The sequence below is a fragment of the Ovis aries genome, chromosome 23 (assembly GCF_016772045.2).
Source record: "Ovis aries strain OAR_USU_Benz2616 breed Rambouillet chromosome 23, ARS-UI_Ramb_v3.0, whole genome shotgun sequence".
NCBI classification, from domain to species: Eukaryota; Metazoa; Chordata; class Mammalia; order Artiodactyla; family Bovidae; genus Ovis; species Ovis aries.
The window spans coordinates 47,807,247-47,940,608 of NC_056076.1; the positions used below are offsets into that span (position 1 = coordinate 47,807,247).

General features: G+C 39.9%; 1 protein-coding gene and 1 long non-coding RNA gene across 6 annotated transcripts; one reads left to right on the top strand and one right to left on the bottom strand.

Moving 5' to 3' along the window:
- Window positions 1-13,385: 13,385 nt before the first annotated feature.
- SMAD2 (SMAD family member 2) lies at window positions 13,386-109,191 on the bottom strand. Of its 4 annotated transcripts, none has more exons than XM_027960885.3 (11): window positions 109,089-109,191; window positions 77,377-77,665; window positions 50,247-50,336; window positions 49,008-49,201; window positions 47,877-48,011; window positions 45,612-45,686; window positions 32,842-32,895; window positions 31,492-31,704; window positions 29,088-29,225; window positions 28,627-28,771; window positions 13,386-25,548 (listed from the first exon to the last, which is right to left on the bottom strand). In XM_027960885.3, the coding sequence occupies exons 2-11, from the start codon at window positions 77,610-77,612 to the stop codon at window positions 25,425-25,427; spliced, it is 1,404 nt and encodes a 467-aa protein (XP_027816686.1). In that variant the 5' UTR covers window positions 77,613-77,665; window positions 109,089-109,191; the 3' UTR covers window positions 13,386-25,424. The 4 variants fall into 4 exon arrangements, with proteins under 4 accessions (XP_027816686.1, XP_014959208.1, XP_027816688.1 ...); XM_015103722.4 differs by lacking the exon at window positions 109,089-109,191 and adding an exon at window positions 108,653-108,792; XM_027960887.3 differs by lacking the exon at window positions 50,247-50,336.
- Window positions 109,192-110,164: 973 nt separating this feature from the next.
- On the top strand, window positions 110,165-121,476 carry LOC105604507 (uncharacterized). Of its 2 annotated transcripts, XR_006057798.2 has the most exons (3): window positions 110,165-111,441; window positions 111,543-120,022; window positions 120,635-121,476. It is a non-coding gene; the product is annotated as an uncharacterized LOC105604507 (long non-coding RNA). The 2 variants fall into 2 exon arrangements; XR_003586683.3 differs by having other exon boundaries at window positions 110,165-120,022.
- Window positions 121,477-133,362: the final 11,886 nt, after the last annotated feature.

The window sequence follows — 133,362 nt, forward strand, 5'->3', positions numbered from 1 at the left end:
CGAATTCTTAACTGCTAGACCATGAGGGAAGTCCCCACCAACCACTTTTAAAGAAGGCTTCCACCAAGCCTCTCCACTGTAAAGATACCATTTTCCTTCCTGTAACTGATAAATAATCTGTGCAAATATGCCAACCCCTGATTAACTTTCGCTCAATGGTTTTAGTGCCCAATGATGGTCCTTATGATTCAGTCATTACTCTGATGGTTACATAATGGTGATTTTCAGCATTTACTGACTGGTATTGTCTGTAAGTGCGTGCTCTCCCCTCTCAGGGTGGGTGCTTTCCTGGCTGCTGCCCTTAGCGCTGGCTTCCATGAAGTCTGAGGTGGTAAGTTTTGGTCAGAAACTGAAACAATGTAAGAAAAGTGAACTAGCAACTCCAGGGATAAGAACAGGGTCAGCAAAGGAACAGACAGCACCTCCAGCGGGAGGTGCCCCACGCCTGGTGCACCTGAGAAAGAGTGAGAGGGCCTGCAAGACTAGAGCAGAGTGGATGGAAGGAGACAGGTGGGAGATAAAGTCAGAGCAGTAGCAGGGCCAAAGCTTGAGCCCCACTGGGCCATGCTCCAGGAGCTGGGATTCTAAGACCCAAGGAAAAACTGTGATCATCTGGCGCATAGGAGGGCCATAATCTGATTGACCTTTTTAGAAGATCAAGTCCTCTTACTATTTTTTTCACCTTTCAGATGGAAAAGGCTGAACAAGTTTGATTAATACATTGGGTTGATAAGGGCATGTGGCAAAAGAAATATTCTCATTCATAACCTGTGGTAGTACACACTGATAAAAATTTCATGGAAGGTAAGTGCAATAACTCAAAATTATAAATGGAATTTGATTCAGCAAGTCTACCACTGAGAATGTGTCCTACAGATATACTTGTGGGTGTATAAAATGACATAGGTTACTCATCGTAACATAGTACATAAGAGTAAAACACCGGCAACAATCTAAGAATCGCCAGCGGCCATTAAATATGGTACAGTATCCAGAAGAGTAGATGCAAAAACAGAAATGAGAGTGTACTTTGCTGACTAACATGGAATATTTCCAAGCAAGTATAACTGACAAGATTAAGTTACAAAACATTTAAAATGTAAACTCTAGATGGTCATGAACTATATCTTGGAAGGATATAAAAGAAGCTGATAACATTGATTACCTCTTAGGAAGAAGAAAGTAACTTTCACATCCACCCTGTTAGGCTTCTTCAATTTTATACTTTATCAGTTCTGCTTCCTGTTCAATGAGAAGATAAAACTAAGAAGACCACTCCAGCTTCTATGTGGAGAAGTGCAGAAACTGATAGGCCAGCTGGGGCTGGGGGCCGTGTGGTCCTTCACAGAGAACTGATGGTGCCTGAGCCCATCGGGTCATGGGTGAACTGGTGTGCCTTTCACAGCCATTAGAGCCCCTTCTTCCCTGGAAACTCCGGGTGTTACTGTCTCTCAGAGCCTGTTTCTGAAAAAAGGAATCATCCCAATAGAATCTCCTTGTTGGGCCCAGAGGAGAGAAGGGCCTTGCCCAGACCACAGAACTAGCTGGTGATGAGTTGATAGGAGATCTTAGGTCTTTTGAATCCCAACCCAGTGCTGACTCATTTCTAATTACTAGAGTCTTGAAACCAAAGCCCACTTGCCTCCTGTCCCACTTCCCAAGCCTCCGCCTTTTCCACACCCTCCCTGCGAACCCACAGGCATCACAGGTCCTATGGCTTCTGCAGTCTCTTCTCTCTCTAGCCTTCCTTCTTGCCAACTGCCCACCCCTGCCTCGGACCTCAGTTATCCTCCCCTCCTCCTCTCCAGGAGACCTTCCACTACACACACACACATACACCTGCACACAGGGCTGAACTCTTTTAAAGACCACCACTGAAGTTTCTACACCCAAGAGACCTCCCAGGATGAGCCATCAGACCCCTGGCTTCTCTCCCATGCACCCACCAGCCTCCTCTTCCTCCCATCAGGCTCCAAACTTGCCCATCCTATATTCCCACCTCTTTGAGTCCTTTTGGCTAACCAATGTAATTAATTTCAATTCTACCTTCCACTCGCAATAGAGCGTTTCTCCTATCAGTGCCCTGAGTCAGAGGCATAAGGGGCAGACGTTTCAGGTGGCTTGCATTCAGATCCACCAAAAACAGAGCTAGGGCACGCCCTATCACACCCCCCATGCCACCCCCCTCACCCCCCCCACATGTCAGAATGGGACCCAGGCCCCTAAACCCTGTGCCAGCTTTATATTCCTCATTCTACTCATTTAGTCTAACATTTAAAGTCAGAAGTCAATGGATTAATCCCACCCTGGTTTATAAATATCTGCATGTGGACTAGAGACTCTGGGAGCCACTGAAGAGAATAACTAATTCTTCAGTTAGGGAATGACAGTCACTTGGCAGCAGACTGGGGTGTTTTTCCGGAATAGGCTTTCACCTAATTCCAAAGATATTAAACACAAGGTCTCTCCATTCTTTTCCTGGAATGTGGTTGGGCTTGAGGGGTCTATGGCTTGGGTACAGTTTTGTACTCCGGAAGCCTTTCTGTACAGACCCTGTCTTGCTCATGCATGGTGACACTTTGGCCCTGTGACACCACATGCAACCATGAAGAAAACGGAGCAGACAGGCTTCAGCGTAAGCAAGTAAAAAGCAAGTAAAAGCCACAGACCTCAAGGTGGAAATAAGTTTTCCATGGGCTCAGAGGGACCCTGACCTGGGCGCTAATGCCATCTTCCCTTGTCCAGTGTGTTTACACAGCAAGGCCACAGTGATGTAACAAATGCTTTATTGACGATTCAACACACACACTGTGCCATTCCCTGATCTGTTTAATGTGCTGTCCTTCATTAGCAACGTGTGTTTCAGGGTGCTGTGCAAAATCACAACCAGCTCGGGGCACTAACGTGACATTTCCATCCAGCTGTCACCACGCAGCTGGGGTAAGTGGGCTCACACAGTTTGTCTCTCTGGCTTTCAGTGGGTCAGTATGTGACTACAGCATGTGCAGAAGAGGTCATCTCAAGGGGGCTCAATCAGGATAAGCAAATAAATGAATGAATTTATCTACATTTTAACCTTTACAGCCCCTCCCTACCTTGCCGAGTGCTTTTGCAGTTTGTTACCCTTGGCGATCCTCTCCTGTCGGTTACAGCCTGGCAAGAGGACCTAAGATTCACACAGACAGGGCCCTGAAGACATGGAAGAGCGTCAGGGATCCCAAAGGGCTCCTCTTTTTATTTATTTGGCTGCACCAGGTCCTAGTTGTGGCATGAGGGATCTAGTTCCCTGACCAGGGATTGAACCCAAGCTCCCTGTATTGGGAGTCTTAGCCATTGGCTCATCAGAGAAGTCCCCCAAAGGGCTCTTTTGTCTGAAAAGACTAGGAACCATGAGGGTATGTGCTATACTCCCCTTCTACATCTGAGGGCACAGCTCTATAGAGACATGAATTAGAAGACAGAGCCCGTGCCCTCATGGAGCCCTGGGGATATGACTGTAAAATACAGAAGTCTGCCCTTATCCATGGGGGATTCTTTCCAAGAGTCCTACTGGGTGCCTGAACAATGGATAGTGCCAAATCCTACATACAAACATACCCATGATGAAGTTTGATTTATGAATTAGGCACAGTAAGAGAGTTGCTAGCATCACTACTCTTGTACCTTGGGACCAATAACTAAAATAAGTGTTACTTGAACTGCTATATAGCCCTGCTTTTTGAAGCAATTCACCTGATAACCTAACTGGCCACTAAGTCAATAAACAACGGGGTATACTGGACAAAAACTAAACTAAAGAGCCTCTTGATGAAAGTGAAAGAAGAGAGTGAAAAGCCTGGCTTAAAATTCAACATTCAAAAAAATCAGATCATGTCATCTGGTCCCATCACTTCCCATTGGTCCCAAACAATGGAAAGTGACAGACTGTATTTTCTTGGGCTCCAAAATCCCTGCAGATGGTGACTGCTGCCATGGAACTGAAAGATGCTTGATCCTTGGGAGAAAAGCTATGACAAACCTAGATAGCCTATTAAAAAGCAGAGACATTATTTTACCAACAAAGGTCTATATAGTCAAAGCTATGGTTTTTCCAGTAGTCATGTATGTATGTGAGAGTTGGACCATAAAGAAAGCTGAGCACTGAAGAATTGATGCTTTTGAGCTATGGTGTTGGAGAAGACTCTTGAGAGTCCCTTGGACTGCAAGGAGAGCAGCAAACCAGTCCATCCCAAAGGAAATCAGTCTTGACTATTCATTGGCAGGACTGATGCTGAAGCTGAAGCTCCAATACTTTGGCCACCTGATGAGAAGAGCTGGCTCATTGGAAAAGACCCTGATGCTCGGACAGATAGAAGGCAGGAGGAGAAGAGGACGACAGGGGATGAGATGGTTGGATGGCATCACCGACTAGATGGACATAAGTCTGAGCAAGCTCCAGGAGTTGGTGATGGACAGGGAAGCCTGGTGTGCTGCAGTCCATGGGGTCACAAAGAGTCAGACATGGCTGAGCGACTGAACTGAACATTAGACAAAGGAATGGTTTCATATCCCAGGTAGGATGGAGTAGAATGGTGTGAGATTTCATCAAGCTACTCAAAACATGTGCAATTTAAAACTTCCGAATTGCTTATTTCCAGATTTTCCATTTAATATTTTTGGACCACCATTGATACGGTTAGCTGAAATCATAGTAAGCGAAACTGCACAAAAGGGAGGATGACTGTACCACAAGCATTCTTAAATCAGTGGGTCTGTTATGTTCCAATGAGAGATGCCCTTCAAAGTCAAGAGGGGCACGGCAGTGTCAGGGCTTAGAGCTCAAGCTCTGCTCCTCAAGCCCTGGACTCAAATCCCACCCCACCACTCATCAGTCAAGGGGCCTGGGCAAGATCCCAACCTGTGTGGTTTTCAGTTTCCCCATCTGTGAAGTGAGGATGTTACCAGGCGTGTCGCAAGGATTCAGGGAGATAATGTACATAAAGCCTTTAGTGCAGTTCCTGACACACCAGCTGCACACCTAAGACCATACGCCTCTGTGAGCCTGGCTTTGCTGGAAATATTTCTGGACTCTAAGAATTTATATCAGGGCTTCCCTGATGGCTCAGTGGTGGGTGAAGAATCCACCTGCTCATGCAGGAGACATGGCCTTGACCTCTGGTCCAGGAGGATCCCACATGCTGAGGAGCAACAAAGGCCGTGGGCCGTAACTGCTGAGTCTGTGCTCTAGGACCCACGTTCCACAACAAGAGGAGCCCCTGGGATGAGAATCCTGCCCGCCACAGGGAGAGTAAGGAACCTCCACTCGCTGCAACTAGAGAAAAGCCTGCTCGGCGACGAAAATACAGAGATAAAACAAAGCTCTGACAAAAATAAATAAATTAATTAATTAACAACAATAATTGATATTGGGGGTAATTTACAAATGACAGAGAAAAGAAGGCCTATGGCTTTAGTTCTACTTCTGCCTTTATTGCTAACAACGAACAGCCCCTTACGTGGTCATCAACTGCGTCATTTGGGCTGTTTCCAACAATGAGCCCTCTCCTAGTCAAGTACTACTGAAGGTGTCACAGGCAGAGCTCAAGGGTGGATTCTCAGTCAAGCCTTCAGCAACAGCATCACAGGAGTCAGTCTGTCCTCTGGATCTTTGTCGTTGGTGGTGGCCAGCAGGGAGGGAGAAGCTCTGTGTTGCCATGGAAACAGGCAGTCTCTACACTGCAGGTCAGGCCTGCAGATTCTCTAGTCACCCCCACCCCCTTCCTTTTATTCAGTTCCCTAAAGCACGTGGTGGATGTCAGTGGGTGGTAAAGGGAAGTCAGTTATCCTGGCTAGAAGCAGGCAGGGTCAGGGGATAGGGGTAGGGGGATGACACCCTTCAGTTTGGAAACTGAACTAGGGGGAGGTTCAAGAAACCCGCAGGGGGCGGTTAAAGTAGGCGAGTCGGTCTAGACACGTGCTGTCATGAAGAACAGCCCACCCCTCGCCCCCCTTCTCGGGGGCTGAAGAGGAGCCAGAACCAGAAAGACAATTAAGCACTCTTTTGACTGTGTGCCAGGTCTCCCAGACCTCCAGGTCCAGGTCAGAGCTCAAAAACAGGGCCGTGACTCCAGTCTTTTAAGAGCTTTGTTGGATGACATCCAAGGTTCAGCCTCGTCTGTCTGCAACTCTCTTTAAATCTTCTGAGGCTTCCCCACACAGAGCACTCCCCCGCCCCCTCCTCACCTGATGACTAAGTAGTGAGGGAGAGGTCATGTGTTCCTACCACGTACCTGTTATTTGGGTGGAGAGTTCTTCTTCATTCTCAGCCCCGAAGAACAAGCTACCTACTTCCTTTCACTTCTTGGTCTGAGACATATTTGGATATGGAGTGCTGTGGACTTGCTACAGAAAACATTTTAAGAGGAGACTAGGTACAATTTTGGGGTGTTTTTTTAGGTATAATGTTTTTAATCAATTCTTTTTTTATTGAAGGATAGTTGATTTACAGCGTTGTGTTAATTTCCACGGTACAGAAGAGTGACTCAGTTATACACATACATACATTCTTTGTCATTCTTTTCCATTATCATTTATCCCAGGATGCTGAATATAATTCCCTGTGCTATACAGGAGGACCTTGGTGCTTATCCGTTCTGTACGTAATCATTTGCATCTACTAACCCCAAACTCTCAGTCCGCTCTCTCCCTACTCCTCCCCTTGGCAACCACAAGTCTGCTCTCTATGTCTGAGTCTAATGATTTAAATGCATGATAGATTTCTTCCCCATTTGCCAAAAGCCATCCTAAAGAGGGCTGATAAAAGTCTGCTAAATGCTGGTAATTATATAGTGGAAACACATACCCTTGCAGACATGAAGTCAGAGGGCTCCTACCATCCTGGCTGCCTAGACCAGTTCATCAGAGCACAGTCACTGAGGAGCCCCTGCCAAACACCACAGCCAGATATTGCAGGGCCTTGGAATGGCTTCTCATCCTAGGAAGAAGTAACCTGATGCCGGAATTCGAGGAACCCAGCAAATTCCAAATCGTGCACATGTGAAAAGAAACGAAACGGCCACCATCAAGTCATTTCCCAGTTCTAGGCCCTCCTGGGTTTTCTCTTTGCCCACTCCTGCTCTCTACCACTCACCCCCTGCTCCTCCTTCCTCCACGCTCGCCATCCCCACTGCGCCTCTGCTCAGGCTTTGTTCTCAAAGGCAGTGCGGCCCGCCCTCCCCTCCCCACCTTGGCCCTCCCTCAGCGCTCCTCCTAGGATCCCGAGGCATTTTGTGCCTCAGACTGCTTTTGATCTGATCCCACACTGCTTTATGATCGGAGCAGGCTACATCCACGACAGCATCTCAAGTTCTCCCAAACAGGTAGAGTGGTTCTGCAATATCCGCAGAAACCAGTGTTTCAAAAGACTGGTTGATCAAGCACCCTGTGTGATGTAGAAATGTAAATAGAAATAGCCCCAGGCATCCTCAAGCGCAACTAACTGGCTGAACCCTCCCTCTGGCACCACCTTCTCGATTCAGCACCCTCCTCCTTCCCTTCATTCCAGGGGTGCTGCTCCTGGTTTTCTCATGTTGAAACAACTTCTATGTTCTCCAAAGATATAATTATCGACCTGGAGGTTTTTCTGTGGGAGTGAGCACCACTGTCCCCTCAAGGTTTGGAGTGCCCTGGGATGTTCCTTAGGACCACACTGCAATATCTGCAGCTTCCACTGAGAGCAATCTAACTCCTATTCCCCAGCCCTGAATAGAAGGTAAGGACTAAGCCAGGTTCACTTGGTTTCCAGGGGAAGGATGAGAACCACAAGGCTCATGGCCCCTGTTGCTTTGTAAAAGGCTGCCCTGGAACCCAGAGACGCGCCTTAGCACCTGCAGGCACCATTCACTTCCATGAACTGGGTTGGACTGACCTTCAATCCCACCTCTCACCCTGCTCCTACCCCAAACTCACTCTCATTTCACGGCTTGCCAGAACCTGGAGTCACCAAGAAGAAAATGAGAACAGCTGATCAAGAGGGAACCCCGTGGAAGGCAAAAAAAAAAAAAAAAAACCCAAAAACCAAAAAACAAAAAAAAGTGGTAGAGGAAAGAAGCATACTAAGCATTTTGAGGAAAACAACTTAAAAATTAACAAGCTCTCAAGAAAGAAAGGCATCACGAGAGGATCAATCAGGAGAGTTTTTGTGAGCCCCTGTCAGTTGATCAAGAAACATTTATTGCATGCCCACTAGGCATAAAGGCACTGCTGGAAATGTTGAAGTGGACACAATGATGTAAGATAGATCTTTTAAAAATGTATGGGAAAAACTGATTTTAGCCTCTTACCTCAAGGAGCTTACAACCTAAGTGGTACTGATCGAATCTAAACATATTCTTCCCAAAGGCCCTGGTCCCATTAAACTGACTATCGAGGTTCCTTTCACGTGCGGCCATGTCACCCCATGAGCTCCCATGTGAGTTCTCGGGCATCTACATTCCCATGAGGTTCCAAGCGCTGCTGCCAGTTGTTGCCATGGTGGGAGGGAATTTTCAGTCACGGTGGTTAGGGAAGACTTCACACAGGAGAGCGAATTTAAACTGGGTCAAGAAGAGTGGATAAATCTGGAAGCGCAGAGAGAAGGCTGGAGAGCTTTCCAAGGCAGAAAGGAGCTCACGATTTAGCAAGGAAGTTAAGTGTACCTAGGCCTAATTATAACATGATAAATGCTCTCCTACCAGTAGAGACACATGACAAGGGGAATGCTTAGAAGGACAAGGAAGTTTGTCCTTTTAAGGACAAATGAATAAAGAGAGGCCCATGGTGGAGGTGAGATGTGAACTAGACTTTGAGGGATGACTAGTGTTATATCAGATTGAAAAGGGAAGGACATTCAAGATACTAGGACCAGACAGGCAAACACGGAAGCCAGGAAGAGCAAGCCTGGGGTGAGAACGTCTATGTAGAGCCAACACTTTGCTGATATTAAAGAATCCATCTTCCTCCTGCCGTCTTCCACTAAAGCTGGGCCTTGATGCTTAATAATGGCAGGACAGAAAAGGATATATACTAGATTAGTAGTAGCATAACTGTGACTTTTAGTCCTTTTTATTATTTTGCTGTTCTCCACCGTCTCTAGGATGAAGATAAGGAGTCTTGACTGTCAGGTTTTATTGAGAATGAAAAAGGAGATCTTAATTCCAAGAGTTCCATTCACATACCAAAAGCAAAGCTTGGACAACTGAACGCGGAGTTTTCTCTAGAACAGAGATAGGGGGAACTTGGGATATGCAGTGAGGAGAGTCATTTCATTAGGGAGAAAGTGGAATGACTCCTAGGCAGGGACAGAGGAGGAGTCAGAAAGGAAGAGTAGGTTGTAAAGAAATAAGAATGTCAGGAACTTCATCTTCCTTCCTCTCAGAGTCAAAACTCGTGTGTGTGTGGAGGACGCAGGGTGAGGATGGAGAGTGAGACAGAAATAGCATGATGGGTAAGAGGACTGCTTTCCTAGGCATAACCTGGTGAGCCACTCAGAGAAGTCCTTCTTATGACTCAGAGGCACATATGCAACACAGCACAGCTTGGAGGCACTAGCTCGGGACTGGCAGAGGGAACTGACCAGATCGTCTGATAATAGTCTGTTGGCTCCCCAAACTTGAGCAAGATGTTCAGGACATCCCAAAGTTCCAATCTCCTCCTTTCCCAAGAGTCAACCAGATGAATCATCCTAAAGCTGGAAAATGAAGGCTGCTGAACAATGGAGACCTTGAAACCAAAAGCAATGGCAGACTGCAGTCATCAGCAGGATATACCAACACATGAACAAAAGCCACGGAGTCACTCACATGCACCAGCAGAATCAGTAAGGGCAATAGCCACTGAACATACAGCAGGATGGATCACCGGCAGCAAGCCTGCCCAAAGAGCTGAGCACAAGCACTGGAGGGCCGCTTCCCCTGTCACCCAGAGAGGACTTCTACTCCCCCACCTGCTAAAGCCAACTCCAGGAGGAAAATTGGAAGATGCCTTGAAAAACGGAGCATTTATTCCAAAGAGGCAATTAGATGCTCGAGAATGAGAGAATGAGTTATCTTTGATTGGCAAGTGTAAGGTCATTTCCCACTTCCCACACCCTCCTAAATAAAGCTAGATGGGGCTCATGAGGAATTTTAAATTAATGATATGAAATGAAGAAAGTGCGACTTTCTTTTGCACGGTCTGAGATGGTGTGTGGGAGGTGGGAAAAGAGCATAGCATGGACAGGGCAAGTCTGAAAGCCCACAGGGAACGCACTCTAAAGCCGGGGTTTGCTCTCTGACCATCACTTCGGACTTTCTAAAATGCAGCTCCCACGCTCCTTTCCAGACCTGCTAAGTCAAGATTCCTCAGGGGAGGCCAGGGAAGCTGCATTTTAAAAGCTCTCCTTGTGACTCCATTTGAGAAACTGGTCATCGAAACCCTGATATTAATTTAAGAATTAGCCTTGGACAGGACACAGCTTCCTCCCAGTCAAAGGGAAAAGACCAGTGCAGCATCCAAGGGAAGTGGAACAGAAAGGTGACTTCAGTAAGAGGGTAGGATGGACAGTCAAGGGTGGCTGGTACAAACAAATCTCAACACACGTGGCTGGGAACAGCGGGACAGTCCTAACAGGGTTGCAAGGACGTCTGTCTGCATTTCCTGTTGTCTTTCAGCGTGGGAGTTACTGAATACGTACAGGATATAGGAAGGGGCAAATGGTGACTGAGAATTGAAAATCTGAGAAGGAATGACTGGTTGGAAGCCCTCTAGAGAAGCCACACAGAACCACCTGGGCTCGGAGTCCATGGCTTAGTCTTGACAAAAGACAAGTATTCCTCTGCCATTGGACTGAGGAGGGGAGGGGAAGGAACTGGTGGTGAAGAGAAGGAAAATTCGTGGAGCGTCACGTGGTACTAGCAGGGGGGACACCCAAGGGACAGTTAAAGACACCTCTCAGCGTGGGGCCTCTCAGAACCTGGAGATAAGATCAACTTTCCTTGCAAATTTTAGCTCCTAGTCCATGTTTAGCAAAGACAAAAATACCAAAGGCTTTTTTCAGGGTGGGCTGTGGAAGTGGATTGGAATGGAAGGAAATTTTTTTTTTTTTTTCTAAACCATATCTATGTATTGTTCAGAAGTTTTGATTTCTTTTCATGAAAAAAAAAAATCCTTATATAAGTGTGTAGCTTTAAAAAAAAAAAAACCAAAGCATATTGTGACAGTTTTGGATTGTATGTAAAGTATATACTTTTGGATAATACATTTTTAAGTTGGAAAATAAGACAGAACTTCACCTAATAACTGCCTAAATGATTTACCAAAACATGAACAAGAAAGTAACCACAAATGGCTTAATGTAATATTACTAATAGATTAGCGTGGCATGTTTAATATGTAAGTCCAAAACATTTTCTATGTTCATTATATCTGAACACAATACTAGTTGATCAACAAAATTCCTTGGTTCCACTGCACACTTTTATTTCAGGATGCTTGCAACAGACATGACAAAGAAATGTTTGGTTCTAAATACACTAACCAAAGTAAACAGTCAAGGTGAGGCACATAAAAAAATCATGCATGAAATGTCTAAAATCTGTCCAACAGCAAATTTTTGTGTTGCTCAAAGCAAGTTAAAAAAATACATGTCAATTATGGCTTGCTTAATGCATTTTAGAGATTTTTTCTTACGATTTGTAATAGCTTCCTCTAACTAAATGTGTTGCTGGAGATGCTTCAAACATTTCCTGTTAAAAATACATATATCCAAAGTAAGGAGGAGAGGAAAAACATGACACCATGCAGTGGTTTTTTCTCTGGTTGGGTGATTTTTTTTTTTGCTGGTGTTTTTATGTTTTACAAAAATAATGGGTATTTTATAAAGTTAAATAAAAGGAGTTCCATCTCTATGCTCCCAATAAAAGTCCACAAAATATTTTCGTGTATTTACATGAATGTGATCATCAATAGTAGTAGTGACCATTAAAGGGGAGTGTGGGGAGCTCGTTCAAACTTACGCTGGAAGAGAAATACCCAGTCTTCTGAGATACCTGGTAAGGAAACACTGGGCACACAAAGCTGAAGGGCTAAAAAGTCAACTCCACTTTTAGGGACTACCAAGTTGGGCCATATCACAGGGAAATGCTCCTAAACAGCAGAGATTGACTCTCCATACAACTGTAATATTTGTAATCAAGAGGACACAGATAATTGTGGTGTTTCCTTTTTTAAAAATGTGTCAGAGTTACCACATACTGTGACCCGTCGTTCTTACTGGTGAAGCTTCCCTAAAGCATGCCAGGTCTCCAGAAAGGGTCAGTGTGAGGTACAAGAGGCGATCGGCTCCTTTGACCATTAGAAGTCCCAGAAAGGCTTTGAAGTGGCGTGAATCATGTAACATTCTGTCACGTGATGATGGCCAGGGACAACTGCAATTAAGAACCTAGAGTAGACAGGAAGTGCATGGCTTTGGTTTTAACTCACCTTCACGGTATCAGAAGAGGTGTCTACTGAATGCTGCATGGATTGAATACACTTGAGCTGAGCAGATCCCAGCGTGGGACCTTCACCTCCTACTTCTTTCTCACTGGCAAGTAAGTACAAAGCCTGGGCATGCTGCGTGGATGGCCTCCGGCGCCGATTCGCACCTCCTGGCACCTTCCGCCTCCACTATTTCACTGTGGCGCCTTTCCATGCTGAGCTGAGTCGGGGGCTCCCTCCTGGGGAAGTCGGCAGGGAGGCAGGAGACCTGAAAGTGGCTTGTGGGGCTGAGCCCCCCTGCCATTCCCCCTCCTGCACCCTCAAGAAAACACGCCTGAGGCGGCCGCAGGAGGATGACACGCAGAGAAGGGCTGAGTCAAGTCCACCTCCCTAGTGAGCCAGGCAAACCTGGAACTACGCAGAGACGCCCCGTCTAAATCGCTGACCTAATTTGTACGCTGCGTGTTTATAATTGCATGCCACTGGGCTTTTATGGCTGTTGTGCATTACTTCTGCAGCAATGGAGAATTGCTCCCGTGACTCGACATCTCTCGGTACGGGATCTCTGGCAGCTTTTCTGAAACAGGTTTGGTGGCAAAGACCTTCTTCCCTGCTACCACCTCCTCAGACTCCGTCGACTGTGGATTCAGTCCTCCAGCACTGAGCTCCTCTTCTGGGTGATCCTCCCAACTACCCTGAACAGCAACTTCCTAATTTTGGAGGTCTGACAGAAAGGAGGAACTTGAAGCAAACTGATGAACTTATCTAGTTACCACAAATCGGCAGAATCAAGGCCCAAACCCAAGACCTCTGATTCTGAGTTCACTTGTATTTTCCATTACATCAGAAATGATAACCAAGGCTTACGAGCAGAATGTTATTCTGTCCAAAGTGATTCAAGACAGAAAAAGTTTGTTTAAAAAGGCAACTGCGTTTTATTTCATTATTCAAGATAACTGAAGTAGTTGACCATTACAGGGCTGTTTTCTCCAGCATTCCACCCTTAGCACCTTGTTGCTTAAATGTCTTTTAAAACATTGCTATTCAGTTGAGAAACAGCCAGACAAGCAAAAGAGACTGAATTATATAAATCTCCATTTCTCAGTTGTATCTTAGATTTTATCTTCAATACTCCTCTTCAGCCAATCACTAATTATATAAATTGTAAATGTGAAGGTTAGTTGTTCCTTGGTGGCAATACCACCACCAGAGTGAAATACCAGTGAAAATATAAATTAAGAGTATATATGAAATATGTACCCATTTTAAAGGTGATCTTCTGAAAGATGTAATAACAAACCAGACTCTCAGACATCTCTCCCTTTTGTGATTTTGGCTCTTACAAAACTTAGAAACAAATCAATCAAATATTCTAAGATAAGGCAGTTTTCTAGGGTTACTTTACAGTTTATAAGGGTGGGCTGGAAATAGGGGGAAGCAGCACAGAGAATTAAGTAACATTTTGGTGAATGAAAGTCACAGCCGATATTATATAGATATTACTGGAAATTTTACTTCTAATTTAGTTTAGCTTGATTTTACTAATATATTTGATTTTATACTTAGGTTAAGTTTAAGCACCTAGATACTGGAATGATAAAAGACAAGAAAACAGCTGCTTAGTTAAAAAGTAGTTAAACTTTTAGAGGACATTTTGTCAGTGGTTGTTGCTTTAGAATTTAAAAATTGAATTTAACTTTGCATCATGCTTCCTTTATACATATAACTTGGAGCAGAAAATTCCCCCTTTAACAACTTCAGAACAAAGCAAGAAACCACAGTGGTTTGCAGGCCACTAATTCTGTTACAGATGAAAGCATTCAATTATCTCTATAAAATTCAATTCCTTAGAAAATGTGTTTGTGATTGACTAAGTACATTTTTTAAATGTGGTAATACCACATGCTATTATTCACGATCTTGATTTAAAAGTTGGAATGAAGTAGCTTGTGGTTCTTGCGTAAAACAGACTATTTTTTTCAATGTAAAAATATTTTCAATACATTATCTTACAGAAAAACCTGAAAGAACTTTTGGGCCAACCCAATAAAAAGGCAACCTAGAATACTTTTGATTCCAGATGTTAAGCTGGGCGTGTGAAAATTATTTTTTTCCACTGCAGCCCAAACATACTTCAAAAATGAAAAGTTTCAAAGTGAGTCATCGATTATATTAAAGTCTTATTTACATGGCATTTATATTTTAAATACTGTGATCAAATACTGCCAAGAAGAAATTAATATCACTTAAGAGTCAAGATCTCTCATGAAAAAAACCCTTAAACAAGATTTAAAATCAGAGTTAATTCTAAGCTCAAGATGGGTGGTCTCAATGGAATCGCTGTTGGGCAGTAGCTAAGGCCTCTCTGCTGAGTACCACTTCTCACCATGAAAGTCTGCATAAAATACATACACAAAATTCTGCATAAAATCTCAGAGGGCTCTCTATAATCCTCTCCAGCTGTGAGCAAAATGTTAAATTCCACTTCACACACACATGTATATGTACGTGTCTAAGTTCCCCCTGCCCCAAACAAGCACTCCACCCTGGGCTGGGGCTATGGCTGGTGTTCTCACGCCCTCCAGCCAGCCAGCTCAGTAGCACAATCGCTATACAGACTGAGACCCCAAGGTGTAGAGCTAGCTATGGCTTTTACCTCCTGGCTATCTAGGTTCTATTATTAGGTGTGGGCTTCGCAGTAGCACCTACCCAGCTTGTGGTTGTCAGCTTCCTGCTAACCACACACAGGAGCTCAGTAGTTGTCCAGCTTTCATGCACATTCAGATTCACAAGCTTGGTTCCAAGATCTCATTTTGACTGGCCCCAAAAGTCCTCTCCATCTCTTTGTGATACTCTCTCTTTCCTAATGGCAACCCACTCCAGTACTCTTGCCTGGAAAATCCCAGGGACAGAGAAGCCTGGTAGACTACAGTCCATGGGATCTCAAAGAGTCGGATATGACTGAGCAACTTCTCTTTCAAACTACTTTTTAAGCAACCTTATTAGGTATTAATAGATGCAAAGGCAGCCAACAAAACAATTGAAGATTGTAAAAATCTATGGCAGATATGTATCCCAAACTCCATTTATTCTGAAACAATAAGCTTGGACTGGGACACAGTAATTTACTCTGTATTCTCTTGCACCTTCCCAAAGATCCTGTGGTCTTATCACAAAGTTGCTACCCATAAGTCTGATTCAATGTTCTTGCCCTCAGTTAATGTGGTTGACTTTAAGAATGCAAACTAGCATCTCAGTATCTATTCACTGCAGCAGCAAACAGCTTTTGTGTATGCGGTTTTATTTTGGATTCCTACATTGGCAAACTTCTAATTTTTAGGTTGGGCTTATCTTGTATTTGGAGAAGGAAATGGCAGCCCACTCCAGTATTCTTGCCTGGAAAATCCCATGGATCACGGAGCCTGGTAAGCTGCCATCCATGGGGTCGCAAAGAGTCGGACACGACTAAGTGACTTCACTTCACTCACTTCCACTGTCTTGTTATTACTTTGATGAAAAGGATGAGAGTGTGTTAAAAAGAAGCTAGACAACTACATGGTACAAATATATTCTTGAGCAGACGAATGTGGTCTTCACCCTAGTTCTTGGGCACACCTGATGCCGAACAGGAGTGCACCGAAATACATTTGTTCGATATTAGTAGGCATGCTTCCCACACTGGGACTTTCGATCTATTTTGAAGCAAGTAGGATAAAAGCATTTGCCAAATGCAGAGAAAGTATGCAAACAATACTTCTCTCCTACTCTTCGGCCCGCTGAATACATGCAATTATGGACACAGGGGTTTGTCCTAAAAATCTCATGGTGCAGATAACCAGTATCGCTATCAGTAGGTTAACACGCAGGGATGTTCCCAGGGTGAAGTGACGACGGGAAAAGGATCTGTTCTAGTCATCTGTCAACTGAAGTCATGCTGAAAATCAATGGCTCCTTTTAGATTAATAGAGCTGTATGGTGTAGCAATTTAGGCAGGATTTAAGTAGGTTTCCTACCAATACAGAACTGTTAACAAAATCAAGCTAGTCTCTGGGCTGTTCGGTACCAAGTAGCATAGCGCATTTTAGCTTTTGAAGTCCTTTTTGATGCATCCTTAAGTAAGTGTCTTAAATGGTCTGAAGTAAACAGCCTGCTAACGACGATTCAGAAGTATTGATTCATCCCAGGAAGGCAAGGCACAGAGAGTCTGGTTGATATAAAAAGTTTCTCAATTATTTCATAAGAATGATACAATTCTGAGTATGTATTATGTATTATTTTTCAATGAAGTCTTTTAAAAATACCAATTGCTTTTTTTGCTAAGAGTACATTTTGAGAGTTACTGTGAATTTCACCTTCTATTCTCTTTCTCACTGAACAATCATGTGTATCAGATCGTTAGTTTGCCACAGGAAAGCTCTGAAATAAACTAAAATGCCTAATCAGCTAGCTCTGTTAGGTATGTGCTGTGTGCGTGTATACCAAGCAGTGTGTATCTGTCTGCCAGGGGAGTGGGATAAACTTTTCATATAACACCAAACTTAAAAAGAGGCACTCAATAGCATAATTCCATTATGTGAAATACACACAACAAAACTTTCTGTTTCCATATAATTTAGAGTGTGGTCAGCAAAATATAATCCCCTCTTAAAAAAATGAGTTTAAATTAAGATCAATAAAAACAATAAAAAAATTAGTCCCATAATAACATGGTTAACAACTCAAATGGCTTTTTTTTTTAATGCTAGGAAAAATGTTCACCTTTCAATGGTGACAGTACTGTTAACACAGGTAGAGAGCCAACAAGGTAAAAAGTGGAAGCACATACAGACACACACAAATATATAAAATTTGACCAGAAATCACAGGACATTTAAGCAATGTTTTCTTAAGTAGAACTATTTTTTTTTGTACTTTAAATAGACTAAAGTATTTGGTGTGGGTGGAGGGAAGGAAATCAGTATTTCACAACTTTAACTTGAAAACCAGCTGAAATAAAGCCTCAGCTCATTGTTTAATTTTTTAAAAACGGCACCACATCATACTTCTGACAATCATAGGATTAAAGCTTACAAAGAACACATCTACTGTCTACATCACAGTGCACAGAGAGGAAGCAGTCTGCGGACTACCACAGGGGAACAAGAACAGAGTCTGCACCCTTCATATTGCATCACAAAATCAACGCCGTCTTAGAGGAACCTTGCCTCCCATGGTCGGTGTCGTAGCTGGTAAGCACCTGAGGGCTAGGAGGCTATCAGAACTGAAGGTGCTGCTCAGTGTGGATCAGGACATCGGTTCCTTGATCTGCCATTGGCTGATGCATTTAGTAACCACAATATGACATTCACTGAGAATAAACATAATAATGCCACATTCTGGCTTCTTGAGCAGGACAGTCTGCGGAATGCAGTAGAAGGCTGTATCCTTCCTCGAGAGAAAAAATCCACGCTCCTCAGTTTTATCATGAGAATTTAAATTTCAGATATAATAATTTAACCCCATAAAGACATGATCTGTACTTACATATACACACAGGTTCTGAAGAACTTCACTGTCTAGATGCCTCTTCTGTTTCATTCAACCACCGGGTATCTTCCCTGGATTACTGTTAGTCTCACTACCAAGAGCACATTGGTGCCATTAGCTATTATTTGCCATAAATCTCACATTCCATCTACAATAATAAGTGATCAGAGGACACGTGCCGTATGGCAGTGGAACTTAATTGAAACTAGTATAATGTTTAAGGTGAGGTTAAGTCACAAGAACAGCCAGGGCTATCAGCTCCTCCTTGCTGTGTGGGCCTGGGCTTTCCTGGTTTAGCTCTCACAAGTTTTGCATCCAAGGGTCCCAGGCATAAACCACGGTCCTAGGCATGCCAGCGCAGGTTGCCACCCTAAAGAGCACTCCTCACTCCTCCCTTAGGATCAATAGAGGAAAGGTAAGAATCTTCAAGAGCATATAGGGCTACTTAAGAGGGAATCAGCTCAAAAATCTTTTTAGGACACCTGTTAATTGCTAGTTCCTAGAAGTCCACAAATATCTTACTTTAAGAACAGGTTGATCAAACTTAAGCAAACTGGTGAGCATGAAACAGTTCATCCTTGAAGCCTGTTTTCACATAAATCCTCTATAGGTTCTTCAGGTTTTGTCCAGTAATATAGTATTTTACTGTATCTTTTTGAGATTTTTCAGAGCTAAATGAATAATCCAGTTTTATATCTTTTCATATTTTTTTTTATGTGAAAATACTCTTTGCCAACTATTTCCCACATTCGGGCTTCATATGTTAACAAGAAGACTGCCAACTGGAGCCATTTCCCTCAGATTATAAAGGCCCAGAATTATGTTACTTTTAACTGTGCTCTACCAGAAGGTCTGGCCTTGGGGAGAGACGGCAAAAAAAATATTCTCAGATATGCACATTTTTATTTTGCCTACAACGCTGTGATCTAGCTCAACAACTGCACAACTACTTTCATCTTAATCTTTATAGTTTTTCTTGTTTTGCTGCCTTGTATTACAGAAATGGTTAGTGTCACAGTTTCACTATCAGTAATAAAAAGACATAAATATTTATGCCTTGAAGGCCCAGGGTCAAAACAGCAAAAATGAAGCCTGAGGTAAAGCTGGTCTAAGAAATGACCATTTTGGGTTCTACATTTTGCCAAAAAAATAGGGTATTTTTTAAAAATGTAAAATCCATGCATGTTACCTACATGCTATGTATGAGATAATTCTTTCTCCTGATTTAATCTGTGTACACACTAGTTACATAAAACCGACAAATGACTACATTCTTAATGCAGGTACATACATTCATCAGAAAAGGACCCTAATCTTTTTCACCAACAATTTTTTTTGTTTGAACAATCCAAGAATGTGAATAAAGAAAGTGACATACAAGTTATCATCTTAGGAATTACTGAGAAAGGAAAATCTCTTTGGAAGAAAAAGACTTTAGGAAGACTTCTATGCGGAGAACCAACTTTATGCCACAGCGCTGTAAACGGCAGGACTTAATACAGAACCAGAAACACAGCAAGTTACCTAGAGACTAACACCGAAAAACAGCCAAAAGCTTTAAAGCCACAGGGAGAAAAAAAACAGTCAAGTGTGAAATGAAAAATATATAATAGTTAAGTATTTTTACAATTCTAAAACTTCACTTCTGTCCTTAAATCAATATATTATGAATTTCACGGTTCAATAAATAAGCATCTTTAATCAGAAGAGGAAGTAACACCTTTCCCAGCAGCCCCCCCCCCCCTCCCTCCAACCTTGCAAAAGAGCAGACTGGATATTCTGGAGAGAGTAAGAGGGTTTTTTGTTTTGTTTTTTAAAAAGAGGGTAGAAGAATATAATCAGGGGTGGGGGGAGAAACATCTAAAAGTCCTTTGTGTGGAGTTAATGAATACTCACTTCCTTCATCAGCGGCATTATTCTTTCAAAGGGCCCTTACATCTCAACCAACGGTGAAAATCTGGGTCTATTGTGGATCTCATGGCAGCAAACCAACAGACACTGAGGTTAACGCAGGCTAATAATACACGCTGGTCAGATCCTCTGCAAATCAGAAATGACCCAGAGAATCTTGGAAAATTCATTTCTGTTGAGCACAGCTAAGAAAGTCATCTTTAGGCTATCCTTAATTACAGGAAAACTTGCCTTGGTAGTGGTATTTCCCAGGTTATGTAAAGCAGCAGTCTTATGCCAGGGGGAAAGGGCAGGGGCAGGGGGCACACAACCTAACATTATTATTTTAAAAAAATTTTATGTTATCTGGTCAGCACCTTTCACAGAGACCACTCAAGAGCTTTTTCGTGATGTCAGTTTCAGTTCTGATTCTTAGTTGTCAAGCTGCCTAAAAAAGGCATACTAACAGAACCACCAAATTAGGACCCTGGCAGAATAAAAAATTTACCCTGATGGTCTATCCATGAAAGGAAGATGTCTGCAAGCCAACTTAGGAATCTTTTACTGAGATCTAACAAATAAAATCATTGAATATTGTTAAAATGTGTGCAAACAACCCCTACTGTTTTTTATATGAGTGTATATGTATATATAAATCCATACATACACATTATATAATTTATTTCCTACTAAAAAGACTTAAGGCAGTTATGCTATATATAAAGTTAGCTATAATATCCAAGAGAAAACAGTTCCTACCGAAAAAATTATGTGAACACATCAGACAACTTATCATAAAAGCAATCATGAGGCTATCTGTATCCAGTATAGCTCACATTTCCTGGTCGAGGCTCCCAACACAGGAATTCCACTCCCAAGATAAAATTTGCCCCTTGATCCCCACACACAAAAGGTAGTCTGAACAGACAAAATATTTATAAAAACCTTGAAATGGAAGATATTAAAAAGAACTCAACAGAATTCTGACAACCTCTGGACACCACACTCTATCGTTATTACTCTTGATTGTACTAAACACAACTCAATATGCTCCAAGATGGAAGCTGGGATGGTATTATGGGGAAATTACTGGCTGCAACTGCTGGAAAAGTTCATAATCCTAAACACGATTTAAACAAAATGCGATGATTCATGCTATCTGATCGTCACACACATACACACACACGTTTAACTGGGCAGAATTTCTGAACCACTTATAAGTGACGTAACTAATCTGAACATTAACCTTCTCGGTGAAAAAAGTTAGGACCCTGGGTATGAACAGCACCATCCTTTTTGGTCTTTAGTAAACTTCAAAGGAGAGAAACACTCTGATGTATGCAGATAAAACATGGTTGGAAAGGAAGGGGGCAACCAGCAAAACCACTAGGGATTCGTGCTGTCAAGAGAAGGAAGAAAGAAAGAAATTCAGCTGATGAATATAAAGGGCTCAGTAAAACAGAGTTCATGAAGGAAAGAAAATAGGCAGTTATTTGTTATGTCTAAACCTCAACGTGTTGCACCAGAGTGAGAGACAAGATCATGGGTTGCTTATGTTCACAGACTACTTAATTATCTAAAGAGATACTGGGGCAATGGTGGAGGGGCAGCAATCTGTGAATCAGAACCATTCAGCTATGAAAGTCAAGACTGTACATAAAGACAGATGTTAGGAACAGTGAGGATTGTCTTACGTTATATTACATCCCACCATCAACCAGATTAGGAAGGTGCTGATTATTGAACAAATGCTCAAAGTATTTAATTATTTTTTTAAAAAAGATGTTAAAGATATATCTGGACAGTGTTTGGAAGAGGTAGAGAAACCAACTGGGTACACATACTCTTTGATTTGATTTGAACTAGAAAGAGACTAGACTGATTGTTTTTCACCTTCAAAATCTTAGTCTTGATGAAACTGACAATAAAGGCACAAATAAAGTGAAATTGAAATAATTTTAACAAAGAAGAAAATCTGGCAATGTCTAAAGAACAGATGAAGTAAGCAAAAACCTTAAATATGATTTAAGGTTTAAAAAAAACCTTAAGATATTAACAACTTGCAAGTATATACTCAGAATACAGAATAAGAATACAGAACAAGAATATTTAGGTTTCAAGAAAAATTAGGCAGGTCTTCTTCTGACAAAGTGACAGGTCCTGTGGGAGAAAGTAATCCCACAAGACTAAGAGTCAGTACCAAATCCCAGTCATCTTACCACTCAACATCTATCACACTGGCTGGGTAAAGAACAGGCATCAGTAAGTGTTCATTGAATGAAGGTATATCATAACGTGCAATTACACTTAGTTAGTATGGTGTAGTTCAAACCCAGTCAGGAAAGTCAACCTTTTTTTAAGCAGTGAAACTTTTAAAAAAAGAAATCTATGTAGAACTCCAATACAGAATAAAAATGAAGCTGCCACTGGCCAGCCAGGCCGAAGCCAGTGGGAATAAACTAGCCTCCAATTCCCTAAACCAGCCCTAAGATGTATGTAATCCAGTGTGAAAACCACCATTTATTTTGAAAATGTGATAGAAGGCATGATCCTTCAGTTCTCATGTTGTTAAACTGAGGACATTACCAGCACTGTGTAGAAGAAATTCTAAATGATGCTAATTTAAATAAAGAAAAAATTCTACAAAGAGGAGATTGTATCAATTAGAAAAATGAAAACAAACCCTGTAAAGGGGAAAAAAAAAAAAAATCAGCAAAAATTAGGCCACAGTGGACAAAACAAAAAGTAAAACCAGCATCTCATTAAAAAGCAAATTAAGACCACTGAACATATTCATACAAATGTAACCACCACTACCACCACCACCACCACCACCACCACCGAGTCAACTGCTTGACTGGCCTAACTACTGAATACAATAGGTGCTTCCAAAGAGCTGAGTCCCAGCTTCATACTGTGTGTAAGAATCCCACCATAACTGCAGAGATGTGACCCATTACTGAAACGCTATAGACGGTACTGCTTTGCTTAACCTATCAATGCAAGAGTACCAGCCAGGACTTTCTACCATTTTGAGTTGTTCTTTGACCCCAGATAAGGAGCAGTATTCCCTAACATCACACGACTTCTCAAGTACAAAGGACAGGGCCTCCACACTTTCAACAGGTCTGACGGTGGTGATACCTGGGACTTTTATACCATCCACAAGGCGGGCTGTACAAGTAGTAATCAGTGGGCAGCAGGACGCCTGGAAGCAGGCAGCCAGCTGCTACAGTCGTGAAAATCTGCCCAAGGCAGAATTAAAGAAAGGGTTGCTCCATTAAATGGCAGTGACCTGGCGCAAACTTTTTATAGTAAGGACTTGAGGAAGAGGAAATACTAACAAGAATGACACATGAAGCAGTCCATTATAAAATAAGGCCACCTTCAACTATTATAAATTGTAGAACCAATCTGATCCTCAAGTTTGGATCTGTGAAGAGGTTTTTGTATAAAGCATAAACACCTAATAAATGATGAGTTTCCTTTAAAATATGCCTTTGCATTTGATGCCATTTTCTTTGCCAAGAATGCCTATTTTTCCCGGGCTCTCCACATGGCTTGCTCCTTTCTCATGTGTTAGCTCAATCATCACTACTTTACAGAAGCTTTCCCTCTGCTTTGCTCTATCACAGTACCCTGTTTATCTCCTTCATAGACAAATATGCTAATTAAGTGTTAGAGTAACTGCTATCTTGGCAAAGGCAAGGGCCATAGCTGTCTTGTTCACCTTTACCCAAAGGCTAAGAAAGTTCCTGGCACATGTAACAGGTGAACAATAAATATCTGTAGAACGAAAACTCACTCTACCACGTTCACATGAACATATACATGCCTACACAAACACAGGAAAACGGGGAACATCCGACAGAAGACAATCGTGTGTGGAAAGTACTGAAAACATCCCCTGTACATACAGGTGAATATGGTTATAAAACACAAGTACCAACCAAAGATAATCTGTCTTTAAAAATATGAAAACTTACTAGAAAGGGACCAGGAGTGGTTACTGGCTGTTTCTACTGAGATGCAAACAAGAAAAGTTTAAACTGGAATGAGTTAATAAACTAAGTAAAATAAGGATTATCTGCTGTAGAATGACTTCCAACAGAGCTTTTGACACCTCTGGTCACGCCTGTCCCTGCAGAGCATGAAGTATGGAGGCTTCTAACCGTCACCACATATTCAGGATTAGTTAAGAACAGCTCAGACCACAGGTATCCATAAGATAAAAAACTTGCTAAACGCCTTCTCCCCCAAATTTTACAATTCAGAATTCACAATTACGTAAAATAACACAGATTCTATAAATTTAATACAACATACCTTAAAAGCAGATGGCCCCTATCTGCTGATCAGACCTCAGCACTGCTTTTCTAGGTATTCTGCAGAAGCAATTACATTTACAAAAGGTCCACTTCATAACACAATCTGGTAATTAAATCCAATGAAATTCAACTCAAAAGAGGTTTGCTACTGAAATATTTGAAAGTATCTTTTAAAAAGGGGGTTTATATTTTTAGACTGAATTTTCAGAAAGGATAAATATATTGAAATAATTGCAGTATATCCCTGAAAATAATTATACTGCCACCTGTGCACTTTTTATGAGGTGTAAAGATAAATCAAAAGACTGCCAGGTTATACAAGCCTCTTATTAACTGTTGAAACTGAAATTTGGTGTAAGACAAAAGGGACTTACTCCATATGAATTATCATTGTACCGAGAATTAACTGGTGCTGGCAGTATCAGTACAACCATTGATGGTGATGGATGTCATGCTACACTGTTTTGATGGAAAAGTAGAAATGGAGGAGAGGTTTAGAAAGATTTCCATAAAGTTTCCTTATAATGAGATTTAGCAGTAAGTAAACAAACACAGAAAGAATGAATATTTAAGACCCACTGAACACATTAAGGTCAAGGATTTCAAAAGTTAATCCACTTTTCTTCCCCCAAGAGTTTATTTTTGGTAAAAGGCAGAAAAATTAGTTTTTCTACAAGGGAAATCTGCTTCTAAATGATAATTTGAAAATCTTGATATATATTATATATTAAAAAAGACACACAAAAATAACAAAAAAGTGGGAATAACAGATTAGGTACTGTAACTTTATAAAGGCTTGCCTAAATCAAGAAGCAGCACACACACACCTAATTTATGCAAACTAAAAATGTATATAAACAGCACAATACTGTGATACTGGATCATGATACATTACCTGTACACATAACTACTACTGTTATTAATAAACCTTTGGGACACTCAGTTTTATGCCCAACAAGACATCAGAAAGTCTTTAAAATCTTCTCTTCCTCCTTTACGGGAGAGTATTTCTAGACATTAATTTTCCCATCTAATATTCGAACATAGGAAACCAATTCCACAAGGTGCTTTAATTGATGAGACCTCAAGTGCTGTTTTCTCTTGAATTTTTGGATAGTAAACAGTCCACGGGGACCACACACAAATACTATGACAGAAGAGTTGGTACATTAAGTCTTTTGATGGGACTTGATTGGTGATGAAGCTTTATGACATGCTTGAGCAACGCACTGAAGGGGATCCCATCTGAGTTAATACTTTGTCCAACCACTGTAGAGGTCCATTCAGATGAAGTTCAATCCAGCAAGGAGTGCTTGTTACCGTCTGCCTTCTGTTTAAAAGAATGAAAGAAAATAATTACGAAACCAAAAGAATAACAGGGATATGGAAGAACTAAGATAAATCAATAGGTTGTATATACGAAAACCTAGATTCCTTTTTGAACGAGTATTAAGTTTGGACATCTATTATTTTGAAAACTGTTTAATCCTTTAAGTCTAACAAAGTACTTATAATGCTATAAATAATCACTGCCAGGGCAAGAGACATAAACCAGCACTGTCCCAAGCAAATCAGAATATATATAGTCACTTTACTTATTAATCATCCGAAGAATAGAAAATACTCAAATAGAAAATGAAGTCCAAATGGAACAGAGTTCAGACTTAAAGTATATCAAAACAAAAATTCTGACCCAAGCTTACCACAGAATGTTCAAAGCTGGGGTTCAATGTCCCCTGACAAAACAACCAACCAACATCCCTTTTAGCAAAATCATGCAGGTTTTTAGTAAGAAATACCTCTAGTACTTCAACTAAACAAGCTATCCTATAAAAATCACAAACTGTTCAAGAACATCCTGTCACTTCCCCATACAGATTTTAGTTATTTATTATATACAGTAAGTCAGTAAGTCTGTTTGCTTCAACATGACAACCCTGCAAACGTGAGGAAAGGCCACGATCAACTCTTCGCCTCCAAGCGACACATGCTCAGCATAACCTAGAACTACCACTGTATTTCAGAGGATGTGGTTTTCCGCAGCAGGTGGTAGTGGTGCCCTGCGACTCCCTTCAGATTCTCAGTGTTCTCCAGCCCACTTCCAACTGTAGGTATCTGCATTTCTGTGCCTGCGAACCTCTGCTCTGTCCATATATGGAACAGACCAGAGTGCCAGTGAATTAACATCTCCAGGAACAGACCTCAACTAATGACACAGGAATTGGCATTTAAATGCCCAGTTTCCTTTCCCTCCAAGTGGGGCAATTCTGAGTGTCCTTTACTCTTTCCCCAAAGTTTTCCTAAGAGAACAGCTCTAGTGGCCCACCCACTAGAGGAGGAGGCTTAAGAACGGTGTGAGTCGTGTCCCCTCCCCCGCCTCTCTTCCTTACTCCCTCCTTCCTTGGCAGGGCTCCCTCCATTTCCTGGGTAAACTTCCAGCAGGCAGACCCTTGTCTCAGGGTCTGCTCTTATCTGTGCCCCTGCCTGATTATTCACTTCAGTTGTAACTCACTTGACTGAGACATGAATTCTTTACACATCTGTATTCCCCCTTACTATGTCTTCTGATTTTTATGCTGGGAATCAAGCTGGCACTTAAAGAAACTGAAAAATAGTTTAGAAATCCAAACATCAAATCTATCTCCTCAGCACCTCTGTCATTAAGGATGAAAGGTTCCACAGTTCACAGATATATGAGTATCTAAGTTTTTTGATCTGTAAATGTTAAAGGAAACTTTATTATCCAAAGTAGATATACCTGAACTCCACTATCCATGAATACATACTGTATATTACTGCTTCTTGTGTAGATTTTATATTATCTCTGGGTTAAAGAACAGCAGAGACCACAGTGAATGAAAGACAGTATCTCTTTCCACCAATCAACACTCGTCTTAACAGGAGACCCATAGATATACATGGAATTCTCCCTGACCTATGTAACTCATGTTTGATGCCACTCCATTTCTGCCATGCTTCACATTATAATCTTTCGAAGGAGAAAAAAAGAGTCTGACCTAATAAATTGGTATCAGACAGTACTATCTGAATCTAATTTTAATATCAACTCAATCCAAGTTCAAAGGGAAAAAGAAACTCAGCATTGTTTAAAGTTATCCAATCTCAAAGGGGAAATGATTAAAACAAAAGAGAGCTACAGCAAAGTCAAAAAATGAATTCTTGCACTAATATAACTTGGACAAAACAGTGACAAGTCTCACTTTAGATACAAATACATAACACATTGTGTATTTTTATAGAAGTAGTCAAACCAGTAGAACTCAAATCTCATCATCACAAAAGTCATACACCTCAAAATTTAAGACAGGGGATCAAGTTCAAATGAAATAAAAATTCTAAGAAGAGCACAAACTGCTTAATGAAACAGGAGTATTATTACTATACCATATGAGTATCTTCTTAAGCAGACATTCAGACTGTAAGTAATGTGAACTGGAAAAAGGCTAAGATTTTGTTTATAGTTTTATTCATGATTATGCTGATGAACTATTCCCTTTCTTTGATGTGGAATCCAATCAACTGTTTAATCTAGCAACAGCCTAATTGATCTTACTCCCTGATGACACATTGGTTCTGATAAAACTCACTTATGTAACTGCTACTACTATCCTTAGAGAAGAGTCAAGGAGAGCTTTCCTCAGGTCCCGTCTCTACCACTGAGAACGTGTCCTTGGGCAAACTATTAAATCTCACCTAAGCCTATTTCCAAATAAATATTGAGTTTGGACCTTTTTTTTTTTTTAAACTTTACAAAGACTGCAACCTTATAAAGAAAGAATAAAAACAGCAACAGTAATTCTTAGCCATGCTGAGAGGCATGAGATACTGCATTTAAAACACAGCACAGTGCCTGGTACCTAAATACCCCCTTCTATTACTGAATAACATTCAACCTTTTAACCTTATATTGAAGTCATCTCAACTTCTTTGTCCAGTCCTATCCTTCTTTACTTTCTATACTCTAGTCAAACTGAACTGTATTCTACTGCCAGGATCATCACTTTCCACCCCTGTACACCTATGACTACTGAAATCCTAGACACCTTTTAGAACCCAGACTCTGGGCCATCTCTACCTCTCCCGGCCCCAGGAAAACAGCTCTCCTTCCATGAACTGATAACCCTTCCAATATGCCATTTATGGTATTTAACACTCTGCATTCTGTTACAATGCTTGTCCATAATGTTTTAATTCTATGTTCTATAGTGCCAGCACAGGAATTTGTACTAGTTTTGAATCTAGAGGCCTCCAATTTTCTTTTGTTATTTTACATAAAAATTTGCTCTCTATAAACTTCAATGAAAATACGGATAAACTTCAGAAGATTCAAGGAGTGGAAGAAAAAGAATTACACTAGAAATTTTAGAGTTGAATGTGTATTTCATACCGGTATTCTGCTCCCCACCCTTTCACAAAACTCATTCTTATGGTGCACATTCTAGTTAGCTGATACACGGCTTCAAAACCCTGATTAACGGACTGAGCCAGCAGAGCAGCAAATTCCTGGTTGTTGAAGATCTTCAGATTACAGCCTATGATCGAAAAAAAAATATAAAAACATTATGTACAAAGAAGATAGTATCAGAGAATCATTTTGAAAGAGCTACAGATACTAGAATGGTGGTGGTGGTGCAGTTGCTAAGTCGTGAAACCCCTTGGACCCTAGCCAGCCAGGCTCTTCTGTCCATGGGATTTTGCAGGCCAGAATACTGGAGTGGGTTGCCATTTCCTTCTCCAACAGACATTTGAATATGAGCATGCAAATCATCTCCTGATTCTAAAAATTAATAGCAAAGAAAAACTCAGCAAGTTGACATGATAGGCTCATTCACATTGCTGCATCCATACCTGGTGGAATTTTACACACGGTTGCAGGGTGCCAGCCGTATCTCTGATTACAGTTGGGGCTCTGCACAAAGATTGCACTATCACTTAGGCACTCGGCAAAAACTTCCCCACCTATGTAATATAAGCGCACTCCTCTTCCTGAAACGAAACAGACATGGAATTAGTTTTACAATATTTACTACTTCAACATCATTTCTGAAGGATTCTTGGAGGAAAAAGTAAAATGGTATAAAGTATCTTGATGATCTCTCTCACAGCTATGCTTTTCTGAAATCTAACTTTGAAACATACTATTGTATATTTTTCCAAGTATTTTTTCAACAATGATTTTATTGATTCGTAAAGATAATACATGCTCATTAAAAGTGCTTAATGTAGAAAAGTGGGTAAGCAAAATAGAGAATTCCAAACAAATCATATTTTTGAATAAAGCAATTTAATTCATTTGAAGGAATTAACTAATGTTAGATTAACATGCCTTCATTATGGTACACAGTTTTCCTTTTCAAAGAATTCACTATGCTTAAGAAAAAAAAAATAAAAATTATCACCTGCCCCTTTTGAAACTATTTATTATCGTGGTAACCAGATCTCTACTTACAAAAGCAGAATGAGGTAAGAAAAAATTATATCGGGAGATTTTAAAATACCTCTTTCAGAATTTGACAAATCAACATTCTCGTCCCTGGTATGTTTATCTTCCCAATTATTCAGTCAAACACTAAGTAGTGCTTAAAGGAATTTTTCAGATGTACAGTTCTTAAATCAGCTGACCCCAAGAAACAAAGACTGTCTTCGGTGGGCCTGACTTAATCAGGTGACAAACCTTAAAGGGGCTGGGCTGGTCCTGGCGAGAATGCCTCAAAGTGTGAGGGAGCAGAACTGAACAGAGTCGTCACTGCTGACTGAAGATGGAGCAGGGCATGCAGGTGGCCTCTAGTTGCTGAGAGTAGCCTCTAGGGGACAGTCTGTAGGAAATGAGGATCTCAGTGCTACAACTTCAAGGAAGTGGACCCTGTAGTAATCACCTGTGAGCTTGGAAGGGGACCTCAAGCTTCAGATGAGGTAGGGTGAAAAGGCAGGGTAAACCTACTTATTTAGAAGTAAATATGGTAATGTTAAAGTCCTGTTAAATTTCTATGCAGAGCCCTAATGAGAACATAGAAAAATCAGAACTATTTTAGTTAAAGAAGGGTGGATATTCAGAGGCCTTCGTCACCTACAAGACATCTGAGTACCTCAATGAGATTATATAAAATCTATACATCAAGCAATATTTGAGAAATTTCACACAGAGCCAACTAACATCTCCGAAATCACTAGCACTTTGTAATATCACACTGACTCTTTAGTGATCAGCATTACTTCTCATAGGAGGTAATGGTTAATTAAATGAAAACAGAAGCACACTATTATTAAAAGAAGTTTCTTTAAGGTGATGAGAATTATGTTCGGTTATTTTAGTAGCACTCAAACTATTTTTTCCCTCATTGTCAAAAACCAAAACCAAACAAACAAAAAACCCCAATGACCCAAAATGTTGCTATTCATGTCTTAAATATATGCAAACTTACCATATTATGTGTTAAAACTAAAGATTCAAAAAAATTAATTCATTTGAAAATCAAAATAGTACACTTACTACATATTAACATAAACAAGTTTATAAAAAGTTATTTCCCAAGTAAGGAAAAAATTAGTGAGAAGAGTTTTATATCTTTGCAAACTTTAATGTCTGGCTTAAGACAGAAGAATTCTCATCAGAGTCTATGTTTAACTTCCTGCAAAATCGCAAGCCTTGTAAGCTCTGGAATACTTCACTGTCGAGTCACAAGAGAGTGAAAATGGCAAACGGCATCTTAGTACCATTACGAAAACAGCTTTCACCTCATAAACTCTCTGAGAGGGTACCTGGGACCACCACATTCTAAGATCCTCTGAATTATTTCTGAACAAGTTAATGGTGGTTTTTGTTTTAGATATCTTGCTTTAGATTAATAGTGTGCAGATCTAATATATGAATTCACTGAAGCAGAGAAAAAACTAGGAGATGTAAACAAACTGAAAAAAATTCATGATTTGCTAAAATTACAACCCTAAAATCTGAACATGACAATTTTATGACTGGTAGAGGCTCAGCAAAGGCATTTTAACACATATTTACTGATGGACTTCCCAGTGTCGAGGGTGCCAAATAAAGAGGAACTGAAGATAAAAGTTCGCAGAGAGAGGAAGGATCACCAGGATCACGACTGAAGGAGGTGAAGCTGTGCAGCGTGACTGCACTTAGGCTGACAGGGAGAAGGCGGCTTTCTTGCACACAATCTCTTGATGTGGTAAACCACACAGTGCTCACGTTATGAGTGAATGGCATTGGTTTTTCACACAAGGAAAATAAACATACCTATATGTCTTCTTGTCATTTCTACCGTAGCATTTCTGTTTACGTTGGAGAGTAAACCTAGGCAGAACCTCTCAGAATTTGATGGATCTGTGAAGCCGTCTACGGTGAGTGAGGGCTGTGAGGCATGGAAGGTCTCTCCAACCCTCTGGTTTAATTCATAATATGCTATTGAACACCAAAATGCAGGCTCTGAGTAAGTAACTGGCTGCAAGTCTGGCAGAAGAGAAAAACAAACCCATAAAAGAAATGTTGTGTGAACAATTCAAGCCATGTCAAGCCAAGAATAGATTGAATATCATTATCTTTACGTGTTCTATGCCAGCCTATACTGGCAATAGCCCAGGAAACAGACTTAACATCTACATCACGAACCCCAGATTCCAAAGATCACAGCAGATTTTCAATTTCTCAAATTTCCCCTATCTCCTTAAGTCATCCAAATCTTCAAACATCTTTTTTAGACTTTATGGTGCATTACTTGTTCTATTAGTAATTCTACCCCAATTGCACCACATGTAAAATAAGTCAATTTGCATTATACAATTAATTTTGGGTAGGATCAAGTAGAACAAAGCTAAAGCAAGGATTAATACATCAACAGCCAAGGATTAAAAAACAAAACCAAACCTGTCATGACAGGATACAAAACATGACATTTGTCAATTTTAACATGAGATTCTCACTGAGTTACCCTAATTACAAAAAGAGAAAGCCTGCATATACACAAGGAACAAAAAGTAATACGACACAAAGGATGCAAGTGGAAACACAGTATAAAGCAAAAGAATCTACATTATTTCATGGGAAAACAAGGACCATATATATTTCAGTGCTGTAATTTTGATTAAAATGCATAAGGAATACCACAGAAAAAAACACGACAATTTTGCAGAATAAATTCCAACGTGTAGAAACTAAAGAGAAATTGTGAAACTGTATAAAATGAAGACCAAGGTGCATATACACACACAAACATACAGATGCACATGTATCAACACGAATACACACACATTAGCAATCACACGTATGTATCTCCCATATCACTATTACAAAATATAATAGGAACTAAATATACCCATAAAGTCTAGCCATATAGGACATAAAATTCCTCATGAATAATGGATATGATTTCCATGAATAAAAATTAACTTCTTATGTTCATTATGTGCCAGGAGAAAGGTGTTTTAGTAATATTGAGGCACATTATCAATGTCATTTTTAAAAAAGCACTAATTTGAACAATCACCTGTTACTCACTGAGCTCTCCTTCTCCTATATACGGAAAATAATTACCAGAAAGGACATTTAAATTAAAAGGTGGAAGAGTATTTGTAAGTATTTGCAACTTACCCAAACTATGATTAACAGGGGAAAGAGTAGTAGGAGATAATTCTGCTGGAGATCCTGAAACAAAAGGATTCAATTTTAAAATAGCTTATGAAAGTTAAGTATTTTCAAAACCTGTGACCAGATAATAAAATTTATTGTATCTAGCTGTATTAATAATCATAAACAATAACACAGATAATTTGCCAAGAATTCAAATGCTTAATGGGATGTTTAATTTCAGGAACTTCAATATATAAAAGAGAGAAAAAAGTCCTGGTTTCAAGTTACCCTCTTGAAAGGCATCCAATGTTGCCAGTTCTTGGTGTACCTTTCCAGAAATATTCTGCAAACCATACAGGCAAATATATTTCTGTGCCTCCTGCTTTTTATGTATAAATGGTAAACACAATTCTGAACATTGCTTTTGTATTCAGTTCAGTCGCTCAGTCGTATCTGACTCTTTGCTACCCTAAGAATCGCAGCATGCCAGGCCTCCCCTTACACTATGGTATATTATGATCCCATGTTGACAGGTGTTCAGGTTATTCTCAATCTTTTGCTTTTAAAAACCAAGATTCCAGTGAGTTACTAATCTTGCACATTTTGCATAATCTGAATTGTATCTGAAGGATAGACTCTAAAAGGGAAATTGCCAAATCAAAGGACTCTCCATCTGTAACTTGGATAAATTTTGCCAAAATTGTCATCTTCAAAGGTTGTATCAGTTTACACTCCCAGTCACAAAATAGTGAGGGGAGGCTCATGTGTTATTGCTGATAAATGAGAACAAGGTCTCAACAAGTATAGTTTTAATTTGCATTTCCCTTATAAATGACACCCAGCAGCTTGATATTTGTTTATATTTTATTTCCTTCCTGTAAATAGTCTGTTCTTTTCTTTTGCTCAATTTTCTATTGTGGTGTTGATCACTTTTCTCACTGATTTACAGAAGGCTCTTTATGTTTTAGCAATTAGTCCCTTCATGGTATGGGATGCAAATACTTATTCATCTGTCTTATTTTTCAGCCCAATTTTGATTAAACAGAATTTAAAAACTTCTATGTGACATGATTAATCAATCATTTGGGGGTATGTGACAGTTTGATAAAAGTGGTGATAGGGGAAATTCTTTTCTTACTCTTAACTTTAAAGAAATACTTCTAGTATATGCCCATTAAGTATGATGCTGGCTTTGAGGATGAGAGATAAAATTCTTTATTTAGAAATTTTACATAAATAACCATTCTTAAGCAGTAAAGATCTGCAGATTTATGTTATAAGCATGAATGTTATGCTGCCTCATAAAGTCAAGCTAGAAGCTTTACGTCTTTTCTGTGTTCTGTAACAGTTTACGTAGTACTGGAATAACATATGCTTTAATAGTTTGGTAGAACTCCTGTGTGAGATCACTTACAGTTAATAATTTTCTAGGGTTTATTCTAAGACATTACTCTATTTCTTCTACAAAAGAGGACTGTTAAGACAGCTCTACTCTCTGGAGTCAGTTTTGGTAAACTATATTTTCTCACAAAAAGTATTTGTTTCTTCCAGTTTGAGGTAAACTGGTTAAATCTAATCAAGAAAATAAGGAAGGAAGGGGCACAAACACAAAAAGTTAACAAAAAGGAGCACCACAGACAGAAGAAAGAGTGAGATGTCACTTCACTCAATTTCAGGCAAATTTTGAACGATGTTTGCCGTAAACTGTTGTTAAATAATCATAACTTTGTTTTCTCATCATTATCCTCTACATATGTTGAGAATGTTACCCGAAAAAGCAAGACCTGCAGCTCCCCAGTTTTAAAATTATAGCAATGGCATAGATGTAGAGTAAGGCCAGAAGCCCCCTGGTGTGCCCCTCCCACTCCACACCCCGACCATGAACGAAAACACCAGGCAACATGGGAAAAACGGCAGCCCCCACGTAAACAAACGAATCACAAAATAAAGAATAGGTGATAATTTTTGAGAAGCCAGAACAGCCTTCTATAACAAAGTTCTTGTGTTCTTTTTTTGTTCCTCAGTTTGAAAAATCTGTTGGCAAGTCATAACAGGTACAGCTATGAAAGGTCAAAATATATTTAGAACAATGAACTAAAACCCACTGCTGTTTCCTGAAGCTAAGATAAAATAAACAGAGCCACTATTAGAAATGGAGGAAACGGCCCAATTTTTCACATCTTTTAACTGCTTACTCTCTCTATTAAATACTTATTAGAAATGACCAGCAGTCATGATTTTTTAATTCTGACTGAGTCTAGTCGTATGTGATCAAAGTTAGAACTGAAGATTACAAAAAGTTGGTTATAATCACATACAAAATTTTTAGAAGTTAAATTAAGATAAAAATGTATTAGGTAGCAGAAGTTTTTAGAAACTAAAAAAAAAAAAAAGAGGGAGCCAGGTTAAATTATGATTAATCTGTTAGTTGTTCATATATATATGCTACTACTTAAGTCTGGGACTCGCAGTTATGAGAAGCAATAACTTCACTATTTAAAGCTAGTTTCTATTACTTGAAGCTAAAACATCTAGAGAAATCCCTGTACACACAAGTTTGCATATATTTATAGGATACATTTTTCAACAAGGAAATGCTGAGCAAAAGGAATGTGAGGTTAAATTTTTATAAGTACCAAAGTACCCTCCCAGGATGTTTAGTCCCACCAACAGTTTATGAGCATTTCTTCACTCTATGTCACTACCTTTTGACATATGACAATTTGAAAGATTTAAATGGGGCAACTCCTACATTTAAAATTTTTATTTATTTTTATTTTGCTATAAATAGTGCACTCATGTCCTTTATGTCCATTTATCTATTAAGCACTGTCTTTAACCTCTTGATTTGTGGTTTTAAATCTAGAAATCAATTATGAGACTTCTTATACATATTTCCCCCAAGTTTTTTGGTTTTATCTTTCAAAATCAAAAAAATTTTAATAATATTATTTTTTAGATCAGTTTTAGCTTTACAGTAAAATTGAGCATTAATAATATACAAGGCTTCCCATTTACCCACAAATGTACAACCTCCCCTGTCATCAGTGTCTCGCATCACAATGTACATTTACTACAACTGAGGAACCTACATAGACATTATCACTCAAAGTCCATAATTTATATTAGGGTTCATCTTTGGCTGCTGTACATTCTATAAATTTTGACAAATGTACAATGACATGTATTCACCATTATAGTAGTAGCATACTGAATACTTATACTGCCCTAAAAATCTTTGTGTATTAATCCCTCCCTCCCCTTAAATCCCTAGCAATCACTGATCTTTTTACTGTTTCTATAGCTGTCTGTGTTTTTTCCCAGAAAGTCATACAGCTGGAATCATACAGGTATGTCCTTTAGTTCATTTGTAATATGCATTTAAGGTTCCATGTATTTTCATGCCTTTATTTGGCAGATTTCTTTTTAGCACTGAGTAACATTGTCTGGATGTGCCATAGTTCATTTACTCATTCACTTACTGAAGGACACCTTAGTTGCTTCTAAATTTTGGCAATTAATGAATAAAGCCACTATAAATATCCAAGTGCTAGTTTCTGGGTGTACGAAACGTAAACTTTCAACTTTAGGTGACTCCCGAGGGGCATGACTGCTGACTGTACGCTAAGGATGTGCAGCCCTGTCAGCAGCTGCCAACCTGTCTCTCAGAGTGGCCATGCCATTCACTCTGCATTCCCCTCAGCGACGAATCAGAGTCCCTACCGCTCCACTTCCCTGCCAGAATTCAGATTCTGGTCACTCTAAAGGTATGGAGCGGTAATGTTCTGAATGTCATTTACTTAAGTTTATCAATCCTTTCTTCTGTGGTTTTATATCTTGCATAATTCTTGCTCAGATTATTTTAAAACTTCAAGTTCTCTCCAAATGGGACTCATTTTGATATGACTTACATATTTAGTATCTATTTTGTTACTTTTTGAGAAATATTAAAATTAGTTTGAATTTCTTGAGCAAAATTAATGGCAAAGAAATGTATATTTTACTTTAAGTTTCAGTATACAAACTAACCATAAATTATTATCTTTCCAATAAAAAAATACTTATTCTTCCAAAAGGCATATATGGGAAGACAGAAAAGTTAAAGGCCTTAAAATAATTTCATTTTATCATCTTTAAATTCAAATGACAAAAAACAGTCCCAAAGAACTAAAATTATCTATGATTTTGTTTTTATACCAAAAAAGGCTTAAACATATGCTTTAAAAAAACTCATTTACTGAATACAGAGACCAATCACATTCACAAACCTTTCAAAAAACTGATCATCATGCTGGTTTACTCCTTCCACCATATCCCTACCTGATCACCAACCAAGTCCTACCTCAGCAAATACTGCAAAAGCAGGCATTTTTCTCCATCTCTTCTGAAACAAGCCAGAGGAAGCCTAGTGCAATAGTGTAGTAGTCAGGAACAGAATTTCTAGAATCTGAGATCCTAGGTGCAAATTCCTCTGTCTCTTTCTATCTATCCTTCTATGACATTCATTGTGGTACTGCTTTTTATGAATTAAAATACCTGCTTTTAATTTTTCATAATGAATATCCACTTGTTGAATAATTCAAAATGCTGCATCAGAAGTTTAATCTGTAAAACACTGTCGAACTTTTAACACAGAACGGTAAAAATTTGAGATTAAGCAAAAATAAGATATAGGAACTATGTAAATCCAGTTTAAAAAATACATACTTCCTTTATGTTTCTTTATTATGTTCTATGTATTTCCAAGTTTTCTATAAGCATGAACTGTGTTCAAAATGAGAATACAGTTGCTCTTCTTTTGTTTCTATTAGTAACTTGTACAGGGTTACCCTTATGGAAAAACCCTTACTCCTACAATAAGAATCAGAAACACTTAAAAATTGTATTTTTACTAAAAGTGACCCCAAAACTACAGATTCATTTAAATTGTAAGTCATTTACTGAAAGGGATGAGCTCTTCCTACATTAAGTAGGGAGTGGTAACCATTTTCATTGCTGGGAGTATCTGCCAAGTTAGCACACACAGGACTGTTTTTGCCAAAGGACAAACCAGCTAAAAATTTAATGGCCACACACAGGCAACTGGAATCTGAGAAGCTCAAGCACAGATACAGTCCTCTTCATTTGCCAATTCTAACTCCCATATCTGACTTGTTGAAGGCAGGTGAAAATTCCGAGTAAAACCTCACCTTCTATCAGACTAGAAATGAGGGAAAGCGTTCATAGTCTATGAGGTTGGAATGTGGACGTCCCATCTGGGTCCCTGATACATGCAATAAAGATATGAAAACAAGCAAGATCTCTGAACCAATGAAAGCTTGGGTTCATCATTTATACACAACGTTGATGGATGCTTATGTTTATATGAGACACATTCTATAACAAGAGTCACTTCATCAGAAGGATGTAATTCGAAATGTGTACCATTTAATAAGAGACTCAAAATACATGAAGCAAAAACTGACAGGACTAAAACGAGAAAGAGATAAACCCAAAGTCACATTTAGAGACAAGTCAGAGTTAAGATTTAAGCAGTATCAGCAATGACCTCAACCAAAAATGACATCTAGAGTAACACTACAACTGCACAAAATTCTTTTCAGCTGTAAATGGAACTGTAAATCAAAGTATGCCACACTGCGGCATAAAATAATTCTCAGTCAATTTCAGAGGCCTGAGATCATACACGATATATATGAAACATAATGGAATTAAGTTAGAAATCAATAAACTGTCTAGAAAGCCCCTACACTTCTAAAAAATCATGGCTCAAAGAAATAAAAAAGGAATTAGAAAATACTTAAATGATAACAACAAATGATAATGAAAAATAACATTAAAATTTGTGGTATGAAGCTAAAATAAGGGTTGGAAGGCAATTTTCAGTTTTAAAAGCTTACATTAGAAAAGAATCAATGGGAAAAAAATAGAAAAGAATCAACGATCTAAATTTAAACCACAATGCTCTAAAAAGACCAAATTTAATGCAAAGTTAAGTAGAAAAAAATAACGAAGAATAGAAACAAATCAAGTAGTAAAAAGAGAAACACAATAGAAAAATTTAAGAAGCCCCAAACTGGATACTTAAAAATATTAACTGATAAAGCCCCTGCAAGACTTATCAAGAAGAAAAAAAATAAATTATCAGTATTATAAGTAAAATATGGTACATCAAGATTTGCATGATCTTACAGACATCAAGGGGATAACAAAACATTAGAAATGACTTTATAGCAATAAAATTTACCAGTCAGATGAAATGAACAATTATCTTTTAAGACACAAGCTACCAAACTTACATAAAAAACAGAAAATAGAGAATCTAAACAACTTTCAATTTAAAAAACCCTTCCCTTTAAGAGATGGTTTCTCTAGTAGGAGCTATCAGTAGTTAAGGAAGAAATAATAACAATCCTATGCAAAATTTTTTCAGAAAATAGTAGAAAATCTCATCCAATTTCGAGTCCATTACTGATACTGAAGCTACAGAAAAACATTATATGAAAACTAAAGACCAAAATCTCTTATAAATATAGACTTGAAAATCCTTTAAAAGAATTATCAAATCAAACCCATAAAAACTTTTATTAAAGTACAATTTATTATAACCAAATAAGGTCAAAATTGGTTTGTTATCAGAAAAATCACTTTATGAAACTCACTTCAAAAAGGAATAAAACTGCATGATCCTCTCAGGAGATGCAGAAAAAGTATGGACAAAATTTCACGGCCATTCATTACAAACATTCAAAGCACCAGGAACAGAAAGAAACATCCTCAATCTGATACTCCATTAAAAATCCATAATTAACATCTCACTTATTCGGGAATTATTAAATGTATTTGCCCTATGATCAAGAACAATGTAAAAATATCCATTCTTAGTATTTTTATTCAACAGTTTACTGTAGGTCTTAGCCAGGACAGAAAAAGAAAAAAGCATAAAAATGAGAAAGCAAGAAGTAAAACTGTTTTCAGAAAATCTTAGGAATCTACAGAATACTAGATACGAAAAGTGACTTTAGCAAAGTTCAGGGAAAAAAATCAACAGACAATAATCAAATTTTACTCTATATTCTAGGAATAAACAATTGAAAAATAAAATTGAAAAATAAGTTTATAGTAACAGTAAAAGGTTAAAACAGTGAAGCATGCATCTCATAACAGCTATACATCTATGCTAAAAGCTATAAAACACTGCAGACATGGCACACCCAGTAAGACCATTACTCTAAAGTTCACAAACCTGACTCTCTTTTCCTGGCAAATTACTTTCCTATTTTGAGAAGATCCTAATCATGACAATGAACTGCTCCTGCTCTGAGATCTCACTTCCCTCAATTTACTTCTCATCTCCATGCAGTCAACTTTCTTCTCTTTCTTGTTGATTCATCTTATTTATATTTTCTCTAAATACACTCATACAGTATTTACTATGAGTTAGGTACATCAGAATCCCAGGGACGGGGGAGCCTGGTGGGCTGCTGTCTATGGAGTCGCACAGAGTCGGACACGACTGAAGCCATTTAGCAGCAGCAGCAGCTACTGTTATAGCCCTATGTGAAATGAAGTGGCTCAGTTGTGCCCAGCTCTTTGCGACCCCATGGACAGTAGCCTGCACCTAGCTTCTCCATCCTTGGGATTTTCTAGGCAAGAGTACTGGAGTGGGTTGCCATTTCCTTCTCCAGGGAAGGGATCGAACCCAGGTCTCCAGCATTGTAGACAGACGCTTTACCGTCTGAACCACCGGGGAAGTCCCACAGTTATGAGTTAGGTACTATACTACCCCTAGCTTACAGATAAGGAAACTGCATGCCATTATCAAGCTAGCACAGAGCAGAGGGACAATTCAAGTCCAGGTAGTCTAGTTCAGAGGCCAATCATGCTATCCAGCAGCCATGCATCTGGTTAGAGACCCTGTCTTCTGAGTAGAGCACGTGAACCTTATCTAGGGGTACACCAAATGACCAGGTTCCAAGAAGAGAAGGTTAGAACTAAACCAAACCTGTATTTCTTATGATGTTCATTCAGCCTGAGCCCTAATGTCCACAGGGTTTAAAGAATGAAGGCTTGACTTTGTCCACTGGCTTTTTTAAAAAAAATTTTATTTATTCTGGCCCGGAGGCTTGCAGGATCTTAGTTCTCCCAAGAGAGATTAAACCTGTGCCCTCTGAAGTGCAAGCACAGAGTCCTAACCACTGGACCACCAGGGAATGCCCCCTCTGGTTACCCTTTTAAAAACTATTAACTCCTTCTATCCCAGAAGGGTTTCAAAGATTAATTTAATCATGTCTTCCCTCAGGAAAAGTATGGACCAGAGTTTAAAGAGAGGTCAATTTTGTTCTAAATTGGGATCCTGCAGCAGTCAGAAAATTCTTGTCATTGCGCTAAGAGAATAGACAGCAGGTAGAAGACTAGTATTAAAGCTACTTTTTTTTTTTTAGCATCTCAAATATTCACACTGTCACTGTCCTTACAGTAAATACTTTTAAAAGTGTCATTTTGAAAAAGACAGTAACATTTCCCTCCACTGAAACAGAATTAGAAATGTCAGGTTATGTTCAAAGCTAGCCCCAAAACAATGAATTCATTTTGATTCAGCTTATTCTGCACCCCCCCACCCCCGCTGGATTTTGATCCATTACCATAACTAGTGATTACTGTTGTTCAGTTGCTAAGTCATGTCCGACTCTTTGGGCTCCCATGGACTGCAGCATGCCAGGCTTCCCTGTCCTTCATTATCACCCAGAGTTTGCTCAAAGGCATGTCCATTGAGTCGGTGGTGACATCTAACCATCCCATCTGTCTGCCACCCCATTCTCCTTTTGCCATCAATTTTTCTCAGCATTAGGGTCTTTTCCAATGAGTTGGCTCTTCCCATCAGGTGGCCAAAGTACTAGAGCTTCAGCAGCAGTCCTTCCAATGAATATTCAAGGTTGATAACATTTAGGACTGACTGGATTGATCTCCTTGCTGTTCAAGATACTCTCAAGCGTCTTCTCCAGCACCACAGTTTGAAAGTGTCAGTTCTTTGGCTCAATCTTCTTTATGGTCCAACTCTCACATCTGTACATGACTACTAGAAAAACCATAGCTTTGACTATACAGACCTTTGTCGTATAGTCACGTCTGTATGACATGACTACAGATGTCTCTGCTATCTCTGTATACTCTGTCTAGGTTTGTCACAGCTTTCCTTCCAAGGCAATCATCTTTTAATCGCATGGCTGCAGTCACTGTCCACAGTGATTTTGGAGCCCAAGAAAATAAAGTCTGTTTCCATTATTTCCCCATCTATATGCCATGAAGTGATGGGACCACATGCCATAATCTGAATTTTCTGAAAGCTGAGTTTTAACTGAGCTTTTTCACTCCCCCCTTTCACCTTTATCAAGAGGCCCTTTAGTTCTTCCTCACTTTCTGTCATTAGTGGTTTCATCTGCATATCTGAGGCTGTTGATATTCCTCCCAGCAATCTTAATTCCGGCCTCTGATTCATCCAGTCCGGCTTTTCACATGATGTATGTAAGTTAAACAAAGAGTGACAATATACAGCCTTGACACAGTCCTTTCCCAATTTTGAACTGGTCCGTTTCCAACTGTTGCTTCTTGATCTGCATACAGGTTTCTCAGGAGACAGGTAAGGTGGTCTGATAAGAGATCAGTTTGTTGTGATCCACACAGTTCAAGGTTTTCTTACAGTCTTATAGTTAGGGACGTCCTTGGCATAGACCAGCTTGTTGGAGGGCAAGTCCTTGCCCAACTTGTGCTTGGATGTGGAGCAAAAGTTCATGAAGGCCTGGGCCACCACCAATAGGCAGTGGCTACCACCATCACAACGGCTATCCGTGAACCTGGTCTTGGTCAAACACAAAGTGTGTGTTCTTGATCACATTCATTGAGAAGCACAGGACAGCTGCGAGCAGGTGGGCGCATGGTCAGCCGGGCATCAGCAGCCCTTGGGACATGGGGAGAGGGGCTGGCCTGCGGCCTCCCCATCCTCCCAGCTCTGGCCTACACGGTGACCATGGATTTCCATGCAGCTGGGGAGACAGGTCCAGAGAGTCAGGCAGTGAGTGAGGCCTGTTCCTGCTGCACCCTTGCCCCACAGTCCTAAGATGAGGTGTGCATACTCAGAGGTGCTCTCTCGTGGGGTCACCCATGGGCATGGCCATGGTCCTCCAACCCTGAGCACTTGCTCAGGACTAGGTTGGCTCCAGGAGACGCAGCCCTGCAGACAGCTGATCTCTGACCCCAAACACCACCTGCACGATAGCCATCAGATGGGTTACAACCACCTCTAGCCACATGTCACTGTTTAAATCAAATAAAGATAAAAACACAGGTTCTTGGCTGCACCAATTACGTCAAGTACTCCTAGCAGCATGTGGCCACGTGGACAGCACACACCTAGAACCTTCCACCATTCCAGAGAGGTCCCTGGACTGTGGCCCACCAGGCTCCTCTGTCAATGGGATTTTCCAGACAAGAAAACTAGTATGGGGTGCCATTTCCTTCTCTAAGGGATCTTCCAGACCCAGGGATGGAACTCAGGTCTCCCACACTGCAGGTGGATTTATTACTGACTCAGCCACCAGGGATGTGCCTAACCAGTGATTATATTCATCTTATTGCTCCTCTCATGTTTCACCTATAGGATCCAACGGGCACAAACTGGAATCCTTATGGCCTTTTGTGCCTGGCTTCTTTCACCTAATATAATGCTTTCAAAGTTCACCCATGTTGTAGCATGCACCAGTATTTCATTCCTTTATGTGGTTGGATAATATTCCCAAGTATGGATATAACTCATTTAATTTATCCATTAACCATCTGATAGACAATCTGGGTCATTTCTACTTTCAGACTACTATGAATAATGCTTACATTTATGTGCAAGTTTAGTTTGGAAATGCTTTCAATTTTCTCGAGTGAAACTGCTGGGTCTTATTGTTATTCTATATTAAACTCTGAAGAACAGCAAATCTTTCCAAGGTAACTGAACCATTTTACATTCCCACTAGCAATGTATGAAGACTCTTAACCTCTCCAATCTTCATCAAGACTTCTTATTCTTCTGATTATGGCGCTTCCCTGGTGGCTCAGTGGTAAAGAATCTGCCTGCAATGCAGGAGACCTGGGTTTGATCCCTGGGTCAGGAAGATTCCTTGGAGAAGGAAATGGCAACCCACTCCAGGATTCTTGTCTGGGAAATCTCATGGACACAGGAGCCTGGCAGCTGCAGTCCATGGGTTCACAAAGAGTTGGACTTTTTTATTACAGCCATTCTAGAGGGTGTGAAGTGATATGCCATGATTTTATTTGCATTTTCCCTGATGACTAATGATGTCATCAGAGTATATTTTTATGGTATTCATGTCTAAGTGTCACAGAAGCAACTGTCCATCACAGGACAAAAAGGAACATGTCTGATTTAGGAATACAGTTCTGTGAGGTCCACTGGCTAGGGCTCTGTGCTGAGGGTAGGGAATGAAGAACCCCATAAGTCATTCAGCCAAAATTAAAAAAGAAAAAGATTCACAACATGCTATATCAAATGACCATCATCTACTTTTCTTTGTTATTTACTATTCTGAAAAGCTATAAAGTATGATTAGCTATAGCAGAAGCTTCTTTACTTGGAAATCAAAATAATGAAAGAATTTAAGCAACAGAATTATTATAAAGCCAACCACCCAAGCCCCTGCCATTTAGAAAACCACTTGCTGCTGCTACTGTTGCTGCTAAGTCGCTTCAGTCGTGTCCAACTCTGTGTGACTCCATGGACGGCAGCCCACCAGGCTCCCCCGTCCCTGGGATTCTCCAGGCAAGAACACTGGAGTCGGTTGCCATTTCCTTCTCCAATACATGAAAGTGAAAAGTGAAAGGGAAGTCGCTCAGTCGTGTCCGACTCTTAGCGACCCCATGGACTGGAGCCCACCAGGCTCCTCCATCCATGGGATTTTCCAGGCAAGAGTACTGGAGTGGGGTGCCATTGCCTTCTCCGAGAAAACCACTTAGATTATCATAAATACAGAATGCCTTAGTATACACTGTGTAGAAAAGCTATGCTGTAACTTGGCAGGTTGTGATATTAAGGTGTCCAATCCTTAAGATACAACCAGGATGGAATAGATCAAGATATACAATTACAGGTACATCACAGCTACTTCACTGGTAACCTACTAGTTATGATGGGTTATACACATTCTGTTATATAACAACTTCTCTATGTGTGTAACATTTATTACATGTCAAAATTTTTTCTTCATTGTGTTTAAAGTTGACAGTGAAGTATTAGAAACTGAAGTAGGTCGAGTACAATATACAAGGTACTTTATGTAAGCAATCTACTATAAATCAGCACTATTAAGTTGGAAGAGCGCTAAAAAGCTGATCCCCATATCTTATTTCCAAGTTCCTCTGAAAACCTGTTATTCAGTTAATTAGTCTTTCATTACAAAGACATTTATTTATAAAGTCCCTAGAACTTTCAACAGAACCACAAAACACTTGAAAAATATCTGAGTGTTCCCTGATTTTTATTTAACTCTAATAAGAGAAAATCTTAACAATTATTCTGCAGAGTAGTACGTGTTAATCTTTCACTGACAAAGAGGGTCACCCTCTCTGACTGCTCAAATATGATTAAATCAAAATAAAAGATTCCATTTTTTTTTGATAGGTGTCCCAACTTTTCTAAATATATGGGTTAGTAATAATTTCAGTGAATTTCAAACATGACAAAATTGTGTATTTAATTACTGAGTAACTTTGAAAGTTTTTTTTACCTGTGTCCATGCTTTGGTTCAGCTGCTGATCGCTTGTTTCTCCATCTTCACTGATATATCCAGGAGGTGGCGTTTCTACAAAAGTTTGGAACAAATCAAGTACAGCTTCAATTTAATCTCAATGCCTTTTCTCCCAGCTACCATAGATAACCAACAAATCACTCCAAATAACATATAGTGTTACATAACATCACTATAAAAATAGTATTGGATACTGAGGGCTTATGATTCAGGTTCTGACCCAAACCTTATAGGTGAATCCTTAAAACCCACTTGTAACACAACTGAGCTCTCTGTGCACATTGTCTTAGCTATTATTTACATAGCTGGCTCATTCTCATTTGTGTATTTCTGGGGCAAGAGCCAAGAATATAACTTCAAAGATGCCTCAGTTCTTAATCAGTATGTTTAAAAGAAATTAGTAATCAAAGAGAATTTTTTAACTAATGGCCATCATAAATGGTACTTAGACATACAACACAGGCACACAGGTTTCAGGATTACAAAGTAATAACAGGCTGACATACTACACTAGGTTCTATAGGGCAAAATATGGTAATATAGTTCAGGAATGGTCTAGCCTGAATTCTACCTAAAAAGTAGATTGCTTGAGTGATTTCTAAACAGTAAATCCTGAATGCTTGAGGCAGAAAATTAAATTCAAATAAGACTGCTGCTACACAAAACTGAGGTCAATTACTTTCTGAAAATACATAAGACTCTGTCATTTCCAAAATGGTTTATGAACAAAATATTTATATTCAGAAAGTACTTGAATATCTGAATACGCTTCATGTAAAATAAAAAATTTATACAATTTTACCAATCACAATTCCAAGCAGGAAACAGAAGTTTAGGTGATGCAGGGTAAAGGTCTCCTTCATGAACTCTTGACAATCTCTCTTCAATAAGTTAATTTTAAGTTTTAACTTAAGTATCAAACTTTTCATTTTAAATGTCAGTGCCCCCCAATTTTTAATATGAGAATAAAATAAATTCCTTCATAGCAATACTCGAACAACAAAGAATATAAAAATAAGAATATATTCAGTTATGTGCTATTTTAAAAGTTAAATAAAATTAAAAAGAGCTAAGCTTTGCCAGTTTAACCACCAGGTCTCAAAGGTGTAAACGGAAAAATACTGAACTGGTAAATATGCTATTCTTTTTCATTTTTCTCCATTATTATTTATATATAAAGTAGTAGACAACAAAGGTATAATACTAGTGTCTTGGAGGAAATGTTACAATTTCTTTCGCAGTGGAATAAAAAGTGAACACCAAGGCACTGTCCGGAAAAGCAGGTTAAGTATAATCTACACGTGATTTTCCACTTTGTAAAAGACCCAAATTTAAACAAAGATGATGGAAAATCAGCCCAAATATCTCCACAGGTAAAAGTCAAACATTTTGATTAACATCTTTCTACATAATCACTGGGTAGGTGTCTTACAAGAGCAAATGCTTACACCTCAGTTTCCTAAGGATTGCTGAATTATACTAAATTCTACATCAGATTTAAGGACTCCCTCAATCCAACACACTACTCACAAATGTAACTACTTCCAGTCAAATTCCTCTCCCTACAAAATGCCTTGTGTTCACCTTGCTTCCACTTGTCCTAGCCCCTATTTTCCACAACAAACTCTCTGCCCTGTACTAACTCCTCAAAATGTTTGTTTCCTAATAAAAGCAGCTTTAAATCTTATTTTGGAATAAATACTAATAAAATAAAAAAGCATTAAGATAGTCAGAAAACACTTTTTAACCTTAAAATTAGCTGTTTTTAAAAAGTCTTTACCTCCAATGAACAAGCATTATTTCCACGATGAGACACATTAAGACAATTTTTTCACTATAGCTGAAACTTGAAGTTCCTTACACATTTTCAGTGGTATAAATAAAACATAAAAGTGGAATAGATAAATACTACACACGGAGAAAAAAATTAAAACACCAAAAAATCCAATGTACAGCTAAATACTCATGCTTATACCTTTAGTTTGTACTGGACATATAAAGTAATAGAGCAGAATTTGAGAATCATGTAATTCATTTTATTTTTCAGCATTACTGAGTCCCAGATGAAACAGAACTAAAATAGAAGTTTCCTCATTTTTCAGTACAACATATATGTTGCTATGTCTGCAGAACTAAAATTTTTAAAAAGCCAAACCATAACTTATTAATTTATTAATAGATGAATGTTTATGAACAAAATTTGTATCTATCTCACAGTTTAGGAGACTCAGAAGGCAAAAATACCTGGGATATAATTACTCTGTGGCTCAATTCCTGCTGGGAAGTTAGTGTTTTCTGGAATGGAGTGGGTATAGTCATCCAGGGGGGGCAGTTCTGTTAGGATCTCAGTGTGCCGGGGCACCAACACCGGGGGCAAAACTGAAAGAGGGAGAAATCCAAGTTAATGGCAGAGCAGATGAGGGCGGACCCTTTTATTAAAAGCTTCCACACACAAAAGGATTAGCCCGATTAATTTCTGAAGTTTAGGATCAACTTATTTGGCTACTGAGAAACTGACAAACCTGATTATGATTTTAATTTACCACGAAGTCCACAATCTAAATCTCCAAGTTCTGACTTATCTCGTACTTCTGGGGAAAGTGTGATCCTGATCGTATTACATGACCACAGAAGTTCATAAATCCTCACTGGAAAGGTTGCAAAAAAATTTGTGAAATCAAGCTTTCCCCCCCTAAATATAGCTGCATTCTAGTAAATTTCAAGTACTAAGTAAACTAAGTCCTGCTCTGAGTTTTACTAAACTGCTTAGTTACAAATGGTTATCATTAAAACACATCAAAAAACCAAAGAGAGAAATGACTTAAAACAGTTAATGCAGCAGACAGGTAATGAGACTTATTCAGTTCTAAGCAGACTGTGTGTCTATAGGATTAGAATTTCCTAGATATGTACTTTGATGTGAAATGTTATTTCAAGAAACTAACATATCTTTCCCTCTAAGATACATTTTTCCATAATATATAATCAACATTTTTTTAGTATTTTTAATTACTGCCAAAAAATATACTGAATTCAAGGCAACTTTAATGAGAGTTTTATGCTCCCCTGGTAGCTCAGATGGTAAAGAATCCACCTGCAATGCGGGAGACCTGGGTCTGATCCCTGGGTCAGGAAGAAAAGGGAATGACAACCCACTCCAATATTCTTGCCTGGAGAATGCCACCAACAGAGAAGCTTGGTGAGCTACAGTCCATGGGGAAGCAAAGAGTCGGACACAGCTGAGCAACTAACGCTTTCACTTTTCACTATTAGAGTTTTATAGTAAAGTTTCCTGGGTCAATTAGGTGTAAGAGTACCTAATATACTTAAATTCAAGCATTTAACTAAAACGAGGGGAAAAACTAATTTTCCTACCTGGTGTCTCAACTCTCTGGTAGTGGTAAGGGTTTACACATACTTCATCCTTTTTAAGATTAAAAGCATATTCGCAGTTTTCAATTGCTTTGAGTTCATGATGACTGTGAAGATCAGGCCAGCGCCATAATCGGCAATATATTACATGAGGCAGTCCTTTTCGATGGGACACCTGAAGACGACCATCTAGAGACCTGTTGGGAAGCAAGGGGAGAAGAAAGATGGGAACTTTAAAAAAAATAAACATACTCAATTGGGCTAAACTAGTACATTAAGAGCATAAAAAAAGGAATGACAGACATTTAGTTAGTTTTAGTGAGTACAAGGAAGGAAAAGGTACTATCTAATGGATCTGATATAAAGGTAAGCAGCAGCACTAGGGTATTTTTCTTATAAACATGCTACACAAATGACTCAAACGTCAATCAATGAACAGGTAGCCGCTTGGAGGAAAAATGTTTTGTTTTTTTAAAGTCTCATACAGCTACACTTGAAAAATGTTATCAACTTCTATCTTTAGTGACTCAAACTCTTACTCAGGGAGGCTTAGGGCATTACTTCTGTAGGTGACTGAACTATCAAAAAAAGGAACTAGTGTGAAGAATGACAAATACCAACAATGATGTAAAAGTAACTTACTAAAACTAACGTGACTCATTACCCAGTTGTGACTGTTTTGAGTACTGAGGTATATTTTCTATAGCTCACACATAAATGCAGATGGTGATGAAAATGATGAGATGAAATGGACAAATACCAATATACTCAAAAAGAGAATAAGGTGATTAAAAAAAAAATAACCAAAACGAGTCAGCCTACCATTAATTGTGACATAAGGGGTTCAGTAAATAACCATGTACTTATTAGTATAAAGATGAGATTTAGATGACAGCAAGAAATTTAGCAAAAACTGGTTATGTATCTACTGAAAAATTAGGCCAACAACAGATTATAATCTACCCTCACACTAAAATGAGAATATAGTTATTGAAGCTTCTATTCTTTAGGGGATGCAGTAATTTAAAGAAGATTCAAAACTAGAATTTCATTGATCAACACGTCAGCGGAAACATTTAATATATTTTTAGTAGTGGCAAGCAGTTATTTTAAATGCCATGCCTTATTTTACATTAAGGAAACATCCTAGGCAAAATTATACTAAGCAACCCACTTTAGGTCTTCCAAAACACCCTCCCTCCCACAAGATCTCTAGGATTCCATAGAGGGCAGAATATTCACCTGGTTTGTTCAGAGAAGCTGTAAAGGCCTGTTGTATCCCACTGATCTATCGTATTTGGTGTACTCAGTCCCCAAATTTCAGAGCAAGTGCTGTGCATAAATTGAAAAACAAAAAATTGATGTGAACATGGAAGCATGGTTATTCAAATTACCATGATGTAAAACATGGAAAATGTACAGAATACTTCCTTCACCCAGAAAATATACACTGCTTCACTTTTACACGGGCATTTAGTGCTGATTTCTATATTTTCTATATGAAGGAAGCCAATAAAATGGAACATGTGACTCCAGATAAGTCATGATTATGTTTTTAAAATGTGAACACCAATGCTCTCTAGCTTAATGAAATCATACCTGTGCCTTTTCCAATTTCCTCTGCTCACAACAGAGGCTCCTATGCCATTAAGTCTTACTAACAGTGCTTCATTTTATAATCCAGTTTAAAAAAAAATCTAAAAATGGATGTCAACTGGTATTTTTAACATAGATAAAATTTCAATTGAAACAGACATATATCCAGTTAAAATTTCAAGCTTATTTAAGATACATACATATTCAGTTTCACTGAAAATTATTATTGCTCTTATTACTACAAAGGACAAGGAAATGGATTTTGAAGTCATCCTAGCATAGCACACTACCTGAAAATTTTTAAGAAATTGCTACAAGGATTAAAGATATGTGAAAGTACAAAATTTGTAAAAGACACTATGACTATGACAAAGTTGCTGTATCTAGTTTTTAACCTGAAAGACATACACCGGAAAGATTTTTTGAAAAATCTGATTTGAAATTTCAAAAACCAAAATTTTTCTTCCCCATTTCTTTCAAGAACAAGGACAGCCCAGATAAAAGTCTGCCTATTTTCCCTGCCACCACTTCATCTGTGTGAGAAGAGGGGAAAAGAAGAGCTTAATAAACAGTCTGGAATCGAACTACTGACTGCCAAAGGGATCTCAGGTAGCAAGTCGTATTTTTTTAAAAAACGAGAGTCAAAAAACAATTTCTGAAACTCCATTCCAACTTCTTACCTGTTACAAAATCATCAAAACTTAAAAGGAAGAGAAAGAAACAACTCAAAACAACTTTTGAGCATCCTTTGCTAAGAAGCTCACTCACTCAGCATTTCAAAGGTCAATGTGAAAAGCGCTGCCTTCCTGAGGCTGGGCAACTCGTCCAGTCTGGTGGGGCTGCTCAGGGCCTCCTGCAGGGTTACTGAGCTGCACTCGGGGTGGCTTTGCAAAATGCATTTTCAGACACTTTGGAGCAGCTTGTTGAGACATTTTTACAGATTCTCTTGGATTTTTCAGGCTTCACAAGTCTAACTTCCACTTCTCAGACTACAAAAGTCAGAAAAGGCCAAACTGGAGGCTAATTCAGACCTTTTCTTTTCTCCCAAAGGTGCGCTGACTGAAAAACCATGACACAAATGGTTCTTTTATATAAGATACTTATCAAATATCTACTGGAAACATATAGCACCAAGTGATTTAAAACACAATGAAACCAACCCAATTCTGGAGTTTCATGAATCTGAATTCAAACCTCTGAAGGAACAGTATACATCTTCCTCTTCTCTCTTTAAAAACAGTTGAAGGAAAATGACTGAGAAGAGTACATAATGTGGCTATTCTGCTCTTGAGGCTAAAATAAATATTTCATTCAAGAAACTCTGGAGCTGACATGAGAAGCAGAAATGTAACAGGGCATGAAGAGCTTAAGTTGTGCTTTATTCAAGCCCTGAAATTTATCAGAGAACAATGAACAGTAGCTGTTAAAAGCATGCAATCAATCTAGAGGCAGACAGAACTACATCCCAACTCTTAACTCAGCTACTTTTCCACTGCCATCACAGGGTATTTAAGCCTCAGTTCTATTGACCATTGTAATCTCTCTCATGCAAATTGGAAGGTTTATTCAAAAATAAGGAATTTGCTTCTATCAAGTAAAATTTTTCCTCATTTATATATGAAAATTTTCTTAAAGAATCAATTTATATCAAAATATACAAAATACCTAGGATAAATGTAATTATAAATGTGTCAAAACTATAAAAATAAATGTTTTAATTATTACTAAAGAACACAAAAATCAACCAAAGAGAAAAACATACCTCTTCCTAAATAGGACGCTAACATGATAGCAATATCATTTCTGCCAAATTTCTATATTTGATGGACTCAACAAAAATTAAAAAAAACAATTTTAAGACTCAAAATTGCCCAAAATATAACATATCAAAAAAAATTACAAGAATGACCAAGAAAATGCCCATGAAGAAGCAACTGGCTCTACTAGTTCCTGAAACACATAATCTTCAACAGTGGAAACTGTATGAAATTAATAAAGGAATACACAAACACAACAGAACAGAGGTTCTGCCAGTAGAACAGCCTCAATCAGGCAAACCTTCCTGTGGATAAATGATAGCCTTTAAACAAAATAGAATAAAATTGACTACTGGAAAACAAAACCAATTATTTGATAACAGTGGAGAGACACAAAAAACAGACACAAACTGAAGGAAAGTCAACCTCTATAAGGGGCTACTACACCAGGTGAGAGATGCATCTGAGTGGCTCTGCATCTTAAGGCACCCCACAGTGGAAGCCACCCAGGGGAACTAGACCTGAAGCAAAAAACAGCGCTTTTAACGACCTGCAGGATCAGAGGGTGGATCTGGGGCTACCGGAAAGGCTGGAAAAAGAAGAGGGAAATCCCATAATGAAGGAAAGAAGCCACAAAGGGGGAAGGAAAAAAAAACCAAAACACATCAAACCAGGAGTGTGAATTCTGGCCAGACCCTAAACTGTCCCTGTGGGAGAGGCTCTGGAGGCCTGTTCAAAACCAGCACTTGAAAGTCTGAAAGAACTAAGCTCAGATTTCAGCTACTCCTTTCCTCAGAAGCAGTTTGCACTTTAAGGTCACCCAAAACTATTTGTAAGAACAAAAATCAACACTTTTCAGAGAAAGATAAGAGAATTTAGTCTCTATGATATTTTGTCCCAAATATCCAATATAAAAATCACAAAATACTAAGCATGTGAAGAAATAAGAAACTGTTACCCTCTGGTTAAAAGAAAAAAGAGCCATTAGAAACAGACCACTAAGATGAACTAACAGACAAGAATCTTGAAGTAACCGCTATGAGCACATTCATGGACTTAATGAACCAATAGGGATCTCAGGGAAATTATAAAAACAAACGAAAACTCTAGAACTGAAAACTACAAAATCAGAAATTAAAAATTAACCTGATGGTGGGAGAAGACAGAAGAGTCAGTGAATTTAAAGATGAATCAACAGACGTTATCTAATTAAAATGAAACAAAAGACTGAATAACAAAAGTCTCAGTAGCATGTGCAGTCCCCAAAAGAGGACAATTAAGAACAGACAAAAATATTTGCAATAATAATAATAGCTGAAACTCTTCAACTTCAGTGAAAAACTAAACTTATACTTCCCAGAAACTCAGTGAATAATAAGCAGTTTAAAAATAACACCCATGAAACAACCAAAAACACACTAGGGCATATCACTGTCAAACTGCTAAAAACAAACGCTGAAAAGAAAATCTTTAAGCTGGTGAGAACTATGAAAACTTTCCACAAAGGACTCCATCCAAACCTCTGCAGCAGAAGACTTGACCAAACTCTAACATGGCTTCTAGAAACCTAAGGCCTCGTCGTGCGACACAGACCCTTTGGAGTTCCGGTCTGGAAATGCTCAAGACTGCCAAAAGAATTTACCATTTGTCCCAGCCAATACTGATAGATAGGTTTCTGACCTCCTTTTCCTGAGGAGCATCTACTTTAAAAAGCCTACAATTGTAAATCCTTCCTGTCTCTTTGAAATGTATATATGACTCCTACAACTCAGGAGGGGAGGACCTGAAAACCATTCCTTTGAAATGTAACTGATCATCAGGAAAAAAGGGCATCTGTCTGCCTCCCAGTCTGCCCTCTAAGGAAAGGCAGAACCCTAACTTCTGATAAATGCTTTTCGCCAAACACAGATGGCCTAAATCAGTGACATGGACCAAACCTCTAGCTCACTTGCTGTATATAATTGTTCACTTCTCTGACTATGTTGCAGACCCCACCCTTGACCCCCATGCTACTCGTTATTCCAGTCACCTCTGTGCAAATTGGAATTGGGCTCACATCTTGCCACTGTGATGGCAATAGTTACTGAATAAAATTTGCTTTTTATCACCTTTAACCAACGACACGTAGCTTTTAACTTTGACAGCTGCCTAACCACAACAATTCAGACGTGGAGAGGCATAATAACAATTTCTCATTAGAAACAATGGAAGCCTGCAGGTTAATGGAATAGCAGCTTTAAAGAGCACCAAGGGAAAAAAAACCCTCAACCTAAAATCCATAATCAACAAAATTCAGGATAAAGAGAAATGACAACAGATGTTAAGTTAAATCACAGGGGAAATTTTTAAAAAACTAGAAAGTATAGGTATGTAAGCAAATATAAAAAAACAGTATTCATTTCAGCTCTTCATTTCTACAGAAAGATTATGACCAACAACAGAAAAAAACCCTGTAACTAAAGGTATGTGGGTGTAATTTAAATGACAAGGGCAGCAGAGGAAACAAGAGGCTTTTTAGAATCACTACACTATTGCAAAGCTAAAAATACATACTATCACTGGGAAAGGAACCCCCTCCTCAAACAGCCAAGAGATATAATTAAAGTGCATATAGAAAACTATTAATAAAACAAAATACTAAAAATTATGTCCAAAGGAAAGAAAAAACAAGTAACAGATAATAACTGAAAACAAAGTAAAGTGTAAAGAGTAAAACAAAGAGTAGGCCCAACCCTATCAGTGTTAACATTATACATAAATACACCATATATTCCAATTAAGAAAGACTTGTCAGAATGAATACAGTATGCAAAATGTCTACCAAAAAGGGTATACTTTAAATATAATATATAGATGGGCTGAAAATACACGAGTGGAAATATAGTTCATATAAGCAGTGAGTTTAATAAAGCATAGTACCAGAAATAGAAAGACTCATGTCTAAAAATATTACCAGAGATAAACAGACATATTTCATTGAGAGGGCCAATTCATCAGAAGACCTGTATGCATTTCAAAATACATGAAGTTAAAAACTGACATATCTAAAGAAAGAAATGAACAAATCAGTCATCAGAGTTATCTCACTAACTCTTAGGACAGTCAGACTATAAAAAAAAAATCTATATACCATAATAAGAGCTGTACAATACTATCAACCACTATCTAACTGACATTTATAGAATCTGCTTCAAGTATACATAGAATATTTAACAAAGAGAGCAAAACAGTGCCTGACAATCAGCGGGTGGGTGGGTAAGTGCCTGGTTGTTTAGACGAGGTTAGAAAATTGCCTAAATTTTTCTAGAAATGCTAATTTCTTCCCAGAAATGGCTTTCAATTTACATCACTATAAAAAACCAGACCAAACTTAGGACAATTTTCTCTTTCCTTCTAGTCTTTATGTATGTGGACATGTAGTTCAAGACCTCCCAAGAGGACTCCCTCAGTTTCCATCATCATGTATTTTGAAAAGAATGGCATGTAATGACAAGTCATCCACAGACCCTATGGTATGTTGTTGTTGAGTCACTAAGTCGTGTCCGACTCTTTTGTGACCCCATGGACTGCAGCCTGCCAGGCTTCTCCGTCCATGGGATTTTCCAGGCAAGAATACTGGAGTGGATTGCCATGCCCTCCTCCAGGAAATCTTCCCAACCCAGGGGAACTCTTGTCTCTGAAGTCTCCTGCATTAGCAAGTGGGTTCTCTACCGCTGAAGCCACATGGGAAGCCCGAGGCAAAAGATCTTCAAAGGCAAAATATCTGGAAAAAGAAGAATTACTGATACAACATGGATCAATCTCAGAAATATCTGACTCAGAGAAGCTGAACATGAAAGCCTAGATTCTGAATGATTCGATAAATTCGACAAAAATCCCAACAGCAGTTGCCTCTGGAGGGAAAGAGAACGAAGAACTTCCTGAGTGACTGAATGAAACCTTCTTTATCTTGATATACTGTAGTGATAGACAGGGAGGCCTGACGTGCTGCAGTCCACGGGGTCGCAAAGAGTTGGACATGACTGAGCAAGCGAACTGACTGACTCTATGTGCATCTGTCAAATCAAAACCTACTGAGCATGGTGATTTGCGCACTTTATGATCTGAAAATTTTATGGAAAAATACAAGCGGGGGGGATTAAAACACTGAAATAATAAAAATGGAAAGTAGCAACAAAAAAATTATATATTAATCTAGTATATAATAAAGTTCCCTATTAATTGACAAAGAAAGAGCTAGCAAACAAAATATTAAGTTGAAAAAATGTACAGTATTTTTAAGCTACTCTGTGTAAAAAAAAAGGACAGTAAAAATATCTTCCAGTATCTGCGCAAGTGTACAGGAAAGACACACACAGACACACACACACACACACACACACACACACACACAGAGTGAACCAGAGTTACTTGAGGTGGGGAGAGGGAGGGGAAGAGAAAAATTTTCAATGTTTGTTCATTCTGTTTTTACATATGCATGCGTATATATGTGTACACATAAAATATATACAGATTTTAAAACTATGCCAATGTATTGCCTTTTACCAAAATTAAATCAAACAAAAGAATACTGCCACAGAATTAAACGTAAGTCAAGCTGTCTTGACATTTCTATTAAAAGATATGCTTCTAACCTTAGATAACTAAGAAGAAGAAGTACAGATTGTTATTTTCTATTCTGTGCCATTTCAGCTCACTTAGGGCATCAGTATAGGAGATAACAAATGCCAGTCTGAGGCCTGTTTACTCTAGCAAAATGTCCTCTCTATCTAACATGAGCCTTTGATACCCATTTTCTTCCACATGCATTTATGTCAATGGCCTGCACCTAGCCCTCTTTTAACTTGACTACTAATTCTTTAGGTATGCCTAGCAAAACAGGTCAATTTTTAAGACCTAGAAGTCTAGGGGATTTAAATCAGGCAGTTTTAATTACTTCCTCTTCTTTAAAGAGTCTTTCAACCCAAAGTTTTTATTTATGAACAAAATTAACCCCATAAGACCTTGAGCTTCCAAAGGTCTTTGTATACCTACCACACAGCAGGCAAGGTAGCTGGTGACTAAATTAGTATTTTTATAGCATAAAGACTGAATCAGAATGTTCCTGGGCACATTAAATCATAATACTTTAAACAACAGTGAGGAAAATGGCTCTCTCAGGTTTTCAGTTTGTTAACAAGGAGTGGCAAGTTACAACTGCAAATATGGACAGTTCCTAAAAGATATTAAAAGAAGTAAATGCAGGAAAAATGTCAGAAAAACAGCACTGATTACAACTACTTTATAAAACTTTTGTACGTTCTCTATTTCAATAAATCCAAAATGCACTATTATACTAAATAAGAAAACACTTCTAATTTTATTTATATGATGTGTCCCAAAGTGAAGAAATGTACATCTGGAAACCAGTGAAATAAGTAATAACAATTACTTTTATAAGTCAGCCAGGCCATATGCCAGGCATAATTGAGACTTTAAATATATTATGGACCTCATAAGAACCTGCAAGCTACTTACTATCTCACTTTAAATTTAAGGTAACTGAGCCTCAGAGGGACAGTAAAACAATCTCCTAACAAGCGGCAGGGCCAAGATTCCAGCCCACTCTTGTCCAACACTTTCCACTTCACCAAGAGCTTTCTGAGTTTGTTTTCACAGCACCTCTGTCAGCATTTCGTGACTGAAAACTGGGGATCCCTGGGCACCTCAAATATAGTACTGTCGGGAGTCTGCAATAATTTTTTAAGTTGTATTTTCATCCCGAGTAAACTGTAACAGAAGCCTTCTAGATGCATGTTCAGGATAACCTGGTAAACACACCTTCTAGAGGCGTGCTCGTGATAACCTGGTAAACACCAGTCTCACTCTGCGGCATCATCTCAGTGCCTCAGTTTGGATCAGGGTTTGACAATCACCTCAGCACCAAAGGTAAGCAGAGAGACTGACTTAACGTGTGAGTGACGAGACCACACCAAAAAGGCCAAATGGTATTAGGATGTGCTAAATAAACTATGCTTCCTAGCACTCTTAGAGAAAAGAGGTACAGAATTTAGCAATACAGGGCAGATGATAATATGCTGACCTTAAAAGAACCTTAGTCATTCAGCACCACAATCACAATGGAAACAAAAAATCAGTATTAACGAATCATTAACTTGATGCTAGAATTTTCTCAGTTACAGACTTCAGTATAAATTAGCCTTCTGATAATCATAAACCTTCACTAAGTTATGTTTCTACACATTTAAACAACATTAAGAAGTCCACAGGAAGTGTCTACATACCACTTGAAAGTGAAACATACAGCAACGCTTCACTGCTACAAGGAAGAGAAAGATGGGCCTGAAAACATTAAACGGATAAAAGTACTTGATAGGAGAAATCCATATGTTCCAAAGAAGGTATTACACTTTATTAGTTACAAAATAAACTGTAGTAATAGCACTGTCCCATATACATTAGCTCAACGTTTCCTAAATTTGACTGACTTTCAGTTCAGTTCAGTTCGGTGACTTTAGGACAGTCTAAATACTCAAAAGTTTAAAAAATTTTGCATGCTAATTGGTTAAAAACAAAAACTGGTCTCAGATAAATTCAGCCTGGTCAAAATTTGACACAGTTCACCAGTGCAATTAGCATACAATAATATGCTGAAATAAGACATAACAGCCCAAGCCTAAGTCATTTACAAAGCTGTCCTCGCACAGATTCAATCAGATGAGCAAGCATGTCCATATCAGAATCTCATGCAAAGTCCTGCAGACCTTGTACTAGAGATTTCTTCACAACAAACCTCATTATGTTTGACTAATTCATTATTTTTCATGACTTTCTTGCCTAAAGAGTTTATTTCTTCTACAAATCAAAAGGAGTAAGGATCTAGACAGTCATGAGGAAACCCATATATACAACGCTGAACACTGAGTAAAATTAACAGAATGGCATCAACAAAAGAAACTTTTCTGGAGGCTCCAGTTCGATTACTGATGTACTCATGAGATACGAGGGGTTTCCCAGGTGGCACAGTGGTAAAGAATCCACCTCACAACACAGGAGACACAGCAGACGCTGGTTCGATCCCTGGCTTGGGAAGATTCCCCCAGAGCAGGAAATCGCAACCCACTCCAGTATTCTTGCTTGGAAAATTCCATGGACAGAGAAACTAGTGGGCTAGTCCACAGGGTCACAAAGGGTCTGACCTGACTCTCAGCATGCATGCAGATACATGAACTTGTATGAAATAATTTGCATCGACCCACCTAAAACTATTTCTACTTACAACAAAGGAGTCCTTCCATTCTGTATGTGACTAGCAAGGCTAAAAGTTGTTATCAGCTCTGGAATCAAGAGCTGATAACTGTAGTAAAAAAATAAATTCTGGTCTCTATAATTCTGCATACTGTATGTGTCTATATACTTTACTTTATCACCATTATACAGCTGAGGCGTGGGAATAGAAAACAGGAAAATGCCTACCTCCAGATAGTTTTTAACCTTCCCTCCATCACCAAGAAAGGAGCTTTAGGAACAACCTTGTTCTTAACAATTAGCAAAGGAACAATTAAGAAATTTTCATTGGCTACAGAAAACTTAAGGAAAAACTGCCAACATTTATTTTAAACATTTGTTATGTACCTGGCACTATTCCTCATATGTATTACATAATTTATACTCATACCAACCCTATAAAGTGAATTAACATGAACATTGTTTTCATATAAAAAAATGAATGTCAGCAATTAAAATATCTCAAAAGGTCACAAAGCTACTGAGGTAACAGCCAGGATTTGTATCTACTTCTGGATGGCTTAAGACCTAAATTTTTCAAGGTGTACCTTTGCAGAATGATGGTTCAAAATCTGTAGTTTTAAGCTTTTATATGAATATGTATTAACCCTATTTTCTCGTTTTCTGTATCCTTGACATGCTGGCATCTGGAGCTTTGATTTCAGAGAGACTACCCCCCTCCCACGTCTAGAGACAGCAAGGGACTCCGTTGAGAGCTCATCTTTCAAACACAAACCAACAGATTCAGAGCTCACACCTCGATTATTAATCAAACTCTGACACACCAAGCTAACATTCTTCCTGCCCTAAATCAACTTAGGGGTATGTACTAGACATCTAGGAACCACCTCTATAGCCCAGAGACTGACCAAAATTACTAAAACTACCTAACCCTAAATGTAACTCAGCATGTCCGTCCCTCACTGTCATTCCTTCCCTGGAAAACTGCAATGAAAGCTCGGAGCCACGCTGTCCTTGCCCCAGGATCTACTTAATCCATCTTATTTTTGATGCATTCAAAATTAAGTTGTAGGTACTTTAAATCTAGACACTGAAAGCATACGTATATAGTTAACTAGAGTTCACTGTTCACTTTCTCAAAGGTAACATTTACACAGAGCCAAACAGACCTTAATGGCACCATTTTGTTAAGTTTAAATTTTATCAAATATGTAAATTGGGTAACTCCGTATCCTGACAAGAAGTCCCCTCCTACCCCTTTCTCAGTCAATCCCTGTCATCCCCTCCCACCCCCAAAGGCAATCTTTTTCCCCCTGTGATGGTGGCTGTGCCGTGGTATTTCATAGTGGTTTCACAAAGTGCGTTTTCCCAATGACTAACAATACCACACACTTTCTATTTGCTCAGCGGGTCCTTTCCATATCTTCTTTTGTGATGCATCCAAATCCTTTGTCCATCTTTAAAATAGGCAATTTCCTTCTCACTGCCGAATTAAATACTTTATAAAGTGTGGATACAATCCTCGTTAGAAACACGTTCTGCAAATATTTTCTTCCACTCAACTTGTTTATTCATTTAATGGTTTTTGATGAAATGCTTTTTAATATTGATGGAAGTTTAACTGAATGTCCTCTTATTGCTTTCCATATCCTTTAAGATAAAAAAAACCACACACCTTGCCTACATCCAGGTCACAAACAGCTTAGAAAAGGAGAGAAACCCAAAGGAGAAAGGGAAAGGTACACCAACTGAATCAGAGCTCCAGAGAACAGCAAGGAGAGATAATAAAGCCTTCATATGTGAAAAATGCAAAGAAACAGAGGAAAACAATAGAATGGGAAGGACTATAGAGATCTCTTCAAGAAAATTGGAGGTATCAAAGAAACACTTCATGCAAGGATAGATACAATAAAGGACAGAAATGGGAAGCACATAACAAAAGCAGAAGGTAGTAAAAAGAGGTGCCAAGAATACACAGAACTATACAAAAAAGGTCTTAAGGACCTCGATAACCACGATGGCGTGGTCATTCACTAGAGCCAGACATCCTGGAGTATGAAGTCACTGGGTTTTAGGAAGCATTACTAGAAACAAAGCTAGTGGAGGTAAGAGAATTCCAGCTGAGCTATTTCAAATCCTAAAAGATGATGCTGTTAAAAAGCTGCATTCAGTACGTAAGCAAATTTGGAAAACTCAGCAGTGGCCACAGGACTGGAAAAGGTCAGCTTTCATTTCAATCCCAAAGAAGGGCAACGCTAAACATTGTTCAAACTACTATACGATTGTGCTCATTCCACATGCTAGCACAGTAATGCTCAAAATTCTTCAGGTTAGGCTTCAACAGTACGTTAACTGAGAACTTTCAAGATGCACAAGCTTAGAAAACGCAGAAGAACTAAACTGCCAATATCCACTGGATCACAGAAAAAGCAAGGGAATTCCAGAAAATTATCTACTTCTGCTTCACTGACTTAGCAAAAAACCTTTGTGTGGATCACAAGAAAGTGGAAAATTCTTAGAGATGGGAATACCAGACCACCTTACCTGTCTCCTGAGAAACCTATATCCAAGTCAAGAAGCAACAGCTAGAACTGGACATGGAACAACTGGTTCAAAATTGAGAAAGGAGTTTGTCAGTGTTGTATATTGTCACTCTGCTTATTTAACTTATGCAGAGTACACCATGCAAAATGCTGGGCTGGATGAATCACAAGCTGGAATCAAGATTGTGGGGAGAGAAATATCAACAACCTCAGATACACAGATGATAACCATTCTATTGGCAGAAAGTGAAGAGGAACTAAAGAGCCTCTTGATGAAGGTGCAAGAACAGAGTGAAAAAGTGGGCTTAAAACTCAACATTCAAAATACTAAGATCATGGCATCCAGTCCCATCACTTCATGGCAAATAGATGGGGAGAAAGTGGAAACAGTGACATTTTATTTTCTTGGGCTCCAAAATCACTGCTGATGGTGACTGCCTGCAGCAATGAAATTTAAAAGATGCTTGCTCCTTGGAAGGAAAGCTGTAACAAACCCTTGTGTGTTTAGTCGCTTCAGTCATGTCCAACTCTTTGTGACCCTACAGACTGCAGCCCACCAAGCTCCTCAGTCCATGGGATTCTCCAGGCAAGAATACCGGAGTGGGCTGCCATTTCCTCCTCCAGGGGATCTTCCTGACCCAGGAACTGAACCAACCTTTCTTATGTCTCTTGCACTGGCAGGCGGGTTCTTTACCACCAGAAAGGTTCTGAGAAGCCCTAGACAAACCTAGACAGTGTATTAAGAAGCAGAGACATCATTTTGCTGACAAAGGTCCAGACAGTCAAAGCTACGGTTTTTCCAGTAGTCATGCACAGATGTGAGAGTTAGATCATAAAGAAGGTTGATAGCCGAAAAATTGATGCTTTTGAACTGTGGTGCTGGAGAAGACTCTTCAGAGTTCGGTGGATGGCAAGGAGATCAAACCAGTCAATCCTAAAGGAAATCAACCCTGAATAATCATTGCAAGGACTGTTACTGAGGCTGACTTGGCCACCTGATGGGAAGAGCCGACTCACTAGAAAAGACCCTGATGCTGGGAAAGATTGAAGGCAGGAGGAGAAGGGGGGGATGACAGAGGACGAGATGGCTGGATGGCATCATTGACACAATGGACATGAGTTTGAGCAAGCTCCAGGTGATAGTGAAGGACAGGGAAGGCTGTGTGCTGCATTCCAAGAGGTCACAAAGAGTCAGACATGACTTAACAACTGAACAAACATGATTCAATTTCTTCACAACAACAAGGTCACAAATGTATTTTCCCAACAAGCTTGATAGTTTTAGCTTTTAGATGAGAACTCTGATTCATTTACAATTAATTTTTTTGAATGGTGTAAGGTGGGACCAAGGTTCCTTCATCCACATGGACAGTCCAATTCTCCCAATATTATTTGCTGAAAAACTTTCCTGTCTCTACTGGATTGCTTTGGCAAACCTGTCAAAAATCAAATAACCATTTGTTGGTTGTTCAGTTGCTAAGCCCTGACTGACTCCTGGCAACCCCACTGACTGCAACACGCTAGGCCCCTCTGTCCTCCACTTTCTCCTGGAGTTTGCTCAAATTCATGTCCATTGAGTCAGTGATGCTCTAATCATCTCGTTCTCTGCTGCCCCCTTCTCCTTTTGCCTTCAATCTTCCCGAGCATCAGGGTCTGGCTCTTCCCATCAGGTGGCCCCAATAACCAAGAACCCACATCTCTTACAGTTTTACAGAACCATCTATTTTAACATTCTCTATTTTATCCTACTTATCTGTTTTTATGACAGAATCACAATGTATTATTATTGTAGCTTCACACAAAGTCAGATAATTTAAGTCCTCAAACACTGTTGATCTTTTTCAAAATTGCTTTGGATATTCTAGGTCCTATGTATTTCCATGTAAATTTTAGGCTAAGTGTGTATATTCTATGAAAAACAAATACATATATTTTTAGGGTTTGATGGAGATTGATTTGATTCAAATTAAACTGAAAGAGAACTTAACACTACTGAGTGCTTCAATAGACAAATATATGTCAGTTTACTGCGTGACAGTTAAACAGGAAGGTTGTCTCAGAGGTGTCTCCATCGGTTTCCTCCTGAGAAAAGGTCCCATTTTCTTTGTTTCTCAGAGGTTGAGTAACTTAAAAGACTGTATGTTGGACACTGAACATTACATGATGGAGATGCTAGATTCCTCCAAGTGTTAACTGGTTTTGTTTTGGCATGTAATTAACTTGTTTGTACTCAAACTGCAAACTCTTAAGTCTTCAAGCAATTTCAATCAGTTTTTACCTTCAGCCAGACTGCACTACCCTACCCTACACACTGAGTTTAAGGATGAGCCTAGTGATTTCGGCAGAGTTTTTTAAAGGAAAACTTGGGGCTTCCCTTCAGTGGCTCTCTCCATATTAGAATTCTCTTGTCATTCATCAGCAACTCTGGTTGTCCTCAATCCCGATCTCTGGTTTTTCAGGCCAGAAAAGGTGAAATTCATATTGAAATTTTAGCTACTCTATCCATTCTGCATGGATAAAAGCAATAAAAACAGAAAATTTGCCTGTCACTTCCATCCAAGGGTCAAATCTCCTTCAAAATGTCTATTCTGTTTACTCTGTAGTGCCTTATTTTTCTTTTTATTCTGAGCAGAGTTGATAAGGTTTATCTGAGGGAGTGCGAGTCTGATAAAAAGAATTATTTATGTGAGAAGAATTCTCTATTTATTTAGTCCTTAATCTTTAAGATTTTGAAATTTTAATATACAGATCTTGTCTTTAAAAAAATATTCTTAGATATTTTAATTGTATGATGCTATTTATAGAATTGTTTTAATATTAATTCCACTTGTTTGCTGTTCATGTATTGAGTATTTAAAGAAAATACAACTCATCTTGTAAAATGCAGCCTTGCTAAATTTACTCATTTGCTTTAGTGACTGTTTTTGTAGATCCCTTGTTTCTTACATAATCACATCATCTACAAATATAAGCGATTTGACCCATTCTTTGAGCTCTTTATCCCTCTTACATCTCATTTCCCTGCCCCACTGCACTGCCTAGGTCCTCAACTATTGATAAAATAATGAACTGAAGAAGACATAAGAATGGATATCCTTGTGCTCTTAGAGAAAACATATTATTTTGTAAGTATAATCTTAAGCTGTCAGTTTTTCAAATGTGCTTTATCAGACTGAGGAAATGTCTTTACATTTCTCATTAGCTGGGAGTGTTTGTCATGAATGGATGATGAATTTTTATCAAATGCTTCTAACCAAGTACAGTGATCACACTGCTTTCCCACTTTGTTAGTGCTCTGAATTACACTGATTAATTTTTGAATATTATAAACTACCCTTTCACTGTTGAGCTAAATCTCACTCAGTTATGATGTGCTCTTTGTATATTGCTGGAAGATACGTGTTAATTTTTTATACCTTTGCTAATGACTAATATTAATCTGTAAATTTTCTCCTTTTTGTGCCATCTTTGTCAGGTTTTGCTATCGGGGTTACAATGACCTCATAAAATAACTGTTTTTCTGAGTTTCTGTGAAATTGATGTTATTTCTTGCACAAATGTTTTAAATTTACCAGTAAAACCATCTGGACCTGGACTTTTCTTTGTGAGAGACATTTTGATTATGAGTTCAGTTTCTTTTTCATTGATATAGGGCTATCCAAATTTTCCACTTCTTCCTGCACCAGCCATAGTAACTATGTTCTAAAATTTGGCCATCACACATTACTGGCATAAAGTTGTTGAAAATATATTCATAGTATGCTTCTAATGTCTGTAGGATCTAGCATAATATTATCTCTATCATTTCATACATAGCTAGTTCACGGCTATGGGCTCTTTCACTCTTATGTCCATCAGTATCATAGCAGAATTTATCAGTTCTACTGATCTTCCTAAAGAATCAGCTTTCGGATTTATTATCTCTATTGTCTCTTTTCTAATCACTGATTTCCTGCTATTTTTATCTTCCTTCTACTTACTATTTTCTTTGAACTTTTCTCATTTCCTAGGTGACATCTTAGATAACTTTTCTAATATAATTATCTAAAGCTATAAATTTCCCTGTTCAGTTCAGTTCAGTTCAGTCGCTCAGTCATGTCCGACTCTTTGCAACCCCATGAATCACAGCACGCCAGGCCTCCCTGTCCATCACCAACTCCAGGAGTTTACTCAGACTCATGTCCATCAAGCCGGTGATGCCATCCAGCCATCTCATCCTTGGTCGTCCCCTTCTCCTCCTGCCCCCAATCTCTCCCCAGCATCAGAGTCTTTTCCAATGAGTCAACTCTTCGCATGAGGTGGCCAAAGTACGGGAGTTTCAGCTTTAGCATCATTCCTTCCAAAGAACACCCAGGGCTGATCTCCTTCAGAATGGACTGGTTGGATCTTCTTGCAGTCCAGGGGACTCTCAAGAGTCTTCTCCAACACCACAGTTCAAAAGCATCAATTCTTCAACGCTCAGCCTTCTTCACAGTCCAACTTTCACATCCATACATGACCACTGGAAAAACCATAGCCTTGACTAGACGGACCTTAGTTGGCAAAGTAATGTCTCTGCTTTTGAATATACTATCTAGGTTGGTCATAACTTTTCTTCCAAGGAGTAAGCATCTTTTAATTTCATGGCTGCAGTCACCATCTGCAGTGATTTTGGAGCCCAAAAAAACCAAGTGTGACACCGTTTCTACGGTTTCCCCATCTATTTCCCATGAAGTGATGGGACCAGATGCCATGATCTTTGTTTTCTGAATCTTGAGCTTTAAGCCAACTTTTTCACTCTCCTCTTTCACTTTCATCAAGAGGCTTTTTAGCTCCTCTTCACTTTCTGCCATAAGGGTGGTGTCATCTGCATATCTGAGGTGATTGAGATTTCTCCTGACAATCTTGATTCCAGCTTGTGTTTCTTCCAGTCCAGCATTTCACATGATGTACTCTGCATATAAGTTAAATAAGCAGGGTGACAATATACAGCCTTGATGTACTCTTTTTCCTATTTGGAACCAGTCTGTTGTTCCATGTCCAGTTCTAACTGTTGCCTCCTTACCTGCATACAGATTTTTCAAGAGGCAGGTCAGGTGGTCTGGTATTCCCATCTCTTGAAGAATTGTCCACAGTTTATTGTGATCCACACAGTCAAAGGCTTTGGCATAGTCAATAGAGCAGAAATAGATGTTTTTCTGGAACTCTCTTGCTTTTTCCATGATCCAGCAGATGTTGGTAATTTGATCTCTGGTTCCTCTGCCTTTTCTAAAACCAGCTTGAACATCTGGAAGTTCATGGTTCACATATTGCTGAAGCCTGGCTTGGAGAATTTTGAGCATTACTTTACTAGCATGTGAGATGAGTGCAATTGTGCGGTAGTTTGAGCATTCTTTGGCATTGCCTTTCTTTGGGATTGGAATGAAAATTGACCTTTTCCAGTCCTGTGGCCACTGCTGAGTTTTCCAAATTTGCTGGCATATTGAGTGCAGCACTTTCACAGCATCATCTTTCGGGATTTGAAATAGCTCAACTGGAATTCCATCAGCTCCACTAGCTTTGTTCACAGTGATGCTTTCTAAGGCCCACTTGACTTCACATTCGGGAAGATGTCTGACTCTAGATGAGTGATCACATCATCATGATTATCTGGGTCGTGAAGATCTTTTTTGTACAGTTCTTCTGGGTATTCTTGCCACCTCTTCTTAATATCTTCTGCTTCTGTTAGGTCCAGACCATTTCTGTCCTTTATCGAGCCCATCTTTGCATGAAATGTTCCCTTGGTATCTCTAATTTTCTTGAAGAGATCTCTAGTCTTTCCCATTCTGTTCTTTTCTTCTATTTCTTTGCAATGATCACTGAAGAAGGCTTTCTTATCTTCTTGCTATTCTTTGGAACTCTGCATTGTTTTATCTACATCCCACTTATTTTACATAGTGTAATCTGATTATCCTTTAGTTCTGATACATATTCTAATTTTGCTCACAGTTTTCTTCTGAATAACCCATGGGTCAAAGAATTATGATAATTTCCATTTTTTAATACATATCTTATTGATTTCTAATTTTGTTCTGTTCTTGGCAGAGAACATACTCTGTTGACTTTTAATCTTTTAAAATTTACTGAACCCTGCTAATAGTCTTTCCTGGTGAGGGTACCATGAGTACTTGAAAAGACTTACTACACCGATTTAGATCTACTTTTCTATAAATATCAAAACAGTAACGTAATTTAGATCTTCCATGTCTTTCCTCACTTTTTTGGTCTTATTTAACTCTTTATAGCCACAAACCTGTGATTCTGATACATTAATTCTATCAAGTTTTACTCATATATTTTTAAAGTTTTATTAACTAGATACATGTTTATTGCTATGGCTTCTCAGAGATGTCATTTTATCATCTTCTGGCCCCACTGCTTCTACAGAAGGTCACATGTCCTTGTTTCCTGGTATGTAACACGTCTCACTGTTCACTGGCTGCTTCCACGATTTTCTCTTTCATGGGTTTGACTGTGACGCACTTGGTGTAGTTTACGTTCATTTACCCCTATTGAGTTTAATGAGGAATCTGACTCTATTTTGATGTGCAGAGTTTCAAGTTCCCCCATGTCTTCAACCCTCTGCCTCAAATGTGAGCAAACTGCTAACGAAATCCTTGTGGCTGGTGGGAATTTTAAACCAAGAAAGTTTGGGTACACACAGGAACACAAGAATTATCAATCCAGCCCCACGACTCCCATTGCTTCTTTCTCAAGTAATTTTTGGACCAGTCTGGAAGCCTGTCTTGCTTTTCCCAAAAGCTTTATCTTATGAGCAATAATCTTTTTCATTCCCTTTTAATATACGTTTGGCTTCATCAGTCTCACATCAAAATCAAGTTTGGGGAGGGATTCATCCCATGTACAGTTCACACAGATCAAGCACATCGGGCACAGCACTAACTTGTTACATATACTAGATCACTTAATCTCCCAACAACCCACAAATAAGGCAGTTAACCCACTTGACAAATGAGATCATCAAAACACAGAGATAAAGTGACATGTCTAAGGTTGTACAGCTAGCATGGGGTGGGGACAGAGGCTGCATTCTTAATTACCAACTCTATTCTGCCTCTTACACAGTTCAATAAAAATAAAAATATGGCAAGATAAAATTAAACCAATAACTTTGGTATAGCATTTTAGATAAGTAAAGCATTACAGAATGTACTTAACTATAAAACTAGAGCAGTCACTATAAGAGTTAATTTCTCAGGAAAAAAACATTCTTTGGACAATGAAATTAGTCGAGTCACTCCTAAATTAAAACAGGAGGAGACAACAGAATTTCCAGAGTCCAGTAAGATAAAAGGGATACTTTTATTCTTCTTGGTTTGAAACAGCTCTTCTTAGAAGCAGAAGAAAGGACCAAGAAATGACTGAAAAAGTTACTGACCTTTCTCTTTAAATGTTATGTTGAAAATACTACTTTGATATCTTGCTAGGTGCTTCTACTGCCTTTGAAAAATAGCAAAATATCCCCCACAAAAATAAAATAGTCCCTATCATTGAAAAGATTTAAATATCAATTCTAAAAATAGTTGCTCAAAATATTTCAAGTTCTTCCAAAAAAACAGAAAATTTTACTTAAAAAAAAAAAAGCCAGCACCAAAGTAGGCTCAAGGACATTTATTTTAATAATAGAGCTGATGGATTTTTAAAATTTATTTTAATATATATTCTGTTTTTAACAATTTAAAAAAAAGTATCCTAAAAAACAAGAAATCCTAACAAAATATAACTATGTGGTCATTTCAATATATTAAATGCATACAAATTAAAACAAGAATTGCACAACAGAATAGAGTTCTGTAAAAAACTCAACTTATTAATCACACATTTTTATGATGCTGTATTTGGCTGTAAAGAAATGATTTTTTAATTTGACAATTTTAACATTAGCATCCTAGAAGATAAAAATTAACTCACATTTGTATACCACTTTGAAGCTGACTGGGATTTTACATGTAGAGGTTAAAATGTTTTACATAATGCAAATTATATAAGCAATTACATAAAAATTATGGGAAAATTACTGTAAGTTAATTACTTTTCACTATAAATTTCTCTTCACTATCTAACTCTGAACTTTTATATCATCCTTAACAAAAATACAGCCTCCCTTAACTTCTTCTCCCCCACTAGCCTAGCAAACTTAAGGTAAACCAAGTTACAGAAAAATTATATCCTCTTAATACATAAAAAGCCATAAACATAAGCAAGGTTCATAAAAAAGTCTGGGATGAGGGAGATAATCAAGAATTTTACATATTTTAGTTCTAATTTAAGCATTATTCATGATAAGTTTCATATGAGTCTCAAGACAACCAATTCACATTGTTTATAATAACCCAAAAGCAAAGCTAAAATAATACTGGATTTTGAGAACAGAGATTGAACAGTTCAAGGGGGGGAGGGAAATGTGATGGTAATAAAAGAAGACTCTATTGTAATAAAATAGTTCCTGGGGAAAAAGCATCATTGGATAATTTAACAGGTATACAGTCAGATTTTTTGTTAAAAAAAAAATTTGTTAAAAAGCTATGCAATTCATGTAGACATATGTAACATTCCTCCATTCTCCCCATTCAGCTTGCTTGTCCCCAGTGTCACTAAATGTGGGTTCCCTAGTTTTCAAGAGGAGAATATAGACAGTTTTTTGAAAAGCTTTTCAGTATTCCCATATCATTATCCTCAAGCAAGCTCTTTTTCAAACTGTTTTCCTCATTTCTGCATAAAATCTCAAAAAGATCACATGGCTGTTCTAGTACACAATATATATAAATATATAAAGTATATATATATAGTATATAAATAAATATATATATATAATTAACAAAGATCTCTTTGAAAAAATTTATTTTACTACTCTGATCTAAATCGAAACTTTTATTCTCTCATTCAATTTTGCTAACTTCAACTCTTCCAGAACGAGGAGGGAAGAGCCCTATAAGGTCAGAAGCCCAAATGCTACCTTTTTCCTGCAGTTAGTTCCTACTGCAAGAGTTTCTCTGGCTGTCCGGCTTGGGTCACTTTGACTCTCCAAGTTGAGCCTCTTGATCTTTTCAAGGTAAGTCAACTTCAACTACCTTAGAAAAGTCCACCTGTCCCGTGGGAAACTTCCACTGATACAGAGCAGCTCAACTGCTCTCTTACTTTTATTTTTAGGCTTTTTCAGGTGACAATCAAGTACCAGTCTATTTATCTCCCATACCTCAATTCAAACTGAGGAGGTCCCTGACACCCCTCAATCTGGATAAAAGGAGAAGGGAAATGCCAGAGCAAAAACCTACTCTCTCCAAGTTTTCATATGGGATCTCCCTCACGAACTCTTTATCATGGCGAGGAGGTCAGTGATAAGTTAAACCTAACAATACTTGTCTCAGCTAATCTTTCCTGCAATTCCTGCATAAATGGTATAGCACCTCAATTCTGACTGTAGGTTACTTGTAACCAGGTCTCAGATTTGGGGGTCTCTGAATATATATAAGAAGTCTCACTTTAACTAGCTGTTACAATTTTACTTCCAGGTAAGATATAAGCAGGTCATACACAGCAAGCTAATGTTCCCTGTTGCAAAAACTCGAGGGAAAAAAGTAACAAAAAAAAATTTATTCAAAGACAACAGTGAGCACAGTGAGCAATTAAAGCAATGAGATCCAAATGAACAAAGACTGAGAGAAGAGAAGACATCTATTCTGGTGAATAGAAAACTGTCTGTGCCATTTCCTCCCCTGGAATCACTTGTACATTCCAGGTACAAGCTGAGCACCAGGTTCAGTCTGGGAAAAGAAACTCTAATGAAGAAAATAAACATGGTCAAACTTGTGACAATCACAAGATTCTCCTCCCTCAAAGATGTCTGCCTTATTTTAAAAATGCAACCATCAGGATCAAGCACCAAACTCAAATTATGGAAGAAGAGTTGATATGAATCTCCCACAATGCTAACGATGGAAATAAATAAATAAAAGGCATGTGCCAGCACAGACTAAAACAAATTAAAATGGCAACCAAGCCTCAGCCCAGATCAGCCACTGAGATTAAAGTGATCAGCCTGTCTACCTAAGAAAAAGTTAATTACTCTTTGGGGAAGGCATCATTTGTAGCATCTAAAAACATGGCTATAATTTTTTAGATGTGTATTATTTTAGCTAGGTTGATTCTAGGCTGTTAAGTGAATTCTTCAAAGCAAAATACATTACATGAATGGGACAAGAAAAGTAAGGATGATGTTTACTGTAATGAGTGTTAAATTTAAATAGATAATAATAAATCTGGGAATAGTTCTGTAATTTTATAAAGGAGCCTAGGTTCTAGGGCAGGTATGTTTTCTCTGATAAGGTAAATGATAAAAATGCCCCATGGAAGAATGTATTATATACATAAAAGGACTTTGAATACCAGGATCCTAACTACCTCAGAAAAAATCAAAATGTAAATGTAGGCATCAGATAAAGGTTAAGGGTCTTAGCAACATGTCTTTCAAACTGTGTTTCACAGGAGCCTAATGAAGTGTTCACCAAAAGTGCTTTCACAACTTATACACAGTTCATACAGCAAATGACAAGTTGGATGCTGAGGCTGATAAGTCTCAAAGTTCTAGTTTGCATTTATACATTGTTTCACTGTTTTGACTAATTGATTTTATAAATAGTTATATTAAATCATGATAGTTATCTGGTAAAAGCATTTACTAAGCAAAGACAGACAATTATAATTCAATATGAGTTTTAGGAGAAAACCTGGAAGGAAAATGAAGACATGGAATACCTGGGAACATTTCAAATAAATCATATTCATGACTATAGTGCTTTACAGCTTATAAACCAATGGTTATAGTATTTCAAAAGACCCCAAAAGAGTACTGTGAAAGAACTCAAGATAGTACTGACCCCTTTCACAGATGAAGAAATAGTAAAAAATACAGTTACATGCCTCAGGATTCTCATTCATCAGTACTGAAGAAAGCTTACAAGTCATCAAACTTCAAATTCAGAGTTCTTTCTGTCATAGTACTCCATATATATTATCTCACACACACATTGATGTATGAGGGAGGAACAATCATTCTTAGTTTCTTCTGAAATAAAAAAGCACTAATTTAAGGAGAACCGAAGGATACTATACTTCAGTTTCTAAAGACTTTTCTTTAATTCTTTCTGGGTTATCCAGAGAAGCAAAAGAGTAGGAATATGAAAATAAAAATAAAAGCTGACAATCTGCATAAAGTTTACTTCAATTACTCTGATGTTTTAAAAATCTGGAAGATGGAAAACAAAATCCAAATGTCTGTGACGGTATTAATAAGATACTCAGTATCCTGGAAGGATATATAAGATAATAGTAATACAACTGGGTGAGGATACGGGGGATGACGGGAGGCAGAGGGAGGAATTTTCCCACTGTATAATCTATGTTTGAATTTGGAATCATGTACAACACATACTACTTTATCTTTTTAAGGAACATTCTTTTTAAAGGAAAAAATATAAACACATGTATTAGAATGTTAAGAAAATGAAAATATTGTTTCCCTGTAACAGGAAAGTTGACTTCAAGGGTTTTAAAAAATATATAAGAATAGTCTACGTATTGCCAAAAAGTTCTTTTTAAACATTTAATTGTGCTGACTCAAAAGTAAAACATACCTTCATAGATAAATATTAGGGAAATATTATAGGACATTTCTCTTTTTAGGTAATCCATAAGTAATCACTATTAACAATTTGGCATTACTTCTTCTAAAGTTTCAAGATTAAACATTAACATTTTTATGCTTTACCAACTTCAGAAAATTCCTATTCCTAATTTGTTAACATGAGCACTGGATTTTATAAAAAGCCCTTTCTAGATCCATTAAGATCAGAGCTTTCATAAATATGAATATGCAGTGCCTCATATTAATGGACCCCCAACAGGTCAATCATACTAGCATTCCTGCAGTAAACCTTACCTACTCATGATTTGGTGGTTTTGTTTTTATAATTTGAGCTTTTTTATTTATAATTTTTGCATCTATTTTTACGAGTAAAATTGGTATAAACTTTACTTTGCTATTCAATTTTACTTTACCATTCAATTCTGGTATAAAATGAGTTATGTAAGTTTCCTTTATAGTTAAGGAAACTATGGGTTATGATTGGATTCACCTAATTCTTTGCTATTAAAAACAATGCTGAAATGAACACCAGAAATCTTTGACCATATTCCTGACTGTTTCTTTAGGATGAACCATCAAAATGTCATAAATGGTCAAACACAAAGTATCACCTTAGGAAAGTCCTTATAATTTATGTTTACAAAAAAAAAATTCTGTATTCCTGCTTATTTATGTACAACAACCATTATCAAATTAGCATTCAGACCTCACAGTCTCTTGTTTTTAACTTTACAAGCTCTCCATCTCCACTGCTGTTTGGATTTTGTTTTTCTGTAGATAATATGCACTGAAAGCCGATTTTTCTTCTTTTGACTGATTCGTTACCTAAACATCAACTGCCATTCTGATTTCTGACTGAGTTGTCTCGAGATGGAAAAGCTTCATGAACCTTTATCCATACTATTCAGCTCACTGTAGCTTAGTAGGTTAAGTTTTACCCATGAATCACTTGGTCACCACATACAACAGTAGGAAGGAAGCAGGGACACAAACGTGCAGCTACAGTGCTCCCTTTCTTCAGAGACAAAGCGACGAAGGCAGAGCTAATTATATGAGATGGGTGGGAGGGACACAGCGTCAGGTCTATGTTCCTACCCACAGTTCACTCTAACAGCAGCAGACGGAGGTGGAGGGCAAGAAACGGTGGACAGTCAATGAGACACTGACCATTTAAGAATATTTGCCATTTTAAAAATTAAGTAATTTATGCTTCAAGTTCATCAATACATGATGAAAACATCCAGGCATCAATACCTAAAGGTATTTTATTAACAACTCACTTGGAATTTAAGCTAACAGACTTACAGTAAACCCATTTTGCATTACATCTTAAATAATTTTGCTTAAGCTGTGGTTTGGATCCCTCCACAATGGGCCCTTTCTGCACCCACTCTCCCTGTTTTACAGTTGATACCATGACGAGCTGACCAAATGTTTAAGGATATTTAGTAGTTAAGAAATGACTAATAATCTGATACAATTCTCAACTATTAACAAGAAAGCAAACTTCAAAAAATATATGGTTCCAAACAGTACAAGAAACAAATTTTTCGATAGATAACAGCCAATATTAAATCTACATTTCTTGCAATATAAAAAAAAAAAAAAAACAAACCCACCAAATTAGACAAGCAAGTTTCTAAGCTTCATGGAACTTTTATTAAAGAGTGAAAAACAAGATACTGGAAACGCAACACTTCACTTTCATTGATCGGGTAAAAGTGTTAGGGAAAAAAAATCTTTAAAGAAAAAGAATGTAAAAAAAAAATCTCTAAAACTAGTGTGTAAAATGAAAAATGGACAAGAAGGAAAAGAAATCTGACTAAGGGGACTTCCACAGTTTAAATACAAAGTCTATACATTTCAATCAAGAGGCTGCTACCTACTGAATCTCCTTAAGAGGCAGGACTGCACAACTCTCCTTGCAGCTCCGCTCCGTCAACACTTCACTGCACTGGCAGCAGAGCCTTAAATGAAGCGGTGCAGAACCACGGCCCCATGTCTTCCTGGACCGGACCACACTGCTCCCTTGGATGAGGAGGAAACATACTATCCAGTCTCCCACCTCCACTCCTGACAGTCTCACAGCCCTTTTCCTCACTTCTTTGCCTGAGACTCTCTGATGTCTCCGCCCTCACCCATGCAGCGCTTCTTCACTACCACGCAGCCTCTGAGGCGGGCCGTCCCCCATCTCCTCCCCTACACTCGCAGGACCCCGGTCAGCGGCCCTTCCCACCGCCACACTACAGCACCACTCTGGGTGAATCAAGCTTCTCCTAACTAAATTCCTCCTTGACATCCATCCAACTCGGCCACCAATCTTTCTTCAGGAGGAAAATTTTCACAAGCTGCAGAATAGGGAAGGCTTCCCACTTTGGACACAACTCCCTGAGCATACATCTTTCAGAATGCCTACTGTATGTTATAAAACTATCTTTCCTATTTTTTCAAGTTTACCTCCCTTACTAGGAAGTAAGCAACTCAACAACAAAGACTATATGTTGATATTAACAACTGTTTACTGAATTGAAATGCCAGGCATCTATAAACATTTCTAAAATGAAAGAATAAACCAGGAAAAGTGACTCTTACTTAAGAAATACATGAAACAAGCAAGGTAAAAGAAATGGATAATTAATCTACCAAACAAGGCAGGAAACATTCTGTTAGTATTTGCAAGTAGATAGGCTGGTGTTACTAGGCTCTATTATCAACAAGCATCCACAGTGTATTTCCCAAAACTCATTAGAAACATGTCAAGTAGAATGGTTTCACATGCCATATGCTAGCCTATGTGTATGACACTGCAAACAATCATTTTAGAAAATGCAATAAACTGACACTCCCTCAAACTCTATAATGTGCACAATTATAGCAGTACAAATTAAAACCACTTGCTACTTTATTTTAAAAAACACTGCTTCTGAGAGTGGCACTACTCTGAAAATGATTAAACGTACACTAATAAAACTTCAACCTCGTAGGTAACACATCCTTCTAATACAAGAGGCAGGTCTTCAAGACAGGTTCTGACCAACCATGACACACAGGAAGCTGTCTTACATATGGTTCTTTGTTAGAAGTAATGTTATAACTCAAATAAAAACTATACAGAATTCATCACAATGTGAGCTGTCTCTGTTAACTCCTTACTTGAAGTTTTGACCAAAGGAGGAGAAAACGGTCAGCCACTACTGTGCTAATGATAGAAAATCTTTGACTCTTTATTCAAATTCGATCACAGAAACTACAAAAGTATACAATGAAGCATTTAGGCAATGAAGGTAAACGAAGGCAGTGAAGATAAAAATACAGTCTAAGTATTTTATTTTGCTTGATTAAACCTTCTCATTGTTCAAGAAAATGATTTATAAAATAAGTCTTAATGAGTCAAACAAAATTAATGTGATAGGTTAAGAACAGCTATCTTATTTTAATAATCACTACTGATTTGAAAGTAAAAAAATTTCAGTAACGTTCCCTTAGATTCCTTTAAGCAACTTTCAACAGTAAGGCCCTCAAATTTCTTATCTAACAACACTTACCTTGGTATGGTAACACATTTAGTATTACAATTCTGAGTGGTGATGGCTTTCTCAAGCTCATCTAATCGTCCTGTTTTCTTCAGCTTCTTCACCAAACTTTTAACTGCTTTCTCACACCACTTTTCTTCCTGTCCATTCTGCTCTCCTCCACCAGCTCCTCCAGATCCACCAGCTGACTTCTTCCATCCCAACAGTCTCTTCACAACTGGTGGAGTGAATGGCAAGATGGACGACATGTTCTTACCAAAAGCGGTGGTCCACTCTAAGAAAATATCCTCCTTAATCTAACCTAGAAGAGACACCAAAAGAATAGTTTAGAGGCTAACTTTACGATCAACCACTAGTTTCAGCACAATACCAAAAGGCAATTACAAGATGAAAGAGAAATTCAAAATATTATTTTCATAAGAGATGTTCAAAAGTTATCTTTTTCATCCTTGAAAATATCTTTACTAATTTAAATGAACTGTGAAAAAAACAAATTCTTCTAAAAACAAGACAATGTTACAAGCGGATAAATATAATACTTTTGCAAGTAAAATCTCATATCTTTATCAACACTGGACAAGTTTCTCATTACCCATACTACTTTATTTTTAATTTTAATAGGATCAATAAAATATTTCACCAAAAGTTTTCCTCACCTTTTGGCATTTCAATCTGTTCTCAAAACTCGTTAACAAAAGATACTTTTTAATTTACAAGCCCAACAACCCCAAAGTTTTAAACTTTCATAGCTAATTATCATAAAGGAAAATCTAAAGTTATAACAAAGGAAAAGGCATCAAGTGTGAAGTAAACAAGAAGGAAGAAATAAAAGTAAAAAGAGTCTGTGAAGAAAAGACTTGGTTCACTTTTACTATCCCCCGAGAAGACTTTTAATTAAGCTTCTTTTAAAAAAATGTTCATTTTTATCTAAGTAACAACACGTATAGGGAATAAAGTCAAATACAGCTCCTTTTCTTACACCAAGGTACAAATTCCTTAAAATCTTTTAAATTTATTTTTGCTATTTATACCTCAGTAATGATAGCCCTTGAAATATCAAGTTTAGATATACTTATCGACTTTTCTACAAGAAAATCAGGATTTACACCACAACCACTTGCTTTCTTCCAGCTTTAAAAATAACTATCTCCCAACTGTAGTTTTGCACCTGATGACATCAGTAGTAAACTACTGTATCATCACGTGCTCCTCTCTGTGCAACTCTCTTCCCTGCAGCTAACCCTGTTAGTGTTTCATTTACCCAGTTTTCTAAGCAGCTACTGCCAATTCTTCCCACACTCTCCACAAGCCTTTCAATTACAATTTAATGTCAATGGCTTTAATCTCAAAGTACGAGATAAGATAATTTGCCACTTGAGGACAGAACTGCAGAGTTCAGATTTGAGAAGAATGGAAAATATTTCAAAATCTAGCTCTGAGAATTCAGTAGAAAATCCAACTACAGCAAAGTGAAATAACAAACTTTATCAGGTATTTGCTAGATTATATACCAGAAAGTATTCCATAAAGGAGTTCCACTTCTAATTAGGATGTAAAAGATCACAACAGATCATTACTTTCACCTTAACAATCAAAACAAGACAGGAAAGATATAAAATCATGGTTTTTCTGAACCCATCAGGAAGTTTAAGATGCAAAGTAACCTGAGTGGAACTAAATTCCAAAAAGTGTTGAGTCTTCATAGAAAAAGGAACCCAAAGATGGTCTCTTTCCTGGTAGAGCAGCTATGGAGGAATAATCCCACCACAGTGAGAATAAGCAGAAATCAACCTAAATTTTAACACATTTCAACACTAACATTTAAGCAGACAAGATATATTAGAATTCCAAGGATTCCACAGAACAAGTCTGCACTACTCAACCACTCAATCCCACAGACCTGCGCCAAGTGTTGGCCAAAATGTGCCAAAGGGTAGAGGACAAGGCTGGAAAGCTAAGATAACCCAAGAAGCTAAAGGTCTTCTTCAAATGCCTTGCAAAGGAAAGTTAAGAGAAAGTAATCCAAGAGATTCCAGACACTTGAGCTGCCTAGGCTGAGGTGGGACAGGAGAGCTGAGACAAAAACTTCTATAGAGATACTCTGTAAACTGAACTACCAAGGCTAGGGTAAGAAAGGATTGCTGAGAGAAAGCACTGGAAGATACAAGAGCCTGAGGGCAGCACTCCAGAATCACAAAAACCCAGAGAAAAACAGAGAAATCACCCACAGTTCAGAAAGCTGATGGCTCAGATACAAAGTACAGGGAAAGAACTAAAATTACAATAAGACAACAAATCTTGTAGAATGTGAAGTCTTAACCCTACTCTTAAAACACTTGAGCTAATCAAGCTAAAGTTGCAAACAAGCCGAGAACTAGGTCAACTACACACACATCTTATCACTTAGCCTCGCAAGAAATGATGGGCCATTGCACTGATTTTACAAACATTCAGCATTCACTCAAAAATTACAAGACAGAGAGAGGAGCAAACCACAGTCAGAATAGGATAGTATTCATATAATCAGATCAGAGGGTCTAGATTTGGAGATTACCAGACATACTTTTAACTATGATGAAAACTGATGGAAGAGATAGACAGCATGAATAACCAAACAGAGATTTTCATCACAGACACTGAAGCTATAAAAAAAGATCACAGGGAAATGTGAGAAATGAAAAATACAATATCAGAAATTAAAGATCTCTTTAGATGGATTTAGAAACAGACAAAAATAAGCAGTGAATTTGAAGACAGGCCAAATTAAAGTGCTCAGATTTAAACACGAAGAGAAAAAAAAAGTGTGGAAAAAAATCCCAGAACATCCAACATCAAATGTGAACTTGGGTTTGAGTGGAGTATAACTGGGGTCCCAGGAGATAAATGGGGCAGAAAAAGCATAAGAAGAGGTAATGGTCAAGAACACTGCCAAATTGATATCAGACATCAACCCATAGATGCAAAGGAAACAGCTAACAGTCAATCTGCTGAATATTTCAACCTACTGAATATTAAAGATAAAAGTAAAGATAACGGAGAGCTCCTTCCCGTTAAGCGGCCATCTCACATGAAACAAAGCCTTCAGCCAGGACAGTAGATGCAGGAAAGCCTCCCACTTCCCAGGCCCAAGGGAAGAGCCCTGCCTCAGAGGGAGGAGCAGAACCCGATCTAGGAGGGTGGGGGTAGCAAAACCTACTTGCGCACCTGCCACATGACAAGCTGCTCACGTGTAGCATCCCTACCGTCTACTCCTAGAGGAAGGCAGGAAATAGCTCCACCAGCAGCAGCAGACAAACGTGCCCTGATGCTGAAGAATGAGCACAAAGAAAAGCTATCTGAAAACGCTTCCTAAGACCTACCTGACTTCACACTCAGCATGCCTGGCTCTAGATGAGTGACCACATCGTCGTGGTTATCCAGGTCATTAAGACTTTTAAAATATAGTCTTTCTGTGTATCTTTGCCACCTCTTCTGCTTCTGCTAGGTCCTTACAATTTCTATCCTTTATCATGCCCATCCTTACATGAAATGTTCCCTTGGTATCTCCAATTTTCTTTGAGAGATTTCTAGTGCTTCCCATTCTGTTGCTTTCCTGTACTTCTTCGCATTGTTCACTTAAGAAGGCTTTCTTATCTCTCCTTACTATTCTCTGGAACTCTGCATTCAGTTAGTATCTTTCCCCTTCTCCCTTGCCTTTTGCTTCTCTTCTTTCCTAAGCTATTTAGAAAGCCTCCTCAGACATCACTTCATGGCAAATAGATGGGAAAACAATGGAAACAGTGACAGACTTCATTTTCTTGGGCTCCAAAATCACTGCAGATGGTGACTGTAGCCATGAAATTAAGACACTTGCTCCCTGGAAGAAAAGCTACGACAAACCTAGACAACGTATTAAAAAGCAGAAATCACTTTGCCGACAAAGGTCCGGATAGTCAAAGTTATGGTTTTTCCAGCAGTCATGTATGGGTGTGAGAGTAGGACCATAAAGGCCGCTGAACGCCAAAGAATGATGCGTTTGAACTGTGGTGTTGGAGAAGACTCCCGAGAGTTATTTGGACAGCAAGGAGATCAAACAAGTCAATCATAAAGGAAATCAACCCTGAATATTCACTGAAGGACTGATGTTGAAGATGAAGCTCCAATACTTTGGGCCAGCTGATGCGAACAGTCAACTCATTAGAAAAGACCCTGATGCTGGGAAAGACTGAAGGCAAGAAGAGAAGGGGACAACAGAGGATGAGATGGTTGGATGGCATCACCAACTCAACGGACATGAGTCTGAGCAAGCTCTGGGAGATGGTGAAGAACAGGGAAGGCAGGCGTGCTGCAGTCCACGGGGTTGTAGAGAGTCTGACACGACTGAACAACCAAACAACAACTTCAGACAACCGCTCTGCCTGCTTGCAGTTCTTCTCCTTTGAAATGGTTTTGGTCACCACTTCCTGTACAATGTTACCAATCTCCGTAACACTGTAGTTCTTCAGATCTAATCCCTTATATCTATTTGTCACCTCCACTGTATAACTGTAAGGGATTTGATGAAGCTCATACCTGATTGATGCTGTGGTCACCCACCTAGAGCCAGACATTCTGGAGGGTGAAATCATTGGGCCTTTAGGAAGCATTACTACAAATAAAGCTAGTGGAAGTGATGGAATTCCAGCTGAGCTATTTAAAATCTTAAAAGATGATATGCTGTTAGAGTGCTGCACTTGATATGTCAGCAAATTTGGAAAACTCAGCAGTGGCCACAGGACTGGAAAAGGTCAGTTTTCATTCCAATTCCAAAGAAGAGCAATACCAAACAGTGTTCAAACTACCATACAACTGTGCTCATTTCACATGCTAGCACGGTTATGCTCAAAATCCTTCAAAGCTAGGCTTCAACAGTATGTGAACCAAGAAGCTCCAGATGTACAAGCTGGATTTAGAAAACACAGAGAAGCCAGAGATAAATTGCCAACATACACTGGATCATAGAGAAATCAAGGAAATTTCAGGAAAACATCTACTTCTGCTTCACTGACACTAAAGCCTTTGATTGTGTGGATCACAACAAACTGTGGAAAATTCTTAAAGAGATGGGAATACCAAACCACCTTACCTGTCTCCTGAGAAACCTAAATACATGTCAAAAAGCAACGGTTAGAACTGGACAAGGAACAACAGACTGGTTCAAAATTCGAAAAGGAGTTTGACAAGGCTATCTATTGCCACCCTGCTTATTTAAGTTCTATATAGAGTGTATCACGTGAAATGCTGGGCTGGATGACTCACAAGCTGGAATCAAGACTGCTGGGAGAAATACCAACAACCTCAGAGAGTGGATGACACCACTCTAATGGCGTGAAGTGAGGAGGAACTAAAGAGCCTCTTGATGAAGGTGAAAGAAGGAGAGTGAAAAAGCTGGCTTAAAACTCAACATGCAGACAACTACGGTCATGGGAACCGGTCCAATCACTTCATGGCGAATAAATGGGGAAAAGTAGAAACAGTGGCAATTTTTCCAAGGGGCAAAACTGGTTTACTGCTGCTAAGTCGCCTCAGTCGTGTCTGACTTTGTGCGACCCCATGAACGGCAGCCCACCAGGCTCCCCCGTCCCTGGGATTCTCCTGGCAAGAACACTGGAGTGGGTTGCCATTTCCTTCTCCAATGCATGAAAGTGAAAAGTGAAAGTGAAGTCGCTCAGTCGTGTCTGACTCTTCGTGACCCCATGGACTGCCGCCCACCAGGCTCCTCCGTCCATGGGACTTTCCAGGCAAGAGTATTGGAGTGGGGTGCATGTTTACCAGTTTAAAAGAAAAAAAAAAAATCAAGCACCTCATTTACAGTATACAAGAAAAATCCTTATGATTCTCTTAACTGATGCAGGAAAAGAGAAGCACACAACAATGCTAATCTAACATCTATTGTTTAGTCACTACGCCGTGTGTGACCCTTTCGTGAACCCATGGACTATAGCCCACCAAGCTGCTCTATCCATGGGATTTCCCAGGAGAGAATACTGGAGTGGGTTGCCATTTCCTTCCCAGCAATCTTCCTGATTCAGGGATGGAACCTGAATCTCCCGCACTGGCAGGCCAGTTCTTTACCACTGAGCCACCATGGAAGCAATTTAGTATCTATCCATGATCAAAAACTCTTAAAGAGAATTAGAAACAGAGACGAACAAGAAGTTCTTTATTCTGGAAAAGGATAACTGAAAAACTACAGTTGGCAACATATCTAATGATGAAACAACATTAAGTCTCTTTCCCTTATGACTGAGGATAAGACAAGGATGCCCACAGCCACCATTCTATTCAATAACGCACTGGACATTCCAGCCACTGCAATAAGGCAAGAAAGAAGTAAAACACATAAAGACTGGAAAGAAAGAAGTATATTCTCTGGTGATATGGTGGTTTCTATTGGAAACTGCATAAAAATCTATAAGAACACAGGTAAAATTAGCAAGTGAGCCAGTAAGGTTTTATGATAGAAGGTCAACATATAAAACTAACTGTATCTCTACGTACAAGCAAAGAACAAATGGAAAAGGAAATTTAAAGAAATACAATACATAACTGCAACAACAAAAAACCTGTAGGTCCATCTAAATAAAGATACTCAGGACCTTTCTACTAAGAAATGCAAAATATTGCTAAGGTAAATGAGAGAAGACTGAAATGAATCGAGACCATGTTTATAAAGAGGAAGACTCAATATTATTTAAATGTCTATTCTCCCCAGTTTGACATAAATGCAGGCCCTGTTGAAATTTCAGCAGGATTTTTTTTTTTTTAAGAAATCAATATGCTGATGCTAAAATTCCCATGGAAACAGGAGATCTAGAACAGTAAAACCAATCTTGAAAAATGAATGATTTTGGAGGACTTATAACACCTTATTTCAAGACTTAGTAATCAAGATCATAGAGTAGGCATAAGAAAAATAAACAGTGAAATACAAGAGTTCAGAAATAGACACACACATATACAGTCAACTCATCTGCTACCAAGTGAAGCGAAAGCCACTCAATTGTGTCTGACTCTTTGCAACCCCATGGACTATACTATACTGGAATTCTCCAGGCCAGAATACTGAAGTGGGTAGCCTTTCTCTCCTCCAGGAGATCTTCCCAACCCAGGGATTGAACCCAGGTCTTCAGCATTGCAGGTAGATTCTTCACCAGCTGAGCCACAAGGGAACCCCAGTAGTGGAGTGGACAGCCAATCCCTTCTCCAGCAGTTCTTTCTGACCCAGGAATCGAACCAGGGTGTCCTGATTGTAGGTGGATTCTTTACCAACTGAGCTATCAGGGAAGCCCTTGCTACCAAGATTTCCAAGGCACCAAGTCAATCTATTTTCAACATTTTTTCAACAACATGGAAAACAGTAAGCCTCAATCACGATCTTATACCATCCTCAATGGGAAAGGAAAATCTTATCTCCAGAGGGAAACAAAAAAATACTTTTATGTCCTTAAGATATAAAGAGCACTAACCATAAAAGAACTATAACACAAACCTCATCAAAACTTAAAATGTTTGCTTACCTAAAGACACCTTTAAAAAATGAGTAAGTCACAGATTAGAGAAAAAATGTTATAAATATATATGGCAAAGGACTACTATTCAGAATATATAAAGAACTGAAAGTCAAAGAAAAACGTGAACTCTGTTTTTAAAAAAATAGGCAAAAGAGAAATTTCAGATATTTCATGAAGAGGATACAGGAGTGCAATAAGCACATTAGGAGATGCTTAATATCAACATTCTTCAGAAAAATACAAGTTAAAATCGCAATGCATTTCACATCTAAAATGGTTTTAAAATATTCTGACACCACCAAATGCTGGTGAAGACATAGAATCTACTAGTTTGCTATTGCTGCTATAACACATTATCACAAACTCAGTGCCTTAGAACAATACAGAGTTACCGACATAAGTCTCAATAAATTAAAGAAAGTCAAAGCATCGTCAGGATCGGTTCCCTCCGAAGAGTCTAAGAGGAGACTTCGCTTCCCTCCCCTCAGCTCCTGCAGGCCTCCTGCACCCCTTGGCTTTGCCCCATTCCTCCATCTTCGAAGCACATCACTTCCATCTCTGCCTCCACTGTCACACCGCCTCCGCTTTCTATAACCAAACGTCCTCCCACCCTCCTGTTAGGAAACCTGTGATTACATTTAGGGTTCATCCAGGCATTTCCCCAAAACCTCCACAGCTCAAGATCCTGAACCACACCTGGCAAGTCCCTTTTGCCATATCAAGTAATATTCACTGGTTCTGGAGATTAGAACATGGGTGTCTTTGGGGACCATTACTCGGCCTCACATGTGTACCAGAATGCTCACACCCTATTGATATGAGTGTAAAATGGTTCTGCACCTTTGGAAGACTGGCAAGCTCCTACAAAGTTCAACATACATCTACCCTATATCAAAATAATTTCACTCCTAGACATATGTTCAAGAAAAATGAAAACTTAGGTTCACAAAAAGAAACTTGTACAAGAATGTTCACAGCAGCCATATTCACAATGGCCCAAAACTGGAAATGGCCCAAATACCAAGAAAACAGGGGGAAAAAAATTTTAATTGCCGTATGTTCGCACAATGGAATACTGCTCAGCAACAAAAATGAGTGAACTATGTATATACTTCACAACACAGATGAATCTCAAAACGATCATGTTAGGGAAAAATGATAAAGTTATTACTTAAGAACAAAACATACAAAATATATACTGATTCCACTTATGACTTCTAACAAACAGGGAAACTAATGTAGCGACAAAAGTCAAAATAACTATCTCAGGAAAAGGCAGGAACACACAGAGGAATGCTTGGCCAGAGGCACAAACACCTTTCTGGCGTGACAAAATTGTTTTCTATCTTTTTTTGAGTAGTAATTCCATGTGAGTACACAATTACCAAAACTCACAGACTGAAAATTTAAGGTTTGGGCATTTGTCACGTGTAAATTACAGCTCAAAAAAATTAAAAAGCACCTAAACAAATACACTAAGAAGTTCCAAATAAGCAAAATTAAAAAGGTTTCTTAACTAAAAAAGTTACCAAACCTTCAATATGCCAACTCATACTGAAGTTTCAGAAGGGAGGCGGTGGCAGCTGGCCAACAATGTATGTAAGCCTGCACGTGTCTGCCCACAACCCGGAGGTGAGCCTCTACAAGCACTTCTAGGTGTACGTTGGGGAACAGGGACAGGTGTGGTGGGAGGCGGGGTTGTTATCTAAGAACAAAAACTGAGAGCCCAAATGACATCCAATCACAGACTTAACTGGGGCAGTGGTGGCAAGGCTGCTGTACAACGAGAATACGCTTACTATTCAATAAGCAAGCGTAACTCTCAAAAAAGGACTCTGAATTCTCGAAAGGTCATTCTCAAAAATGATCTTCCAGCTAAAGATACTGAGGCCTTGGTATAGTTTGCTAGAAAATAATGGTCACAACCTAATTATCAATAATTATAATCATGTTCATTCCCCTCAAAAGGAAAAAACAACAGGTCCCCAACCTAATTCAGGAGCCTGTCCCAAGGATCCCAAATATCATAGATTTACTTGGCCATAGTAACTTTTTTATAGGGACATCTCTGGAATTCCACATAGCAACACTGTCCTGACATCCTTGATAGCCCAACTGTGATTTAGATGCTAAAAATTTGAAAGGAGTCAAAAAATAAGATTATGTGACTTCCTTTAAAGTTTTCCCACTGTGAGGGAAGTAAAGAACAATGAGAATTGCACAGCAGATAGCACATTAAGCTGTCTAGAGTGACAGACGCTGTAAAAATGCACACAAATAAACATACATAAAAATGCTATATATTATAGTATACTAAATATTATAATCGAAAATACTATAGTATATAAAACTACAACCTGACAAAATAAAGCAGACACATAAAACTTCACCAAACACATGTAGACATTTACAAACCAACGCAGACATTTGCAACTAACAGGCAGCAAAAAGCGTATCTGGCTACGTTTTAAACTCTGCTGAGCTCCTCCTGTGTGTCCCAAAGCATGCTCTAGTGGAGCCAGCTGCATGAGCCTCAATACCATGTGACAGTCCTATCCGAGCGCTGAGAACACGCTTATTAATTCAACCTCTGGAAGGGAGACGTATCACAAAAGCAACAACAAAGCAGAAGTGTGATGAGAGAGAGAGAACGAACAGCAGGCAGAAAGTTCAGTATGTTTGAGAGACAGGAAACGTTTTAGGAGTTACAAAAAAAGAAAAATAAATGCAGGTATTGCTGGAACACAGAGTACAAGGAAGCAACAAGGTAGCAGAGAGGGAAAAGCGAGGCCGGTCCAATTTAAAACACTGAAGACAGAAGTTACCGCTAATATTAAGAGCATTACTTCAGTGATTGCACAAACAATTCACATGTGTTACTGGCCAAGTGGCTATAGACAGTTTAGGGAAAAGGAGGATTTGAAGATAATGGTCACTAACCAGTGTAAACTAAGCAGCACGGAATGGTGCATTAATCACTATTCAGAACACAGAAACAGAAGCCAATCTGAAAACAGGTTACAGGGTCAGTACTAATACACGGCCTTACTCGTGTTCATCACATGACCAGGGGCAACAGAAAACACAGCAGAGGCCCAGCAGAGGGTAGTCAGCGGAGGAGAGTGCACACCCAGGCAAGGCCGAGCATGCAGCCCTGCGGAGAAGGCTCGCGTTCAGAGGACTCTCCAGGCGCCGGACAAGCGCCACACCCATTTTATCCTTAGAACAAAACTTACTCCTAAGTTAGAGGAAAGAGCCCTGTTCCTTGCGAAAAACTGCCAAAACAAGCAAATACAACAAGATGCTATCTAAAAGTGCCTATACCTTTAGTTCAATTAATTCAGCCCATGAGAATTGCAGCTAGGAAAATGAATAAAAATCAAACATTTATATTACCAGCAAAATGAAAGGGATTCCCAGTGTCAGGAAGAACCTGAGTAAAAACAGGGTCTCTGTTTCACTTTTGTTAGGAAAAATGTTTATTGTGAGTTAAGATGTATTCTTAGGGATTTGAAAACTTTCTATAAAGTCTTTTATAAAAACTTTTTTCTTCATGGAAATGAAACATGGAAAGTTTAAACCTATTCTGGGTCATCTGAGTGACCTCATGACCTAGTACGGCCATGATCTCAGTGTCCCATGTCTTAGAAAGAGCAGTTATGATCACTTCGGAACTACGTGATCACTTAAAGTTACCAGTCTTAACTTGTCATGTCTTAGTAATCATGGCTGGTTAACTCCTGGCTAATTATCTCTGGAGAATTTTTCAGTTATGCAATAAAATAATTTTTGCAGTAATGCTAATTAGTTGGGCATTTTAAATAGCTAAGTTATCATATATTTGGCCAAAAGTTTTGAAATGTAAACAGACTGAGTTTAGGTTTTTATAAGGTATCGATTTCTGCATGTTCCAACTTGAGGACAAAATAGAGTAAGAAAACAAGAAAATTAATTTATGATTAAGTTATCAAAATATGAATGAACCTTTTATATCATACAGATTTTCTTCAATAGTGTGGTAGCAAGCTCTGTACTCAAGTCAGAAATGTTTTTCTCAACATCTGCAAAAATTGAAAAGTTCAGATACTAACCCTGCTCCTAATTCCAGCTGTGGTAAACACACTGCAAATTTCAACAGAATAGGAAATCTTCACTTCACAGCCAAAGATGAAAGCTTATCAAATGATGTTTTAGTACAATTACGATTTCAAGATTACTCACTGGAAAGTTTCAGTTAAGAGGTCTGATTATCCCGAACTAGCAAATAAAGCCCTCAAGTTATTAATAACTGTAAAACAGTTCTGCAAATGGCATTCCTTACATTTCAATTTGCTATTCTTTGTATACTGTTTTTTATTCTGATAAAAAACCCTATCAACTGAATGTGTATTACAAAAAAAAAACCCTCCAAATCCTAGAATTTTTTTTTCATTTCCTTACATTGTCTTTTAGCATACAAATTTATACTTAAATCAAAATACCTTATGATACAATTTTGTTAATTTCTAAAGAGATCTCTTTCTGCATTCAAATGTAGTAGCAAACATTTACTAACTGCTTACTCAATGACACAACACATTAGTCTTAACAGGTAAGCATTAACTCATTTAATTCTCTTTAAGAATTCAGTGGGGTGGGTACTGTTATTTACAAATGAGGAATCTGAGACACAGGTACCTTGATTTTTTTAAAGATATTGCTCCTTCTAGATATTCATATAGTTTACATTTGTTTTTCACATTTAGGATTTAACTTATCAGGAATTTCCATTTAAGGGGTGAGAGGGCAATCTCAGTATCTCCTTTAAGGATGCCTATCTTACCAGCGTGTGTGTGCACGCTTAGTCTCTCAGTTGTGTCCAACTCTTCTCAACTCTTCTGGACTTAAGTTAGCCCGCCAGGCTCCTCTGTCCAAGCGATTTCCCAGGTAAGAATACTGGAGTGGGCTGTCATTTCCTCCTCCAGGGGATCTTACTGACCCAGGGATGGAAACTGGATCTCCTGTACTGCAGGCAGATTCATGACCACTGAGCCACCTGGGAAGCCCATTTTATTAGCACCACTTATTAGTTTATCTTTTCTTTACTAATTCAAAATGCCACTCCTGTCACATACCAAAGCCCTGTAAATAAATGTCTCACTGGGGACTTCATATTCCGCCCCCTGGCGTGCTTATTCATACCTACGCTACTGCTACTGCTTTCAGGCAAGTTGCGATATTTGAGAAGCGAGTCCTCCCTCACTCCTTTTTTAATTTGGATGTTACTTCTAATTTGATGGACTTCCCTGGTGGCTCAGTAGTAAAGAACTGGCCTGCCAATGAAGGCGGCTCGGGTTCGATCCCTGGGTTGGGAAGATCTCCTGGAGAAGAAAAAGCTCCCCGCTGCAGTATTCCTCCTGGGAAATCCCCTGGACAGAGGAGGCCGGTGGGCTACACCCACGAGGCTGCAAGAATTGGATGCACCTTAGTGACTTCGCTTCTCCAGTGGCTCAGCTGGTAAAGAATCTGCTTGTAATGTGGGAAACCTGGGTTTGATCCCTGCGTTCGGAGGATCCCCTTGAGGAGGGAACAGCTACCCACTCCAGTATTCTGGCCTGGGGAATTCCACGGATGGTATATAGTTCATGGGGTCACAAAGAGTCGGACACGACTGAGCGACTTTTAATTTCACTTTAATGACTAACAATGACTTTTAATTTGATGTTGTCAGATTCCACCAAAACCCTATAGAACTTTGGAAGTGCAATGAATTTGTAATTTATGACACTGTATTACTTATGAAAAATGAGATATTTCCACTTATTTTGGACTTAATACCCATCAGTAAGTTGTCTAATTTTCTGCATTAAAGGTGTTACACATCTCATTAAATTTATTTTTTCCTCCAGTTATCTTGAATTTTATTGTGGCTAGAGTTTTTTTTAATAAGTATTTCAGTCATACAAAAATATATATTGAAATACCCTTGGATCTCCCATCCAGCTCTGTCAACTCTTAGCATTTTGTAGTATATGATTAGATATGAGACATGACAGATGGATTCAGCTAAAGTCCCCTATGAACACCTTTATTATCCCACTGTCCTTCCTCTTGCTTCTCAAGAGACAGCCATGATTTTGACTTTCCCCAATGGTCATTAAGAGGTTTTGATACACGTGGTATCCGTAACAATAAAGTTTTGCACACTTCTATAAATTTGTGTCAAACTCTGACACTGCTCATGTCGCTGCATTTCTTTCATGCCGATAGATACATAAATAATCTTCAACTCTAGGGCATTCATTTTAGCTGTCATACAGCATTCCACTGTATGACTCCAACACAGTTCCGTGTCTAGTCTCCTTCTAAAGAGGAGGTTGTTTCCAATTATCCATTCTTACAAGCTCCCATCAGTAGTCTGGCACATAACTTCTCATTCATAAGGAGAGCTCTTTAAGGACAGAAACTTCTGAACTTTCTGATCAAAAAAGAAACCCCACAGCGAGAAAAACGATTTTTCACTGCAGCGCCCCCCCACACACACTTAAAACAGGCATTTTATTATGTTATCCTCTGCCATCTCTCTAAATTGAGGGTTGTGAACTACTAATAACTATGAAATCAACTTAGTTGATCCCGAGCAGTAGCTTTTTTAAAAAAACAGAAAAGAAAAAAATAAACAGAATACAGTAGAAAATAGATCACACTCAATTCCAAAAATTTTAATTCAGCCTGTGTCTCATATAATATCAATATATTTCCCACCATGGAAACATATGGAAAACAAGGCCTTAGGACATATACCAACAAGTAGAAATGCTGCCCGGCAGGACATGCACATATACATCTTTACCAAGTACTAACAACATGATTACACTAATTGTCATTCCCACCAGGGAAAAATGAGTTCCTATTTTATCCACTATCATCAACACATTATTTGGTCCCTCAAACTTTCATCAAAAGCATGACTGCAACAGAGAGGAGGGCTGTCAACACTTAGCATTTCCCCAATTACAAAAAAATTTGAGAATATTTTCATGTTTACTGATTTTTCAGGATCCTGCTCCTTTGAATCATTTGTTCACATTCACCATCTTTTACTTGTCCCCGAGCTTAGTCACTCAGTCGAGTCCAACCCTTTGCAACTCCATGGACTGTAGCTCACCAGGCTCCTCTGTTCATAGAATTCTCCAGGCAAGAATTCTGGAGTGGGTTGTCATTTCCTTCTGCAGGGGAACTTCCTAACCCAGGAATTGAATCAGGGTCTCCTGCATTGCAAGCTGATTCTTTACCAGCTGAGCTACCTGGGAACTCTTCATATAATCATCTTTTGTTAATTACACAAGCCACATATATCTTCACCTAGCAAGTGATTTTTAATGGCCTTTTTAAAATGAAGTATTTCACTTTAAAGTGCTCAAATTTATCAGTATTTTAAGTTATGTATACACTTATACCTTCTTGGATCTTTCCATATGCTGTCACCTTTTAAAAGTCAAATTGCAAAGTTTTGCTGTTCTATTTGGCTGCAATCTATTTTGGTGTGTGATGCAGGGCAGGTATCTTCTCCCCAACAGAAATAATCAAGTACACCAGTACCATATACTGAATCACTTCCCTAGTGATTACAAACGCTACTGTGTTTCTAGGCTTTTTTTTCTTTCCTTCCATTAGTCTATATCTGAAACAAATACCATCATGTCTTAACCATTAAAGCTACAGAATTATGTCTTGGTATCGGACAAAATGAATTCTCTTTCACCTTTCTGCGATTTTACTTGGAATGACACAACTTACAAATAAGTAGAGGAAAATTGATTTTTATGATACTGTATCTTCTATTCATAAACACAAGTATATTTTCTTATAATTGAATATTATATGGGTCTTTAAATTTTTTCCATTAAGGTCCCACATGTTTTTATTTTTTCCTAGGTATTTTGTAGTTTGTGTTGCCATTTTAAAGGGTGTCTTTTTTAAATTCAGATTTTGCTTGTTGCTGGCATTGGTTTTTGAGCCTTGAACGACAACATTAGAGATGCTGAGCCTCCACGCATTTGAAAATTCACATGTCACTTTACAGTTAGCCCTCTATATCACAGTTCTACATTTGAAGATTCAATCGTGAATGGGGTAGTTACATAGTTACTGGGGGGAAAAAAAAACAAACACAGAAGTGGACAGGCACGGTTCAAGTGTCAACTGTATTAACTTAAAAAAAAAATCAACTTTATTGAGGCAATGCTTACATACAATAAAATGCACAAGATGTTAAATATATAATTCAGTGAGTCCTGATAAATATATACCTCCATATAACCACCATCCCTGTCAAGATACAGAATATTTTCACTGTCTCAGAAAGTTTCCTTGGATCCCTTCTGAGTCAATATACCCTTCATATTCCTGATTTATATCAAAGCAATTTTCATCTGTTACAGAAATTCACAAAGTTGTAATCATGCCACAGGTACACTTCTATTTTTTTTTTTAACAAAGACCATTTACTCAAATTATCAAGTTCCCTTATATTCCTAATTTTCTAAGAAGTTTTGTTAAGAATAAGTACTAAATTTTATCATCTGCTTTCCTCCACCCATTGAGATTATCATAGAGCTTTTTCCTCTTTTGATGTGTTAATGTGATGAATTTCATTTATAGGTTTTCTAATGTTTAATCATTTTTACGTTTTGAGACAAACCCTAGTTAATCACAGTGGCTTTTTTCTTATGAGCAAATACTAACATCTTATCTAAAATTTCATTGCTGTGCTTATTATTGAGGTATAGCCTGTATGTTTCCCTTCTGATACTACATCTGTCCTGACGGCTCGTGGTACTAAGATTATAGTAGCCCAGCAAAATGATTTTTTCTCATATATTCATTCACTGCATCTCTTCTCCTATCAGGACTCAGACCACGTAACATTTTACATGACACTGGAATTACTGGTTCTTCCTAAGTTTCGTAGAACTTGCCTATCTGGGATTTTCATTTGGGGTTTGGATTTTTTGAAATTTTTATTTAATTTCATTTCTTTGTATTTTCTAACTATGAATTAAGATTTTAAAATTATAATCAGGTTTCCTATCCTTAAGCCACTTTTGGTAATTTATTTTGCTAGAGATTTCCATTCAACCTGTTTTCCAATCTAAAGGCAAAAAGCTGTTCACATGTCTCAGTTTTGAAACCACAGTTTGTCTGCAGTCCTATCCCTGTTTCATTTCTAATGTATTTGTGCTCTTTTTCTCCTCTATCCATCTCAGCTAACTTAGTCTTTTCAATTTAGCACCTCAGGTTTCAGTTCAGTTCAGTCGCTCAGTCATGTCCGACTCTTTGCAACCCCATGAATCGCAGCACGCCAGGCCTCCCTGTCCATCACCAACTCCCGCAGTTCACTCAGACTCACGTCCATCGAGTCAGAGATGCCATCCAGCCATCTCATCCTCTGTCGTCCCTTTCTCCTCCTGTCTCCAATCCCTCCCAGCATCAGTCTTTTCCAATGAGTCAACTCTTCGCATGAGGTGGCCAAAGTACTGGAGTTGCAGCTTTAGCATCATTCCTTCCAAAGAAATCCCTGCGTTGATCTCCTTTAGAATGGACTGGTTGGATCTCCTTGCAGGCCAAGGGACTCTCAAGAGTCTTCTCCAACACCACAGTTCAAAAGCATCAATTCTTCGGCACTCAGGTTTCTTCGTAGTCCAACTCTCACATCCATACATGACCACTGCAAAAACCATAGCCTTGACTAGATGGACCTTTGTTGACAAAGTAATAGCTCTGCTTTCCAATATGCTATCTAGGGTGGTCATAACTTTTCTTCCAAGGAGTAAGCATCTTTTAATTTCACGGCTGCAATCACCATCTGCAGTGATTTTGGAGCCCAAAAAAATTAAGTCTGACACTGTTTACACTGTTTTCCCATCTATTTCCCATGAAGTGATGGGACCAGATGCCATGATCTTCGTTTTCTGAATGTTGAGCTTTAAGTCAACTTTTTCACCCTCCTCTTTCACTTTCATCAAGAGGCTTTTAGTTCCTCTTCACTTTCTGCCATAAGGGTGGTGTCACCTGCATATCTGAGGTGATTGATATTTCTCCCAGCAATCGGATTGCAGCTTCTGCTTCTTCCAGCCCAGCGTTTCTCATGATATACTCTGCATAGAAGTTAAATAAGCAGGGTGACAACAGACAGCCTTGAGATACTCCTTTACCTATTTGGAACCAGTCTGTTGTTCCATGTCCAGTTCTAACTCTTGCTTCCTGACCTGTATATAGGTTTCTCAAGAGGCAGGTCAGGTGCTCTAGGATTCCCATCTCAGAATTTTCCACAGTTTATTGTGATCCACACATACAAAGGCTTTGGCACAGTCAAGAAAGCAGAAATAGATGTTTTTCTGGAACTCTCTTGCTTTTTCCATGATCCAGAGGATGTTGGCAATTTGATCTCCGGTTCCTCTGCCTTTTCTAAAACCAGCTTGAACATCTGGAAGTTCACAGTTCATGTATTACTGAAGCCTGGCTTGGAGAATTTTGAGCATTACTTTACTAGCATGTGAGATGAGTGCAACTGTGCGGTAGTTTGAGCATTCTTTGACATTGCCTTTCTTTGGGACTGGAATGAAAACTGACCTTTTCCAGTCCTGTGGCCTCTGCTGAGTTTTCCAAATTTGCTGGCATATTGAGTGCAGCACTTTCACAGCATCATCTTTCGGGATTTGAAATAGCTCAACTGGAATTCCATCACCTCCACTAGCTTTGTTCGTAGCGATGCTTTCTAAGGCCCACTTGACTTCACATTCCAGGATGTCTGGCTCTAGGTGAGTGATCACACCATCGTGATTATCTGGGTCGTGAAGGTCTTTTTTGTACAGTTCTTCTATGTATTCTTGCCACCTCTTCTTAATATCTTCTGCTTCTGTTAGGTCCAGACCATTTCTGTCCTTTATCGAGCCCATCTTTGCATGAAATGTTCCCTTGGTGTCTCTAATTTTCTTGAAGAGATCTCTAGTCTTTCCCATTCTGTTCTTTGCCTCTATTTCTTTGCACCGATCGCTGAGGAAGGCTTTCTTATCTCTTCTTTCTATTCTTTGGAACTCTGCATTCAGATGCTTGTATCTTTCATTTTCTCCTTTGCTTTTCGCCTCTCTTCTCTTCACAGCTATTTGTAAGGCCTCCTCAGACAGCCATTTTGCTTTTTTGCATTTCTTTTCCATGGAGATGGTCTTGATCCTTGTCTCCTGTACAATGTCAGGAACCTCCGTCCATAATTCATCAGGTACTATCTATCAGATCTAGGCCCTTAAATCTATTTCTCACTTCCACTGTATAATCATAAAGGTTTAGTCATTTCAATTATATTTTTCCCCCATTAATATTCCTCAACTTTATTTCCTTCCTTTCTCTAACTCACTACATTGTATAGTTAATGCATTTATTTTTCTTTACTAAACATTCTTAATTCTTCAGTAAACATTTAAAGTTCTAAATTTCCCAGGTAGGCAAATGAGCTTTTGTTGTAACCCAGTTTTGATAAGCAGTATTTTCATCATCCTAAACACTTCTCAATTTTATGATTCATCCTTAAACTGAGAAATGTTTTCCAGCACACCACTATGGATTTGGGAGCTGGCGCTATCCTCCTGTGATGTTTCTAACTTGACCATACTAGGGTCCCAAATATGACTTGCAGGGTACAAATTCCTAGGAATTTGTCAACATTTGCTTTGAGGCTTGATACATAACCAAGTTTTATAAAATTCCACAGGTATCAGAAAAGAATATATTGTCTGTAACTACTACATGCTTGCTAACTGCACATTTCCAATCCTGTATAACCTTATTTTTTATCTATCTTTTCTTAAATTATTGGGATGTATATTAGAATCTCCTAGTATGATTATTACACATTTATTTATCCTTGTAATTCTGCCAGTGTTACTGTATAGATTGCTACAGACTGTCCCTAGCATACCCACCTTGCCCTGCACCCAAATTCTTATATACTGTGAAGTTGCTCAGCCGTGTCCAACTCTTTGCGACCCCATGGACTGTAGCCTACCAGGCTCCTCCATTCATGGGATTTTCCAGGCAAGAATACTGGAATGGGTTGCCATTTCCTTCTCCAGGAGATCTTCCCAACCAAGGGATTGAACCTGGTCTCCCACATTGTAAGCAGCCGCTTTTACCATCTAAGCCACCAGGGAAGCCATCAAATTCTAGGATTATGTAGTTTTAAAGTAAAGAAATGAAAAAAGTTGTGCTAGGCATAATCCCCATTCGGGCTGCTATAATGGCATTCTGTAGACTGGGTGCCTTATTAAACAGTGGAAATCTATTTCTTACAATTCTGGAGGCTGGGAATTTCAAGTTCAAGGTGCCATCAGATTTGGTGTATGGTATGTGCTCACTTCCTACTTCATAGACAGCTGTCTTTTTGCGGTAACCTCATACAGCAGAAGGGGGCAAGGGAATTCCCTGGGGTCTCTCTTAAAAGGGCATTAATCCCATTAAGGAGGGCTCCACTCTCATGATCTAATCACTTCCCAAAGGCCCCATCCCCAGATAACATCACACTGGGAATGAGATTTCCAGATAATGCCTAGCACAACTTTTTGCATTTCTTTACTTTAAAACTACGTCATCCTAGTTTTAAGTGTTTCTACTAATAAGAAGCATTTAATTAAACTTTTTTCTAAGTTTCCATTGTCCTTTAACTAGTAAGCTTAATGTGAACTTATGTACTGGTTTATGGAGATACTGAAGCTAACTTTCTATCATCTTGTTTTGTTTTCTAATTCCTAAGGAGTTTCTTCGATTCTTTTTTCCCCTTTCCTGGCTTCTGCTTGAATGATCACATATTCATCATTTCAACCCCTTCATCCCCACTGATTTGGAGTTACACATTCTATTTCAATTCTTTCAGGAGACACTCCTTAAATTTTTCATGGAAAACTTTAATCAGTGGCTGTAGGTGAAGACAGCAAACAAAAACCAAAATAAAATACAAATGAAGGAATTTCAAAAGAAAAGACAATCTCATGAGGATAGGTGAAGAGTAAGAAGAAAAGCAAAATTTTGATAACTGGAAAATGGATGGATGAGTAATAACTGTGAACAGATTTCAGAAACTACTACTAACTCTAAGCTACCTGTAGAGAACCATTCTATTTACAGAGCAGAATTCTCCAAAGGTTAAGTTGTGGACACCACCAGGAATAGCAGGAGCTGAGGACTGGGAGGGGGGAAGGAGATAAAAGAGACAGGATTGAGTGAGAGCTATCTGAGAAGCAATCACCTACTCCCCCGCTCCCCCCGCTGGGTAACTGCCCCTTTCCCTCTGCAGAAGACTAAACCTTTATTCTTGGCAGAGAGGAAATCAGTCTACCTGGACTGGAGAACAGTCTGGTCCTGTTAGGAGAAGAGATGGAGTAAATGAACACAAGGCATGCTAAATGCAGACACTCCCCAGCCCTTTCCTTCATTGAGTTCTGGTTCCCAAAAATACTAGAAGCCAGACCTTTACTCATTTAGTCAGAACAAGACTCCTCTCTGGGGTACCTGACCAACCTAGGAGGAAAAACATACAGACACTGAAATCAAGACTTTACCAACAAACAGTCCACCCAGATTATTCTTCAATGAAACTGAAAGGAGACTACCCATATGCATAGTTTCCAATCAGCTTTTCAGACCCCTACTTTCTTAAGGATTACTTAGATTATTTGAGGGAAAATGAAGCAAAAACAGAAAAATGCAGCTTTAAGTTTATATAGAGAAAGAAAACACTATCAAAATCACCACTACACCCAGAGAAATGAGAGACTATAGCAACCCTGACCAAGAGTAGCATGTTTTACAGAGGAAACAAGCTTCACAAAGGGAACCATTCAAACAGTAACAGAGAGCTCTTGGACTGCTCAATGTTCAAACATCAGAGATGACAATGGAAGGAGGGGGAATTATCAAAGCAATCAAGAAGTATCCCCTGAACTGAAAGATGGGAGCTTCCTGATTGAAAAGGTCCATTAAGACCCCAGGCCAATGGATCAAACATGCCCACAGAAAAGCTGGTGGCTGTAAAACTTCTGAATGCTGAGGACACAAACGAAGAGCCAAAAGTTCCCAGATATAAATTTTTTTAAAGGTCATATAGAAAAGAATCAGAATGGATTTGATTTTCGGAACAGTAAAACTAAGTGAGGCCAACAGAGCGATGCTCTTGTAATTCTGAAACACAATTATTTTCAACCAAGAATTCTATTGGCCAGGATTGAATAAGGGTATTTTCAGACATACAATATCTCCAAATATTTTCCATATACATTCTCTCTCAAGGAAAGTCCTGAAGGAAAGGATATGTTTTGTAAAAAGAAGGGAAGGCAAAAGAATAAGAAATCTAGCAAAGGAGAAAGGCTAAGGAACCCCAGGAGCGCGGAGGGGGATCCCAGAACAACTGCTGCACACCAGTGTCAGCAACCAGTGCAGAGTGGAACGGGTTCAAACAGCATGCAGCAAGAATGATACCAGGCTTCTCTCCAAAGTGGACCAACATTGTAAAAGTTAATGGAAGCATTAACTGCCACTGATGAGACCCACTAAATGTTCAGAGTGAATGTGACAATAAATAACCACCGGGTCTGTTTTAACTAACATCCAGATTTCTGATCCCATAGATTAGAATGCAAAGGAAAAAAACCTGCCTGTTAAGAGGAACTCTCATACGTTCAGACGTTTACATATATATGGAATTTTAGACCCAGTGCCACTCAACAAAAACAGGATACAAACCACACATGTATTTGTAAACTTTCTATTAGCTACATTTTTTTAAAAAGTAAAAATAGTTGAAAGTAATCATAGTTAAAAGTAATCCGCCAACAGTCAGACTCGACTGAGCAACTGAACTGAACTGAATCATTTTAATAATGCAATCAGTTCAGTCCAGTCACTCAGTCATGTCCGACTCTTTGCGACCCCATGGACTGCAGCATGTACTAATTCATCCTACCATATCCAAAAAGGGTTTTCCCAGGCGGTTCAGTGGTAAAGAACCCGCCTGCCAATGCCGGAAACAGAGAGACAAGGGTTCGATCCCTGGGTTGGGAAGATCCCTTGTAGTAGGAAATGGCAACCCACTGCAATAAGCTTGCCTGGAGAATTCCATGGACAGGGGGCCAGGTGGGCTGCAATCCACGGGGTCACAAACAGTTGGACACGACTCAGCATACACACAAACATCTAAAATATTATCTCAGTGTGTAATCAGTATTGAAGATGAAAATACTTTATTTACAGTATTTTTTTTTTTACATAAGTATTATATATCCAGTGTGTTTTATACATGCAGTCCATCTCAGTCTGGACTAGCTACATTTCAGGTGTTCAAGGACCACATACAGCTCGTGGCTATCTACTGAACAGAGCAGCTCTAGAAGGATACAGAACTGGATAGTAGGAGGTAAGAGATCTGAGGGAGAGTTACTTTTCATCATTTACTATTTTGTTCCTTTTGAATCTGGCATCATGTGCTCTTATTATTCAAAAAATGAATAAAGTACATTTCCTAAAATATATTATAAATGTAGATATCCTCTGACCTACTTATAGAAATCTCTTCTATGGATGTATATAATGATGCAGAAACAGTTATTTGTTGCAGCACTATTTTTAACACAAGACTGGAAATAAACACCCATCAACAGAGGACTGATTAAATACATTATAGACACACATACAAAAAATACTGTGCAACCAAAAGAAAGCTAAGAAGTATTTATTATATACTGACAAGGAATAACCTACAGGATGCATTATTAAGCAAAATACAGGACCACTTTTTGTACTAAAAAGTAACGAATGCACAAAGTTGCTCATATATGCAACTTTTAGAACAATGCGTAACACTTTCAGAACAATACAAGAAAACCTCATAATGCTACTTGCCTTTAGAAAGGCAACTGAGTAAGGCCTAGCAAGAGACTTTGCAGTGTGTATCTTTTGAATTTCAAGTTTGAATACAATAATGTATTACCTACTTAAAAAGCCCACTATTCAAAAAAACCCCCAAACCCACTATTCTACATCTAACTAGTGTCTGCTTTTTATTTACCATGCTTGGCATTCATGGGATACAAAGACTAGTGTTTTTCTAGTTTTTCCATAGAGAAGTTTGAAGCTTGTTTTTCTCAGAGCCCACAGAAGTTTCAATGATACTGGAACAGATGTGTATATATATGTGTGCATTTTAGTGTACAGTTTCCAGAATTTTATCTCCTTTTCCCAAATGGCCACAGAAGCCCAGCCCCAGCTACTGGATTATTTATCTAACAAATTCCCCAAGGCTTTTCCTTGATACTAACTGATTTTCTAAGCTTCTGATACCTGGAGACTTTTTTCTCCCTTGCTGCCCTCTCTAGATCAGCTATATATATATACATAGCTGATAAAACAAAAAACGTTGTGCATTTTATTCCATATTTGAAGGAAAAGGAAAGGGCCTAATCTATGTCTCTTTGTATGGTTTTAAGAAATCTAGATAATACACAGTCAATGATGGCAAACACTGAAGCAGTATGATAATGGATAAAGACTGCTAACCTCGGCAGTTCAGAATTCAGTGATGACTTGTTTACGGACAGCAGGAAGGCGATATGGAAATAGGTGACAAAACCCCACAAAATTCAAGTCTCAAACAAAGAAAGTCATTCAGTGCTGAAAGTGACTGTGGATGCCAAACATCTTCAAACGGCAAATATGAAATATTCCCCCAACACCTATACATTTATTTCAGAAGAAAATCAAGCTAGACATTTCAACATAAAATACGTGAAATGTGATGGTGCTGCCTCAAAAAGAACACCTAAGTTCCTGCTGAAATAATAAAAAATCACTGTGAGTTTTCTGGCAATCCACATTCAAACATGTATCACACAAGATAGGGAAAAAAGCAAGATGTATTAATGACCTGGATTTTTACAACTGTTTTAGTCAAAGAAACCAGGACAACAGAAAGCATTAATGAACACACACACATAAAAGCCAGTTTTAAAAAAAACATTTCTCAATTCTCACTGTAACTGTCTTATTCCCAAAGTTGTACACTAGTAAGGAAAGGCACTGCCAACTGGAAACCCAAGTTGGCCCCATGGAAAGCAATGGGTAATATGCCTTTTAAACAAAAGCAAAGAGAAACATCCATGTGTTCAATTTCATGGACTGTTAAAACCTAATGTCAGAGTTTGAATTTAACCCTAAAAAGCAGGTCATTAGTTGAGAGAAAGTCCACATTAAAGGAGGACTGCTGAGCAAAGAGTCTATCTGTTCCTCAGTTCAGCTACTTTCCTTTCACTTTTAACAAGTTGTGTGGAATCCATAGGCCTATATTCAGCTTATAAACATAAAATTACATACTCGTTTATCATCCCCGGATTGTAAAAAAGGATGCAATTATTGAGACTACACAAGCTCAGACTCAAATCAGCACAAATATTCAGTACTCCAACCTCTCAAATTCCCAGAGTCTGTACTGACCTTCTGCTGAAGCAACAACTTACGCTCACATCAACTGGGTGCAAGTCCTCAGAGCGTAAAAGTCCGACTAAAACAAAGACTAGAGAATGCCCAACAGAACTTTAAAGTTAACTAAAATTAAATTCAATACTCATTTCCTCAGTTACAGTAGCCATATTTCAAGTGCTAAATAGTCACATGTAGCTGGTGTCCACTATATTGAATGGTGTGGGTCTACGCCAAAGATCCTTCTCTACAATCTATTATTCCTCTAGAGCTTCAAAGGCTTCCGGGGGTGGGTTGGGGGGGCGAGGTAAAAGAATGACAGGAAAACTGCACAGGCAGGACTTCAGTAACTGCCACTTGGCTTACATTCTGAGATTCTGCATAATGTTGCTGTTGCTGGCAGGAGCCTTCCTTCTGGCTGCTGCTGGGTGCACATAGGTCCATGTGAGGTTTAAAAAGTGGTTTTGAGCAAAAACGACCAAGGCACAAACCTCAGGCCAAAGCAGGACCCTCCTGATACTTAAAACATTACACAAAAAGTTTAACTGGTCAGCTCACCTGAACTACAGCCTAACCACCTGTTTATAAAGTAAAAACATGGTCTAAACAAGGAAGATTTGCATTCACTGCCATAGATAGAGCAACTCTATAGTCAACAAAAAAGTTTCCATAGCTCATTCAAATCAAGGGAGAAAGCCCATGTGCCCAGCTTCCACTGCACAATTTATCAGGAGTTCATTCTGTGAACTTTGAACACCAGATTCACCACCTCACATTTTGTAATGAAGGGTGTGATTAAACTGGAGCATTTCTTTAATATTTACAAATCCTTAACCATTATCTCTTTACAGAATTTTTGGAAAAAGCTGAACTAACATATGCAAATGTACTTTATCTTAAACAGGCAAACTACAAGATCACAGACTTAGTACACTATGTCCTCAGATGGAGTTTTTGAATTGAAAGACTCAAGGTAATAAATGTGATGAACTTGCAGCGGCTCCTCCCAGTATTCTTCCTTACTAGCTGAATACTTTAAACCTGAAGCTAGACCTACCCCTCAGAGAGAAGGTGGGAAAGGGCACTAGATTGTTTAAGGAAATGCAGCTTTTCAGATGCAAACTGGACATGGGTACTGAACAGACCAAAACTAAAGTCTGCACTCACATTCCATTGTTCCAAAGTGATCCCAAGATTTTGAAAAAATTACAGAACTATCTGGAAGAGTTAGTGACAATTTCATAGTAAACTTTTAGTGAGAATGAATCACTTTAGGATTTGTTTTCTTAAAAGCACAAACCTAAAGACACATCTAAATGAGCAGGTATCTGTTCTCTATCAGTGTGGCTCACTTATAATCCAAAAGCAATCCGTACACTCTAGAATGTACGGCAAGTGTGTAAGCCACAATCATATTAACTACCTTAATACTTCTGGCTAACTAGCCAAACCAGAGGCAGGGTCCAAACCCATCTGACTTGGCAAAGTTACATTCTTCCTATATGAACCTACTGAAATTGAAACTCAGAGCTATCCTTGAGATATCTACCTGTAATCAGTATTGAAGTATGTCCTAATTGAACAGATCACAATTATACTCATCTGGAGAAATGATCAAAATTAAATCAGAGATAAGCAATAAGCCTCAAACTGCATTTTTAAACAAACAGGGCTGGATTACTTTTGTACTACTAGTTTTTTTTAAAGTCCTTCCCCCCCCCCCCCCCCACCAAATAGCTAAGGCTATAATCACAAGGTCACCAATTAATATTAATATTTGATGGAGTAGATGGTTTAGAAAGTACAACCTGGAGATAGGAAGGAGGAAGATCCAAAAAAGTTATCAAGGCTAATATTGAACAGAAGTCGTAAGAGGCATGAAGCCCTCAACAGACAAACCAGCCAACTGTCCACACTAGTTCTAGAAATCACTAGCATACTTACTTTATCTTAAAACCCAAGTGAACAACTGTACAGGACACCCCCGCAGACTGACAAACAGAACGACTTCCTCTGAAGAACAGGCGTGGGCGCTGTACCATTCAGATCACCTTTCTTTACTACTGGCCTTGCATGAAGGATTTTTCAGTCTGGAATCTAGGCCCCCAGAATGGCAAAACTAAAGAGCAGCTTGGTCACAGTAGGTACTGTGGATCTTTCACGAAATACATCATTAGAATCACGTTCTACTCCTTTAAGAACATGTGTTAATCATCCTGAATGACGATCTAAAGTATATTATGTCGATTACCACGCTCTTTAAATAGATTTTCCCAAATATGATTTAAGCTAATTGATGAACATTCATTACTATGCTTTCAGGTCTGGTCCTGCACTGAATGGTTCCAGACCTGCTAGCTAGGCTCTGAGTATTTGCTTCTGTGTCTTGTAGATTATCTCCATTATCCTCACCAAGCTGCTATCTGTTTTATCTTACACTGGACAGTAGGCTAACAGTTCCCCATCCTCCTAGTCCACTCCCCATTAGACTGGCCTCAACCTCCCACATTACCCACAATCTATTTGTCTCTAATCTTCTGTGGGTTAGAAGTATGAGAACTTTGCTTGTTAGAAACATACGAAATAAATGCCAACAGGATCTAATTAAGGGTAGCGATGACTCTCCCGTGACTAGGGCTATAACGTGTGGACTCGGGACAACCTGGCTACCCTTGGCCTTCCTGCTTAGTGTCTGTTTCTCATATGCATGTTATCACAGGTCAAGGAGAAGAGGGTAGGAGAGTCGTCTGAACCAGAAAGAAAACAAGTGAAAACTACAACCAGAAGAGAACAAGATATCTGAGAAGACCCTTATATCTTCTCAGGCACTGTTTTAGATACCTTCATACCCTCATCACAGTCATTTACTCTTTCTGATAACCTTAAGAAGTAGGTACTATCAGCTCCATTTTCAGTCAGAAAACCAAGGCTCAGGAGTTAAAGTAATTTGTCCATAAAACCGAGAAACTGACTCTCTAAGCCTTGGTCTCTCTGACTCCGAAACCCAGGGCCTTTCCACTACGCAAGATTGCAGCCCAATGCTTGGTCTTGGTTAGCTAAGTTTTTATACTTTATTTCTGGCTCTTTCATTGGAGCCTGACCAGTTCAGGGTTGCTTTCTTTCCCTAACCATCTTCTACAAAGTGAAGCAAAAGTCGCTCAATTGTGTCCGACTCTGTGACCCCACATGGAATTCTCCAGGTCAGAACGCTGGAGTGGGAAGCCTTTCCTTCTCCAGGAAATCTTCCCGACCCAGGAATCAAACTGAAGTCTCCAGCATTGTAGGTGGATTCTTTACCAACTGTGCTATCAGGGAAGATATAAATGGCAACGAATAATCAAACCAAGGCCAAATTAGGCTAGCTCTTCAAGTGTTCACCAGCTCAGCAACAAATATTAATTTCTGAAAGACTGGTCATACCTTCAATTTGTAGTGATTGTGTAAAACTGGTGACAAGTTCCCTCTTTCCAAAAAAACTACATGATCTGTTTCCAGAAACGATGAGCGTGAACATGTGACCCCTTCCCCAGTGCTGTGCTCTATGCTCAAAAGCAAGCGGTGCAAGCATACTTCAGGAAGTGGCTCAGTCTTGTATTACAATCTCCCTCAATTTGTATCAATACGTTAACATGATTTTCTAAACACCGGAGGACAGGGCAAGGAGAAATGAAGACTTCCCACTTCTCGAATTCCATTAAGGAACAGGGTATACTTGTTCCCTGTTACTTTATTGCCTAGTTCAGGGCTTGACACACAGCAAAACATCATTTTACTGTTTAATAAATGAGTAAATGTTACCTGTTCAATAAATATAAGTTACTTGTTGAATAAATGCATAACCTTGCCTGGACTGGTTTTGAAATCTTTTTAGTTCACATTTTCTTGACATACCTTTGTGATACTTAGTGGAAAACATCTACAGATAAAAATGGCTCCTCTACTCCCATCAAAAGACATGCCCCTCTCCAGCCTCTAAAAATGACTCTTGTCCCAAGAATATGAATAAGGCTCCATCTGCCAGACTGCACTAAATACAGATTTTATATGCATTACAGAAACACCTGTATAAAAAAGCTGCTACAAAAAACGAGGCCTCAGAAGTCCTAAAGTACAAAACCAAACAAGAATAAGGAGTGCTTTCGGACCTTTAAAAAAGCCACAGTTGAAAATATCTGCAAAATAACTTCTTTGCAGGTCTTTGATCAGGTTATGCAGCTGAACTCTTCTGTCACTCAGATTTTCCCTCAATGTGAAGTAACAAGATTTCAGCAACACGTTTGAGGTATTTACAGTATGAAAATGAAAAGGGGACCTTTTGCCATCTTGAAGTAGAAACCACCTTTGTTCTTACTAAAGAGAATTTCTGCTGAAATATACAAAACTATCCCCAAATTCCTACTTAAGAGTTAAAGCACATACCAAGCCTGACAAGCCACAAACAACAGGAAATTACTCTGCACAGTTTCTTGCAAACTATTATTTCATGAACCTTACAGATGTGTGTGCAGAGATTTGACCATTTATGACTAGATACAGGTAAGTTACAACTTTAAAAAGCCAAACTTTGCTGAACACTTAGAATGTGAAATCACTAGAAGGTATAGCTACAAAGTATAAAAACCAAGTTCTAACAGCACTTTCATACTAAAAAAAAAAAAGCCCAGAATGGATGTTTCCGAACACCTTACATTAATTAAAATAGACCAATGAACTACTTCAAACTCAACTTTAACATTAAGGGTTTAAGTGGGCACTCATCTTAGAAATGCCAATAGATTTGAACTGTTCTTATTTACTACAACAACTAATTTTACAGCAGAAAAAAAACTTAAGAAACTTTAAAAATAAAATCAGTGTTGGTCTCTGACTTTGATATAAATGTTTGCTAAATGAACTTCTGGTGGAGAAAATTCTATCAATATCTTGTATGGTACTTTTTTTTAAGGCAAATAAAAAAACATCTTCAAACTATGACACATTTATGAGGCCCACTTTACATTATTTCTTTCATCTCTAGAATATTTGCTTCATTTACTTGTTCACAACTTCCCAAATTTAACTATTTACCTTACACACCCCCTAACCCTAACTTTTTTAAGGGATCAAAACTAGAACAGCTAATGTATTATCAAAATAATAGAGTGTATTATCTATTTGTCTCAAGGAAAGCACCCTTACAATCAGTGGTGAAGGTTCAATTCATATGAAACCAGAAGATGGAATTTTTGAAAAGATGCAATTACTCCAAGCAAGTTCGCGAGATCATTTATTTATTCACAACAAATTTAGCTGTGTCGTGCTAAAACACCACAATTTAGGAAACCCCAAACTGTAACAAACATGACAAGACTGATGGAAAAATGCTACCTCATTTTCGTTTTACCTGGAAACGTCTCTTTTTAAATAAAGGGTTAGTTGACAACAAACCGGCAGTATTTAGCTTTTTTAAGGGTCAAGAGGAAGGAATAACAAAACCAACCTAACTACTGTTTTTTTCTTTTGTTCAGGATCAAAAGGAAACCATTAACCACGAAAGGATTAAGTAAGTAGAAAACAAAAGTACTCAATCTAAGGGCAGTATTCCCCAGGAGAGAAGAAAACAATTAAAGCTGCAGGATTTGAAAACCAAGTTTGAAATACGTTGAAATCAATTAGCTTGCTCTCTAAAGGCGTGTGATTAAAAAAAAAAAACTAAAACTAATAGGCTCCGCTCACAAGAGCAACTTTCACAAGCTAGTGGAGAAGTTATGTGGACGGAGTACCAGCAGTGTGCGTGTTTGTGTGAGAGCACACGCTCGCGATTCTGAACCCCGAGACCAGAATGGTTAACAAAGGTTACAGCACCAGGGAAGTGGGGGGGGGGGGAGTGGAAGCAAAGTCTCGCATGCTCCTAACTCGGGCTTCCCAACAAGTCCCCGAAACCAGAGCCTCGTCCCTGCGGGATTTGAAAATCACCACCACAAACTACCGAGGGTGACCGCCACGGAGGAGGAGGGGACGGGCCGGGCCACACAGCCGGCCCCCGCCCCGGGCCGCGCGCGCGGGCGGGCGGGCGAGCGGGCGGGTGGCTCCCAGCGCCGACCCCCGTCCCCCCGGCCGCCCCGCCCCGCACTCCCGCACCCCGCGAGCCGCCAGGCGCCTCGCCACACCCCGGCCCCTCGGCCCGGCCAGGTGACGCGGCCGGCCCGCCTCACCGACCCCGAGCCCCACAGAGACACACCCCGGCCCCGAGGCCCCGCCGGGCGCCGCGGCGTTACCTGGACCGAGGCTCCGGGTCCCGCCCCGTCAAGAGTCCGGGGGGGTCCGGGACCTTTGTTCCTTCCTCTTCCGAAAGGGATGGAGGGGCCGGGAGGGGAGAGGGGAATGGGCCGACTGGAGGCGGAACTGAAAACACTCTGGCGGCCGCCCCGCCCCCCCAGCCGGAGCCCGGCCGGCGGCCCCGGCGCGCGGGGAGGGGACGGGAGAGGGGGCGGCGCGGGCCCGGCCGCCGCCCGCGGGGAGGAGGGGATGGGGACGCGCGTCCCGCCGCCGCCACCGCCGCCCCTCCTCCCCTCGGGCGCGCGCCCGCCCGCCTCGCCCCCACCCGGGCGGCCCCCGACGGCCGAGCCGTCCTCCCCCGCCGCGCCCGCCGGCCCCACCTCCGCTTCCGCCCTGCGCCCTTCGCCGCCGGCCGCAGCGGCGCGGCGCACCCACCTCCGGGCGGCTCGCTCGGCGCTCGCTGGCTGGTGGCTGGGAGCTGCTCCTCCGCCGCCGCCGCCGCCGCCGCCGCCGCGGCCGCGCGGTAGCCCCGCCTCCCACCCCGGGCCGCGAGCCCCGCCGATTCGCCGGCGCAGCCCCGGGGGGCTGGCACCCTGCCGCCCGCTGATTGGCGCCCCCGGACGCCCGTTAGGGGCGCGAGGTACGCTGGCCGAGCGCGCGGCCTTGGGGGCGCGCGCGGAAGACCCGGGCAGCGAAGAAAGAGAAGGGGTTAGGCCCGAGCGCCCGTGTTAGGGCCAGGGCGCGAGCTGTGGGCTCTGAGAGGCGCGGGCCGCTACCTCTCCCCACCTCCTTTCCCTCCGGCCTCCCCGCCCTCCCGGCCGGACCGGCGGCGCACGCAGCCAATCAGCGCGCTGGCTGCTCGGGGTGTGAGCCGCGCGTCGGGGGCCTCGAATCGGAAGGGAGACGTCGCTCTCTGATTGGTCCCGCCTCCCCCGTAGAGCGTGAGGCGAGGCGCGGCCGGGCGGGCGGCGGAGGACTTAGGCGGGGTGGGATGCCCGCGGTTTCGGTTGGCTTCTTCTCTGGCGCGCTCGCACGGGAAACTCTGGGAAAGGGAGTGGGGGGCGGGGAGGGGAGGCGCGTAACCTGCCGTGAGGGCGACCACCTTTCCGTCCTGATCGCGGCTGGTCCTCCGTCCCCGTCTCTGGCCGGCACCACTGGGTGGGGCCTGTCGGAAGCCGCCGCCCGGCCCACCTTCTCTGTAGTCAAGCCTGGAGTGGAGGCGTGCTTATCCTCGGGGTGGGAGGCCCCGACGGTGGGCGAGCTAAGGGGCCGAAGAGGGGTGTGCCAAAGCCTGCGTCCTGGACCCACGCGTGGGGCACCCTGTGCGAATGAGTGGGCGCGGCCCTCGTGGTGGTAAACGGGGGCGGGGTCCGAGATGTAAATAAGCCCGGGGCCGAGCTCTTTGCTTGGGCTGTAGGGTCTGGTGGGGAGGCGGGGGCGGGGGGGGGGGGGGTGGTCACAGGTATTTTTGTTGAACGGAAACTTGGTCCTGTCTTCGTGAAAAAATGGTGCTCGTTTTGCGTGTTCTGAATGCTCCTTGTGAAGTCTAGAACGCAAGTGCCTGGCACGATATCCCACAATTGCTGAGTTATTTGCCCCGTTCTTCATTTCTGCACTGCTCAGGCGCTGTTCTTAGACCCCATCCTCGCACGTCTGCACTGCAAAGCCTCTAAGCTGCTAGAAACTTTGGTCGCCTTTTCCTTGCAGACCCCGAGCCTCTGCCTGAAATCTTGAACCCAGCCAGTCATATTAAGCGATTATCAAGCATGTACGATGTTAGGCAGAGAACACCATAGAACTTCAAGTTGAGAAGAAATTCGGGTCTCACATAGGTCGTTGGTGGCAGAGATTAGACCTGTAACATGGTTTTCTTGGTTCTTGTCTGGCACTCACATGTACACTACTTCGTGAATTTAACAGAGGACTCGAGGCAGAGCAGCACTGGCAATACAAATCAGCAAGCAGGAAGTACCAGATGACCATTTCAAATAGTAAGGCTTTCTGAAATACATTCTTTTCAGAAATGAAGGCTTCTCTTAGGAGGATACCTAATGCTGAACCTGGAGAGAGATTTGGTCATCCTCTGAGTGTTACAGATTTTCCAAATATCCTTTTTTTAAAAAATCTCCATTTCTACTATCTCTCTCCTCGAACATGGAAGTGCTTTTCTCATCAAGTTCGTGATGAAGAGCATGAACCCTGGAGTTGGGCAAATTGTAGTTTTGAATGCAGCTGTGCTTCAAATCTGTGACCTTTGGCAAGTAAAATTCTCCTGCAATAATAGCTGCTTAACTATAGTTTTGTGAGGGAGGTGGGAGGGGGGTTCAGGATGGGGAACACCCATGGGGTACACCCATGGCTGATTCATGTCAATGTATGGCAAAAACCACTACAATATTGTAATTAGCCTCCAATTAAATAAATATAGTTGTGTGACGATTAAAGAAAGTAGTAAATATGAAAGTGAATAGCACATGGTTTTGAAGTTCGAAGAAAACCAATAATCGTTATCATTTCTTCCCTTCTGTTGCCTGCAGGCACATAGCTCAAGATGAACCCACTCAGCAGAAATCTTACCTTCAAAAGTTTACCTCCAGGATGGCGGCAGTAAATTTAGAGGCAGTTATACTCACCTCTTTTCTAAAAACAGCTTGTGAAGGAGAGCTAGGAAGCCAAGTGGTGGAGCTGTTCCACCTCTTAAGACTTCCCTTTCCACTTCCCAGAGCCACCAAGGAGGATGTTCTAGGGCAAAGGCTTATTTGATGTAGAAGCAGGAAGGCTGTTTAAGGTTTGTGGTCCTTCTTCCTACTAACAGACCACCAGTTTTTGTATGAAATAGCCTATAAAAATCTACCTGCGTCACACAAGTATTTTCTCCTATGTGACCAGGGTGTGCACTTGGGTGTCCATGTGAGTGAGGACAAGTGGGAGCAGATCTGACTGGAATTCCAGAAGAATCTGTTCCCAGTGTGAGAGGTAGGTACTTTGAGAGGCACATTAATTCAATGGATAATATACTTGAGGTCTAAGACCATCTCTCCAAAGTGTCAGACTTTGGATCGCTAACTCTTCCATTTAGGAAGCTTTCCAGGATTTGTATGATCAAGGAAAGGGGAGGAGGGGCAATCTGGCTACCAATGCAGTCCCAAAAGGCTTAGGAAAGGAGCATGCCTTCTGCCCCTCAGCTAGAAATGCATCTGAGCCGCAGTGGATCAAGATAGAAACTGAAGGCAGCTGGGAACAGGGATCGCCATGGCAGCAATCAACTTAGAAATTCATTAGGATACCTCAAGATCTATCAGTAGGCCCCAATTATATAAGTTATATTTAAAATCTTATGTTTATATGAATAGACACCTTGTTTAACACTTTATTAGGCATGATACTAAAAAATCAAAGAATCTATTTAAAAGTAGTAAAATGTTTCAGAAAGGCACATAAGGAAAATGGTAACAGCGTTTGCTTCTAGAAGGAGCACCTTGAAGTCCTGAGTGGAAAACTTTTATCATTAATTCTTTTGTAGCTTGAGTTTTAATAATATATATGTGTGTGTATAATCTCCACGTATTTATTTTTCAAAGGCTAGAACTCACATTCCTTCTCCTTTCTGCTAAATCTGTTAAACTCTTTCTTGTTACTCCAGCCCAAAAGATATCACTCACATATGAATTTTCTCTCATGGTTAGAAAGATTTACATACCATGACTTTGCTTTGATTAATGTCTTGATCTATTAGTTTAGTCTTGAGTAGTTTTTTAACTTCTCATGTGTGTGTTTTGTCTCGCCATTTAGATTGTGAATTCCTGAAGGACAAGGACAGTAAGCATCTTGTTCTCAGTTGTTTCCCCACAATCTGAGATAAAATACCACATAATTGAAGAAATATGAAATAACAGCATTTGTATAGCAGGAAAAGGCTGTATGTGTGTCAGAGGTCTCCATGCATTCTACACAGCTTTGCCCCTTCCAGTTTGTATTTGCCCTGAATAAAACCTTTGAGTATCTTGTGAACATCCAATCTCTATATGTGCTCATCCTCATGGAACGAAGTTGTGGTATTACATCTCAAAGATTCAGTTATTTGTAACTGAAAGGATACTGATTAATGAGATGACCTAAGCAAAAGTTGTAAAGAACAAATGTGTGGGGTTATTTTTGCTGTAAATGAAGAAACCCAATACCAACTGAATTTTTATCTCAACACAATGAAATTTCATGTTTTAAATAAAGTTATGTTGAAGATGTGTACACCTGCCTCTACAAACACACATTCACATGCTAATTTTTACTAAAAATAAAAAATATGTAATATCTGATAGGAAATGCTGGAGAATAAAGCATATACAAGAAAAAAGAATTTCAGCAAGTATTTATCAGATATCTCTTATATGCTTATCATAAAAGCATCGGTTCTTCATGGCAGAGAATTCTCATTCTATGGCAAAAATCACTCAAGAAAGTAAAACATACAAGTGGTTTTTTCACTTAAAGAAAATGAGACTGGAAGATAAATGGCTGTGGTTGAAAGAGATACATTTGGAGAAAAGTTATATTTATCATCATTATCCAGGCATCTGATAATATTTCTATCTGTACATTTGAAAGCATAAAGAATCACTGGATAATTTATCGTGAGATAGCTAATCCAATGATTGTTCAAATATTACTTGGAAAATTACAATTCCAGTGAAATGAGCATTCCCGTAAAGGACTTTAAATGTTATCTGAGATCTCTGTATTTGAAATAAACTGAACAGGGGCCACTGTCTAAATCCTAGAAGGACAATGGACAAATTATTTAAAGTTCTATTGTGAGAGGGATAATTTGGTAGTCAGATATCAACAATAGGGCCTTATGCCTTGATTATAATTGTCTGTGTGTGACAATATTGACTGAGCCAGGCTGCTGCTAGGCAGGATAAGTGTATGAAGGTATAATACACTTAGAAAATTTCAAGCTTATTAGCATAATTGTTCTGATGAAGACTGAAGAGCTTACTTAACTGACTGGAGTAGACAATAGATGCATAATCAGTGTCCTAATGATTGAATTAATGAGCCCCCATTGTTTGTCCTTCCTGTAAGCAGTCCTCGGCTATGAAAAAGACATTTTGCTAAAAGAGTCTGACAATTGTGTTAGCTGATGAGCGGCCAGAATGTAATTAATGATGGAAGAGAGCTGATTACTATTGGGTCCTAAGGACTTCAACGGTGGATTTCAAGGGGTGAATTACATAGCTACGGAGAAGTTTCCTATCAGCTCCCCCTTATGGAACCTGATCAAAGCTCTTATTTGCAGCTAAGGAAACTGAAGCCCGGGCTTTTCCAAAGTCCTGTGACCTGTTCAGGGGCTATACATACAGTGCCTCTGCTGCTCGGGCACTGCCTGCCGACTTTGACCTACCCCTGGTCTACGCCCTCCCCTATGCCTTTGCTACCCTCTTCAGTCTCGCTTTTACTGTCTGTGCACATGTCCTAACCAAACTTCACAGTGAAAATAGGGCAGGTTTCTCCTCCACACCTGAACTCCAACACTAGGCAAATATGTCTGTCTCCAAATCTATTCTCCAGACATTTCCTATGGAAAACCTACTCTTCCATCCGTGGAAAAAGCTTCTAGTTATTCTCTGTTCTAGATTAGAATCAACCCTTCTACACATACACACACTCACACACACACACACCAGTGACACTGCCATTTCACCTTTAAACTTTTTTTTTTTTCAGAACTCTTATCATTATCTGGAATTATATCTATTTATTTCTTTACTGATTTATCATTTGTCACTTCTCCCTGCTGAATGTAAGCTCTGTAAAAGCAAGAAACTTTGCTTTATTCACCAGAGTATCCCCTACTCAAGCATGCCTATTTCGTTCACCATATTGTCCCTAATTCAAGCATACCTGGAGGTACTCAATACATATTTTTGAATGGATGGATAATGTTCCCTCAAACTCAAAGCATGTGAACAGTGAACTCATTATCTTCTGTTTTCCTCTCTGGGTGTTTCTATCCCAGTTCCCTAGAAAGCAGAGCCTGAATCAAGGATGCTGACGCTTTCTTTAGGAGATATTATCCCAGGTCAGGGACAGGGAAAAGGCAAGAAATAATGGAGAGCAACGTATAGCAATGCATGACTGTGCTGAACACTGCTTCATAGCAAGCCTTGACAAGCGCAACCACTTGGCCAGACGAACAACATGGAGCACTCATGCCTTGGAACATCTGAGGAAGAAAGGAATTTTATCTTGTCTCTAGTCGCCCACTGGTTGCAGCTTGCGCCACAGGGGGCTAACTTTCCCATACATCCCAGGTGTGTGATCTATATCCTTTGATAGCCACTCAGAAAGCAGGTCCCTGCCCTGGAGGCCAGAAGTGGTAGGAAAAAACTTGGTATGTGGCTGGTCTGCCTTAGGCTGTCAAATCATGAGGGACTTAACTAAGTCACTCATGGAAGCAGCTAGGACAGAGCAAGAGGCCCAGAAAATCTGAGATGTCACATGAATGGGGCCTGCTGTAGAGCAGTTGTTACCACAACAGGCATAAGAGTAGGTCGGCTTCCTTCACTGCATTATAGCAGCAGCCACCCACAATAAGAGAGAAATATTTGTTGAAGGAATGCGTGTGTAAATGGCATTGCCATCTCTGACTAATGTAAGCCAGAACCTTGGAATTGTCTGTGATCTTTTTCTTCTTGCCTATATATCTAATTGACACAAATTCCTCTATCTCCTTAATACATCTCTGATCCAATACCTCTTGTCCAAGGTCACTGCCTTGATTCAGACCTTCAGCATCTTTCATTGAAATTCTTGCTATAGCTCCTTAACCGCTCTTCACATCTTTAGTCTTCCTCTCCAATTCAGTCTCCTTCCTGCTGCCAGAAATTTTTTTTATAGTGTATTTTCTGAATGCAAATCTGATCTATCCTGATTAAATTGATAGTTTTTTTTTGTTTTTAAGATAGAATCAAGTCTCTTTCAGTTCAGTTCAGTTGCTCAGTCGTGTCCTACTCTTTGCGACCCCATGAATCGCAGCACGCCAGGTCTCCCTGTCCATCACCAACTCCCGGAGTTCACTCAGATTCACGTCCATCGAGTCAGTGATGCCATCCAGCCATCTCATCCTCTGTCGTCCCCTTCTCCTCCTGCCCTCAATCCTTCCCAGCATCAGAGTCTTTTCCAATGAGTCAACTCTTTGCATGAGGTGGCCAAAGTACTGGAGTTTCAGCTTTCGCATCATTCCTTCCAAAGAAATCGCAGGGCTGATCTCCTTCAGAATGGACTGGTTGGATCTCCTTGCAGTCCAAGGGACTCTCAAGACTCTTCTCCAACACCACAGTTCAAAAGCATCAATTCTTCGGCGTTCAGCTTTCTTCACAGTCCAACTCTCACATCCATACATGACCACAGGAAAAACCATAGCCTTGACTAGACGGACCTTAGTCGGCAAAGTAATGTCTCTGCTTTTGAATATGTTATCTAGGTTGGTCATAACTTTTCTTCCAAGGAGTAAGCCTCTTTTAATTTCATGGCTGCAGTCACCATCTGCAGTGATTTTGGAGCCCAAAAAAATAAAGTCTGACACTGTTTCCCCATCTATTTCCCATGAAGTGATGGGACCAGATGCCATGATCTTTAGCATAACCCAAAAGATCCTTCATGATCTGTCCTAGGCTACTCTCTTTAGCTTTACGCCTCAGCCCTCCCCACCCTGCCCTTGTAGCCCAGCCAGGCGGAATTCCTGGTGTTTTTCCCCACACCATACTCTTCCGCCTCGGGGCCTACATTGTGCTCTTTGTTCTGCCTGCAATGCTTTTGTGCCTGATGAACCTCTTGTTGTTTAGTCGCTAGTCACTAAGTTGTGTCTGACTCTTTGCAACCCCATGGACTGTGGCCCGCCAGGCTCCTTTCTCCATGGGATTTCCAGGCAAGAGTACTGGAGTGGGTTGTTATTTCCTTCTGCAGGGTGTCTACCCGACCCAGGAATCGAACCCACGTCTCCTGCACTGGCAGGTGGATTCTTGACCACTGAGTCACCTGGGAGCCCTGATGAACCTCTACTCGTACTTCAAAACACTGTTTCCATGTAACCCCAGTTCATCCATTGATGATCCCTCCAGCCACCCACTCATCCATCCAGGGTTCATTGTAAACAGGTTTCTTAGTTGCAAGCAGCAGAAGCTGGTATTTGCTGAATTAAGAGAAAGGGAGTTCATGGAAGGATACTGGGTGACTGACAATTGCTGGGAAGTCTCCAGAAACAGTCTCAGACAGTAAGCAAGAACAAGGAAGTCTGGGCAGCAGCTAGGATCACAACCAGTACTGTGGTACAATGCTTCAAAGGAGGTGACCACCACCATTCAAAATAGGATACTGCAGCTTATACTTGCAGTTCAACAGCACTGGACACAGGTACCATCCATCACTGGCACTATCAGCACTCTTGGTCCTGAAGGCAGATGTCACTGCAGTGCCTGCCTGTTATTGCCGCCAGAATGGATTCTCCACCAAACCTACTTTGTATTACTTGGGCTCTCTCTTTGAAGTCTGTGGCAGACCCATTAGGTTTACTAAGCTTAACGCATATTCCTTGCTCTAATTGAAGGCAGCTCTGGGAATGTAAAGAGGTGACGTTTTTGGACATCTGTGTTGTAAATGGGATCTGCTTCTCTCCAGTAATCTTTAGATTACCCCCCCAAAAAGGAAAGAGGATCAGATTTTGGGAAACCCCAAATGACAAATGTTCTCAAATTCTGTCAACATATAAATTGACATCTGCCTGTATTAGGTTCTCTTGGAGGGATACTGGGATACAAAATTGACTGAGGTGATTACAGCCACTGGACTGTATGGTCAAAACGAAAATAACAAGTGTTAGCAAGGATGTAAAGAAATCAATGGGAGGAATGTAAAATGGTGGGCTTTGGAAAACTCTGGCAATTCCTCAAAAGATCATACAGAGTAACCATGTGCTTAGTCTCTCAGTCGTGTCCAACTCTTTGAGACCCCATGGACTGTAGCCCACCAGGCTCCTCTGCCCATGGGGATTCTCCAGGGAAGAACACTTTAGTGGCTTGCCATGCCCTCCTCCAAGAATCTTCCCATCCCAGGGACTGGACTCAGGTCTCCTGCACTGCAGGTGGGCTCTTTACCATCTGAGCCACCCAACAATTCTACTCTTAGGTATATATCCAAGAGAAATGGCAACATATGCTCACTTAAAAACACACACACATGTTCGTAGCAGCATATTTCAGTTCATAGTTCAGTCGCTCAGTCGTGTCCGACTCTTTGCTACCCCATGAATCGCAGCACGCCAGGCCTCCCTGTCCATCACCAACTCCCACAGTTCACTCAGACTCACGTCCATCGAGTCGGTGATGCCATCCAGCCATCTCATTCTCTGTCATCCCCTTCTCCTCCTACCCCGAATCCCTCCCAGCATCAGAGTCTTTTCCAATGAGTCAACTCTTCGCATGAGGTGGCCAAAGTAATGGAGGTTCAGCTTTAGCATCATTCCTTCCAAAGAAATCCCAGGGCTGATCTCCTTCAGAATGGACTGGTTGGATCTCCTTGCAGTCCAAGGGACCCTCAAGGGTCTTCTCCAACACCACAGTTCAAAAGCATCAATTCTTTGGTGCTCAGCTTTCTTCGCAGCATATTTATAAGTGCCAAAAAGTGGAAACAAACACTCATCAGCTGATGAGTGGATAAAGTGTGGAGTATCCACACAGTGTAATATTATTTGGTGGTGAAAAGGAATGAAGTCTGAAGCACGCTACCACATGGATGAACCTTGAAAACACTGTGCTAAGAGAAAGAAGCTAGTCACAGAGGACTACATACTGTATGATTCCACTTATATGAAACAGCCAGCATAGGCAATTCTATAAGGATAGAAAATAGATTTATGGTTGGCCAGGTCCAAGAGCAAAGAGGGATGAGATAAGGAGTAACTGCTAGAGTTAGATTTTTATCCCCAGCTAGAGTTTCTTGCTGGGGATAAACATGTTCTAAAATAGATTGTGGTATTAATTGTACAAATCTGTGAATATACTAAAAATTATGGAATTGTATACTCTTAACTGGGCTTCCCAGGTGGCACTAGTGGTAAAGAACCCGCCTGCCAATGCAGGAGATTTAACAGCCATGGATTTGATCCCTGGGTCGGGAAGATTCCCCTGCAGGAGGGCATGGCAGCCCACTCCAGTATTCTTGCCTGGAGAATCCCAAGGGCAGAGGAGCCTGGCGGGCTACAGTAAATCGGGTCGCAGAGTCAAATACAACTGAAAGGACTTAGCACGCATGCATACTTTAAGTTGGTGCAGGTGTGGTCTGTGGCTATTTTTTTTTTTTAATGAATAAGATAGAAAGCTCTCTCCTCAAGGAGCTGACATGCTTGTGGGACAGCAAACAAGCAGGTAACATACAACTTAAGCTAAATGGTCAGCCTCTTCCTCATTCCTACCTCTTCTTTCTTTATTCCTCAAAAGGGAATAGATCCCTCCCCCTCCCCTTCACAACACTTATACTTTTTAAAATCATCTTTCTCTGAAAAATAAGATCCTTGAGGTAGGGTGTGTGCCTTTGAACTATGAGTCAACAGAACTAGACGCAGTGCCTGGCATGCAGTAGGCTTATAATAATTGTCTGTTCACTGGCGAATAAATGACCGAGCCAGGACTAGAAGGTGGGTGTCCTGAGTCCCAGGTCAGCACTCCTTCCAGCCACAACAGTGTCTGAAATGAAGACTCCTCAAATTGGACAGCTAGCTGAGAGAGGTCTACACAGAAGCAATGGTGCTTTTACAAGGTGTCAGTCTCCAGGTACATGTTTACATTTTACGCTCGAAGCGTAATTGTGCTGTTTCCTCCCTCATTCCGCATGTCCTTTGAATAATCTTTCTACTCACCTCATTTACAGCTTTCTCCCTAGAGTTCATCACACTATAGCAGCTTGGCTGGCATCTTTAGCATCTTGTAATCCTGAATACTCAACAGTGAGTGGGGCTCCCTGGACTATGCACGCAGGAGTTCAAAAGCCCAGATTTTGTTTTTTTAATTATTATTTACTTATTTCCAGCTGCAGTGGATCTTCGTTGCTGCCGGTGGGCTTTCTCAAGTTGCAGTGCACAGGCTTCTCATTGTGGTGGCTTCTCTCATTGTGGAGCACAGGCTCCGAAGTTGTGGCACACAGGCTTAGTTGCCCCATGGCATGTGAGATCTTCCTGGACCAGGAATCGAACCCGTGTCCCCTGCATTGGCAGGCTGATTCCTAACCACTGGACCACCAGGGAAGCCCTGAGGCCCAGATTTTAGAGATTTGGTTTTTCACTTATCAAGAAGCACCAAATAAAACTCTTACAGGTAAGGATTATCTTTAAAAATTATTTTTTTCACAGCCTAGTGAGATACGATTTTGCAATGAATGTTCTCTACTTCTTTTCAAAAACAGCTTTTTTTCGGAGATATAATTCACATACTATGCAACTTGCCCATTTAAACTATACAGTTCAATGGTTTTTAGTATGTTCACAGAGCTATGCAGTGATCATCACAACAAAAGTTTAGAACATTTTGTCACCCCCCCAAAATCAACCTCATACCATTGCGTTCACTTCCCTTTCTCTTTGCCTGCCCCAGCCCCAGCCAACCACTAATCTAGTTTTTTGCTTGTGTAAATTTGCCTATTATGGATGTCTCATGTAAACGGACTGGCTTCTTTCACTTAGTACAATGTTTTCAAAGTCCATCCATGTGGTAGCACGTCTCAGAACTTCATTCTTTTTCACAGCCAGATGATATTCCGTTGTATGTGTATGTCACACTTGTTTATTCATTCAGAAGTTGATGAGCATTTGAATTGTTTCTGCATCTGAGCTTTCATGAATAATGCTGCTTTGAGCATTCTCATACGATTTTTATACTACTGCATAGATCCTAACTTTATTCTCAAATTTCCTCTCCCTTTCTGATCAGCTCTAAATATGCTGCCCATCAGTTTACAAGATTCTGCCAGGCTTTTTATAAAGAATCATTCATGGATATTGAAAGCTTGGCAAACATACAGCCTTGCTGCTTTTGGAGTTGGCTGCCAATATATAAAGTATTTCATTGAAACAATTATCTCTCAAATGACATTTTGTGACTTCTGTTTGGAGATGCCAAGAAGCCAAGTTTTCCTTTCATTCAACAGAGCTGTGTGTTCCTGGAGAATCTCCCCTGTATTAAGGATTGTGCACTTTGCTGGGAAGAGAAGGGACAGGGCACAGTCCTTGCCCTACAAGATCCTTTATTCTGTTAGAGGAGGCAGCTTGCTGGGTTTGGTCAGGGTAGGCTTCCCAGAAGAAGAAGCAACTATAGCCAAGATGGTACCACCAGAAGTTAACCAGACAAAGAGTCAAGACAGCAAAGGAAAGCGGGTGTGCAGAGGTCCAGATGTGAGAGGAACATGTCTGGATGGGAAGGAGGAAGGAAAAGAGAGAGAGGAGAGGACATGAGGAGGTGGGGAAAGAGATGAAACTGGACAAGACTACCAAGTAAAGAGAAGATCACTGCCTGAAGGGTTAACAATTTAGCAGAAATGAGCAGCCACAGAATGGTTGACTCATAAAACAAACAAACAAACAGACATGAGAACTTGTTGGAAAACATACGCTATGAAAAAGAAATCACGATTTGTTATTTTTCAATCCTCTTATTAGGAGCAAACATATTTCCTTTTAATCAAAAGATCCAAATTTGGTATCAACTTGTAATACTAGTAATGTTTTAAACCACTGTATTTGATCATTTAATAAATATGAACTTAGACCCTCCTATATAGAATAGACGACTCACTTCTCTGAGGCTATAAAATGTTTCTTAATGCTTGGATTTTCACTTCCAGGGATTAAATGGTAAATCAAGTAAGACATGAAGAAAGTGAAAGGACTGCAAAAATATTTTATATATTATATGTATTGAATGAATTACTTAGAAAAACAGCACTATAAAATAATTCAGAGTCTGGGCACTAATCTTTCTCCTTAGCACAATTATAATTAATGCAATTTAAAAAAAAGAGCCTACACCAAGAGGCCTTCAACTAAGAGTCTTTTAAATATTTTTGCTTTGGAAATCTTTCTGTTCTCTATTTCAGTTCAGGGTAGAACAATGGGAGTGTAATAAATACACATTTATTAGACATTATGAGCAAAGCACCATTCTGTGGGCTGTGAGGATAGGAAGGGTACAAAGGATGAAAGGGTACAAAGCATGGCAGGTGTGGTTCCTCCTCCCTGTGAACTTCAACTGAGAACAAGGGAGCTCAGGACAGGGGAGACAGCAAGTGTTTATTGCTAGTCCTATCACTGCATGGCTCCTAAAGCTCACTTTATCTCCATTAATTTTCAAATGACCCCAGAAATACAAAATTTTTCTTCTAAACAGCAAAGTTTCCAAAGAGGTAAAATAGCTTGCCGAAGATCAATAAGCTACAGTGGACATTTCCAGTTGAGCTAAAACCCAGGAAGTGTGTACCAAGTGCAGACATCTGGGCAACCTTCTTGTTCTGCTGAGCCAGAACGAGGCGGGTTCTCTCGTAATTGACCTTTAGGGGTCTTGTTTGCATATCTACTCTTTGTGGAAGGCAAGGAAAGGATGTTCTGAGACCTGGAGATTGGACCTGGGCAGCCACCAGGGAAATGTGAGTGTGTTTCTGCAAGGTGTTGATTCTACTTCCAGGTCTAGGAGGAAGAACAGGGGCAGGCATGTTGCTGCTCACGCCTGGATCACCCCAACACATTCTATCTAAATCTCCTTGGACTCCCAAGATGTGACTGTATCCTTGGGTGCAGGGAACTCAAGGAGTGGAGCCAGGGAGCCCAGAGAGGTCAAGAGTTGCAGCTGGGAGCAGGATGCTTTCACCTGGATACAGCAGGAATGTAGCCCAAAGGCACCAAAGCCACAAGGCTATGTGGTCAGTGGGCTGCATTTCAGAAGGACTAGAGATGGAAGTGTTCCCAGCAAGAAGACTGGGATACAGTCAGGCTTACTGGTGCAGGGGGTTTCTGCTACAGTGTTTTAGCGTGGCCTTGCCTGGAATGGACTTCCCTTGTGGCTCAGTTGGTAAAGAATCTGCCTGCAATGCTGGAGACCTGGTTTCAGTCCCTGGTTTGGGAAGATCCCCTGGAGAATGCAAAAGCTACCCACTCCAGTATTCTGACCTAGAGAATTCCATGGACAGTATAGTCCATGAGGTCGCAAAGAGTCGGACATGACTGAGCAAATTTTACTTGCCTGGAATGGAGGAGTTCTTCCCTAGAATGGAGAGCATCTTGTCCTAACATATTTACTAAGCATATGCTGTGTGTCAGACACTGTTCTAGACACTGTGCTAAGTCGCTTCAGTCGTGTCTGACTCTGCAACCCTATGGACTGGAGCCTGTCAGGCTCCTCTGTCCATGGGATTCTCCAGGCAAGAAGACTGGAGTGGGTTTCCATGCCCTCCTCCAGGGGATCTCCCAACCTAGGGATTGAACCCACATCTCCTGTGGCTCCTACATTGGAGGTGGATTTTTTTTACCACTGAGCCACCGGAGAAGCCCATTCTAGACCCTAGAACACAGCAAACAGTATTAAAAAAAAAATCTCTATCCTCTTGGGGTACTGTATTCGAATTGAGGGGGCAGGGGGTAGAACATAAGAAAAATGGGTAGTAAATATCTGGGCGTTAACTTTGGAGGAGAGAGATAAAGCAGGAAGGAGAATAGGACATGCTGGGGTAGGGGGAGAGGGCAGCTTGCAGTTCTCAGTAACACAGAAGCTGAGACCTGCTGGAGGTGAAGGAGCCAGCCGAGTCGACATGTGGGGAGGAGATCCTCAGGCAGCAGGGAGTGAGGGCAGTGGGCCCGGGGCAGGCGCAGGCCAGGTGGGCCAGTTAAGGCACAAGGAGGGGCAGAGTGAGCAAGGAGGAGAGTGGGGAAGGGGCGGGGTGGGGCTGTGGGTAGGGGCCATTTTAGGGACTGTGCCTCTAAATAAGGCACAGAAGAAGATGAAGATCCTCGGCATATTCACCTTTGAGGTTGCAGGGGTGGAATAAAGAGATAGGTGGATTGGCCAGAGTTGGGCTTTTGCCATCCCTAAATAAAGAATTGGGAGCAGACAAAGGAATGAGGGGGCTTCTCAGGTGGTGCTAGTGGTAAAGAACTCACCTGCCCAAGCGGGAGACATAAGAGATGTGAATTCAATCCCTGGGTCGGGAAGGTGCCCTGGAGGAGGGCATGGCAACTCACTCTAGTATTCTTACCTGGAGAATCCCATGGACAGAGGAGCCTGACGGGCTACAGTTCATAGGATGGCAAAGAGCCAGACACAACTGAAGCGACTCAGCGCTCATGCAGGCAAAGGAATGAGGAGTAATTACAGTGATGAATTATTCCACTTACCATTGTTGTGGAACCAGCTACCTTAAAATACAGAAGCAACCACAGATCTGTGTGTCAGGAATTGGGGTAGGACACAGTGGGGATGGCTTTTCTGCATTTGATGACGTCTGGGGTCTCACCTGGGAAACCCGAAGGTTGGAGGGCAGGCCGACACGGTTCATGCTGCCATGGGTGGACACGGCTCATGCTGGTGGCTGGCCAGCACCCCTGCACACGGTCTCTCCCTGCAGCCCAGCTTCCTCACAGCCCAGAGGCAGCCAAAATGGCCTAAATGGCCACTCAGGGCTCCTAAGGCGAGTGTCCTGAGAGAAAGTGGAAGCTGCCAGTGTCTTAATGGGCACAATGTCACCTCACCATGTCCTACTGGTCAAGTAGTCACAGAGCCCAGATTCAAGGAAAGGGGACATAGGTTCCATCCCTTGATGGGAGAAGTGGCAAAGAAGAATCATGTTTAAAGTACAGGACCAGCTGAACTTGTTTAAAGAGAGAGTGTGGTTAAAGGGCAAGAAAAGGCCATAGCAACATTCTTAGAGTGAACTCTGTCATTTGGAAGTAAGAAATATGAGGAGAATCCGGCCAAGGAGAATCTAATGGTAGTGGGAAAACCGAGAGAATGTGATGATTGTTTCAAGAAAAGGGAAATGATCCACTGTGTGTGGCATTGCTATTAATAACAGGTCAGAAAGATAAGCCTGAGAAATGCCCTTGGGCATGGCAAAGTGGAGGATGTTGATATCATGACAATGACAGGCTTAGTGAACCCATGGGGATGAAAGTCTGATTGGAATGGGTTAAAGATAGAATGGGGGAGAGAAAGTAAGGACAGCAAAGATAAGACATGTCTTTTGAGTTATTTTGTAAAAAGTAATAGAAAAATGGGACAGACTAGTAAGGGGGATTTAATGGTACAGGATAGGGAGGACAGTGGTGGGAATGACGTCCTTAAGTTGGCGAGAGTGGATGGGACCTGGTGTAGAGTGGACGGTTTCATGTACAGCATGGATAGTCCACCTGATGCATACTTTCTCCATGGGGATGAACACTGGTTCTTACTCTTTTTGTGTATAGACTTCAGATATACATATAGTATAGAAACAGACATACAGAGTATCTATAGGACTAATATTTCATGGGAGGGGGCACAGTTAGGGAAGACTATATCTAAAAAGACTCTTTAAGGAGTGTGGTAATGAAAAGAAGGGTTGAGAAATACTGCTGCTACTGCTGCTACTAGTCTATTATAACCGAAAAGAAGGCAAGACATATGTATAGATAGTAGGTATTTGGGTGCTGTGGTAGGGAAGGTGGAAGCTCACTTCTGATAACATCTATTTCCTTAATGAAATAGGAACAAGAAGAATCAAATGTTAGGAGATAAAAGGGAGTTCTGTAGGTTTGACAGGAGATGAAAAAGTTTGAAATTTATGTTTTGGTGGTTAGGATTGGGAATTAACTAAGGGCTCACTTAATGCCAGTGAACATTTTAAAATGAGACCCATTGGCACATTTGTATGCGTTTTTCCAACCACATTTAGCTGCTCAGTTTAATCAGAGGTTGGGGAGGGGCCTAGCCAAAAGAAGGACTCTACCTGTCATCATTGTCCCACCCACTCTCAGTGGTCCCCATCACCATGAATGTTGCTGGGTTTCACACCAAGCACCTGCAACTCTCCATCTGACAACTTCCTGTTGGCCTGTGATCCAGGCAGGCCAGGAGTGCTGGGAAGCCAGTGCCCTCAGGAGTAATCTTCAGCCAGTGATGGATGGGATGCTCCCATTTCCTTGCCCGTGGGTATGGCAGGGAAGGAATAACCTGATAAGTGTTTGCATACCTGCTCAAAAAACACCCTTTATTCACTTCCTTCCCTTTCACGTCTGACTTTCATATATCCCTACCAATGCTTTCTGGGATCACTTCCCAAATATACTGCCTGCACTCAAATTCTTATCTGAGAGTCATCTTCTGAGGGAACCAAACAGGACAATGATGAATCATAGCTTTTAGGCCAGGAAATGAGATAATTAAGTACATGATGGAAGGCGTGGGGGATAAAAGGGTTGAAAGACAGTAAAAGGTGATAGGACCAGCAGGTCTGAGGAGCCAATGAGATTAAAGATTTGGAGTTAGGTTCCAGACATAGTGATTAGAGAGTAGGACACTTGAAACTGAGATTATGAAGTTATTGGTGAAGACAGAGTTTAAGGTATGACCTTGGGGATGTGTGACTTGGTGGGGTGGAGAGTGAGATCGTTGCAGGTAAAGGATCAAGGAACTGAGAGGCCAAAGACTAGGCAAAAACACGTAGGGAAGAATGATTATCTTTTATTTGACTTCTGCCTCTCCCATAGAGTTGTTCTGAAGAGTAAATAATATAATCTGCCTAAAGGTGTTAGTATAGGGTTTGGCACGTAGTTAGTGCTTAATAAATGTCTGTAGAGACCCACAGATGAGCACATGATGTAAACCACACCAGTCAGTCCTTCCCAAGGGTTGCTAAAACTCAGCCCATTGAGGAAGCACTGTCTTTCCTCTTTGGTTATGAGGCTGGAAGTTTGCAGCTATCTAAGATAGAGAATCTGCCTGCAGTGCAGGAGACCCAGGTTCAGTCCCTCAGTTGGGAAGATCCTTGGAGAAGGAAATGGCAACCCACTCCAGTATTCTTGTCTGGGAAATCCCATGGACAGAGTAGTCTGGTGGGCTACAGTCTGCTGCTGCTGTTGCTGCTAAGTCGCTTCAGTCGTGCCCAACTCTGTGTGACCCCATAGATGGCAGCCCACCAGGCTACCCCATCCCTGGGAGTCTCCAGGCAGGGACACTGGAGTGAGGCTACAGTCTATGGGGCTGCAAAGAGTCGGACATGACTGAGTGCCTAACACAACAACCTTCAGACTTCCCAGGTGGCACGAGTAAAGAACCTGCCTGCCAATGGAAGAGACAAAAGAGATATGGGTTGGATCCCTGGGTTCGAACCCTGGGAAGATTCCCTGGAGGAGAGCACGGCAATCCATTCCAATATTCTTGCCTGGAAAATCCCATGGGCAAAGGAGCCTGGTGGGCTACAGCCCATAGGGTCACAAAGAGTCAGACACGACTGAAGTGACTCAGCATACATCCACACGTGCATGGCAACCTACACTGCCCCACAGAGAGAGAGAAAGATTTAGGGCAACACAAAGACAGAAGCAGAGAGAACATGGAGAGAGGATCCTAGCAGTGAGATTCCCAACAGTCAGTTCTCTCTGTAACCAGATCTACCCTCCCTCATTTACAATGATTGCTTGATTTCAATAAAACTTTTGTAAAACTTTTCATTTTGTTTGGCTTGAGCTAGTTTGAGTGGAATTTCTATCATTTGCAACAATAATAAAAAGAATAAAAGAATAAATGAATTTGCCTCTAGCTTTATGTTAGCCTGAGTGATCAAACCCATGGTGGAGATCTTTCAGAGCCCCAGAGAGGAGGAAGTATGGTGAGATTCGAAGAGCATTTGACGAAGATTCATTCCTGAGTTTGTCTTAGCTCTGCGATTTGCTCACTAAGTGAACACTATACCTGGAGATTTCACTGGGAGACCCAGCCTTCCTCACTTAGGTTCAGCAAAGTCTTTGTCTGCATCATCTACTTCAGCTCACATAGTAGATGAAGCACACAGGAGAGATTTGTTTTAGAATTCGGTGCCAGAAAAAAGCTTTACTTCTCTCAAAGAATTGGCAAGGGTTTTCTTCATGGAAAGGGAGAACCACATAATCAATTGTATTTGTTCACTTTGGCTTTTCTGGAAGCTCAGAGTACAGCTCAACATGGAGGACCTTATACTCTGCATATGTGAATATGTGAATTTCATATTTTCCTCCTAGTCTTAGTATTCTATTCTTCACATGTGGCACTAGTGATTAAAAAAAAAAAATCTCTTCTTCTAATGCAGGAGACATAAGAGATGTGAATTCAGTCCCTGGGTCAGGAAGATCCCCTGGAGGAGAGCATGGCAACTCACTCCAGTACTCTTGCCTGGAGAATCCCTCGGACAGAGGAGCCTAGTGGGCTGTGGTCCATTAGGTCACAAGACTTGGACACAACTGAAGCATCCCAAGATGGGCAGGTCATGGTGGAGAGGTCTGACAGAATGTAGTCCACTGGAGAAGGGAATGGCAAACCACTTCAGTATTTTTGCCTTGAGAACCCCACAAACAGTAGGAAAAGTCAAAATGATAGGATACTGAAAGAGGAACTCCCCAGGTCAGTAGGTGCCCAATATGCTATGGGAGATCAGTGGAGAAATAACTCCAGAAAGAATGAAGGGATGGATCCAAAACAAAAACAATACCCAGCTGTGGATGTGACTGGTGATAGAAGCAAGGTCCGATGCTGTAAAGAGCAATATTGCATAGGAACCTGGAATGTCAGGTCCACGAATCAAGGCAAATTGGAAGTGGTCAAACAAGAGATGGCAAGAGTGAACGTCGACATTCTAGGAATCAACAAACTAAAATGGACTGGAATGGGTGAATTTAACTCAGATGACCATTATATCTAACCATCATGTTCAACAAAAGAGTCCGAAATGCAGTACTTGGATGCAATCTCAAAAATGACAGAATGATCTCTGTTCATTTCCAAGGCAAACCATTCAATATCACAGTTATCCAAGTCTATGCCCCAACCAGTAATGCTGAAGAAACTGAAGTTGAACGGTTCTATGAAGACCTACAAGACCTTTTAGAACTAACATCCAAAAAAGATGTCCTTTTCATTATAGGAGACTGGAATGCAACAGTAGGAAGTCAAGAAACACCTGGAGTAACAAGCAAATTTGGCCTTGGAATGTGGAATGAAGCAGGGCAAAGATTAATAGAGTTTTGCCAAGAAAATGCACTGGTCATAGCAAACGCCCTCTTTCCAACAACAAAGAGAAGACTCTACACGTGGACATCACCAGATGGTCAACACCGAAATCAGATTGATTATATTCTTTGCAGCCAAAGATGGAGAAGCTCTATACAGTCAACAAAAACAAGACCAGGAGCTGACTGTGCCTCAGATCATGAACTCTTTATTACCAAATTCAGACTCAAATTGAAGAAAGTAGGGAAAACCGCTAGACCATTCAGGTATGACCTAAATCAAATCCCTTATGGTTATACAGTGGAAGTGAGAAATAGATTTAAGGGACTAGATCTGATAGACAGAGAGCCTGATGAACTATGGAATGAGGTTCATGACATTGTACAGGAGACAGGAATCAAGACCATCCCCATGGAAAAGAAATGCAAAAAGGCAAAATGGCTGTCTGGGGAGGCCTTACAAATAGCTGTGAAGAGAAGAGAGGCAAAAAGCAAAGGAGAAAAGGAAAGATATAAGCATCTGAATGCAGATTTCCAGAGAATAGAAAGAAGAGATAAGAAAGCCTTCCTCAGCGATCAATGCAAAGAAATAGAGGAAAAGAACAGAATGGGAAAGACTAGAGATCTCTTCAAGGAAATTAGAGACACCAAGGGAACATTTCATGCAAAGATGGGCTCAATAAAGGACAGAAATGGTCTGGACCTAACAGAAGCAGAAGATATTAAGAAGAGGTGGCAAGAATACATGGAAGAACTGTACAAAAAAGATCTTCACGACCCAGATAATCACGATGGTATGATCACTCACCTAGAGCCAGACATCCTGGAGTGTGAAGTCAAGTGGGCCTTAGAAAGCATCACTATGAACAAAGCTAGTGGAGGTGATGGAATTCCAATTGAGCTATTTCAAATCCTGAGAGATGATGGTGTCAAAGTGCTGCACTCAATATGCCAGCAAATTTGGAAAACTCAGCAGTGGCCACAGGACTGGAAAAGGTCAATTTTCATTCCAATCCCAAAGAAAGGCAATGCCAAAGAATGCTCAAACTACCGCACAATTGCACTCATCTCACATGCTAGTAAAGTAATGCTCAAAATTCTCCAAGCCAGGCAATACGTGAACCGTGAACTTCCTGATGCTCAAGCTGGTTTTAGAAAAGGCAGAGGAACCAGAGATCAAATTGCCAACATCTGCTGGATCATGGAAAAAGCAAGAGAGTTCCAGAAAAACATCTATTTCTGCTTTATTGACTATGCCAAAGCCTTTGACTGTGTAGATCACAATAAACTGTGGACAATTCTTCAAGAGATGGGAATACCAGACCACCTGACCTGCCTCTTGAGAAATCTGTATGCAGGTCAGAAAGCAACAGTTAGAACTGGACATGGAACAACAGACTGTTTTCAAACAGGAAAAGGAGTCCGTCAAGGCTGTCTGTTGTCACCCTGCTTATTTAACTTCTATGCAGAGTACATCATGAGAAACGCTGGACTGGAAGAAACACAAGCTGGAATCAAGATTGCCGGGAGAAATATCAATCACCTCAGATATGCAGATGACGTCACCCTTATGGCAGAAAGTGAAGAGGAACTAAAAAGCCTCTTGATGAAAGTGAAAGTGGAAAGCGAAAAAGTTGGCTTAGAGCTCAACATTCAGAAAACGAAGATCATGGCATCCGGTCCCATCACTTCATGGGAAATGGATGGGGAAACAGTGGAAACAGTGTCAGACTTTATTTTTTGGGGCTCCAAAATCACTGTAGATGGTGACTGCAGCCATGAAATTAAAAGACACTTACTCCTTGGAAGGAAAGTTATGACCAACCTAGATAGCATATTCAAATGTAGAGACATTACTTTGCCGACTAAGGTCCGTCTAGTCAAGGCTATGGTTTTTCCAGTAGTCATGTATGGATGTGAGAGTTGGACTGTCAAGAAGGCTGAGCACCACAGAATTGATGCTTTTGAACTGTGGTGTTGGAGAAGACTCTTGACAGTACCTTGGACTACAAGCAGATCCAACCAGTCCATTCTAAAGGAGATCAGCCCTGGGATTTCTTTGGAAGGAATGATGTTAAAGCTGAAACTCCAATACTTTGGCCACCTCAAGCAAAGAGTTGACTCATTGGAAAAGACTCTGATGCTGGGAGGGATTGGGGGCAGGAGGAGAAGGGGACGACCAAGGATGAGATGGCTGGATGGCATCACCGGCTTGATGGACATGAGTCTGAGTAAACTCCTGGAGTTGGTGATGGACAGGGAGGCCTGGAGTGCTGTGATTCATGGGGTTGCAAAGAGTCAGACACGACTGAGCGACTGAACTGAAGTGACTTAGCATGCACACAATCTTAATATTCAATTCTAGTCTATTTTTCTTAAAGCAAATTTATATTTTACTCTTTTATGTGTGTTATATAAAAATTCCTCAAATTATTTATGGAATAAAGCATAAATAGATAAGTGCACACACTAGTGTTCAATCTGAGGAATGTTCCTTTCCCCTTTACTATAAAATGATTGAGTTAAAATTTTCAGTAGAGATGGCAAATTCTCAAGCCTCCATTTTACTCCAAATTATAGCAGTCATAGATGGCTGTAAAAATGAAATGAAAACAACACAACCAGGTTCAAAACAAGATAAAAATATCCATTACCCAGAAACAAAATTATCAAGAAATTAAAAGGGCTGAAGCCACAGTTTGCTGGGCTTTGGGTCTAGAGGCAGCAGTCATGGCTAGAAATTCCACTTCTGCAGAATCAGTTCAGTTCAGTTCAGTTCAGTTGCTCAGTCATGTCCGACTCTTTGCAATCCCATGAATCACAGCATGCCAGGCCTCCCTGTCCATCACCAACTCCTGGAGTTCACTCAGACTCATGTCCATCAAGTCAGTGATGCCATCCAGCCATCTCATCCTCTGTCGTCCCTTTCTCCTCCTGCCCTCAATCCCTCCCAGCATCAGGGTCTTGTCCACTGAGTCAACTCTTCGCATGAGGTGGCCAAAGTACTGGAGTTGCAGCTTTAGCATCATTCCTTCCAAAGAAATCCCAGGGCTGATCTCCTTTAGAATGGACTGGTTGGATCTCCTTGAAGTCCAAGGGACTCTCAAGAGTCTTCTCCAACACCACCCTTCAAAAGCATCAATTCTTCGGCACTCAGCTTTCTTCACAGTCCAACTTTCACATCCATACATGACCACTGCAAAAACCATAGCCTTGACTAGACGGACCTTAGTCGGCAAAGTAATGTCTCTGCTTTTGAATATGCTATCTAGGTTAATCATAAAGGACCAAATGTGCTGCACATGCAAAGGAGTATTGCAGCCAGCAGCACTTACCTGACCAGGAAGGAAAGCTGAAGAAGAAAACTGTTGTTGATCAATGTGTGAGCTTACAGTTTTTATAGAGGCAGGAGGGAAGTCTAGGGAGGTAGGAAACAGACACACAGGCCCACAGCCAGGAACAAAAACAAGCAGCTCACTGGCCTGGTGACTGGATCTGAAGCATCCTCAGTAATGTTATAGGGCAGAATCCCCAACTGCATATATATATATGTATATATGTGTGTGTGTGTGTGTGTATATATATATATATATATATATATATATATATATATATATATATATGGTGTTCAGTCCCTCAGTCATGTCTGACTGTTTGCAACCCTGTAGACTGGAGCCCACAAGACTCTTCTGCCCATGAGGTTTGGGGATTTTACAGGCAAGAATCCCAGAGTGGATTTCCACTTCCCCTTCCAGGAGATCTTACCAACCCAGGGATCAAACCCATGCCTCCTGCATCTCCTGCATTGGTAGGTGGATTCTTTATCCTTGAGCCACCTCAGAAGCCCCTGTGTATATATATATATAAGACCAACATTTCTAAGACCTAGATTGAGACACTGGGTTGAAGGTGGGGGAAAACATAAGAACCAACCACAAACCTGCTAAATAGGAAAGAGAGAAAGAAAAACAAATATCCCTCTCAAAATGAATTTCCAAACTAAAATAACTGCAAAGCATTTGAAGACATTTAAGGCTAAGAAGACTATAATCATAATCAGTAATGAAAATACAAATTTGTTCCATTAGAAATGCATTTTAGAGGCTGTTCTGAAGACTTAAACATAAGTATTTCAACATGCTAAAATCACATCCATAATAAAAAAAGATAGGAAAACAAACAAGCAAAAGTAAGAACAGTTATATGTGGCCAAAAAACTGATTCAAAATTTGAAATAAAAATACAGATTTTGAAATTAAAAACCTCATAAGCAACTGAGTACTTTTTAAGAACAAATTAGTAAATTTGATGACAGTATCACAAAATTTCTCAGAATGCAGCACAGAACAGATAAAAAGTTTTAAAGAAGGGTTAAGAAATGTGGAGAATAAATTGAGAAACTACACAATACATCTAATAAAAGTTCCAGAAGAGAAG

Bases quoted from the DNA above. Each gene is read 5' to 3' on its own strand.
- SMAD2 (XM_027960885.3), bottom strand. From the start codon at position 77,612: ATGTCGTCCATCTTGCCATTCACTCCACCAGTTGTGAAGAGACTGTTG. The intron at 28,772-29,087 runs GTATGGATGCAG...TTTCGATCATAG, and splicing joins CGTGTGTAAAATTCCACCAG to GCTGTAATCTGAAGATCTTC. The intron at 25,549-28,626 runs GTATGAAATACA...TCTTTTAAACAG, and splicing joins GGGTGGGGAGCAGAATACCG to AAGGCAGACGGTAACAAGCA.